This window comes from Athene noctua, unplaced genomic scaffold (genome assembly GCF_965140245.1).
Source record: "Athene noctua unplaced genomic scaffold, bAthNoc1.hap1.1 HAP1_HAP1_scaffold_84, whole genome shotgun sequence".
In the NCBI taxonomy this organism is placed as follows: domain Eukaryota; kingdom Metazoa; phylum Chordata; class Aves; order Strigiformes; family Strigidae; genus Athene; species Athene noctua.
Window position 1 is genome coordinate 7,367 of NW_027437571.1, and position 143,342 is coordinate 150,708.

At 48.1% G+C, this 143,342-nt stretch overlaps 2 protein-coding genes, 1 long non-coding RNA gene and 2 pseudogenes across 4 annotated transcripts; 2 read left to right on the forward strand and 3 right to left on the reverse strand.

Moving 5' to 3' along the window:
* Window positions 1-41,184: 41,184 nt before the first annotated feature.
* Window positions 41,185-42,920, reverse strand: LOC141955044 (uncharacterized). 2 transcript variants are annotated; one of them, XR_012632330.1, is made up of 3 exons: window positions 42,806-42,920; window positions 41,386-41,589; window positions 41,185-41,284 (listed from the first exon to the last, which is right to left on the reverse strand). It is a non-coding gene; the product is annotated as an uncharacterized LOC141955044 (long non-coding RNA). The 2 variants fall into 2 exon arrangements; XR_012632329.1 differs by having other exon boundaries at window positions 41,189-41,261.
* Window positions 42,921-42,962: 42 nt separating this feature from the next.
* LOC141955045 (uncharacterized) lies at window positions 42,963-49,513 on the forward strand. Its single transcript, XM_074895105.1, has 8 exons — window positions 42,963-43,052; window positions 43,956-44,077; window positions 46,143-46,212; window positions 46,500-46,899; window positions 47,229-47,503; window positions 48,386-48,589; window positions 48,693-48,785; window positions 48,976-49,513. Exons 1-8 carry the CDS (start codon window positions 42,963-42,965, stop codon window positions 48,994-48,996), a joined length of 1,275 nt encoding a protein of 424 aa, XP_074751206.1. The 3' UTR covers window positions 48,997-49,513.
* A 736-nt stretch (window positions 49,514-50,249) lies between these two features.
* Window positions 50,250-56,993, reverse strand: LOC141955034 (ADP-ribosylhydrolase ARH1-like; annotated as a pseudogene).
* Window positions 56,994-60,381: 3,388 nt separating this feature from the next.
* LOC141955035 (E3 ubiquitin-protein ligase RBBP6-like) lies at window positions 60,382-89,105 on the forward strand (annotated as a pseudogene).
* Window positions 89,106-98,321: 9,216 nt separating this feature from the next.
* Window positions 98,322-103,386, reverse strand: LOC141955036 (uncharacterized). The gene is made up of 7 exons (XM_074895097.1): window positions 103,279-103,386; window positions 102,833-102,924; window positions 102,208-102,416; window positions 101,538-101,615; window positions 100,460-100,925; window positions 98,884-99,037; window positions 98,322-98,504 (listed from the first exon to the last, which is right to left on the reverse strand). Exons 1-5 carry the CDS (start codon window positions 103,384-103,386, stop codon window positions 100,714-100,716), a joined length of 699 nt encoding a protein of 232 aa, XP_074751198.1. The 3' UTR covers window positions 98,322-98,504; window positions 98,884-99,037; window positions 100,460-100,713.
* Window positions 103,387-143,342: the final 39,956 nt, after the last annotated feature.

The following is a 143,342-nucleotide window of genomic DNA, read 5'->3' on the forward strand; positions in this document are numbered from 1 at the left end:
ATTGCTGAATAGTTCTTTCCAGAAATGCCTTTGGGTAAAAGCACTTAAAAAAAATGGGTTGAGTACTTCTATATTATGTTATCTACCTATGTTCACTAAATGTATATTAACACTATTCATATTATATTAGTTTCATTTGTCTTCCCATGAATCCAGAACACTTGAAGGATAAGCTACCTTAGGAAAAATACTTCTAAATTCTGCATTTTGATTCTGAAAAAAATACCAGTCTTGTACAAATTGTCAGCAAACATATGGATATAGTACTTCTTCCACACAAAAAAAAAAAACCAAGGAACAGAAAACAACCTCTCCAAAAGTACACAAACAAAAAAACAAACTACAAGCCACACACAAAAACTACCACAATAACAAAAACCCAAAACCAAGCAGAATTTTTTTACTGAAATAACAAAATTCACCTTTATGGAATTAATATTCTCTGAAAGATCTTGTTATACAGTGTAACTTCACATGATACAGTTGCTGTGGTTCATTCTTTAAGCAGATAACAAGAATAAAAAGCTAGATGACAGACCACGTATTCTTAAACTGAGGCAATTTACCTCAGTACCACATAACCTTCACTGAAAATAAAAAGGTCATGAAAAATGAAGATGTGGCTTCTATTCTCTTCACAAATCATATTTAATTGTTATTCATTATTTTTTTCCTACACAAGCAATTGAAAGGTATACATCATAAAATTTTATGATTACAGGAAGAAGTAGGTAATATTCCAAGAAGGTAATAATTTTATAAATTGTACAGAAATTCATGGCAAATAGATTACTGGTGCTGCTGCCTTTTAGATACACCCTGCAATAACATGAATTACTCTAAAAGACTTTTATTCAAATGTTTATGTTGAGAAGTCTTCTTCAATACAGAACATTCATTGCTTAATGCCAAATCCTACAGCCTGTTTACTGCTGTTGGACATTTTCCATCTCTTACCTGTATAATTTTGGGGCAGTTGGTCTTAATATTGAAGAATTTAGAACTACTAGGGTAATTCAATCAACATAGATGGGAGTTTCTGACTGCAGTACAGGTAATAATATGTAAAGAAGCTGACTTGAAGAAATAGGCCTAACACTGCTGGCTCATATTCAGCTTTCTATTGACCAACCAGGTCTTTTTCCATCACTTTCCAGCTTCTCTTCCTCAAGCCTGTGGTGTTGCATGGGGCTGTTGTGACCCAGGTGCAAGACCCAGCACTAAGCTTTGTTGAATCTCATACTATTGGCCTTGACTCATCAATCCAGACCATCCAGATCCCTCTGTAGAGCCTTTCTATCCTCAAGCAGATCAACACTCCCACCCAACTGGGTGTCATCTGCAAACTGACTGAGGGTGCACTCGATCCCCTCATCCAGATCATCAATAAAGATGTTAAACAGGAGTGGCCCCTGTACTGGGTCCTGGGGAGCACCACTTGTGACCAGCTGCCAACTGGATTTAACTCTGTTCACCACAACTCTTTGGGCCCGGCCATCCAGCCAGTTTTTAACACAGCAAAGAGTAAACCTGTCCAAGCCATGAGCTGCCAGTTTCTCCAGGAGAATGCTGTGGGAAACAGTGTCAAATACTTTACTACAGTCTAGGTAGAACACATCCACAGTCTTTCCCTCATCTGCCAGCAGGTCATTTTGTCATAGAAGGAGATCAGGTTTGTCAAGCAGGACCTACCTTTCAGAAGCCCATGCTGACTGGCCTGATTACCTGTTGTCCTGTACCTTCCATGTGATGGCACTCCAGATGTTCTTCTCCAAAACCTTCCCCAGCCTCGAGGTCAGACTGACAGGCCCGTAGTTCCCCAAATCCTCCTTCTGGCCCTTCCTGTAGACGTGCATCACATTTGCTAACCTGCAGTCAATTGGGACCTCCCCAGTTAGCCAGGGGTAATGACAAATGATGGAAAGTGTCTTGAAGAGCACTTCTGCCCTTAGTACCCTTAGGTGGATCCTATTTGGGTCCATAGACTTGTGTGTATCCAAGTGGTGTAGCAGATTGCTAACCATTTCCCCTTGGATTGGCTTCATTCTGCTCTCAGACTCTGTCTTCCAGCTGAGGGGCCTGGGTACCTGGAGAATAACTGGTCTTACTATTAAAGACTGAAAAAGAAGGCATTAAGTACCTTGGTCTTTTCCTTATCTTTTGTTCCTCCTGCACCTGATAAAGGACGGAGATTCTCCTTAGCCCTTCTTTTGTTGATTATTTATAGAAACATTTTTTACTGTCTTTTACAGCAGTAGCCAGATTAAGTTCTAGCTGGGCTTTAGTCCTTCTAATTTTCTCCCTGCATAATCTCATGACATGTTTCCTGTGATGAGAGATAGAAGAGAAATAACAGGGCCCTCCTTGTCACTCAGAGCATGCTTTGTACTTAAGTTTTGCATAAAACCATCCCCCTTGTCGGTGGGTAACGTGCTGGTCTTGTTCAAATGCACAAGTGAAAGATAAATGTGCTGTTCTAACAAAAACACTGTAGAAAACTACATTTGCTGAAGAAGGAACAAGAATATCAAACAAGAAATTCAGAATGTTTTTTACTCACAAGTGTTTCAAAGATAGGTTTTCAAAAAAAAAAAAAAAAGGGGGTGAAGAAAAGGAAGGACAGTAGGTACTTTTATATGTCACAATTTAAAGTAGATAGGGGCATTACAGGTACTGCACTAACCAGGTGATATGTAAAAATTTAAGTAGCCTCAGATAATCCAATACAAAAATGGATTTTGCTCTGGGAATTTGAGAAAAAAATCAGCAAACTAGAGGATTAAAGAAGTCTGGTGGTGGACAGTAGAATGCTCCAGGCAGAGAAAAAGAATTTGCAGTCATGTAATAATGATTACAGCTAGTGTCTGTACTTCTTTCATTTTATGAAGCACTGAAATAAATGTATGAAAGTCTAGTTCCCATTCTGTCCTGGCCTATGGTCTTTAGGGAATGAGAAAAATTCAGCTCATTCTTTTAACGGTCAGCTTTTCTGCTGATGAACTAAGAAATAAAATGATGCTTATAGTTCCTGTGAGAGCAACCAGTTGCTTATGAGAACTAAAAATAAAAAAGGAATTACAACTTTCATAATCCAGTCTGTCATCGTGTGTAATCTGCAAGAGTGTGAGAGACTACATAAAATGGAAATTCCAAGCACATTTTTGTTCATGCCTTACCTAAAGTCAATTAAAAAAGAATTAGTGGTGGAAACCCCTTTTTTTTTTCAGTCTGAATATGCTGAAATTTAGCTGTTATAAATACAGACAATCTGAATTCCGGTAAGGTCAGCAGAGTGATTTTACTGTGGTTTATACTTGTGTGAAAGATTATAGTACAATCATGAATTTCAAGTATTTGCATGTTACCAGCCTAGCAAATTATTCTACACAGATTGTAAGATTAAAATGGAACCCTCCATCCATAATCACAAAGAATTAAAATGCAATTAAGTACCACCTTAGGGTATAAACTGTCCATAAATAAAAACGAATTGGTAATTTTAATTCATAACATCCCCAACTCTCTTTCTGCTATTGTTGTTAAAGCTGGGTTTCACAGAATTTTATAGTCATTGTATTTGACTTTCTGCTGCACAGACCAGATCTAATGCAGAGTAAAAGAGGAACGGAACAGGAGATAAAGTGCAGAAACGTAGACCATTGTAAAAAATGCAGATAGAGATGTTCTTAAATCTATTATCTTAAAAGATGTAATTAGTAAACAACAAATAGGTTTAGTCTGTGAAGGCTGTTTAATGGGAACCTTAAGAGAGAGCTTGCACTTTACTTGTATAGAGTAATACTAGGCATTGTGGGAACTGTCAGTCAAAGAAAAGTGTCTGTCTCTTTCCTTGCCTAGCTGGTAACATTATAAAGAAGCAAATACCACCAGAAATGCTATTCTACTGCAGAACATTGTGGTAGAAGGATTTGTGTTCAGGATAGTGTAAAAATCACATTAGATATGTCCTACCTACTTGATCACATAGTGAAAGGCTGAGAAGCGCTCCGAAGTACCACTCAAGTCAATGCATTACTGAAAAAAAAATAAAAAATCTCAACTTTTTTCTGTTTCTATATGGTTCCTTATATTCTTTCCAGATAATTAAACCGACAAAAGTGTCCATAAGTAGAATGAAAGTGTAAAGATCTTAATATAAAGGGCTTCAATAACTACTGTAACTATCTGTATCCAGCAGCATTTACTTTTAAAGTTTCATCCCTGTTATAAGCTGACTTCCCGAATTGATGTGAGTCAGTGCTTCCGATTTATTTAGCAAGCGACAACAAGCAAAACAGCGCTGGGCGGCCGGGGAGTTCAACTCCACCAACGGCGCGCGCCTTTCAAGTCACTCTGTTTTAGTTTTATATTACAAAGCATCGCATATTCATGATAAGCCTATACATATACATTATCTAAACCCCGCCTACTCCCACTTTGTATGGTAATTAGCTTATCAGTTCTTTACGCTTGCGCAGATTCTGCTAAAATTGTGGGCAGGGGTCCTCAGATCATGGGTGGTGGTTTCCGGGAGGAAGGCCGTAGGTCTTCCTCACAGTGTACTTTTCACCCTTGGCCTGGAATGTGATGATTCTACAAGCTTGCAGTGCTCTTATCAGTCTAGGCTCACTGCTGGCCTTGAGCAAGGAGATTTATGGACGCAAATATCCTCCTGTTTATTCAACTAAGCGCCTGCGGTTAGCCTCGCACAATATACTCACGGTTTGGTATATACATGAAGTATTTACAAGGCCTTTGTTCATGCTTTATAAAGTACAGACACTTCTTTTTTACTCTTTTGTTGTTGCCCCCCCCCCTCCCCTTTACACAACATCATGTTATCATGTTAGTTCAGCTAAGTGCTTGCTGTTAATTCTATACAGTGTGTCAATTTCACTTTTTGCTGAATTTGATGAACAGTTTACTATCCATCACAATCCCCATACGAACTTCAAGAACATTAACGAACAAATTCTTTCCTCTAATGAAAACAGATATTTAAAAGGTCCACACTATCCTTGGGAACAGGGAAATGCCTTAAAAGCAAGGTGTAATTTTACACTTCTCTCCCAAGAAAATACAAGACACCTACATTTAATTTCAGGCAAGTTATGAATATGAAAAGCCAGAGGGCCTGCACAAACACAGAAGATTTGATTAGATATGGTTTAAGAATCAGCTTTAAGTGTCCAGTATTTTATTTCAAACATTTTTGCATCATTATTTTTCCATTAGCTAGGCAACGTTTCTCCTGCCACTGAGCACTGTATCAAATACACTGATGATTTGTTGTTCAGTGCAGGAAAAGATCCTTTGAAGCACTGTTGCTTCTCCCCCTCTCCCAACTTTGTATGAAGTCTTTTATAAACAAAAACAATTCTCACAGAATCTACACCAACAGATAGCAGCAAATCCTCTGATTAACTCCCCATTCATTGCTATTTAGGGAGTTCATTGAAGGAAGAAGATTTGTAGCCACGTCATTCCATTCTTAATGACGTTTAACATTTGTCAGATGTTTTTCAGCTCAATCATTGTATACAGATAATTACAAGCAGTGTTAACTGTAACGGTCTGAAAATCTGATTTCTCCCTATTATGGAAAAACTTTGGGTTTTTTTTCCCTAAATTTAATTGTTTAAACCAAGTATTTCAGAATCTTCTTTTTAGTACGGAATATTTCAAAGGAAACTGCTAAGTTTAAAATTTAGTAGAAACTTCCAAAGCCAACTTCTGTGCAAGTTTATTATAGCCACTCCTGGGTCTTTTTGAGTTGTTATTAATGCACAGCTTTCAGCCCTGAGAACATTTTTAGTTGGAAAATTTTATATTAATTCGACCTTTGACTTAGCTGTAAGTCTACAGCCAGTGTAAACTGAATATTCATTATATCTCACAGTTTCTTTTATATTACACTAACTTAAAACTTGCAATATGTGAATGGCATGTACTATTTCCACATGTATTCCATTATCAGGATAGCATTTTAATTGTTGAAGCAACAGACAGGTCATTTCCAGTCATAAACAACATTCAGAGCTTTCTGCAATACTCCATGTATAAAACACCCTTACAGAACCCTTCCCCTTGCTGCCAAACCTGAACACCTGAATCAGGCAGGGGAGATCTTTCAGCAACTAGTGATTGAGAACTATGTGCTGTGTCACTCAACTTCACAGACTCTAAGTGTTTTTAACCAGCTAGTATTTGTTTCCCTCCACATACCCTCATCAATCTAAATAAATTAATAAATTAATTCAAATAATTATCAATTTTTGTGTTCTCAAAAAACTGAGAAAAAAAGCATATTATTTAAGGATGTGAATTCTTGCTTTACATGTCCCCTAGTGACAAACTTCACAAGGGTCTTGCATTATTCTGAAAACCATCATGAATTTTGAGTATGTGCCTTAAAAAAATTACCAGTTATTCTGTAATTCTAAGTAGTCTCAAATTGCCTAAAATTTTTCAGTAGTCAGGTCCTGTCAGGTATTATTCTACTTGCAGTTTTTAATATTAATCTCGCAGAAGAAATCAGCTGTTTAAAGTATTGTTAGAATTCAACATCCAGCAGCTGTTTGGTCAATTTGCGTCACACCAGGGTTCTCTGTTCTTCAGAATTCTGTGCAATCTGTGGTAGATTTGTTCTTTACAACAGCAATGGGAGCTAATCTTTTACTGACTCTAGCAAAGAGCAGAAAAAAAAACTTGCTGTTTTTCCTTAAAAAATTTACTTTTTATTAACATTTCTAGACCTTTTTCCTGTTACATGAATATGCATAAAAGGCCATTTTCAGAGAAACAAGCTACCTAATTTCATGATCACAATAAAAACTCTAAAGACAAAGAAATATTTTTTAATTAAATACATTAAAGTCATTACTAAAAATGGTTTAAAGTTAAATCCAATTAAAATTAATCATTCATTTAAAATCAAAAGTAATTTTTGATACTCAACAGGTTCACTTAATGATTTTTTAAAGAAGTGTAAACATATTGTTCAGGTATTTATTTAAAAGAAACATTAAAAATAAGGAATTATAAAATTTAAAGGAAACACCTCTTAACTAAAGCATTTGTGCGTGTTAACATCACATATCCGGGGCTTTCATGCCACTGGAAAAATAAACCAAAACCACTTTTTTACTTTCTTTCCCTCTCTCAATAGTCTTTACCACAAATTTAGCAGAAATTAAAATGTAAAGCTTTACCAGATTGTTTCTGTCCCTATATTATACAATAGACTGAAAATTGCTGAATCTTAACCACTGCGTAACTGCACCACCCCATGGTTAGCAGCCTTTTGTGGAGAGGATTAGTTTATGAAATGTTTGTGTAATGACTCCTGGAACAGTCTGGGACAGACTTGCTAAAGGGACCGGGACCTTACCTGCTTCTCCTTCAGCCATTTTTTCTGGTATTGCCAAGCGCTATAAAACTGTCCATGGTTAGAATTCTGGTTATCTCATCGCTCAAAGTCATCACATTTCATGAGCTGAAACCTATGCTGCTGTGATTATCACAGGGAACAAATGGGATGAAGAGGCACCAGGCATTGATGGGGAAGGCACAGCAATGGCAAAGATTACAGGGAAAGACCAGAACTAATCTGCTTCTATAGAAGCACCAGTTATCCACTTCATTTTCCTAAAACAACTCAGGAAAGTGAGCACCTTGAACGAGGTTACTGGAAAGAGCAATAAGGTGATATTGAAGCCATTCTGTGAAGAGGCAAAGAAAAATATTTCCACTGCAAAATGAAAATAAAGATGATTCTGCCAGAAACTCCACGGTAAAATTTATCAGTAAAATCTCAGCCCCTGTTATGGAAATGGCATCAAACTTTTTGCATCATAAACAAATTCTGCATCTCCCCACAATGGACAGGGCCCATTGTCATTGACTAGTCAGAGGATTTGCACAATTAATATTCTGCAAACATCAATGAGGTGCTCATCATGAAGATCAAAGCTCTTCGATTCCCAACAATTTCCCAAGCACAGCACAAAAACCATGATAGACCACAAAAGAATTTGTCACAGTGGGATTTTTTTTTCTTTCAAGTTAAAGTCAGTAGCTTATGGTTTAAAGACTAGCATATTAAGCAATATTATCGGAGGTTTGTTGATTACTAAACATCTAGCAGTTTATCAGTTTTACCAGGTTTACATTCCTTATCTGTTATCCACATTCCTACTGCTAATATTTTTCATCCACTCATTTAGCTGCTCTTGCTTACTCTCAGACGTAATAATTTTAATGAGATTTACTGGTTTAGCTTCAGCTATTTCCCTTAAAGCTTAGATTGTCATACAAATAGAGAGGATACACTTTTTTTATGGCAGTCAAAGTGCACAGAAATTTTAACTCACTATCATATTGTTACTAGTAATAATTCATCCCTGTCTGCACCCCATGGCCTGAATTAGGGAAAGAAATAAAACATATTCTAAAGTCAGAGTCTGGAACTTTGTACCAAAAAAATGTTTTAAGAATCTTGAATGCTCTTCATGAGACAAAATGTAAAGCATATTTTTGTTTCAACAAGTCATTAACAGGTCATTAAGTAAATAAATACTTTGTATAGGAACATAGATAATGTCAAATATTAGGCCCTAATTATTCTGGCAGGTCTGAAGACCATTTGCTTGAATCTCTGGAGTCTACCTGTGGAGAGGAAGAGGAAACAACCAACCCAGTCATAGAAATATTAGTTAATATTATTTTCTGTCTGAACTGTGAGCATTGCACTGTTCTGCCAACCTCCTTTTTATTTTTAAAGTATCCTCAAAAATTTACACCATAAACTGGGGGGTGGTGGTGTTTCTTTGTTTGTTTTTAAATAAAAGTGAGGACCATCAAAGCAGTTGTTTTAAAAAAAAAAAAAAACAAAAAAAACCCACAAAAAAACAACCAAACAAAAACCAACAAAGAAAAATCCCACCACCAATAAACCTCTCTCTCCTGCACACACCAAAACCACACTTGTTTCCACATTTTCAACTGCTGTTGGAAAAACTCCCCTGCCTAAAGCAAGGAAATACATCATCACAAGAAAGCTGTAGTTTAGCTATCTCTTGAAGATTTTGTTATCCTCAATATGGAAACACATAGTTATTTCTCTTAATATTTCAATCACAAATACTGAAAAGTGCATACATAATTAAATAATGAGAATTATAATTTGATGTAAGAGAGCAAAAGGAAAACATCTGCTATTCATTTCTAATGATTCTGATGTAACAAGAGAAAACAGAATATAAAATCCCAAAGATCTTGATAATAAGTTCTATTAATAGCCACTTGTTTCTTACATTTCTGTAAAATCTTTGGAACCAAGTCCTTTGTGTTGGCACTTTGGACTGTGGTTCAGCCACATTACTCCTAAATAATTTCCACCTTTCCAGATTCTAAATGAGAAACAACAGAATTTCTTCCTATTTTTTGTCTTAGAAAAACAACGCCAAAAAACCTTCCTCTTTAAATTTCAGATTCAACTCTTCCCTTGTCCTTTCATCAAACTCCTCAAAGAACAAGAACAAAAAAACTTTTCTTGTTTACAACTACAGTGTATTTTATTATGAATGCACTAAAGATCCTTTGAAAGGATCTGATTAATTTTACACCACTAAATGTATCATATTTAAAAAAAAAAAAAAGTAAAATAAAAAGCCAAGCACACAATCTTAAAGGAAAAATTAAATGGTTCCTCTGTATGTTTTAACATCAATGGAATCAATTTGATTCCTAACTTTATGATAATGTCTTGCAAAAGATGAATTCTGCATACATAGAGCACATAATCTGACTGACAATTAAATATGCAGGAATGAAGGAAACAGTACTTGACTTGAAATTGCAAGATTCTGCTAATATGTCATAGCTCAAAAGGTCAATCTATTTACATATGGGTGAGAACACTGATTTAAATCCAAACTAATAACAGTCTCAGAATGTTAATCAGACCATGCTGCAACATATAGATCTTAACTCAGTCACAGCATCACCTCGTCACACTACCTTGTAAAGTTAAAGGAACTGTTAAAATCTGTGTAATACCAGAGATCAATTCATTTAAGTTCCCATATAAGGTGAAGGGGGTTTACTGGGCATTAAGTTAGTTATCTGCTGTTGTAATTCAAATCGGATACCTTTTTTTCTGGTGAATGGAAATCGTAATTCCTTTAGCTGGACAAAAAAAGGACCTTATGTTTATGTGTGTGTTTATATATGGATGGCTACATATAGTCACAGTTTTGCTGTTAACATTAGAAAGTAATGTAGAAACAAATAAATACTTTATGTGTAAAACCTACCAAGATTTCATTATTAAGCATCGTCTTAGTTTTATGCTGTAAACGTTCCCTTTTTTGTCTCATCTGGGGAAAATCCCTGGATTACAAGCGATAATATATGGAGACAATAAAAGTTGCTGCTAATCTCAGATTTTCTAGAGTATCGTATATTTTATTGGGTCAATTTTTAGGAATTTGTCATTTCCACAGTGCTTACAATCTCACGGTATCCAAGTGTTAACACCCAGCTGCACAAAGCGGTAGTATTTTCCTGTATTTCTTCTTTTAAATCTGCTGTACTGCAACAGAATCAAGTAGGTTTGAGTCCACATTTTTCTATTTGTTATTTAATAGTAGTGATATCTGTTGAAGCTTCCAGAGAGGAGTTGTAAATTTCCTTTCCATAGCTGACACATGTTACAGGAACATCGCTTAAGTGCATGTCTCCATTTCTCACCAAAGAAAGAGGAAGATTTTATTTCAGCATATATTTTCTCTCTGAAAGATATCACAACAGTCTACTCTCCTCTTAAGGACCACTGAAGATTTACTTCCTTTAGGAATGCATTCTCACCGAGTTCAGAACTGTGTGCAATGTAATGTTAATATCAGTGTCAGAATGCCATTTCCATTCTCTGGATGTTTTAAAAAAGAAAAGAGCTCCTTCCACCTCACTCCCAAAAAAACAACCCACACCTATTTAACCTATTTACTTCTGACCATAACAAGTTATACCCTTGTGTTTCTTACGGATCTGTGCAGGCTAACATCTTTACAACCACAGAAGGGATTTTGCGCCCACCCAAAGGAACTTCAGTAAACAACATTTCGGTGACAGAACACAACATTTCTTCCAAGTAACACTTCCTAGTTTATGAAGGAAAAACACACAAAAGGCTATCTTCATTCTTTCTTAGCAGTGCTTTCTGCAGCAAATTAAGTGAAGCATGATCATTTCTCATCTTAAATCTTACCAGAGAAGGATAAGATTTTCAGCTCGATGATTCTAAGAGGCCTGTTCAGGTCTGATAGAGGTTATAGGGATAAACTTGCATTATACAGCACAGTGGCTTAAAGAAGTATTTTAAGACCCCGTTTTTATTGAAATATTCACTTGCCTAAATGTGCAATAGTAAGCTGTTGGTACGCACAGAGCACTGAGTATGACATTGAATAATGTATGTCGTCATTTCCCTGTAGTCCTGTTGTTTATAACTGTAAACTATTTCTTATTTTGTACGTCAGTGATAACCTCTGGAGCAGTCACCACATGTGTTGTGTCTGACCAATGAATAAAACCCTTCTGTTCACAGCTGAAGACAATGCTACATAAGCAACTAAACTGCTACACAAAAACGGGCTGCTGTGAATAGCTGAGGACACTTGGGTAAAACTTATAATGTTACTTTTTTTTTACATTACTAATATTTTATATAGCCATATACTATTATGATTATGTTTTTTAATTTAAATAACATTTAAAGGAAATAATATCAAAGAACAACTCAGCACTTATGGAAATTATTTCTGCATAAGAGACAGTTCTTAATCAAAATTACTAGTGTTTGCACTTCCCTGTCCAAAACCCTCCAGGTCCAACTGATTTCATTGTATTTAAAAGCTTTAGACTCCCTCCCTGCCCCCCCCAAACTTTCTTTTGACTGGTTATCAGATGCTGGTGGGTAAAGGATTTATATTAAAATTCTTGCAACTACTCAAACAGTGCATTGACATTAGATAAAATGTTGTAGGTGTGGAAACCAGCACACTACTACCCAAGTAAAATTATTTCTTCATTATGTGAACAAGATACGAAGTAATCTGAAGAGTTTACAATACTGTTTTATCCAAAGATGCTTGGATGCAACTAGCAAAGCAAGCTTCCAAGACCAAGTCCAGATAATAATTATGGACGTATGAAATGCATTAGATAGCCTAGCATTTTACACTTCATAAAGGAGATGGGCTTCATTAAAAAATAAATTAAAAGGAAAAAAAAAATCACTGCTCAGAATACCCCTCAAGTTTTGCTAAGGGTGATTGGGCTGCTTTTTACTTTACAGTGGTGTAGGTCAACCGAAACAGTTTCTCTCCTTAAATCTCCAGATTCTCCTCTAATTTCTGAAAGACTCTCTTAAGCATTACAAGCACTTCCTTACTTCAATAGCCTGTTCCTTGAAACACTGACTAAAGTGAACTTCATAGAAGTCAGCTAAGCCAGGTGTTTACGGTTCACTTTTTATAGCACAAGCAGTGTCCTCTTGAACTGCAAAACCAATTCAGCTAACTCCAGAAACACATTCAGCAGTTCAAAACTAAATCTACTATACTTAACATCATAAAGACTACTTCTATTACGGGTATCTTTTTGCTTCCAGAAGCTAACTTAAAGATTTTTGCCACACACACACATCCTAATTTAAAGAAGCATGCAACTGCATGTTGTATTTTACATTGTTGGCAATACTTTCAGAATACTTCAGAAACATACAACAGTATAAATTCTTGCAAGATGATTTTGAATTCATATGTGATGCCATGAAAATCAGGGAAGTTATCTGCTTTAGTATGGATTGTAACACAATGCATAGTAGTGTGTGAAAAATTACTTCTTGCGTATTTAACAAAAGAAAAAAAACAGTTAATAAAACTGTTGCGTACCTAGGATCAACAGATGCAGGAATAAAATAATTAAGTTCTAATATTTGACTATTTAACTGAGCAGTTAAAAACAGAATTTAACATTTTAATGGATTTTAAATGTCATACAAGCTGTATCACATCTAGCCTGCTAGTTCATATTATGCACATTAATGCATACTTTCTGAGAATTCATTGTTGGCTTATTCCTAGAATTTATTCTATTTCTATCACAAAAGTATATCATAGAATGGTTTGGGTTGGAAGGGACCTTAACAATCATTTAGTTCCAACCCCCTGCCATGGGCAGAGACACCTTCCACTAGCCCAGGTTGCCCAAAGCCCCGTCCAACCTGGCCTTGAACACTGCCAGGGAGGGGGCAGCCGCAGCTTCTCTGGGCAGCCTGTGCCAGTGTCTCATCACCCTCACAGGAAAGAATTTCTTCCTTATATCAAATCTAAATCTACCTTCTTTCAGTTTAAAGCCATTATCCTTCATCCGATCGCTACATTCCCTGATAAAGAGTCCTTCCCCATCTCTCCTGCAGGCTTCCTTTAAGTACTGGAAGGCTGCTATAAGGTCTCCCCAGAGCCTTCTCCTCTCTCTAGTCTGAACAACCCCAACTTTCTCAGCCTGCCCTCGTATGGGAGGTGCTCCAGGCCCCTGATCATCCTCATGGTCCTCCTCCAGACTCGCCCCAACAGGTCCATGTCCTTCTTATGTTGAGGGCCCCAGAACTGGGCATAGCACTGCAGGTGGAGTCTCACAAGAGTGGAAAAAAGGGGGAGAATCCCCTCCCTCAACCTGCTGGCCACACCTCTCTTGATGCAGCTCAGGACACTGTTGGCTTTCTGGGCTGTGAGTGCACATTCCTGGCTCATAGTCAGTTTTCCATACACCACTACTCCCAAGTCCTTCTCTGCAGGGCTGCTCTCAATCCACTCATCACCCAGCCTGTATTTGTGTTTGCGATTGCCCCGACCCATGTGCAGGACCTTGGTGGACTTCATGAGGTTTGCATGGGCCCACCTCTCAAGCCTGTCCAGGTCCCTCTGGATGGCACATCCCTCCCTCCAGCGTGTCAACTGCACTCCACAGCTTGGCGTCATCCCTGAACTTGCTGAGGGTGCACTTGATCCCACTGCCCATGTTACCAAAGATGTTAAACAGCGCTGGTCCCAACACCTACTCCTGAGGAACACTGCTCATCACTGCTCTCTGCTTGGACATCGAGCCATTGACTGCAACTCTTTGAGTGTGACCTCCCAGCTAACTCTTCATCCACTGAGTGGCCTATCCATCAAATCCATGTCTCTCCAATTTAGAGACAAGGATGTCATGTGGGACAGTGTCAAAGTTTTGCACAAATCCAGATAAATTATGTCAGTTGCTTCTCCCTTATACACCAATGCTGTAACCCCAATTCATCAGGCCACCAAATTCAAGAGGCATGATTTGCCCTTAGTGAAACCATGTTGGCTATCACTAATCACCTCCTTATTTTCCATGTGCCCTAGCACAGTTTCCAGGAGGATCTGCTTCATGACCTTACTGGGCACAGAGATGAGACTGACTGGCCTGCAGTTCTCAGAGTCCTCTTTGTTTCCATTTTAAAAAATGAGTTACATTTCTTCTTTTCCAGTCACTGGGAATTTCACCAGACTGCCATGACTTCTTAAATAGGATAGCTAGTGACTTAGTTACTTCATCCACTAGTTGCTCAGGACCTGTGGTTGCATCTCATTAGGTTCCATGGACTTGTGCACCTTCAGGTTTCTTAGATGGTCTTGAACCCGACCTTCTTCTATAGTGAGCAGTTTTTCCTTCTCGCAGTCCCCACCTTCACCTTCTGCGTCTTGGGCAGTGTGGCTGGAGTACTTGCTGGTGAAGACTGAGGCAAAAAAGTCTTTGAGCATCAGTCTACTCTGTATCCAAGGTGACCAAGCCTTCTGTTTCCTTGGTGAGAGGGCCCACATTTTCCCTAGTCTTCTTTTTATCACCAACGTACCTATAGAAGCTTCTCCTGTTGCCCTTGATGGCCCTGGTCAGATTTAACTCTATCAGGGTTTTGTTTTCCTAACCTGATCCCTGGCTACCTAGACGGTTTCTCTGTATTCCTCCCAGGATACCTGTCCTTGCTTCCACCTTCTGTAGGCTTTGTTTTTGTGTTTGAGCTTGTTCAGGAGCTCCTCATTCATCCACGCAAACCTTCTAGTGTTTTTGCCTGACTTCCTCTTTGTCAGGATGCATTTCTTCTGAGCCTAGAAGAGGTGATCCTTGAATATCAATAAGTTTTCTGGGGTTCCTCTTCTCTCCAGGGCTTTATCCTATGCTACTTTGCCAAGAAGATCCCTGAGAGGTCAAAGTCCACTCTCCTGAAGTGCAGGTAGCAAAGTTGATGTGGACCATCCTCCCTGACCTAAGGATCTTGAACTCCACCATTCCATGGTCACTGCAGCCAGGACTGCCCTTGAGCTTCACGCTCTCCACCAGCCCCTCCTCTATCACTTGTACAAGGAAGTTATCGTCAATGCATTCCGGGAACTTCCTGGATTGCTCATGCACTGCTGTGTCATCCACCAATAGATATCAGGGTGGTTGAAGTTCTCCATGAAGATGAGGGACTATGAATGTGAGGCTACCCCTACCTGTCTACAGAGGGCCTCCATCTGCTCAGTCTTCCTGGTCAGGTGGCCTGTAGCAGTCCCTCACTATAACATCTCCTGTCCCTGCCCTCCCTTAGGCCTGATCCATATGCTCTCAGCTGCCTCCTCATCCATCCCCAAGCAGAGATCCATGCCTTCCAGCTGGTCATTGACAGAGGGCAACACGCCCTCCACATCTTCCCTGCCTGTCCTTCCTATAGAGCCGGTATTCTTCCATTCCAACGCTCCAGTCAGAGGACCCATCCCCCACCATGTCTCCATGATGCCAATAAGATCGTAGCTCTGCAGACGTCTGCATGACTCTAGTTCCTCTTGTTTATTCCCCACGCTATGTGCATTTGCACAGAGGCATTTAAATTGGGCCCCGATGAAGCTCACCAACTGGCTGGAATTTCTTTGTGCTCCTCCCCAGGTGCTCTCCTGCTGACCCGTGATCCCTTTTGAGGCTCTGAGCATCTATTGTTGGCACTGGAATCAAGTTGGTAGGAGTGGGATGGATTGAGGTTACCCTCCTCCAGCAACTTTAGTTTAAAGCCCTCTTCACCACATTGGCAATCTATGACCAAAGATGCTCTTCCCCTTCTCTGACAGATGGACCCCATCAGCCCCCAGCAGGCCAGATTTCTTAAAGCAAGTCCCATGTTCTAAGTAGCCAAGCCCCTGGCTGTGGCACTAGGCCCGTACCAGCTGTTGGTTTACCAGTTTCAACTGGTCCTTTCAAACTCCTTTTCTTTGACCAGGAGGACAGATGAAAAAACTACCTATGCTCCCTTACCACTGCTCCCAGGGCTCTGTAGTCTTTCTTGATACTCCTCAGATGGGTCCTGGCTGTATCATTGGTGCCCACGCAAAACAGCAGCAGAAAATAGTCAGTGGACTGTATGAGGCTCAGCAGTCTCTCAGTGATGTCCCTGATTCAAGCCCCCTGTAAGCACCACACCTCGCTAGAGTGTGTCCGGTCAGCAGATGGCTGCCTCTGCACCTCTCAGAGAAGAGTTGCCTATGCCTACCTCGTATACAAATTTTAATAATCTTGAAACTATTAAGAGCTAATCTGTTTTTGTTTTGTAGTGTGTTGGAAGAATGATTTATTTCTTCTGTTAGTAGTAAAAGGAGACACGCAAACTTAATTTGGCATGACTTTACAGAGTAAATCTTTTAGTTTCTATATATAATCTCCATCTCTTTTAGACAACATTCATGGTGGCCTATGTATTCCATTAAACAGTGCAAATAATATTTTATCTTTTTCTTCTTTCATACTCCACTTTTTTTTTGTTACTATTATTTGAAAGCAATTCAGGTGCTTCCCAGCAGTAAAACAGACTGCTTGAAAATACAAAGAGACGATTATCCTAATACATCAGGTGAGAAAATTAAGACATTAAAGGTCAAAAGGTCTTACTGAAGTGGTTATACTCGAATTTGATACTTCAGTGGATTCATGGCAAGCAAAATACGGAATTGTTTTAATCAGTTCAATTACACCTCTCAAATCCCTTCAGACTTGGTGCTCTGTTAACAGTGTTTTTCACATTACTATAGAAAAAATATAAAGGTTTTCCTCCCCCACTTTTCTCCATACAGCTGTTCCTATAATCTTGCTAGCTAAAGTCCTTTGGATGCAAGGCATCTTTTCAAGCAAGATATCTTCAGTGTTGCCTGCAGCCACTACAAAGCAGACATTTTCTTTGACCTCAGAGCGGCATGCAGGACAGTAAAGAAGCATTGCAAACCCCAGAGGACATAAATAACCACATTACAGAACATGTTTCTAAGGAAGATTTATTCTACTGAAGCATGGAAATGCCTTCATATAGAAGAACTCTTGGGCTTCATCTGAGTATTTTAATTAAGTGCAAATGCCAAAACTAAAATCCTATTAAAGTTCTAGTTCTGGTCTTGTGTTTCCCCAGGTGGTAAATGTGATATGATAACATGTCACAATGGGAGGAAAACCAGGAGGTGTTCAAAGCATCGCTGAGCAGAAATACTCAAGAGTAATCTACACACGCTACTTATCACGTAACTTAAGCAGTACTCTTTAATTGAAAAGTGTGTAACATGATTTGATCTGCCAAGCATTCTTCAAGGTTTTAGTGATAAAACCCTTTGGAGATATCTTATCCTTAATAGCACAGCGTTTGCAGCATAGGATGAACAAAGCAGCATTACTGAATCCCTGTTTTTACTGTGAATATCTCAGTATGATTACCTATAAAAGTTCACAAAGACCCTCTCTTCAGAAAATGGAAATCACTGTCAAAATAAAAACCAAAAGATGTCCAGACAGACTGTTGTCTATCACTACACATAAGAGAAATCTCCTTACCTCAGAGGGCAAAACATTAGTGATAAATAAGAGTGATCGTGCAATCTCATGCTTTGTGTCAGTAGGGAACTGCAGTTAATGATCCAAGAAGGCATTTCAAGTCCTATTTGATATGGAGAGGCAAAAAAACCGCACAGCAGAATGCATTTTTTGCAGCATGCAAACCAGAGTTTAAGAAATCAAAACAAAACAGGAACAAAACTGTAGTTTGATCAACTAGAATTGCAAATGCATCTAAAAATCTGACAAAATGTAATCAGCTGCCAGGGAAATAAAGACCAGTGTGACCAAAATACTAGATGGTTAAATACGGATTGTATAAGGTCTGCCTACAAGATCAGCAAGGGATCAAATATGTCTTTATTTTGCACACAACTAGTAGTGGAATTGTTGAACTAATTAAGGTTAAAAAGTATTTCTTAAAGAAAAACAGTATAAAAAAAAATTGAGTATGAAAAAACTGTTTTGCACTACAAACACCCTTAAGTTAATGTTCTGTTTAAGGTCACTATCATTGCCTAAAACACCTTTTTTGCTTGGCAACTGATGCATATGAGGAAAAACCTTGAGTGGGTTTCCCACCTCTTCCCATCTCCCCCCAACAACCCCCACTCCCAACAACTGAAGTGCATTACTTCTGGAGAGAGACAAAGGACTGTGTGACTCACTGGTGGCACCTGTCTCAAGAACAAGTATATTCTAGCAGAGGATTCTCTCCCAGGATTAGCACTAATATTGTCAACAATAAAAACTCCATTCTATTTACATCCCATTTCCCTAAAATATAAGTATTTGCACAAAGCTTTTCAAAGCTCTCCACAAAGAGCATATTCAAGCTGCAACCAATATCCTCTACATTTTTCCTTAAGCTGCTTAAATCTTACCAGTATACTCACAAGAGGTGTGATCATGATTACATTTTTACCTCATGCAAAGTATAATATAAAAAGCAACTATACTTCACTAAAACTGAATTGTGACTTACATCAAATCTGAATTCCAAATTTTCTCTGAGTTTGCTTTAGTGCTTGCTGCTATATTCAAAGAGTTGGCTGATATCAAAGCATAGAAGACTGAATAATAAGATGTAAGGAAGGCATATTAGAAGTTGAAAATCACTGAAAAACACTGACAAAGAAAGGTGAAATAGTGGAGTTGCAGAAAGAGGTAAAAGGAAATACAGTATTAACAACTTTGAAATTAAGAAAACCAAATTAATAAACATCCTAGCCATAATGCTAATGTTAAAATCTTCAGTCCAGAACTTCCACCATACCATGTTAAAACTGCATGTTCTTCCCTGAGAAGATAGTGACCTCCTCCAAGTGCAGAACTATACTGACTCCATAACAGTGTGACTATACCTCTTTCTAAATATTCACATTTAAATGAAAAGTTTAAAAAAGGAAAGTCAGGGAAGTCTTTTTCTCCTACGAACTTTGAAGTTTTGCTCCTCCCCCCCCGCCTCCCCCCTCCACCTTCATAACTTTATTCTAAGTGAATAAGCTCTCAGCATGAGCACTCTCATTTCTGTAGCACAACTAATACATATTTATAGTTTTTTAAAGCTAGTTATCATAACCCAAATCAAGATAGTTGTATCTTTAATTCATCTCTCAATTTTAATCAACGCAGAAACTATGGTTTCATGTTTTACTTTTTGCCTCTATGGATGCAAGATCAGAGATTACTCATAAAAAGTTTAAAAGTTCCTTAGATCTAGTGTCTACAGTGTCACATAAATAGCTTAATTTTCTTTTAAGCAAAGGATGTAACCTGAGTTATATGCTGCTGAGAATATTCTATTTGCATCATGTTTACTTTGTTGCCTCCTTTCTATGGTTCTATTTCATCACTGCTGTACTCAGCCTCATTAGCTAATCTACTTGGAGGTCACCTCAGGTCATGCTTATTCAGGGCAGACAAGTTCTACTTCATGAAGCTGATAAATCAAAGGGATCACAGACTTGTTTAGAACAGAGATTTGTTTTGGATTCTTCTCAACAGTTCTCAAGGACTGTCACATCACATACAGACAACTCCAGCCAGACAGGGACGTGGTTAAGGAAGGTTATCCTACAATCAATTCTAGATAGTGTTCTTCTGATGGATCCCAGCTGTTTTACAAGTCCTTCTCTGTATTTCTACACCTTTATTTCTCATGATAATTAAAAAAAAAAAATTAAAAGTCAACTCAAACGATGGAGTAAGAATAAAAGACCAGATCTATATAATGACTTGGAAATTCCAACACAGAAATACTAGAGAAACGTTCAGCAGTTTCCTAACAATGCAGTTCGCTAAGCCCCCATACTCAGGATTCTGCTGTTGAAGTCTGTCCATGCCTTATGGTGCTTGTGGTGTGCCATCAATGAAATCTTGACCCCACCAAGTGCTTGGGACTTAAGGCAAGGATTTTGAACAAGTCAGCCTGCTCACCAGCTGAATACTTTGCTTATTGGCTCACAGTGTAAAGCAAAACATACTTCTTTTTCCTGTTACCAAAAACCCACCACAAAACAAAAACCAAAAAACCAGCCAGATTACAGAAGACAAAACACTAGCAAATACAATTGTTACCTGTGATATGCTAAGGATATTCTGTCTCATGAATGAAATATAACAGCTAATTTCTTCCACACTGACATCCACCGGATTACACGGGACATTTCACATAAAAATATTTTATTCACTGCTGATTGTCAGACAAGCCTGTCTTCTGAGCCTCCCCAGCTCTCTACTTTGTCATCCAAAGGAAGACTTGCAGCATAGATAATCACTACTGGGATTACCGAGCAACTAGTTATGACCACCAAACAGGAGCAAAAAAGCTAGTGTACATCATATGGCCACCCTGCAAAGAAATTTCTTAATAATCCTTCTTTGGCATCTATGCAACTTACATTTATACAGGTAGTGTGAATTTTAATTGCATTTTCACAATACTCTTCAAAGGTATGAAGTATATTCCCACTTTTAAAGAAATTTAAGAGTTTAGCCCACAAAGTCTACCATGTAACAAAAAAAAAAAAAAGAAAAATTTTAAAAAAAATCAACATTTTCAACTGGTGCCTAATACTGAAAGAACCACAAAGAAAAGCTGCCCAAAATCCTTAATCAGTATTATGAAAAAACATTGTTTTATCATTAGACTATCTAGGCCTGATTCTAAGCATCCTCCAAATATTCTTAAACAAGGCACACCCTCCAAAGACAGCAGCATTAGGAATTGTTTCTCCCTCACATTTGCCTCGTAGTTGGAGTTCTTTAAGGAGTTAAAGATAAGATTTGAATCTCTTCCTCAGGGAAGCTCCCAGGTATTTCTACACTGTGGTCATGCTGCAACCACAGGTCACCCATCCGGATACCTGAGCCAATGTCAAAAGCCAAAGGTGATTACTGTAACAGTGTAAATATGTCAGTACTTATCCCAGTACTGCCATTGTTCAACATGCTGAGCTACATGCTGCCAAAATAGTATTTTGTTTGACAGTACCCAGGTAGCCAGGTATACATACAGATGAGTTTTAATTATATTCAGTCTTTTTAGCTAAAATGACTTTTTTTTTTTAAAAAAAAAAAAAAAAAAAAAAGGCTTCCAGATAAAATCCTGGAAAACAAATGCCTATAAGCTTGACATCTACATTGGGAAATGTAACAGAAACTACCACAAGAGGACAAAAAAGTAAAACAGCAACCCTAAAACACACCAAAAGACACAACACTAACTATGATATCAGAGTCAGAATGTTTTTTCAAAAGTGAAAGAGCACCGTTAGGCTTGGGAACTAGCATTTGAAATAGTTAACAAGTTTGTGGGTAAGGGAGATCCACTGATACTGTCAGCTACAAGGCTTTCAAGATTACTTGCCAAAGCCTCTTAAACAAGCGAAGTAGCCAGGGGTTGAAAGGAAGGTGCTCTACAGTTTGTTGAGAGATTGGATAAGGTGAATTTTATAGCAGAGAAAGACTGTGAAGAGGGTTTCACATGTGCTGGATTACATGCTCTTCAACACTACAGATACATAAATGACCTGGAAAAGAGAAAAAACAATGAAGTGACAAATGTTGCTGATGAAATTACATTGTTCAAAATAGAAGAGTTGAAGAATGACTGCAAAAAACTCTTAAAGACTTTATGAAATTTACTGGATTCTAAATTGGCAGATGAAATTGAACATAAAATTGTGAAGTGATATAACAACAAAAAAAAAATCCCAGCTGTCTATAGATATTAATGGGCATACCCCTATTAAAAGAAAACAAACTTTGGAGCTACAATAGATAGTTCTGAAAAAAAACGACAGTTTATAGCATAATAGCAGTCAAAATAAACTTAGTAATTATTAGGAAAGCTGCTGTGATTGACAGTGTCCACTGTGAAACTATTTGGATCTCAAAAGTCCCCAAACATCTCTCAAAACGCTCAGAAGCTGAAGTGTAAATTAAGAGCTCAGAAAAACCCATAGTTGAGAGGTAGTTGTTTTCAGAACATGTTAGAAGCCAGCTATGTGGAATGATTTCTCAGTAACAGCACCGAAACAAATGGACTCGTAAAGAAGAAAGCCTCTTTCAACGAACATACTGCACCAGTTTACTCCGATCACAGAAATTTACATGTACTTGACCAGTGCTTACAGAATAACCAGTAGAAAAATTCATATGAGCAGCATTATATTCCTTTACAAGATTTTAGAGGATATGTTTTCTGTGTTGAGCCTGATACCTGTTATGATTTCTCCTAGAATCAACCTAAGACAGGGGAATTTGCTCTTAAGTAGTGGAAAGAGCATGACAGTCACATAAGGGCTTCCCTTTCAAAGTAGGTCATAGAATTGCTTTATTTCTGGGATTCAATTTGACACATTCCTAAATATTCTCAAAAATAACTGTAGTCAAATTTAAAACATCTCTCATGGGGTTTGTCTTGTAAATTTATTGTTACTAGGATGGATTTATTTGTATGTTATTTTTCTGCTTTATTGGTTATGAAGTCATTTACGCAGCAGATTTCTCTTGCCCAGCTGTTCTTCCTACTTTGATGCTGCAGAAATAACTAAAACTAAAGAAATAGAATGTTACTTGATCTTCAAAATGACACTATACATTCACAAATAATACAACCCCTTGAATATTTCAAGTTCAACAGTTAACTTTAAGTAGACTCTTTAAAAATGTAGATCTAAAGGACTGTGGGTTAAAAGAAAGACCCCTTACTAGTGATCATAGGCACATGGTATCCATCATCTTACACTGAGAAGTTTGATACCCAGTAGTTTGTACTGTAGCTTTGAGCAAAACTATAAACCCTTTGGATTTCCACCAGGTATACACTACAGTTTTATTCTCTCTTCTGGTAAAGTAACAAGTTACAGTAAACACTTGCTGAATAAACCCCCAAGTAAACAGAGCCAGAATACGACCCACAGTTAGAGCACAAGCAAAATCACACATGCATCTCTGTATTTGCAAAGTATTGACAACTTCTCAAAAAAAACCCCAAAATCTGCAAGAAGTAAGGTGTTTTGCTGAACATCCAAGGAAATAAACAGAAAAGGAAAAACTTAGTGGATTAGGGTAATGTGCAGTGTGTTAACTATAAACCACAGCTTCCTCTTCTAGGTACAGTAATCTCTGCAACCACCCCAGGAGCATTTGGCTTACCTAACAGAGCCTTTAATCAAATCTACAAAATGTGCAAACCTGCAAATTTATTTGATCGGTCATAGTTTATAACTAGTACAAATGCTTCTCCAAAGCTTTTAATATATTAAGACATCTGATGGAGAGGATTCTTTTCTATAGCTGCTTCTTCAAAATTATAATTTTGTACATGTTAGTCATTAGACAGTGTTCCATAAAGAATCCCACAGTTTCAAAGATCACATTTTCATTTCAAGTGTAGTGTATTTGGCTTTTGTGGAGGTTTGAAAAACATATCCAAAGACATCAACTTTGTACAGAAAAAAAAGGTACATATTAATATAGATATGTTTTTCATTAACTTATTTCATGGATTTTTTCCAATCAGTAAGAAATTAAGAGACAGGTTACTAAAGCCATAGAATACTTTCTATTTAATAATATTTCAAGTATAATACCCCAGTTGTGTTACTTGCTCTGATGTTGCTTTGAAAGGAGTTAGGGGCACTGAAGCCTATATTTGAGACTATACTGGAAAAGAGCCTGAATGAAGTCACACACTGCAATATTCCAAGTAAATATTTATTTTTTCCTCTCGTCAACTTTGCTTTCACAGATGCATTGCTTTCACTTTCTTGATGTGGGAAGAACCCACCTCAAAGCAGAGGGGTATGTGGCACCTCCTGATGCTGCCCTGTCCAGCACCAGCAAAGCTTTCAGTAAGTAGGAAGAGCACGAGGTGTAGGGACTGATAACCAGTGAAGTAAGATAACTAACCAGTGTATCTGACTAAGCTATTCTGTATTTGTCCAGCTCCAAAGTCCATATTTAAATGTTGTGTTCCCTCCACATGCTAATATCTATGACAGGCTAAAACTCCAAGAACATTGTCGCTTTAGCTCATTTGAAGACTACAAGCAGAGATGGAGCTTTCACTTAAAATGAGTGGAGAGCTCTGATCAAAAAAATAGTGTTCTCTTTTCCTTTCTCATGGAATGCTGGGTTAGACTAAGTGATGCCAAGTCCTGGCAAATCTTATTTTCAATTAGTCTTGTATCTTTACAGTTGTTGTCATCATTGACAGTAAGTTATGGTATGCTTGGAGTTTTTGTGGAGAATATGTTTAGCGGTTTTGTGGTTTGAACTCGGCTGGTAGCCAATCATCACGTGGCCAGTCATTTACTCCTCCCCCCAGTGAAATAGGGGAGAGACAAAAAAAAAATTCATAGGTTGAATTAAAAAGAAAAATAATTTGGTAGTAGTAACAAAACAACAGTAAGCCCAAATGGGTAAAATACAGCAGTTACCCACCCACCAGCAATCAGTATGCAGCCCACCCCCAGCAGCAACCCCGACTCCACCAGAAATCCCACTGCCAACTGGGAAACTGAAACCAAAAATGAGAAAGCGTGCATCCCCTCATATACTAAGCATGACATCACATGATATGAAATACTCAAATGATTGATCCAGGCCTGGGCCTCTAGCTGTGCTCCCTCTCAGCCCAAGGAAAGTTAACTCTATCCTGGATGAAACCAGGGCAAGTGTCATTCATCACTGTGATTTATGGAGATCCCATAACAGCAATTAAAAGTGGTTATTTAGTCATATGCTGTCACCAGAAGAGGATATAGCCCATAAAGTGGAATGGTTCGGGAGCCTGCAAAGATTTTATTTGATAGTCACACCTAAAATACCAGCCAAACAAATGATTTTTTAGGGTCCTTTACACATTTCAAGAAATCCAAAAGTCTTGGCCAGTAAAGAATCTTCGGTTTAAATGCTTGTTTTGCCTCTAAAATCAAATGAAACACTTTATTAACTCATTCATAGCCAAAATTCAAAATTACAAAACAGATGACTGGTTTTCTTTGTAAATAACTCTGTGCTGCTACTGGTAAGCTTCATTTGGTGTCAAACAGAAGATCTGAGTATAAATGCCATTTGCACAACGCATATCTCGGTGCATAAACTGCAGTAAAATTTGCTGGAAGATTTAGACATAAAGGTGATGAAATAAAAAAGGAAGCATTTCTTTTGCTCCACAGCTTGAAGCTGTTCTTCACATCAGGGTTTCAGAGAGACATACAGAAACACAAAGCTTTGTATCCTGAAGATCCTGTGGTGATATATACAAAGGAGAATTTAAGTTTTGGCATTCCTAAAGTGAAAATAAACAAGGGGGTTAATATAAGACTACCATATCTCACGTAATAAATAATTAAAAATCACTAATAAGTACAAGATACTTTTCATCAATTCTATCCTGTTAGGGCACACTTCAGAGATTTATAAATATCTGCTCAGCAAGCTCTTTGGAGTGGTGAAATAAATTCCAGGGGATATTACTAATCAATAAAAGTACATGCAGAAGTGTCACACTGTGAGCTGTCTGCAGCACAGCAAACAACTGCTTCGCGCTGCAGTGCAACTGCATGGGCATCCACGCCAATATTCAGTGAAACAGCAAATCTACTTTAATAGACTCAACAAATCAAATAAAGGTGATCACTCCTAAGTGCAGCGGGAAGTGATGCATATCCTATAAAAAACATTATTTCACAGAAGCAAGTCTATTGTAAGTCTCCAAAACTATCAGTGAAATAGCTGGTGTGACCTTCAGTTTCTAATCTGCAAGAATTTTTAGCAATCTGTAACTGTCATAGTTGATGAAACTTTCTGCTACCATACCTAAAAGCTTTGTAAAGTTTTCTTCCTGAGTAATCGGTAATGATGTGCTGTTGTTCTAACACGTGCTTACGCGTGACTGCAATATTAAGAACATACGCTCTGATTTAAAGCAGAGGTAGCTTAACAGGAAGTAGCATATTGATTTTCAAATTTTCATAGCTGGTTTACTTTAATAGCATTTCAAAACTTCAAATAATTTCTTCCTTCTGCTGTAGAATATTTTAATAAACACTAAAATCATTACATTTATCTACTTTCCCAGCTAAAAGATTAATTTGTTTAATGAAAACTGTAAGATGGAAGAAAAATCATGATGAAGCTGTTATATGTATATCCTTGCAACACCAAGTTAGGAAATTTAATTGTTGTGAGTTCTTAAGTCAATCCAAAGTTAAATACAATCACATTTTTAAAAGACATTATTATAACCAAAGGAAAATCTAGAACTTTAGCTTAACTAAGTATATCTTACTTGCTAAGGTTACAGGAGATTTGGTGTTTATTCAGAACTGTTCCTCTCTGCATATTTTTCTGTGGCACTTAAAACTAATTTACAGGAATTATTAAACAGTTTCTTTGTGAACCAGGAAAATAACAGACAAATATACTTTGAAAAATTTTCTGGTTTAAGTGCAGATATCAAACATCAGGTCACACAGGTATTCTGCAGTTCACTTTAACTACTCCTCAGGGAATGTATCACAATAGAAAGCAGATAGAGAAACACCTCGTAGTACTCAGTATAAGTTATTAACAAATATTTGTGTTGGGTTCATATGGCAAGGTTATGACTGTGGAGTCACGCAAGGTGGCTTCTGTGAGAAGAGACCAGAAGCTGCTCTCCATGACAGACAGAGCCAGTTCCCACTGGCTTCACTGCTGCCCAAAGCTGAGCCCATCAACAACACTGGTGGGTGCCCCTGTGATAACATATTTAAGAAAAGGTAAAAAGTGCTGCATGTCAGTTGTGAGAGAGAGGAGTGAGAGAAATGTGAGAGAAACAGCCCTGCAGGCACCAGGGTCAGAGAAGGAGCACGAGGTGCCCCTGGTGCCGGAGCACATGGCCTGCAGCACACGGAGAGACCACGGTGAAGCAGGTTGTCCTGCTGCAACCCATGGAGAAGGCCACATCAGAGCAGATATCCACACTGCAGCCAGTGGAGGACACCACATCACAGCAGGTGGATGTGCCCTGAAGGAACCTGCAACATGCAGAGCACCCACACAGGAGGGGGATGCTGTCAGGAACTGCAGTCTGGGTAGAGTGGCACATGCAGGAACAGTCTGTTCCTGATGGACAGTACTCCATGGGAAGGGCCATGCTGGAGCATTTCATGAAGCACTGCATCCCATGAGAGGAATCCCACACTGGAGCAGGGGAACACAGTGAAGAGGAACGCAGCAGAGATGAAGTGTTATGAACCCCCATTCCCCATCCCCCTGTGCTGCTTGGTGGGGGAGGATATAGAAGCATCATGAGTGAATTTGAGCCTGAGAAGGGAGGGATGGGGGGAAAGTGGTTTTAGTTTTGTCTTTGTTTCTCACTATCCTACTCCATTTTTAATTGTCAATTAATCTTCCCCAGTCGTTTGTTTTGCCCATGAGGGTAATTAGAGAGTGGTCTCCCTTTATTTATCTTGACCCATGAGCTTCTTTTCATCTTCTGCCTCTGTCTTGCAGAGGAGGCGGATGGAGAGAACAGCTGGGTGGGGGTCTGGCAGTCAGCCAAGGTTAACCCACCACAATATTGAAAATCTAGGACAAAAATTATGTAGCTCTAAAAGACTCTGGAACAGCCTTCCAGAGTCATCTGAAACCAGAAGTTAATTGTTTTATGAAAAGGCTGATGTGGTATTATTTACTGCAGAGTGACACAGGACATCAACAGCCCCAACATCTTTTGTACTGAGACCTCCAAAAGTCATACCACTAAAAACTGCCAACCAACCCAAAACAAGCTATTGAACTGTTTTGATCTGCACTTAGCACAAGAAAGCCGGTGCTATGCATAAGACCTTTTAATCAGACCCTTAATGCATCTCTTCAGATAAATGCCTTTAGAAGTGTATTCAGTGATGACCATTATCAACATTTTGGAAAACAGCAGCAAGTGAATGTCAGTGACTGATTCCTGAGAGTATTCAAATCTAAATGAAATAAACCTTCATTTTATATTACCCTGACTACAATTTCAAACACTACTAGTGATTTTGGATTCCCGGTCTGAAATCACTTAGAGTGTGATTTCTAGAAGCCAGGTACTCAACATTGTCTGAAAATCCTTTAACCCAACAACATCTTTTAAAAAGACTCACTTTCAGAATTCCCATTCCAGTTTTACTTACAGATAATTCTCAGCACAAAGGCGTAGTTACTTTAGTTTAATGAAAGCAAACAGGAGAGAACAGAAAAAAAAAAAAAAAAAAAAAAGGCTCTGTGAAAGAGTACCAGCTACTGAATTTAACAGCTTTTTGTGCAGGAGCACAAAATGCCCTTACTGAGCTGTAATATAACATTTCTTGCTTATACAGCTAAATTGACAATATTAAAAATTATCCATCTTTAAGGAACTCGAGTATGGTCTGTGTTTCAAATGAATATTGGAGTAAGAAGACCTTCAAATTAAAAAAATATCACTATGAAGATAAATATAAGGTTTATCATGTCAACAGAGAATTTTAGATGTTTTTTTAAAAATACCCACATGAAAGCAGAATGTAAATAAGACCTGACAATATACACAAACATCCTGAGGAATATCAGTCTAAGGGAAGAACTCCGACTTCTACAATAGTTTTTTTCTCACAGTACTATGACATCCAGTGTCTTGCAGATAAAAAAGCAATAAAAAAGGCTATCCTGGTTGTAAGCTCTAAAGTAAAGGATTACTGTGTGTCCTGGTTCAGCTAGGATAGGGTTAAGCTTCCCAACAGAGAGAGAGGGGGAAGGGATCTCCAGCCGGGTTATTCATACCACGCTGGCGTCAGGTCCAGGGGCGGAACCTTTTTTCACCTTGCTCTTTGGCGGGCAGGGTGGCGGGAATCCTTTGTCCGTAAACCAGCTAGCGGTATTTCTCTGTATATCTTTTATCTTGCTCACTGCTATTGCTGTTTCTTGTTGTTATCATTGCTACTGCTGCTGTTCAGATTGTTCTATCACTCTGTTGTATTAAATTCCGTGTTATTTTAGCCCGGGTCTGTGCCTAACTTCCAGCCCGACCGGCCGCGGGTGAGGGAGGGGCAACGGCAACGCACTCTCAGATCCCGGCAGGAATTAAACCTGCACACTGTGATAAAGTCAAGCAGTTGTCTCTGTAGAGCATTTTACATTGTCTACAGCAAAACCAAGATGAGAGTTAGACGTAAGTTCAGGAAGAGACTCTATCTAGTAGCGTTTGACATTAACTAGTGAAAAGGCCCTCAAACTGTGAGGCTGGTGCTCCTTCTTCCTAGAGCTCTTACCATGTTCCTTCAGGCTGCAAGGTGTTGAAAGTTTGGGTTGGGTTGTTGGGGTTTTTTTGTGGCAAAGAGTACATGGTAGGTTCTCCTGATTTTACAGGAGAACTCAGACATCCACATACATAAAGTGCGGAAATCATAATCACAGTATTAAAAAAAAAATGTTGAACCCAACACTTACAATGTAAAAGTACAAAACTCTGGGGAAAAAGATATCACTGTAATTTCCCAGTGGCTTGGAAAGAATTGATTCCAGGTGCTGCAATTAATTCATTGGGAAAGAAATAAATGGATAACAGCAGAGAATACCAAATTCCCAAGGTTGATTTATTCACAATTATTTGTATGCCTGAGCAGGTGTCTTGATGGCAACATCAGCAGCAAATTTTACAATTCACAGGTGTAAGGCCCCTTTCAGAACTCCAGCAAAGACAGCTGCGTTTGAACAACTTCATCCTGCCAGCAAACAGTTTCTCATATTCCTACTTTTCCCAAGATGCTGTCCCTAAAACTGCTGCAAGCTTGTTCCACTCGTTCACTACAAAGAAACTAGTCTCTTTGTGCTTAGGCACAATCGTAAGGTTATTTGATGTATTCTTGTTTTGTGACTACATATATAGCAGGATCAGCAATTCACTAGTATACAGAAGCAAGGTTTGCAGTCTTCAAATTTTCCTCAGTTACAAGTCATGAAAAAGTCCAGTGAAAAGTTTGAAGTTTGCTCCAGAACTTAAAAATCCATTTTAGATATTCATGTCTCTTCCAAAGGCGGGGTAGGTGACTCACAACCAATAATGTATTTATCTTTATGCCATCTCTGTGGAAGATTATTACCTTGATTTACAGGGTGGGACATCTGAAACTAGAATCCTGAATCCACGTTACACAACTGTGACTCAAATGTCTAGTCATTAAACAGAGGAAAAGTCAGTAATTTCATTATAGGATTAAAAGGCACCTCAAGGCTTCATTGATAAAAAATTGTGTCATGGGTGCAAAACTAAAATATGCTTTGTGCTGTGGCTGCTTTATTTTGACATGCAGGAAGAAAAGATAGTTTTATTATTAATTCTCAGTATGGAGATATTAAAATTGCAGTTTACATGTGCTCTGTATATTCTCAGATACAACAGATATATTCTGATTCATTACTGGGGTTTTTTTTCGATGGTGTGAACACAGTTTAAAAAAATTATTTTAATGGGTATTTGAACACAGTAAAGGAAATCAACATGAGGAAAAAGTCTCTTCATAGTACATTTTGTTTATAAAGACTGAAAGCTGTGAGAAACCAAACTTAAGCTATTGGTGGCTATTAAAAGCCACCAAGGCTGAGGTACCAAAGAGCATTAATTCAGTAACGCAGCAGATTTATTGTTCCACCGATTTTCATGGCTTATCCTCCCAAGGTCTCTCTGGTCTACATATGAAAGCTAAATCTTTTTTCCTGTTGGATATGTGGTCTAGCTATCCCAAGGAGTGAAAGCACAAGGCTAGTAGAGAACAAAAGCGACTGCTGCACTGAAGGCAGTGCTTTTAAGAGTGACATTTCAGTTCTAATGAATCCCTTCCTGACATCTGAGATACCAGAAGTACAGCTTTTTTGTACCATTGTGATCTTGGTTCCCTGCTCCTCAGTCAGCAGGGGCTGAGACTGACAGCTCATTTAACTTCATAAGGGGAAGAGACTACCTCTTGCCTCATGTAACTTGAAAGTGAGCCTTCTGGCTGGATAAGAGAGACGGTCTCCAATGGGAGAGACATCTGTTCTTACTCCTACAAGGAAGGTGGTTCTGATGACAGGATTCAAGGACAGAATAATGAAAATAGAGCAGAGTGGAGGAGCCTTTTTACACTGAATGATACTTATGATCGCCTAGTGGATATCTCCTATGTTAAACTTCAAATTTTATTCATATCTACAACATCACGTGTCTTGTTCATTAAAATTGTTATAATCAGACAAAGCCAATTTTTATAAAAATATATAATTTTATTTGGGTTCAATCAATTTAGGGTGGGAAGCAATAGGCAAAGCAGCGCTGGGTGCATGGAGAGCCGCAGCTCTGCCACACGCACCCCGAGTTCCAAACAGCAGCGTTTTTTATACCCTTGTGCCATCGTCTTTAACCGATCTCCTCCCGTCAGATAGTTGTCCTGCTCTTTTCCATTGGTCATTTGGGTTGCTGGGGTGCGTGTCCTCCTCCTATGGGGTCTTTCGAAAGTCTCGGAGCCTTGGTCTCCTGGCGCGCTTTTCTCCTATTGGATCTTTTAAAAGCCTCATGATCTCATCCTTTTGGCGGCTTTTCTTCCAACAGCGGTTACATGTCAGCTCTAGGTGGGGTTTCTGAGACACGGTTACATTGTTCCAATCCGAATGGCCACTTTACATTTAATTGTTTAACATTTACAGACCATTCAAGTGTACCTACCCGCCTTGCCCAGCCTAGCAAATTAGTTACCATAGTTTATTACAGCACCCGCCTTGCTTAACTTAGCAAATTAGTTACCATAGTTTATTACAAAATAATTCAATATCATTATAAAATGACATTTTACTGTAAAATATGCTCAGTAACTGCAATCAGGTTATAATTGCTTCACAAATATATTTGTAAAACCTAAACAGGCCCTTAGAAACTTACAGCCACCTTCTACCCCCGCCCCCCACCCCCCCAAAAAAAAACCCAAACAACCCACAACCCAACCCAGCTTCACCTTAATGGCATTTGTATGAACCACATATTTCAAAAATCTTCTGTATTATATAAGGTCTTCTACTTCATTATAATGTGTTTCTTTACATAAGAAAAGACTGCCTAACTCCCCAGTGGCTGAGAAGAGTTAAATATGCATTAGCAACTCTCATGTATCAATTAGTCATAGAAAAGAGGAACAAGTCAGAAGGAAAAAGCTACAGTTCCATAGAAATAATTTTTTATTTATATTTCTCATCAGTTGCATGTTGTTATTGCTAAGTTTACAAATAGTCCAAGGATACTTCTAAATAACTTCACTTTAGAAGTGATAACTTCTAAAATGCACGTATTTCATGGCCCCTTTTTTCAGCCAAGGCATACTTTAGTATTTAACCGCAGTACAGCTTCAGAGGCATTTCCGGTAAAGTCCTAAAAGGAAAATACCTGTTAATATTTTAGAGCTGGAGTAACTAGATAAAATTGAAGGGGCAAATAATTATCAAACTTCTGTGTGTGTATATGTGATGGTGTCCACTTAAGCACAACAGACTTGAATAACTCTAGGTTATTTGGGGATTTTGGGGGGGGGGGGGGGAGAGTGGGGGGGGGGGGAGGTGGTTTTGTTTGGTTTGTTGGGGGGTTTTTTCCACAGCAGGTTCATTTAGCCTTGAATTTCCATTCATTGTTTCTGCAATAGAACATAAGTGCTAAGATATTGCAAATAAATATGGTAATTTCTGCTAATTGATTAATCTAATAAGCTCTTGTGGCATTTCCAGCTAAAGTCATGGAACAAAGAGATTTTGGCTATTCAGAAAGTTGTTATCCCTTGCATATGTTGCAATAAGAATGAAAGGCTATTATTATTTCATGTATTAAATTCTTTATTCTGATCAAGCAAAACAAATGTCAAAATAGTAGCTGAGCAGAATTTGACCCACTAATGATAGCAACCAAACAAATAATTAGTAATAGCTAAAAGAAGTTAGAAAGAAGAAAATTACTGGAATGCAATAGTTCTTAAATCAGTTGAGAGCTTAGTTATTTTGTGAAAAAGTGATCAACATAAACCTGGAGCAAGGAAGAAGCCTGGGAAATGAGATACCTGACGCGGTCTCTAAAATGCACCTTCCTCTTCACCTTCCTTTACTGAAAGAGCTCCGTTCCTTTTCCACACGGGGAAGACAGCTGGGACACAGCCCCCTGGTGCCTGGGTCAGCCCCAGCAGCCTTTGGCCCCCCTGGACCCCAGCGCTGGTGCATACAGAATCACCCTACATGTGCTTTGGCACCTGGAGCGCAGCGTCAGAGCACCACTCACGCAGCGCAGAGCTCAGAAATTCAGGCCCAGCCACGGCGGAAAGGAGCTGCTTGCGATAGCCCTGGTCTCAGGCAAGGCTGCACATGGTTCACATGCAGATGAAACGGGACCAGCAGGATCAGCCCCTCATATTGCTCCTATTCAAAAACCCCTACCCAACTCCACCAAAAACCAGCATTCCATTGTGAAAAGTAACTGGTGCTGACTTTACGCAGAATTGCAGGAATTTGAGAAGTGTGCACGTTTTCAGCGCTGGTAATACCGCCAAGCAACGACACGTTAGTCCTTCAGAAACTGCCAATCTCACGCCGCGCACAAAACCAAATCAATAGGAGGAGGCACACGTGTATTTTGAAGACATGTCGGTTTTACAGAAGGCAGTTCCTGTCATCATCAGTTACCTGCTCCTGTGCAATGTTCATTTCAATAAAGATTCCTTTCCACACCTTCAGCGGAAGGAACACAAACGTTTTCTCCGCCGCCTCCCAAGCTCTGCAGAGACAACTGTGCAGGGTCCCTGCAGGGATGACGGATCACGCGGGATGCTGGAGGCCCTTGTGGGTTGATCCAGGGCGTCATCCCCGTCCTTAGGACAGAACAGAAGTGCCTTGCTGGGTCACAGCCAGGGGACGGGACGTTGCCCTGTGCGGGCTGGGAACACCTTTCTGGAGGAACAGCGCGCTGTGGTTACCCATCTGGGTAAACCTTGCAATTTCAGCAACAGTTCCTCTGTGTGTCAGCAACGTTAATAACCTGATGCCGAAGCTACTGCCTGCCTCCCCCTCCAGAGGGGTTTCAGTCAAAAGGGAAGAATAGCACTAAGACTAATCCCTGGGCAGACTGGCTCCTGGGCATAACCAAAATATCGTTACGCAGGACATGAATTCTCACTCCAATGCCGTGAGGGCAGACACCGCTGTTGCCCTTCCTATGTGAAGTGTCATACGTGTCCCACGGATACATCATACAATACACAACACAGCATCTGCCAACAGACGTTTCTCCAGGTTTGCTTCCATTGCTCTTTCCTCGGATTTATTCTAGTCACCACAATACACATTTTCTTCGCTTTCCTGACCATCTTTCCCATGCTTATAAACACACTGTAAAATAACACGCAATCTCTCTCAGGTTTTTAGAAACACAAATAATACAGCACTCTAACACCTAGGCTGATGCTTTACCCGTATGATACTGCAAGGCATGAGACACATCTGCCAGTCAGATCTTGCCGTGTCACATGCAAACATTTCATTAATGGATCTCGCAGGGGGGTTGTTTAACCTTTAATCCCCTGATTAGCTGACTGACTCCATGGGTAACGATTTGATTCCAGTCCCTCTGCCACAGCAACATGTTCTCCTTTGTCACTCTCCAAAACCACGAAACTTCTATCACAAGTTAAATCAGCTCAGGATATAGCAATAGAGAGAGTATTCTTGCTCTAACAGTAGGTTTAAGATGGAAGCCTTCCACAACACTCTTAGAGAAAAAAATCAGGAAAGTTACCCTAAAAGGGAGGGTCTTGCCTTCCTGAAGCAACACATTTTCTGCACTAGAAAGTCTTTACTGAAAACACTTCAATGTCATTACAATTTTATGTAAAGATACTTGAAGATGTTTGGGGTTTTTTTTTCCAGAAGAGTTTATGGCTCCCTCTGAGCCTTGTTCAGTTCAGCTCGATCCAAATACACCTGAGAATCAAAAAAACCAACTGCAGTGAAGCGAACGCTGAGCTCTGATTCTGCAGGCACGTTTGTCTGTGCTTTCTTTCACCCTGGAACCGATGCAGGGGACAGAGACACTGTGGGGTGGTAATGGGGTGGCAGCCCTCTCGCAGATGCAAGTATTGATTTAGTAAGAAATCTAGATTTATTGATAACTAACAGCAATTTATCAATACAAAATAATTCAGAAAGAAAAGCGACTTATTCACATATTCTAAAATGACAAGATTCACTGTAACTGACCTAACGGTACCTTAATTTATTCATATATATATATATATTTGCACATACACAAACCAGACATGTACATACAGAAACACCCGCATGTGCTGGTGTAAACAGTGCTCAAGCACTGAAATGCTGCAGCCTGAGCAACAGGCCCCGGGCTGAAGCCTCTACCTTAGCATGTGGTCATTAATAAAGCAGGGAAACTCGCCAGGGAAAGAGGCAGCTTAGACACCAGATATAATCTGTACGGAATGTGTCAGGAGGCAAAGTATCCAACTTTCCTTTCGCATCCTTGTTCAAGGCTGAGGACCCACGTATTCCGGCTTGGTAGAAATTCCTTTGGTCTCAGCCGCCGAGCCCTGGCCAGGCTTTGGGTGGAATCCAACAGGAGAAAACTGGGAAAAAAAAAGTTATTTTGGTTTGTCAATCTCTGGTATACAAGGGCGTGCCCGCTCCCAGCGCCTCTGGAGGCCTCAGCTCCGGGCGGAGGCACCGCGTAGGATTTCCCCCTGCCCGGGCCAGGCTCTGCAAACCCTCGCTGGAACCGGGGCTGCCCGCGGGGCTGGGGGTCGTCATCCATCTGGAGAAGGATCTTTCGTAATCGCCGTTTTCTCTCTCAGGTAGTGATGATTTCATGCATTACACAGTGCTCTCCTGTTTGCTGCTTTAAGTGCACTCTTCTGCCTTTCCTTACTGCACGTTTTCTGTATTACGCTCTTACATTACTTAGTTATCACTAGTAAAATACGCCTGCTCTTTTCACTCTGGTGTCTGGGTTTAATTGGTATCAGAAGTGGGTTTTGGCGAAAAATGCCATTATTTAAGTTCAAAGGTATTTGGTGAAGTCTACCAGATGTTCCTGGTTGGGAAAATCCTCCCTATAGTTCGCCGGCCCAGGAGTGGGCTCAGGTCGGAGGACCGTGTGAACAACGGGAGAGCTGGCTGGAAGAAGCCGAACCATTAGATGTTCTAAACTGTATGAAAAGGAAACCTACTGGAAAAGAGGTTACAAATCAAAGTAAACGAGGACGGATTTTGTTAACTGCATATAGAAAACACCACCAGAGTAAAGAGAGGCTGTTGCTGGAGCTCTCCCAGCTGGAGCGACAGATGAGTGATTTGCAGAGTCAAATAGTGATGCTGCAATGCCAAAATAATTTGCTTGCTGATAAGCTGGATACTGATCAGACAGTGGCGGAGAAAGCTGCGGGGTGAGCAGCACGATATAAGAAAAGGAAGGGGCGAGTGAATCGTAACAAGGTGCACGCAGTGATTGCGGGTGCCGGTGCACAGTGGGACTGAGACGTGGGATGGTGATATTTGGGAGTCCACAGATTCTGACGAGGTTGGTTCCACAGATGAATTTGTAGATGCAAAACCTGTGTTGAGGTGAAAGATCAAAGCCGATTCTCACGGGCAAGTTGTAAGGAAGGATACAATAGAGGATTATGCACAGCATGAAGTAAATGATATAATTGAAAGGTCTAAGCAGAGACCAGGGGAAGCCCTGCTTGCTTGGATGGTGCGTTTGCATGGTCAGGGAGCTGCAGGGATAATCCTAGATGCAGGGGGTTCTAAAAAGTTTGTGATTTTATGCTCAGATTCTTTTGTGCAAGATGCATTTCGAAACAATGTTCAGGATACTCATTTGTTAGCACTGGCTGCTCTGGGATGTATACCAAATATCCCACAGACAATAACTGGCCGGCATCTGACCGTCCCTGGTGTACTTTGCGAGACTGTATACAGCGGATGAAAGAGGAAGGGATGCAAGCAGCTATTTTTATAGGAGACGCTGACCTTATGCTGCAGCATCCTTTGTCAGTCACTATGAGAAACAGGGGGATTAAAACTGCTCCACCAGCATATAAGAATGTAATTATGACTCTTCTCCCTAATGAAACGGGGAATCGTCTCAGTGAAGTAATTGACAAAGTGCAACAGTTACGTGACCTTGGAGAGTGGGGCCGCCGGAGAAGTGCAGGGAACCGAGAGAATTCCGACAGATACGATAACAGGATTTCTCGAACAGAAATGTTTACTGCCTTATTAAGGGATGGTATGCCCCGTGATCAAATTGATGGCATTTCAACCCCAGAAATGTGGAAGATATATAAAAAGAGAAAGTTGCATAAACCCAACAAAAAGGTACAAAATTCCCAGGCCAATAAGGCAGGGACAACTCAGTCTACGGCACCACCTCTGGAGCCTTGACGGGACCATCCATCTACTCGCGGGGGGGCCACCGCGAGTGGATCGCCGGTTCCGGGGGGTGAGGAGGATTGGGCACCATTCTCTGACTTGTACCCTTTGCAGGAGGCAAGGGAGGTGAGTCAACATTATGCTCAGCACAAATGAATTAATGGCCAAGCTCCAGTGCAGGGGGTACGGAAGGACCGATGGCCTCACGTGGAGCTCAAAATATTTTGGAATAACCCGTCTCCACAGACTGTAAATGCCCTAATTGACACTGGAGCGGAGGCCTCTCTAATATTTGGAAAGCCAAAGAAGTATAGGGAACAACCTGTAGTTATTACTGGGTTTGGAGGAAAACAAATTGGGGCAGTACAAACACAAATAGAAATGAAAATAGGGAACCTCCCAAAGAAATTGTCCTCCGTAATGATTGTTCCTATTCCTGAATATATAATTGGCATAGACATTTTGAAAGGATTGACTTTAAATCTCCCTGACGGTCAGTATCAGTTTGGAGTCAGACCCTATATTGGTGCCAGACCTGTTACCGTCGGCAAAGTAAAAATGCCTCCTGTGCAGATCCCGGCTGCAGCTGAGTTAGTCACAAGGAAGCAGTATAGAATTCCGCGGGGACATGAAGAGATATCACAGGCAAATAGAGATTTATTAGATGTAGGAGCTTTAAAGCCAACCACGACAGCGTGGAACAACCCGATATGGCCTGTCAAGAAAAGTGATGGCTCCTGGAGAATGACGGTGGATTTCAGAGAAGTAAACAAACATCCTGCACCGCTTGCAGCGGCCGTGCCGGACACTGTCACTTTCATAGAGAGGGTTCAGAGACATCCCGGAACTGGGTACGCTGTCATAGATTTAGCTAGTGCATTTTTTACTGCCCCTATTGCAGAAGAGCATCAGGACCAATTTGCCTTCACATGGCAGGGCCAGCAATACACCTTTACTAGATTACCTCAGGGGTGGCTCACAGCCCCACCATCTGTCATAGAATTGTAGCTGAACACTTAGAGGGAGTACAGCTGCCTCCTCACACACAATTAAGTCAATATATAGATGGTATTTTGATCAAGGAAATAATCAGGGGGAGGTACAACAAGCTCTTGAATTAGTGATAGACCACATGAAACAGAAGGGTTGGGAAGTTAGCCCTGAAAAAATCCAAGGACCGTCTCAGACAGTAAAATTTCTAGGAATTCAGTGGCACTGTGGGCATTGAGAAATACTGCCTAAACCCGAGAAAAAAAAATTGCATTTTGCTGTACCACAAAATAAAAAAGAAGCTCAAAGATTCATTGGGCTATTCAGCTTCTGGAGGCGTCATATTCCCCATTTGGGACAGATTTTAACCCCTTTGCACAAGGTGACAAGGAAAGAATATGAATTTGAATGGGGAAGTGAACAACAAGTTGCTTTTGAGTTAGCTAAGGAAGCCATTCAAAAACTTTAGATTTATGGCCCCTACAGGAAGGGGAGGTAGAGTTAAATGTGTCAGTAAATAAATCATATGCTAACTGGAGCCTGTGGCAGAAACAAGGGAGGAAGAAGGTTCCGTTAGGATTTGGGGGCAGAAAGCTGCCAGAGGCAGGAAACAATTACACTCCTTCTGAGAAACGATTATTAGCATGTTATTGGGCATTAGTTGAAACTGAACAACTCATGACAGGACATGAAGTGGTTCTTTGCCCCGAGACTCCTGTCGTGCAATGGGTAAAAAGTTCTCCAAAAACTCATCGCATTGGGCACGCTCAGGAATCAAGTATCATAAAATGGAAATGGTGTATACAAGATAGAGCTAAGGTAGGAGTAGGTGGGGTAGCCACTCTCCGTGAGCAAGTGGTAACTACCCCCACAAAGGATCGAGAAATAAACCCTGATGTTACACCTGAACTGGAATCCCCAGTACAATGGGAAAGGCTTTACATCAACTAGAACCCTCTGCAGAGGAACATGTCTGCTTCACTGAGGGATCAGCGAAGTACACAGGAGGGAAAAGGTTTTGGAAAGCAGTAGCTTATCACCCTCCTTCAGGAAAATTTTTAGAAAGCACAGGAGAAGGACAAAGCAGTCAGTATGCTCAATTGTATATGTTATCATTTTAATCAGATTGCAAATTGGGAAAACAGATTCTTATCCCTTGCAGAAACAATAGCAAACATATTCGATCTCCGCAACTGCTGGGTCTGCGGGAGCCCAGGCGGATTGGAGGATTGGCCTTGGACAGCCCAGCCGGTGTCACCTAAATGGGGGATCAGCACACGAAGTGATGTAAATGAGACAACGGGATTTTGGACTGACGACAGCGACCCTTGGCGATTGCACTTTCCTGGAAAGGGTCTTTACTGTCTCAATCGGACAAGAGAACACGGGGTTCAGATGGGGAAAAGTGTTCGTGAATGGACCTTGTCTCCAGGTTTTGATTGTTGGACTCCTAATTGTCCTCCCTATGATTGTTTCAAATATCGGGGCAGATGGAATCAAACACATGTTAAACTTACTAATGGTAGTTGGGCAAGGTGTTCCTACCACAATTACAAGCAAGCTTTTGAAGGTTGTAAAGCAGTAGGATGGGATGGCTATTTTGACCATCTATTTTTAAGCTGTCCCAGAGATAACTCTACAAGTAAGACTCATGTTGTCCATGATTATCAGTGCAAGTGGCAACATCAAAATGGCACTCGAGCTCACTTCAGCGAGTTCTGGTCCAAAGCTAACAAAACATCTTGGGGATGCGATTGTAAAGGGAAGTCCCATGTGGGAGCTTGGAGCTGCACCTGTTGTGATTCTTACGGTGAAGCAACTGTGGTCGGAGGACCACTAGGCCCGGGAAACACATTATATTTTGACCCACCAATTGATGACGAAACCTGGGAAGGCCCCTTTGCCAATGGAGCTTGGGCTTTAAAGGGACATTATTGGATTTGTGGCCGACCTGCTTATCGGAGGATACTCCCAAATTGGTCAGAATATGCTGTGTGGGATACATCAGACCCCTATTCTTTTTACTATCACAAGATTAGGGAAAGGGGCTTGGGGTCGAAGTATATGAAGATTTGGTTAGGGAAAAACGGTTCATTGACACTTCCCTAACTAAGGGGAGTGTGCAAAAATGGGGACAAGATGAATGGCCACCTGAAAGAATCATAGAATATTATGGACCAGCCTCTTGGGATCCCAACGAAATAGTGGCGGGTGCCGGAGAACCCATCTATAATTTGAATCAGATAATTCGGTTACAAGCTGTCTTAGAAATAATAACTAACCAAACAGATACAGCTCTTGACCTTCTGGCTGACCAATCCACTCAAATGAGGAGTGCAGTCTCTCAGCATCGTATGGTCTTAGATTACCTGTTGGCAGAAGAAGGTGGAGTCTGTGGGAAATTAAATGAATCCAAATGTTGTTTGCAAATTAAGGATAATGGAAAGGTAGTAAAACAAATAACTCTAGAGATGAGAAAATTAGCTCACGTACCGATCCAAAGATGGAAGGGCTGGGACCTGGATCCATTTTCATGGCTGCCGGGGGGCCCTTGGATCAAACGTGTCCTTTTCTTTTTCCTATGTGCTGTTGCTAGCTTAGTGTTTATTGCTTGCTTCATTCCTTGCGGTATACAGTTGATTAGGCACGCAGTAATGGAAATGCAATTTGTAGTTACACCTGATGGGAGATCCTCAACTGATGAACGAAAACTAATGTCACTGACCACAGAAATGGTCTGGGAGCCATGATTCACCTATAGGTCCAAGGGCTGAATGAAGTGCTAAGGCTGGGACAACAAGCCCAAGCCAGAGTTGACCTATAGATGAATCCTGTATATTTTATAACTGATAACCATTGTGCTAACAGGTATTATACTGAGTTATAGCCACCCGCCTGTGCTGACGTAAAAAGTGCTGAAGTATTGAAATGCTGCAGCCTGAACAACAGGCCCCGAGCTGAAGCTGCTACCTTAGCACGTGGTCATTAATAAAGTACGTAAACTCACTGGTGAGAGATGCAGCTTAGACAAAATATAATCAGTAGCGAGGAGAGAACGCATCCAACTTTCCTTTCTCAGCCTTGTTCAAGAACCCAGGTATTTGGCCTTGTTAGAAACTCCCTTGGTTTCCCCCACCCCGAGCCCTGGCCAGGCTTTGGGTGGAATCCAACAGGAGAATGAAACCAGAAATTTTCCGCTCAAAACGAAGGTGCCAGCTGTTCTGGCCTGTCAATCTCTGGTCTATAAGGCTGGGCCCGTTGCAGTGACTCTGGAGGCCTCAGCTCCGGGCGGAGGCACCGCGTAGGATTTCCCCCTGCCCGGGCCAGGCTCTGCAAACCCTCGCTGGAACCGGGGCTGCCCGCAGGGGGATGGGGGATGATAATATATGCAAGTGGGGATGTATTTTTCCTAATCTCTATTCTCTCTCTCATGTAGTAATGATTCGATGCATTACCCTGTATTTTCCTGTTTGCTGCTTTAAGTGCACTATTCTGCCTTTTCTTACTGCACGTTTTCTGTATTACACTCTTACTTTACTTGGTTATCACCAGTAAAATACGCCTGCTCTTTTCACTCTGGTGTCTGAGTTTAACTGGTATCCTTAATCAGCAAAATAGGGGGGATCTCCTCAAGCATCGCCCATCCCTGTCCTGCATCCCCAGGGGCCACGTCAGCATCCCCCTCAAACTCCCCTCGTAGCCCCCCTACAACCCCCAAACCCACCTTGTATCCCCCCTACACCCCCCAACACCACCTTGTCTCTCTCCCCAGGCCAGCCACAGCCCCAGCTCCATGATGCCTGGGGCCTCCTCCCCGGGGGATAACAGCCCCCACACCTCCGGCTCGGGGATCGAGCAGAGCTCCAGCGACTGGGTGACCACCCACATCGAGGTGAAGGTCCGTGACACCTACCCGGACAGTCAGGCGGTGGGACAGATCGGCGTCATCTGCAGCGTCACGGTGAGACCCCCCCGCCCCGGTTCGGGGGGTGTTTTTGGGGCAGGGAGGGGGTAACACACATGGTGAGGCTGATTTCCCCCCCCACCTTTTTCTGTTTTTGTAGGGCGGGATGTGCTCCGTCTGCCTGAAGGACAGCGAGAAGGTGGTGAGCATCTCCAGCGAGCACCTGGAGCCCGTCACCCCCACCACATACGACAAGGTAGGGCCCCCTCCCAGCCCCCCCCTTTACACTGGGCCCCCACCACTCCCCCCCCCGCCCCTGCTCCTTTAGGGACCTTCTAGATCCCCTCAGGTGCTACCCCCGACCCTCTGGCACCTCCCCACTGTGATAGGTGTTAAACCGTCTGTTCATCAAATTCAGCGAACTGTAATATGAACTATTGCATATTGTGTAATACTAACAGCAAATGCTTAATTGAACTAACATGATAGTGTAAAAAAAAAAAAAAAAAAGTGACAGGAAAGCGTGGGGGGAACAACAAGAGAGGAAGCATCTGTACGTCAGAAGATGTGGAGAATTGCAGGCACATAATTGACTAAAACAGGAGGGTGTTCACGACCATGAATCTCATTATGCAAAGAGATTACTGGGCCTAGACTGAGAAGAACTCTGCAAACTCAGAGGATCATCACATTCCAAGCCAAAGGTGAAACGTACACTGTGAGGAGGACCTACGGCCTTCCTCCCAGAAGACCACCCCCCACGATTTGAAGACCCCTGACCGTAGTTTTAACAACTTCAGCGCAAGCGTAAAGGACTGATAAGCTAATTACCATACGAAGCGGGAGTAGGCGGGTTCAAGTAATGAATATGTATATGTGTATAATGACTATGTAATACTTTGTAGTATAATGATTGATAAGATTGACACAGAGTGCCCTGGGGGGGGCGGTCCGTTGTTGGAGTACGAGACTCCCGGCCGCCCAGCGCTGTTTTGCTTGTTGCCGCTTGCTAAATAAAGAAATTGGGAACTCTGACTCAGCCAAATTTAAGAAGTCAGTTTATAACACCCACAACCGCTCTGGGACCCTCCCAGCAGCCCTGGGACCCCCACCAGCCCCCTCAAGGCCCACTCTCCCCCCCATCTGCCCCCCCCCTCAGGTCAAGGTGACCCTGGGGGAGGACCGTGAAGCCACCGGGACCCTGCTCCGCATTGACGGGGAGGACGGGATCGTCCACATGGATTTAGACGACAATATCACGATCTTCAGCCTCCGCCTCCGGCAAACTGATGGAAGATTGAGGGGAGCCCCCTGTGCCCCCCACCCCCTGCTGCCCCCCGCTCTCTTTGTGTCCCCCCGTTCTCTTTCTCCACACCCCTTTCCCCTGCTCAGTGTCGGCGGTTGGAACGAGGTTTAGTTGTCAATAAAGGCCTGTGGGTGCAGCCGGGGGGATGAACCAGGGCCCCGCGCCCCCCAGGGCTGGGGAAAGGGCGGTTAAATGCCCCCCCGGGGCCGAGAGAGGGTTGCAGCGGGACCCCCGGGGGTGGGGGGTGCTGAGCCGGGACCCCACTGCGGGGCGGGGGGAGAGTGAAGCGGCTTCAGCGCCGGCCGCGCTCATGCTCTGCCCTTACACCCCGCCTCCGCTTCCGCCGCCTCCTCCCATTGGCTCTGCCGCCGCCGGGCCCGCCTGCCCACCGTCACCATTGGCCAGTGGCCGCGCCGCCATTGGTGGTCGGCCCTCAGTCCACGCCCCTCCCGCCCCGCCGCCGCTCATTGGCTGGAAGCGGAGGGAGAAGATTGGCTGCGGCGGCCGCGCGTGCGCCCTGTGGCGCGCGGTGCGGGAAGATGGCGGCGGCCTGTGAGCTCCGCGGCGCCCTTGGAGCCCGCCGGGCCGGGCCGGGCCGCCAGCGGTACCGAGGCGGTGCTGCGGGAGCGGCTGCGGCGGCAGCAGGTGGGGCCGCGAGGGGGCTGAACCTGGGCCTGAGGGGACGGGCGGGCGGGAAGGGGGGGCACGGGGCTCCGCGGGTGTCCCCAGCGGTGCCCACCTGTCCCCCGGCTTCTCTGGGCGCCCCGCGCCTGGGCCTGTCTGTCCTCGGGGGTCCCCCGCCCTCCCCGGGAGGCGCCGGCGGTCTCTGACTGGCGCTGGGTGTTCCCAGAGCTCCCCGGCTGTCGCTGGCCATCCTCGGCCACCTCTAGGCCTCCGGGGCTGTTCCCGGGGCCCTCTGGCTGTCCCTGGCCACCCTCGGCCCCGCCAGCACTCCCTGCCTGTCCCCGAGTGTCTCTGGGGCTCTCTGAGCATCCTCAGACATCCCTGGGGGTCCCTAAAGGTCCCTGGGGCTCTCGGGGTGTCCCTGACCATGCCCAGAGCTCCCTGGGGGTCCCCAAGTGTCCCCAGCAATTCTGGACTGTCCCTGGACCATCCCCAAGTATCCCGAAGCGTCCCTGGGTGTCCTCACGCCCCTCCTCCCGGTGTGCGCCCCCCCTCTCTGTGTCCCCTTGCTACACAGGTGACAGAGTGACCCCTGGGACACACCGCGGGCCTGGAGGAGGATGAGGAGGAAGAGCACAGCCCCCTCCAAGTGGGGCAGCTGGAACACCGGCTCCTTGGCTTGAGGGGTGGCCAGCGCCGCCGCGCCGGCGAGGCCGAGCCCCACAGTGACTTTTGGCACTGCCGCCTCCACGGCTGGTAACCGCAGGTCGGTACCTGCCGGCGCTTCGGCGGCCCCGCCAGCGAGCTCTGTTTTCCCTGGTGGCTCCTCCATCGCCTGCGTTTTGGTGGCGGCCGCTTCCTTCACTGTTAAGCGGGACGGCGTTGCGCGTGGCCGTCGGGGCTCCGCCGCTGGCAGCACCGCGGTGGCTGCGGCGCTTGGTGCTGCTTTGGCGGCTCTTCGGCCGCTTGGGGAGCTTGGGAAGGGCAAAGTCCACGGCCGCCGCGCTGCCGGCTGCGGCGCTCACCGGGCCGGGGGCTGCTGGCAGCTCCTTGCAGGGCGTCAGGATGGGGGTGTTCTGGGTGAGGGTGGGGGAGATGGGACCTGGCACCCACTACACTCATCCGTCCATATAGGGACCCCCAAGCGCCCGGGTTCCCCGGTGCTGCATCCCCAGGGCCTCTCAAGCATCCCCCATCCCTGTCCTGCATCCACAGCCCCCCCCTCCCCCCATTCCTGCACCCACAGTCACCTACCAGCCTGGCCACCTTCCGCCGGTGCCGCCGAGGCCTTCGTGGACGTTGCGGTTCTGAGCTCCCTACCCCCCACTGTATTCTGCCACCCCCAAAGGTGTGTGGGGTCTTAGGCCAGCCCTGACTTGCTGGCCCCGGTGCCCCTGAACCCTTTTCCCTCGGCAGGTTTTGGCCGGCGATCGATAACTGGCTGCGGAAAGCCGTCTCTGGGCGCCGGGTCAAGGTGCGCTTGCTGGTGGGTTGTTGGTGACACAGCCGAGTCACCGCGTTTGCCTTCCTCAAACCCCTTGGCGCCATCGCCGATGCCCAGACCCGCTGCAACATGGCCGTAGTGAGTATCATGGCCTGAGCGTGGCGTGCCGGCAGGCGACGGGTCGGTGGGCGCTGGGTGACGGTCTCCTCGCTCCCCGCAGCTCCATCCAGGAGCAGGTGCCGGCGGTTTTGGAGCGGGATTGGAGCTCCCGCTGCAGCGCTGACGTCAGCGGTTCTGAGCGGGGGCAGAGCCTCTGCGGCTCCCGGTAGGCACCGGGGAACGGGCCACTGGTGAGCCACAGGTTCCAGCTGCACCGAATCCAGCCTCCCCGCTCGCGTTTGGGGAGAAAAGTGCGAGTTTTTGTGGAGTTTGCGGGGCTGTTCTCGAGGCAGGGGGCCCTCTGCGCCGCGGCGATGGAGAGCGCCAGGCCTTTGCTGAATGCCGTGCCGGCAGCGGGAGGGAAGCCGGGCGCCCCTCGAGTCCCGGCGGTGCCAAACCCACCCCGGCAAAGAGTCAGAGGAAACGCTTGGCTGTCGGCAAACCATTTACTGGGGGATCACTGCGAAAACCGGTGCCGAGAGCGTGTGGCACAGCACATCCTGGGGCATCCCTGGCTCCGCTCTTCTCTCCCGGCGTGGAGCCGGGTGTTGCTGGTCGGGGTGGCTGAAGGTGAGGAAGAGGAGGGTCTCTGGGCAGCTCTTCTCTGCCAGGGGGTTTGCCAGGGTTGCTGCGGTGGCTCAGCAGGGATGTGGGTGTTCCTGGCTCTGTGCCGGGAGGAGTGTGCCAGGCACAGTGGGGGAGTCCCCGTCTGTCCCCTGGGGCCCATCCTTGGGGACAGGGATGGCGCTTGGCGGCTTGAGGTCGCGCCGTGTCACCGGAGCGTCCTGCATTGAGAACAACGGGGGGGGTGAGCGGCACCGTTACAGAGGCTCCCAGATAAACAACCAACCACCAACAATAAAAAATGATTACCACAACTAGTTCTTTGTAAATCACAGGTTCGAATGTCTGTGAGAGGAGAGCAGATCGACTTTCTAGGGTTTACGGGCAACCCAGGGACCTGGAGCACCCCGGGATTCTGGGCACTCATGACATGGGGCACCAGGGACCCGCAGCACCCATGATCTGGGGGCACCAGGGACCCCGAGCATCCAGGGCCCCAAAGCACCGGGGGGACGCAAAGGCCCCGAGCACCCGGTGTCCCCGAGCACCCACGCCCAGGAGCCCCCCCACGGCTGTACCTCGGCGTGGGACGAGGTGTTCGCTCTGCCAGGCAGGTTCTGCTCCACGCCGCTCCCGGCGACCACGCTGCCATCGGGGCGGCCACGCTGTTCCCGGCTGCCGGGGGCCCCCGGCACCGTGGAGTTACCGGCCGCGCGCGTTGCCCTGGGCTGGCGCTGATGCTGGGAGCGCCCGGTGCCGTGGCGGGTGGGGACGGGGGCTGGGCAGACGTCCCGCGGGCTCGTGCCGCTGCCGTACCCGTGAGACCCTGCGCATGATCCAAGAGATGAGCAGGGAAACCCCTGAGCTTCTCCCCTGAGCCCTGGCCAGGCTCGGGGGCAATCTCCTGTGAGAGCCAAACCAGATATTCCCGCTCCAAACAAAGGCGCCGGCTCTCCTGCCGGGCTGATTTTGGGGCTAGAAGGCCGGGCCCGCTCCCAGCGCCTCTGGAGGCCTCAGCTCCGGGCGGAGGCACCGCGTAGGATTTCCCCCTGCCCGGGCCAGGCTCTGCAAACCCTCGCTGGAACCGGGGCTGCCCGCGGGGCTGGGGGCTGGCAGCGGGGGCAAGGGCTGAGGGATCTGCCTTAACCCCTGTGCTCTCTCTCGGGCAGGGATGCTCTGAGGCGTTACCCTGTGCTCTCCTGTTTGTTGCTTTAGCTGCACTACTCTGCCTTTTCTTACTGCATGTTTTCTGTATTACGCTGTTATATAATTTGACTATCACCAGTGAAATACGCCTGCTCTTTTCAGTCTGGTGTCTGAGTTTAATTGCTATCCTTAATCAGCAAAACAGGGGGGATCTCCCCGAGCATCCACCATCCCTATCCTGCATCCCCAAGGGCCCCCCCAGCAGCCCCCCTAAACTCCCTATAACCCCCAAACCCACCTTGTAGCCCCCCTACACCCCCCAACACCACCTTGTCTCTCTCCTCAGGACAGCCGCAGCCCAAGCCCTGTGGGCAACAGCTCCATGACCCCTGGGTCCCCCTCCCGGGGGGATAACAGCCCCCACATCCCCAGCTCGGGAATCGAGCAGAGCTCCAGCGACTGGGTGACCACCGACATCGAGGTGAAGGTCCGTGACACCTACCCGGACAGTCAGGCGGTGGGACAGATCGGCGTCATCCGCAGCGTCACGGTGAGAGCCCCCTGCCCCGGTTCGGGGGGTGCTTTTGGGACAGGGAGGGTGTAACACACATGATGATGCTGATTTCCCCCCCCACCTTTTTCTGTTTTTGTAGGGTGGGATGTGCTCCGTCTGCCTGAAGGACAGCGAGAAAGTGGTGAGCATCTCCAGCGAGCACCTGGAGCCTGTCACCCCCACCAAGAACAAGGTAGGGCCCCCCCCCGCAGACCCCCTCTTTATACTAAGCCACCGCCGCCACGTGCTCCTTTGGGGACCTTCTAGATCCCCTCAGGTGCTACCCCAGCCCCTCTGGGACCACCCCACAGCCCCTCTGGGACCCTCCCAGCACCCCTGGGACCCCCCACCAGCCCCCTCAAGGCCCACTCTCCCCCCCTCAGGTCTGGATGATCCTGGGGTAGGACCGCGAAGCCACCGGGATCCTGATCTACAGCGACAGGGAGGACGGGCTCGTCCATATGGATTTAGAAGACAAGATCAAGATCTCCAGCCGCCGCTTCCTCAGCAAACTGCTGGAAGCTTGTGGGGGGGCCTCCTGTACTTCCCAGCCCCTGCTGCCCCCTGTTCTCTTTGTGTCTGATGCAGAGAACTGATGACTTGTTTTGAGACTTACTTAGCTACTTACTAATAGCAAGCTGCTTAGCAACTTATTTACTTAGTTATAGCAACTTACAGTTTTACTTACAGTATTTTTGAATCTTGCTAAGAATCCTGCTTGCCCAGACTGTTCTGTGGAATTTTACCCAGGACTGTGTTCATCAAAATAAAGCAGTTCACTGTGAAAATCTACCAAGAACTACAATGTTCAGCAAAATATCATGGTTTTGTCCTTGGGGAACAGGTGTGCTCTAACTAGTTGGTTCTTGATAATGAGTAAAGATAGCCATGTACAGACGGGAGAAGTTCCATTGCTTCTCTTAGATAAGACAGAATGAGTAAACCGGCTGAAAAACCCTCTTGTTATTCAAGAAGTTGGCCAAGAGAATCTGCACGTGCTCTGGGGGAAAAACAAGGTGAGAAAGACTAGAGCCTTCCTCCCAAAGCCCCCCGGAGATGCCCCCAGGAGGCGATGGGCAGGTGCAAAGAGAACATCAACTGCTGGCACCAGGCTCTAGAACTAACCCACCCTCATCCTGCACACGGATGTTTGTGTTGCGGAACCCAACGACTAGCTGTATCCACACTCGATGAGTCTCTGGTAAAATGTGCGGTAGGGGTGCGAGCTTTGTGGAGAAATCCCCTTGCACCCCGGCTGGAGTCAACATCCCCACTGTTGCAGTGGTAGAGTCTGTTCCCACAAATCGGGTGTCTCTGCCTGGTCCTGCGCTTCTCAGGGCACGGGGGTGAAAAGGGACGGGCAGGGCACTGCCTGGCTGGGGGCAGTGGACAGGAGCTGCCACGGCTGAAGCCCGAGAGGGCAGAGAAAGGGAAAGAAGGAGAAAATTAAGGCCATCTGTGCAGCAGCTGCCTCCCGCTGCAGACGAGAGAGCCTGCCTCTCCGGGTGAGGAAGGAGCCCCCTCAGAGACCCCAGCAGGCGCCCAGGGGCTGTGTGTGTCACCCCGAGGGCGGTCCGGCCGCGTAGCGTGCGAGCGAGCGAGGCTGCGTGTGTGGGAAGCCTGGTCTCATAAGAGCCAAGAGACACCGTGTATTCTTTTAGGTGGAGAACAGCCAGGTGACTGGAGCTACAGAGGAGAAAAGGAGAAAGAGGGGTCTGAACTGGGAAATGTCCCTGGCAGCGCTGGGAGCGACAGCTGTGGTTCGGGGCACTTGGGGCCCTGTCGCTTCTCCTGTGATTTTTGGGCCCTCCCCTGTTTCCCCTCTATCCAACGCTGTGACTTTTTTTTTTTCTTCCCTTTACCTCTGCTCTCCTCTTCTGCTCCCTCTTTGTCTTTTTCTAGCTCTCCCTTTTTCTTTTTCTCTAGGCGCCCTTGTCCTGCTCCCTCTCCTGTTTTTCATCCTCTGTCTCTCTCCTGCAGCCTAGCACTGTTTTTTCCCTTTTCCAGCTCTTTGTCCTGATCGGCACTAGTCTCTTTTCCCCCACAACTTCTCTGGCCTGTTCCCTGGCGTTCTTTCCCTCTCCATGCCTGTGTGTGCCGCTCCCTATCCCTGCCTTCCTATTTCCCTCCCTCCTTCTCTTCCTCCCTCTATCCCATATTCTCGCTCGTGCCCCACCCCTGCTCCTCTATCTCCCTGTCCCCCTCCTCCACCCTGTTCACCTCGCCCTCTCTCAGACCCTCTGTGCTGCTCCTGGTCTCGACTATTGATTGCTTCATCTCTCTGCCTTGGTCTCTGTCGCCGTCTTTTCTAACGCTCCACCTCTCTGTCCTTCTCTCTGTTGCTCCTGTTGGTGCCAGGCCAGCATCCTGTGCCCCGTCCCTCTCCCTTCCGCAGTCGTCTCCTGCTCTCTGGCTCCCTGTCCCTCACTTCTAGATGCCTCTGTGCTGCCTCCTCTCTTTCCTGATCCCTCTGGCCTGCTCCCCATCGCTGCCTTGGCGTCCTTTCTCCCCATCTCTGCCTCGCTCCCGTCCTTCTCCTTGTCTCTCGGTTTCCTTCTCCACCACCGCCTCGCTGCCTGTCCCTTTTCTCTTCTCTCTGACCTCCAGCCTCGCCTGAACATTTTGCCTCTAGAGCTCCATACCACTCCCTGTCCCATTGTTTCCCAGTATAACCCCGTGCCCAGCTCCCTGTGCCATTATTAGGATTAGACAACCTGTCCTGCTCTGTGCCCTTTTCCCCTTCACCCTCCAGCCCATCACGGTCTTTCCTTTCTCCCTCTCTTTGTCCCGATCCCTCTCTCACCCCCTCAAGCCCTCTGCCTTTTTTACCGTCTCTTGCTCTCCCTCCCTCCCTCCCTCCCCCCCACATTTGGTTTCTCTCTCTCTTCTTTCTACTCTCCACTCATCATTCTCTCTCTCCCTCCCTCTTGCTCCCTGACCCTGTTTCTCTCCACCCCGTCCCTGCAGGACTCCTCATTCCTTTTCTAGTGATTTCTCCAGCTCTACTTCCCCCACGTCCTCCCACCCCTTTTGAAACCGAGAGGCATTAGCCCCTCAGACCTTGCAGCCTTTTCCAGCATCTGCTTTTTTCTGGCCTGCATTTGCCCTCCAGCCTCCAGTTTTTTCTGGCCCACACTTGCAATCCGTCCCTTCCAGCCCTTTTTGGCCTCTGCTTTTTTCTGGCCTCTACTTCCCTCCGGCCTCCCAGCTCTTTTCAGTCTCCCACCCCTTTTTGGCTTCCACATTTTTCTGGCCTCTTTTTCCCTTCCAGCCTTCCTTTTTGACCTCCTGCTGCTTTTCGGCCCCCACTTTTCTCTGGCCTTTATGTGCTCTTTGAACTGCTGACCCTTTTTTGCCCACCCAGCCCTTTTCTGTCTCCCACCCCTTTTTGCACTCCACGATTTTCTGCCCTTTACTTGCCCTTTGGCCTCACACCTGTAGAAGAATTTAAAATATAATCTCTGGTATATTTGAAATAGATTTTAAGGCCTAGTGAAATGTGTCCAGGACTGAGCTATACTGTAATATTACCAAGGCAACCGGAATGCTGCTCAACAGGCCTGAGAAGCATTCTTGGCCTGCTGCTTGTATAGTCCCAGCCCAAGGCTGGTTTAAAACCCCATCAAGCTGATCCTATAGAGACAGGTTTAACAAAGGATGGTTAATTGACTGAACACGGGGGGTTTGCTAGATTAGGAGAATTTAGTATCTAGAAACTGCTTGCTCTACCGAAGCTTTTAATAGAATGTCTTGAAGTCTTAGAATTGTGCGAGGTGAAAACTAGTGGAAGAAAGATGAAGAAGATGATGACCCGAAAGATGACCCTGAAATCAGTTTCAACAAGGATTGGAACCAGAAGAGAATAATTAGACTGAGACAGGGTGTTGTAGTGAACTTCAATAAATGATGAGCATCAAGAACTGAAAGGTTGAGTGGAAACTTATGAAGACTTTGGACTTAGGTGATACATTTAGGAATAGTGTATAAACCGTGTGAGGCCTTCGGACAACCTTGGGGGCCCAGCGGTGAGGGGAGCCCATTGCCCTTGCCGTGGTTAACCTTGGGACCCACCACCCTTGGGGCAATTAAAGCCAGGCCCAACACCCTTCGGACACATCACCCTGGGGGCTGTGAACCCCGGGGGCCCATCACTTTTTACTTCAAAGGACTTTGGGATTGTGGCACCCACTGAAGTGACGACGAAATCTGTCTCCATCCTGGGTGGCGCTCGGAGGGGTGCGGCAGTAGGGTCCTGTGCTCCCGCTCCACTCAGCACTGAGGAGCCCACCCGCTGGCCACTGGGTCTAAGTCCTGGGCTACCAGAGATGGAGTGACTGGGAGAGAGCCCAGTAAAGAACTGTTCAGCCTGGAGAAGGTTTGGGTGTTGGTAGTCCCGCCCAGGTGGGGCCTCAGCAGTGGCAGTGACAGGACAAGGGGCGCAGAGCACAAACCTCGACACAGAGTGACTTGGGGAGACATGTTTTTTACTGGGGGGGGTGTGACTGAGGCTCCTCGGGGAGGTCTCTGATGGTGGAGGGAGAAAAGGCCACCTGGATGTGGCTACGGTGGCCTCCCAGGGGCTTGCCTGAGCCCCCCAGCACCCCTTTAAGGTGCCTGCTGACCCCCAGGGTCTCCCAAGGCACCTTCTGAGCACCCCCGGACCCTATGAAGTTCCCTTAAGCTCCCCCCCCTGCACCCCATGAAGGTCCCTGTTGACCCCCAGGGACCCTCATGAGCCTCCCAGCACCCCATAAAGGGACCTTCTGCCCCCCATCGAACCTCCCAATCCCCTCCAGGACCCCACAAATGTCTCTGCTCCACCCTAGGAACTCACAGGACCTTTTCCAGAAGGAGGGGGACAGCTGGTGACACCGGGGACATGGCGGGGGCTCAGCGTCTCCCCCGGCCAGCGCATGGAGGCGGTGGGCAGCATCCCGCAGCCTCCCACGGTGCTCGAGGCGGCAGTGCAGCCCGGGGGGGGATGGACACCAGCCCCCCCCCGCAATCCCCAGCACCCAGCAGTGATGGTCCCCGTCGAGTCGTTGTCCCCGCCTTGCAGCACCCCATGGCACACAGGTCCCCCCAGCATCTGCCAGCAGGGCCTCCAGGGCCACCATGGGCGCATCGTGGCCACTGCGCCTGGGCCACCCCTCCAGTGCCCAGCCCAGGTATGCTGCGTCCCGCTCGGCCGGTGACAGAAGGGCTGGAACCTGCGGCGGGCCACAACCCTCCAGCAGCCCTCGGGATTCCAGGTACCTGCAGGGACATGGGACACGGGTCATGGGGACACTGGAGTCATTGAGGGCATGGGGGATATTGGGGTCAGTGGGGACACTGGGGTCATGGGAACACTGGGATCACTGGGGATATTGGGGACACTGGAGTCACTGGGAACACTGGAGTCACTGGAGATACTGGGGTCATGGGATATTGGGGTCACTGGGGACACAGGTCAGCAGGGACATGGGGATATTGGGGACACAGGAGACATGGAGATGCTGGAGTCACCAGGGACACGGGTCACTGGGAACATTGGGGTCATTGGTGTCACCAGTGACAGTGGGGTAAGCAGTGACACGGGGGGCACCGGGCTGTGGCTCTCCAGTAGCCCCCGTGGCACGAGGTACTTGTGGAGACATTGGGGACAATTGGGGCATGGTGGCAGTGGGGACACCAGGGACACTGAGGTCACTGGGAGTGGGGGGTGGCCCTGGGCTGAGGGTGGCAGCACTGGCAGGGACACTGGGGACATGGGGACACAGGGTGGGCACTGGGATCAGCAGTGACCAAGGCGTTGCCAGGACGGGGATAGAGCCTGGCGGGCATCAGTGACCCCCCTGATCCCCTCCCAGTGCTCCCAGTGACCCCCTCACCGGTGCCAGGCATCCCCGAAGAAGGGCCAGGCAGCAGCGTTGTCCTCCACGGCCACCCCGGCACCCTCCACGTAGTCCCACGCGAGGGGCAGGACCCACAGCAGCTCAACCCCCCACCGCTCTGGGGACTCCCCCCGAGCCCCCAGCGCCCCAAAGAGGGACACTGCCAGCGCCCCAAGGTACCCTAAAGGTGACGGGTTTCAGGAGGTCTCTGGTGTCCTCTGTCCGTGTCCCCCCCCGCACCCCAGGCCTGGCACCCACCGGTGGGGTGGTGGTGGGTCATGCGCCCGCTCTCGATGCTCACCCGGATCAGCGTCGGCAGCTCCCAGGCGTGGGGGTACCTGTGGTGGGTCAGCCCTGTCCCCGTCCCTCCCCTTGTCCCCTGCCCTGTCCCTGTAGCCCCAGCCTTGTCTCCATCCCCATCCTGGCACTCTTGGCTCCGCTATCCTTGTCTCCATCCCCCTGTCACCAGCCTCCCGGCTCCAGCACCACCATCTCGGCAGTCCCTGGTCTTTGTCCCCTCCAGCTCTGACACCCCCGTGTCCCCATCAACCTCTGTGTCCCCATCCCCCTGCCTCTGACACCCCCATGTCCCTGTCACCCCCATTTCCCCACCCGCCCCAGGCCCCACACCCATGTCCCCATCCCCCCTTGTCCGTCTCCCCACGTCCCCATCCCCCTCCCATCTCTGACACCCCATCTCCCCACCCCTGTCCCCTCCATGTCCCCATTCCTCCACCTCTGACACCCCCATGTCCCAACCCCCCTCTGTGTCCCCATATTCCGGCCTCTGACACCTCCATGTCCCTGTCACCCCCATGTCCCCATCCCCTCATGTGTGTGTCCGTCCCCCCCGTCCGTCCCCCCTACCCAGCTCCGACACCCTCATGTCCCCATCCCGCCCCCCCCAGATCTGACAGCCTGGTGTCCCCATCCCTGTCCCCTCCAGCTCTGACACCCCCTCATTCCCCTCCCCACCTATTCCATGCCCCCCCAGCTCTGATACTCCCACCCCCTGTCCCCATGTGTGTCCCCATGTCCCCCCCCCCCTCCCCCTTGTCCCTGTCCCCACCTGAGGCCGATGGCCAGGCTGCGCATGGCGGCCCCGCAGCCGGTGCCGCTGGGGTTGAAGGGGATGCGGTAGCCCTCGGGCTCCCCCGGCCGCAGCTGCGAGGTGCCTGTAGGGGGTGTGGAGGGGGTGAGACCCTCCCCTGGCACCCCCTGAACCCCCCCAGACTGTCCCCCCTGCCACTCACCCAGGATGCTGGTGGGCCCCGGCTTGCGCCCCTCCATGTCACCCATGGCAGCCACGTACCGGCGAGCCAGCTCCTGTAAGAGGGGTTCCCCCTCTAGGCCTGGGGAGGGGGAGGCTAGTGAGAACCCCCCTTGGGCCACCCGTATAGGAGAGGAAGGTGAGGCCCCATGTACCTCCCTCCCCCATACAGGAGGGGAAGGGGGACAACATCCGTGAACACCCCAGAACTCAAGGAGAAATAGGAACACTCCTGAGCACCCCAAATTGGGTGAGAAAGGAATAACCCCCTCCCCCTGCACCTCACCAAATTGAGAAGGGGAAATGGGCCCCCTCCAGCACCCAATATGGGAAGGGAACACAAACTCCTACAAACCGGGGGGAAAAATAGGACACCTCCACCCCACCCCTGAGGGGAAATGGGGACCCCTCCAATTATTTTTTTGGGGAAATAGGAAGCCTCCCTGGATCCCCTAAAAGGAGGGGTGTGTGGAACTAGGATGCCCCCAACCCCCCTCCAGGGCCTGTCAGGGACCCCCAAAAGCTCCCCGCAAGGACCCCCCATACAGCCCAGGGTTATAACAGGGACCCCTGAATGCCCTCAGAACCCCCCCTAAGCAACTCAGAGGTATAACAAGGACCCCCCCAACCTCATCAGAGACCCTCCCCATACAGCCCAGGAGTATAATGGGGACCCCCCCACCTCCCCCAGGACTTCCCTATACAGCCCAGGGGTACAACAGGGATCCCAAACCCCCTCAGAAACCCCCCTAAGCAGCTCAGAGGTATAATGGGGTCCCCTCCATACAGCGCAGGGGTATAATGGGGACCCCCCACCTCACCACAGCCCCCTACCATGCAGTCCCAGGGTATAACAGGGACCACCACCACCACCACACTGCTGGGGACCCTCCCCAGTGTTTGTGGGGTACAATGGAGATCGTGTCATCTCCCCCACCCCCTCAAACCTGTGGCCAGGCCCTCGGCAGTCGCGAGGTGGAGGACAGTGTCATCGCCACATCGGGCCACTTGGGGGGCTCAAGGGTGATGGTCTCCAGCCCCCGCTGTTCGGCCAGCTCGGCATGGATCTGGGGGCCCGAGGTACAATATTCCCAGCGGCCCCCCCAGTAACCCAGCGCGTCCCCCACTCCACCCAGCACCATGGCTGCTTCGTAGGCTTTGACTGAGGGCTCCCTGGGGGGAACGGGAGGGTTAGGGGGGTGCCAGCACTGGGGGGAGTGTGGGGAACCCCCGGGGGCACTCACGTCTCCTCCATTGCAGTGGCAGCTGGGGATGCCCATCAGGTTCAGGGCGTGGGGCCAGTGCTGGCCGGGATCCCTTAAGGACACCCCGGGGATTTTTGGGAAGGGGACAGGGCCTGGTCCCATGGTGATGGGGATGAGGGGTGACGGACCCCAGGGCCTCTGTGCCTGGGGGGTGGCAGGGAGGGAGAAGGCTCAGGGGGGGCTCAAAACGCATGGTGGGGGGGGTCTGGGGGGGGCACCCAGAGGGGCATGGATAGGGGGTGTACCCAAAGAGGGCTGGGGTACCCAAAGGGGCACAGAGGAGCTGGGGGGGGTCACCCAGAGGGGGCTGGGGGGACATTCAAAGGGGCACAGAAGAACATGGGGTCACCCAAAAGGGCTGGGCAGGGCATCTGAAGGGGTACCCAGGCACATCAGGGGTGCCCAAAAGGTCAGGTGGGCACCCGAACACATGGAGAGCACCCAGAAAGGGGGGGGGGGGGCATCTAAAGGGGCACCCAAGTACATGGGGGGGCACCCAAAAGGGCCAGGGGGGCACCCAGTGGGGAGAGAGGCCCCAAAAGGATTTGGGGGAGGGCTGGGGTTTAGCAGCCCTGGGGGAAGGTGGTGTGGGGAGAAAAGGAGCATTCCAAGGAAAAATGTCTCTGCCAAACATTTTCCCTGTTTTTATTTCACTGGGATGGGGCAAAAACTGCCCTGAGCCATATTTTGGGGCACAATCCCCCAAAACTGATATCACTTGGCTTGGGGGAGCGATATGCAGCCCTGCTCTGACAACTGGGGCCTATGCCAACCAAAAACCTCTGGGTTTTGTTATTCAAAAATGGTAAATTTATGTTTGGTGGTGGGCAACGAGTGGTTAAAAGATCGTCCTTAAATTTCAGAGCCCTAATTATGGAGTCAGGCCCAAGGCCTCAGCTCAGGCCCCAGCCAGGCCAGAAAAGTGTAACTCCTGCTTTCCTAGCAGCAGCTTTTAATTTTTTTTTTGTTTGTTTTGCACAAATTGTGCCAAAGGATACAGAAATCTTTGATCTGTTTGGAAAAATCCTGTTGGGGTGAGGGGGTCCGGCAGGTTGTTGGTAGTAAAACAGGTAAATAATGGGGTTTAAAATTCATTGTCAGTTTGGAAAATTACAAAAACCCTGAAACAAAGAGCTTCACTCCCCAGTCAGGACTGCGAAGAACCGCTCACAGGGTTCCTTTTCACAGTGCTGGGGATCACTCCACTACAAGTGCCCGCTTACTAACAAACCTCTCTGACTAATACACACAAAATCACTCATCGGCACCAGATCTCTTGGAAAAGGCAGTCTGATGCTAATGGCTTCTTAGAACTCATTTACATAGTAAAAACAGAGTCAGGGTCTTCTCCCCTCCTTAGGGGTCCCCACGGCCTTTCTCTCACTGTCCCTTAGTGAACCTTAGGTCTCTCGTGTCCATCTCTGGTCACGGAGTTACTTCATCCCTCCTTCAGCTCGTTTGTTCCAGCTCTCAGCACTTGTGACACTGGCGTCTTCTTAGGCCCTTTGTTTGCTTGAGGATCCTGCTACCAGGGATGGACTCGGGGAGTTTCTCAGAGTGTCCCAGGTCTGTCTTATCTTTACTAGGCAAGGAGTTAAAGGTTTCAAACATCTTACAAGTGGGTGACTGGGTAACAACTACAGAGGGTAGTTAAGAAAATGTATAAATGAAATTCCATACATTACAGTAAAATACAGGACAAATACAAGCTGGTAAACCACAAAAGATGTCTGACGTTAAAACTAAAAGTCCTATTTTACAGGTCTCTGTACGTTAGCAATTTCAAGTATATTTGTAGCAGCTTCCCTTCAGGAGCTTTGTTAGGAACTTTGTTAGGAACTCAGCAGGCTGCCTTGTTCATCATTGCGATTATTCAGTCAGGAAAGACAGAAAGAAGGCCGGCAGGTTCCAGTTTCTTATCTTCCTTCCAAGGCCTGTTTCCCCTCAAAGCCTCGCTGCTTCCCCAGGCCTGCGCAGAGCTGAGTGGCCGATGTCGATTTGCCTCTTAACATGTTGAATCTCCCACGGCCGCGCAGGGCTGACACTCGCACACCCGCCCAATGAAAACTGGGCTTCTTGGCTGGTCAGGGCTAGCAGCTGCTGATTGCCTTTGTTCTCGGGGCCTCGTGGTGGTTGGGGTTCTGGGGTTATGCAGTGCTGGGGTAATGGTTTTCCAGGGTTATCACACAGTAGTTTTAGGGAGAGCCAGTGTTACTGGGTGCCAGGGTTATGGGGGCGTAGGCTTACAGTGAGCTGGGGTTATGGGGTGTTAGGGTTACGGGATGGCAGAGTGTAGGGGGGATAGCATTAAGGTGTGTTATTTTAGGGACAAAATCTGGGCTTTTTGGTCCTGGATTCCTGGGTTGCTTATGTTCTTGGGCACGGACATGCCTCCAATGTCAACAAAACATTTTGGGTAGCTGCTGTAGAGGATGCTGGGCCTGTGGTGTGACGCTTGTGCCCTGGGACAGGAGGTTTGTGACCCACCCAAGCAGAGAAATGGGCTGTGTCACCAAAGGCACTGGGGGAGTCTAAGAGGTTTGGTGGGACTGTTGAGGTGACACAGGTGTGCTTGCCTGTGACCTTGGCTCACGGGTATTGTGTCTTCCTTAACCCCAGCACCTTGCTGCTGAGGATTGTCCATCCACAGCCTGTTTGGAGCAGGAAATCCAGACTGTTACTCATTTTTCTCCACCCCAGAGTCTCCCCAAGTCTGGCCTGAGCCCTGGGTCCAGTACGGGGGACCAGATGGAAGGACTGGACATCATCATGTGTGGAGAGGTGGAGGTAGTAGGAGCCGAGGTACCTAAGGCTGCCTTTTGGAAGCCTTGGCTCAGCTGGCAGGAGTCAGGCACGAAGTGTCTCTCTTGGCTCCAAGGTCACTCCTGCCAGCAGCTGCCTGCCTTGTTCAGGACCCTTAGCTTGGATGTAGTTCCTTTTGTTTGCAAGGAGCGGCTCTTTGTCCTCTGCCCTGGGCATGACCCCCCCATGCATCACAAAGGGACACCAGTGCCTCCCAGTGTGGCGCTGTGCTGGCATGGGCAGTGCTGGGGAGAGACGGGCTCCGATGGGAGCAGCACTGCCCTGGCACAGGGACATGGCCTGCCAGCCTCAGAAGGCTCTGCGGGGCCTTGCTCTTCCCCTTGCTGAGCACTTCCGCAGCACAGGTGTCTGCCTGGCCGCAGCAGGATGGGCCAGCTGACCTCCTGCTTCTCCCGGTGCGTACCCGCTCTGTCTCTGTGGCACCAGGCATGGCCGGTTCCCGGCAGAGCCCCGTGTCTTATGTCCACACTGTGTCTTTGCTGAGGCAGCTCTGGTGGCAGCCAGCTGGGTGTCCTCGTGACCCAACGGCATTCCAAGCTGCTCCGCTGTGACTGCATGGAGGTGACCTGGCATGGGAGGACGAGAAGGAGACACCTCCTGGTTTTCCAAGACGCCCTTGCTATTGCCAAGCACAGGTAAGAGGAGAAGATGGCAGTACTCTTTCTTCCCAACTCCTGCCTCCAATACCAGCCCTCAGGAAATACCTCACAAAGCCCTCACAGGCTTGCCTTTCGTCCAGTGTCCAAGAACGTCGCAGGGAGGTTTCCTTGGGAGGGTCAGGCGGTCAGAAACCAGGGCTGTAAGAGTCAGGGTGTCTCCCCAGCCAGGATGTTGCCGGTTTGTGCGACCAGCAACTCTGAGCCACCCTTCCCAGGGTTGTCTGGGTGCAGAGGCTCTCCCAAGGAGGATTGCCATAGTTGCCCCCACCGAAGGCAACCTCACCATCAGCCCCTGCTCTTCCTGGCTGCAGGTGTGGCACCAGCTTCTGGCTGCAGCACAGGGTGTGTCTCAGTGAGCTCCGGGTGCTGTGCAGGGAGAAGGCAGCGTGCGGATGTGCAGAGGAAGAGACACCGCTGGGCCTGGACTGCTGCGGGACCCTCATCCTTGCCTGGCCCAGCAGCTTCCGCATGGTCACTTTTGTGTGAGTGGCGGTGACGTGTCACCCAGGTGCTGGGCTCTCTGGCCCAGTGCTTTCCCTCAGAGCCCAGCTGGCTCCTCAGGCTCGCATCACAGGGTGGGGGGGAAGCAGAGGCACTCCTTTGCTTGTGTTCGACTTGTGTGGAGTGTGTGCAACTTGACCTGGCGGGGGGGAAATGGGAGGGGCAGCCGTGACAGGGATGTCCCCAAGACCCTCCTCCAGCTTCGTTAGGGCTAATGAAGCACCCCACACCCTGTCTGGTTGTCACCTGTTCCCCTGCGGTCCCCAGTGTCCTCTTGGGTCACCCCAGGGCCTCCCCACAGTCCCCAGTGTCCCTTTGGGTCACTCCAGGATCCCCAAAACGCTCTCTTGGACCTCTGGGATGTCCAGTATCACCCTGAGTCAGCTTAAGGTGTCCTCTGGGGTCTGCCTGGGTAACCCTCGTGTGCCCCATGATCTCCCTCATCCTGATCATTCCCCTCGGGGTCCCCAGTGCCCCCCTGGGTCACCTCATGGCCCCCAATGTCCCCACCAGTCACCCCATGTCCCCAGTGTGTTGCAGGGTCTCCCAGCTCGCCCTGGGATCCCCATGTCTTGCCCTGGTGTGACCCAGTGTCCCCCTGATCCTGTGTGTTCCTTTCCAGGGTCCTCACTGTCCCTCCGAGTCCCCCTGTTGTGTCCCTGCTGGGGTGCCCCCATGTCCCTCTAGTGCTGCTGGGTCGCCCTGGGTCCCCAAAATCTTGCTGGGTTCCCCCTGGTCCTGCCTGATCCCCCAGGACCCCCCGGTTTCTCCCAGTCCCCCTCAGTCAGTCTCCTCCCGGTGTCCCCCTGCTCGCCGCAGCTCCCCGGTGTCCCCTCAGGCCCAGCCCCGCTCCCCAGCTCAGGGCCCCCCCAGAGGAGTGATCCCCCTCCAGGCCTGTGCTCACCCACCCTGGGGCAATAGAGCTGGTTCGGCACTACCGGGTGTCACCCTCCGTGGCCTCCCGGGTCCGATCCACCCGCCGGGGTTGTTCAAGCTCCCCCGGGCCGACCCGCTGCTCCCGGGGCCCACTGCCCGTCCCCGCGGTCTCTCAGACCCGGTTCCACGCGGCGGGAAAAACGAGGCGCCGTGGGGGGGGAGAACAGCCAATGAGAGCGAGAGGCGGCTGCTGCTGGCCCCGCCCCCGACGTGCCCACATCCCACCGAGCATCCCACCGGACCTTGCCCGCGTGCAGGCCCCGCCCCCCCGGCAGCCTCGTCCAACCGGAGCAGCGGCTTGCGTGGGACTGGCCACGCCCCCTGGCGCAGGACACGCCCCACCGCGGGCTGGTGCCAGCGGAGCGCAGGAGAGGTGTGAGGGCGGGATTCCCGGGCCTGGGCCTGGGCCTGGGCCTGGGCCTGCCCCACCCCGGGTTGGGCCTGCTCCACCCGGCCTGGGCCTGCCCCACCCCGGGTTGGGCCTGCCCCACCCGGCCTGGGCCTGCCCCACCCGGCCTGGGCCTGCTCCACCCGGGTCTGGGCCTGCCCCACCCGGCCTGGGCCTGCCCCACCCGGCCTGGGCCTGCCCCACCCGGGTCTGGGCCTGCCCCTCCCGGGTCTGGGCCTGCCCCTCCCGGGCCTGGCCCCCCTCATCCCTGGGCCTGGCCCCCTCAAGGCTCTCAGCCCTCCTCTTGAATTGGGAACCCCCTGGGCCTGGAACCCCCTGTGATTTCTGCCCCCACCCCGGGTCTGATCCCTCCTCTCACCCTGGACCCCCGGCAATGTGCCCTCCCCCCTGGTCTGACGCCCCGAGGCCGTTTGACCCCAACATTTGCCCCTCCCCAGCAGATGTCGCAGCAGGGAGGCAGCACCCAAGACCCGAATCAGACTGGCAGCCGCCGGTGAGGGGGAAGGGGAGGCACCACACCCTGCCGCGTGTCAACCCCCACCCCCTTGTCACCCCCTGGTTGTCCCCACAGTGCCCCTCCAGCCGTCCCTCACCCTGCCCTGTGGTGTCACCTCTTCCTCTCCTGGTGCCCCCCGTCTCCCCGCAATGGGACTCGGTGTTGCCATCCTGTGCCCCCCTGTGTCACCTCCCCTCCAGTGTCCCCCCCTTCGGTGTTCCCCTGATGTCCTCCCATGCCCCCCGTGTACTCCCATGGCTCCCCAGTGTCCACACTATGTACCTCCCATCGGTGCAGCCCCCCATGCCCCCCCCCGTTTTCCCCCCATGTGTGCTCCCCCATGTCACCCTTTTTCGTCCCTCCCTGTGGTGTCCCCCCCCAGGCGCCCTCGCCAGAACTGGCGCTTGCTGCTCCTGGACCTGGAACAGATGGTGCCATGGCCCCGTGGTGATGGGGGACCCCACACCGAGGTACAGGGGGGTCACCCTTCATAGTGGGGACACACTGTGGTGTTAGGGGGGAGGGCAGGGTGTCAGGGAGGTCTGTGGGAGGATCCTGAGTGCTGGGGAGGGGTCTCAGAGAGGGCTGATGGGGGGCAGGGCGCCAGGGGGAGACTGGGGTGGGGATCTGCGTGCTGGGGGTCATCTGGGTGCTTGGGAGATCTAGCGGGGGCCCTGGGGGCTGAGGGGAGCTTCACCCCCACACCCATCTGGACCTCCCGGACTCCCCTCCCCAGGTGCAGATACTAGAGAATGTCCTGGGGTACATCCAGTACCTGCAGGGAATCCTGAGTGTCCTCCAGGGTGATGCAGGTAATGGAGATCCCCCCCACATCCAGGGACACACTCCCTGACCCCCCACCCCAAATTTTTGAGTACCCTCCCTGGGACCCTCTACTTGCTGAGACCCCCCCCGACCTCCTCCTTTCCCACCCACCCCCACTTCAAGCTCTACAGGCCACCCCTAAGGCCCTCTGCATTGGGGGACTGCCCCCCCAGTGACAGACCTCCTATGTCCACAGGCAACCCCGGTGACAGTGACAGTGACAGTGAGAGTACGGAGGCGGGACCGAGCACTAGAGGCACATGGAGGTAGGTGATGGGCGGGGGGCAAATGGATGGGGGCACTGCCAGGTGCTGACCCCCTCCTTGCCCCCCTCAGCCCCCCCAAGCAGCAGCTGGTGCCTTACGAGGAGGAAGAAGAAAAGGAGATGAGGGGGGGCAGTGACCCCTGGATGGGCCTTACTGGGCCCTGCTGGGAGGCACTGGACTGGGAAGGGGGGACTCCCCTGAGCCCCTCTCCGGAGTGGGAGGGGCTGCTGGGGCTCAGCCCCTCCTTGCTGGCCTCGCCACCCCCCCCGGGGCCCCCTGATGAAGTGCTACAAGGTAGGTTTGCGGGGGCCGGGGGGGGTGTGACAATGTGTCTGTGCCCCCCCAGTTCAGTGTCACCATCCCCCCCCAGATCTCTTCGCAGACGTCTATCTCGGCCCGCAGGTAGGGACTGTCAGCGCACAAGTGTCACCTCTCCTCCTCCGATGTCACCCCTCCCAGTGTCACCCCTAGGGGACACAACTGTCCCCGCAGGCCCCAGCAGTGGCATCGCAGGAGGCAGTGGCCAGTGGCAGCCCGGTGACCCCCAGGGTGGCTGTGGAGATGGGGGGGTCACCGCGCACACAGGGACAGGGTGTCCCCCTCCGCCCCAAGAAGAGATGTATAAATGGGTTCATCATGTTCTGCCGCATCAACCGGAGAAACTACATGAGGTGGAGACACGGGGACCCTGGGGGGGACATGGACACCCTGGGGACAACATGGGGACTCTAGGGACATGGGGACCTGAGAAGAGGGATGTGGGAACAATATGGGTACCCAGGAGGATGGAGACCCCAGGGAGGACATGGGGACCCTGGGGACAACATGGGGGCCCAGGAAGTTGGAGACCTCAGGGGAGGAGGAGTGTGTGGGGACCCCACAGAGGACATGGGGACCCCAGGGAGGACATGGGGACCCCAGGAGGATGGAGACCCCAGGGAGGAGGGGGTATATGGGGACCCTGGGACAACATGGGGACCCCAGGAGGATGGGGACAGCCAAGGGGCATATGAGCTCTGTGGGGGAACACGGGGACTGGCGAAGGGGTGTCCTGAGGTGGTGACACCCCCGACAATGGTGCCAGAGCCTACCCAGGAGTGGCCTCCTCTGCGGTCACGCGGGAGCTGGCGCAGCTCTGGCACAGCCTCAGCCCTGATGAGCGCCACTCATACCGGTACATCCTGGTTCATACTGGGTGCCCAGATGCCTGGGTGTCCACCCCAGACACCTGGGAGTTCCCCCTTCTGGACGCTGGGGTCCCTCACTGTGTCCCCTCTGTCCCCCACAGCCTGTGGGCCCAGCGGTTCAACCGTCTGAACAACCGGGTGACAGAGCTGGATGGGGATGAGGATGATGACGACATCAACCCCCCTGCGCCCCTCCAGCTGCCACTGGCTGCCTGCGCTGGCACGCTTGGGGGGAGCCCTCTGCCACCCTGATGTCCCCTCCTGTCACCATCCTGTCCCTGTCCCCACCCCTGTTCTTGTCCCCATATCCCTGTCCTCATCCCATCCCTGTTCTTGTCCCCATATCCCTGTCCCCGTCCCTGTTCTCATCCCCATATCCCTGTCCTCATCCCCTCCCTGTTCTTGTCCCCATATCCTGTCCCCGTCCCTGTTCTTGTCCCCATATCCCTGTCCCCGTCCCTGTTCTTGTCCCCATATCCCTGTCCTCATCCCGTCCCTGTTCTTGTCCCCATATCCCTGTCCCCACCCCTGTTCTTGTCCCCATTCCTTCTGTGTCCTGGTCCCTGTCCCCACCCCTATCCCCATCGCTGTCCTTGTCCCTGTTCCTGGGGGTTTTAACCACATAAAATTTATTCCCGGGAGGGGCTGGTCCTGCCATGCAGCGGACAAGGACACCTGTGGACACCTGTGGCCCCGCCAGGGCAGTGGCTGTCCCAGATGGGGGCTTGCCGAGTTGAACAATAAAATCCTTTCTGTGTCTCTGACCCTTGTCCTTCCATGTGTTTCGTGTGTGTCCCAAGTGTCCCCCCCATGTCCCTGGTGTCCCCAACAAGGCAGACAGCTTCATAGGAGCCTTTTATTGGGGAGCGGGGGTGTCTGGACCCCCTCAATTCTTCCTGGGCCTGGAGACCTGAGCCAACACCCACAGAGAGTAGCAGGTGCCTGCTGGGATAGGGGGGCTCAGGGACACCCTGCCCCCTGGGACCCCTCCTTGCCCCCCACCCCAAGGGACGCAGGTGTCCAGGAGGGACCCAGGCATCCGGGGGGTGTGATGGCGGTGGGTGCAGCCCAGCTGGTGGTGGGGAGGGGACGTGAGAGTTTGCGGAGCCTCATGGAGGTTCTTGCGGTTGGAGGACACATAAAAGGGGGGAGGGGGGGGCAGATACAGATATTTGGGGAGCAGAAGGGGGCTTTCAGGTCCCCTTGGTCACCCCAGGGGGGTGACAGCGGGGAGGGGATGGGGACAGGGCGGTGGGAGCGGTGGCCGAGGAGCCTGAGACCTGGCGCTCTCGTTTCCCAGATGAGCGGCAGGGGCGGGGACAGGGTTGGGGACAGGGACACTTGCTGCTGGACATGAGGAAGACACTGCTGGGGCTGATGGCCAGGCGGCAGGGGACGGCGCCCCAGCGGGCACCATGGAGTGTGTGACTTGACCTGCTGGTGGGAAATGGGGGTGGCAGCGGTGACAGGGATGTCCCCAAGGCCCTCCCCCAGCCTCGTTAGGGCTAACGGAGCGCCCCACAACCTGTCTGGTTGTCACCTGTTCCCCTGTGGTCCCCAGTGTCCTCTTGGGTCACCCCAGGTTTCCCCACTGTGGGAATTAAGAACTAGTGGTTACCAAAAGGTGAACTGACCTTGAGGCTAGAAGAATAATTTTGGGAAACTGCGGCAGTGTTGTGTAACACCGTGTTTTGTGAAAAACAGCAGCAAAAAACACCCCCTGCAGAGTCTGGTGAGCGTGTGAGCAATAAACAGGCACAGCCTGGAGGTCAGTGGGATGCAAAAGTGAAACGGAACCGATGTAAACAGGGGCAATGAACGGAGCTGGCGCACAGGGCGGCGGCGTTTGCTCTTCCCCCTTCAGCAAAGCGGTGTGAGTCAGTCATCAGCTGCTGACAATGTCCTGCAGCCCGTCATGGACCTCCTGGACAGCAAGAGAGTGTGGGGGCAACGGGGACACACCCTCCCCTCCCCAATGCCCCGGGCCCCCCCCAGGAGTCTGGGGGACCTCCAGGGTCAGGGTGACCGCTCAAGGGGTGGCAGCAGGGTGCTGTGCCGGGACTTTCAGCTCCATCCCCTCGCTGCAGCCTGACGCTCCGCCAAGATCTGCGAGCAGATGGTGCTGAAGTGGGTGCTGAAGGGGCTCTGGAAGCTGGTGATGAACACGACGGAGAAGACAATTGTCCTGCTGACTGGCTGGATGGTGAATGATGGGGAGGGGGACTTTTCAAGGCTGTCTTCATGAGTAATTTAGTTTGAGTCTCTCTGCTCTGCAAAAAAATGAATGGAAAAAAATCATGTCCCTTTGGTTAATTCAAACTAGATGATTAGCTTACGAGGGGAAATACCACTTTAGTTTGGGCCAGTTCTGCCCTACTAGTGAAAGCAAGCTCAAACCCCACCTCCGCCCCCTGAAATTTCTGCGATAAAATTTCTAGCACTGACAGTTTCATTTTCATTTAAATGTAAAGCACTGAGCTTGACAAGTGTGGCTGTCGACGGATGAAGCTCCAAGAAACAGAGAGAATGTGGCTCTCTTCTGTTCTGTCAGTCTGCAGCACTTTCAGCACAGGTGAATCATTTTTGGTGAACAGCTCTGAAAGCAACAGCGCAGAGTTTTCATGCTTTAGCCGTGTGCAGTTTTGTTGCAGGGCAAGCTGGTCAGGCTTTAAAATCTGGTTTATGCAGGTGAGACTTTGCTGCGGTTTGTTCCTCTCCAAAGATCTCTTGGGGGGGCAGCCTAACAGAAGCAGAAGCAGCTTAAGCCAGATCAGGACAGAACCTCATGCATTAGCAGACCCTCCTTTAGTGACCTTTGAGACCATTTTGCATTCAAACTATTAAAAAACTGAAAAAGAGTTTGCTACTTGTGTTTGATATTCAAACCTGAAGATTTCTTGAAAGGTCCTGTTAGGGTGTTGAGACAATAAAAGCACGATGTTACACATAAAATTTTGCTTTTATGTCTGTGAGGGGGTTCTCTGAAGTGCCGTGTAATTACATATGAATACACATTCTTACAAATTGACTAATGTTTTCCTCTGTGTTGATGTCATTTTCAGAATACACAGACGATAATGCCCTGATTCCCAAGAACTCCCTGGTAATTGTTAGAAGAATGACTGCTGGAGGAATTAAAGCTGCCAGCAAAACACGTGTTATGTAAGTACCCATAAAGTACTGTAGTCTTTGTGAGGGCTTTCAGTGGGTTAACTTTTTTTATGGAGGTTATTTTACAGAGGCATTGGAATTGTATCTTTCTTGTTAAAGGTGCAGTTCCTTCTGATTGTCATGGGATAGATTTTGATGTGTCTGTCCCACAGTAGAGTCACATTTTTAGCCCTGCTGGGACGCGGGGGCTCAAACTCCACCAATGGTGACTTTTAAGATGATTCTGTTGGGTTTGTTCTTGGGTTGATTTTTCTGAGAGCCAAGTTGTAGATCCTGTTTCCTCTGTGTAGAGAGATTCCTTATTATATGTGTTTGCTTTTATTGCTTTTGTAGTAAAGACAGATGCACGTTATAGTATAAACATAATTTGTTCCCACCTCACAAGAGTCTGATTCTCAGTGTTAACTATTTGTTGCACTTGGGGAAGGAGGGGCAGGATATGGCAGGTATTCTTACACCTCAGATCTGGGTATTTTCCATACTAGCTATAGAGGCAAGATGAAGGAAGGGTTGCCAGCCGGCAAACCATGCAAACTAGATGTATGAATTGTTAACTATATCAGTGGTTGCAGGTACAGATCAATGAGCATGTGGAACCTCAGCAAATTTTCAAATGTAATATATTTTTCCTAAAATATTGCAGCTTTTTCAAGAATATCTTAAAGCAAATTCTGGCAATTAAGACCTTTTTGTTGTTGTTGTTTTTGTGTCACAGGGCTCCTAAATCAGACAAAATCTTAGCAACTGCTTTCAGGTGACATTTCTACTACTATTTTTAGTCGATATAGCCTATGCAACACGTTCAGTATTTTGGCACTTTCATGGCTAAGTATGGTGGATATCTGAACACAGTGCTTGGGCTTCCACAAAGGAACACTGTTCTAAGGACTGTGCTGCTGACTGTCTCGTTATTTCTTTGTCAGATGACTGTTTTCACTTAAGTAAACTTGCACTTTGGACTGTCTAGACTATCACTGTCCTTTCTTAGCAACTAAAGTACTGGTTCCTGGTATTTGGTATACAGATATACAGATTGGCTGAAGTTGCCTTCCTATTTTGATGGTTGATTATTTAAGGACACAAAACTGTAGTACAGATTTCATCTTTTTGATACATACGTAGCAGAGACAAAATATCTGAGGAGTCCCTATTGCACTGTTGTGTTCTACAGCTACAGGTCTCAGAATAATTGGTGCCGAAGTAGAAATGTAATTTTGGGGTTTTTTTTTAGTTGCACTGAATGTACCAAGAGAGGACACTTTATGCAGATGAATGAATTTCCACATTCACTAGACTATCAGAACATAGTATTTTAATGTTCAGGTTTTATAATCTGTTTTCACTGCTTTATGCTCAGTAAAAGTGCTTTAAGTTCTGATCACCTTTATTCTTCTTTATTCTCCTTCTAGAAGTCAAATGGAGCCAGTGAGTGGAGCATCAAAAGCAGTATGTAAAAACACAACCTCACACTTTTTTCTACATTCTGCACTTATTTCTAAATAATGTAGCCTTGTATTATTTTTCCAAGCATTAACTTAATATATTTTCCAGTAAAACATAGTATACAGTGTAAAGACAGTGTATTTGATTCAATATAGCAAAGACCGAGTAACGCCATCATTTGCACTGTTCTGATGCAAATCTTGGTATTTGTGCCTAGTGATGCATTGTATTTCATATTGAATATGCTAGAATATTTCCTGAATGACTTCATGTTAGATCAAGTAGGTTCAGGGCTTGCACAACTGAACTTGGTTCCATGTTCTACATCTGCCTGTCTATAGGTTGTAATATGTACGTTTGTATACGCGGTTGTGTGCTTTTGCTTTCTTGCAATTAAAATTGTTTGAAATGTATTTTTTGCCGTTTTCACTTTGTGTCACTTGGCTTTTGTTTTTAAACAGTTTCTTTGCCTAATGGTTCTGGAAAATGTTATCAAAACCCACTGAGAAACCGTTGTTGTTTAACTTGGTACTGTTTATTACTTTTGACTTGGGTGTTCAAACAAATACCAAACCCAACACATCCCCTGTGTTTTGGGGACAGTTCTGTGCAGCTCAGTGATTCCTTTCCGTGCTCTGAAGTACTTGGGTATTCGTTCCTAAAACTGTATAACTGAAGTGATATTGTTTGGGCCCCTGAGTCCATCACTGTCTCTAATACAGTGTACAAACTTTGGCACAAGGTTAGAGCCTGGTGCATTTGTGGGTAATACCTGTTCTTTTTCTTAACTTCTGCCTGCAGTACATTTTGTAATCTGGGTGACTTGGGGGTTAACTGCTGCTTTAGTTTTGCAAAAGTTAAAGCTTTTCTTTAGTATACCACCACTTGGAATTTACATTTGGGAAAGAGGCAGCATTTTTATTTGCGTTTGAAAACATTCAGCCGCTAAAATGTAAACAGGTAACACAAGGAAATACTTGACTGCTAGTGGTCTAGATCCTGATTTGCCACTTGGGTCAAATACTGTGTGTAACTACACATTTCAAAGGAGTCCTTATAGTATAAAAATTACTATGTACTGTTTTTTATTTTCCCTCTTCATTTCAACTATAACTGCTTTTTCCTCATGAGAATGATGTGAGGCATCACACTAACCCTGGATCATTGGATCTGATCACTGATAAGCTGTTAGGATAACTTAATCTAGAAATCTATGAGCTCTGTCTGTGTGTTCTGTGAAGAATACAGCCTCTGATTCTTGTGGAATTGTATACAATCAACTGTAATTTGAAAACTTTTTGAATGTAGGTCTAAAACCACTAATCTGAGATCTGCAATTCTATCCCTGATTGGTTAGAGTTCCTTTTTGGACATGAATGCCTTTCGCTGTGAGGTTCAGTTAGTTTAACTGGCCCAGTGACCCTAGTAGTGAATGTAACAGATTTACACGAACCATGTTGATAGTATTTGATTTAATTCAAAGGGGGTTTTATTGCTTGAAAAGAGTTCTTTTCCCTTTTGCTTACTAGCATGTGTATAAACACAAATCACGTGTTCATAAATAGGGTTGACATTCTTTTAGCTTCACGTGTTCTCTGGCATCTTACCGTAAGCTAACAGAGATGCCTCAAAAAAAATTAATGTTTGTAAAAGCATAACCATGTGTTTTATTATCATTTATAAATGATGAAACATTAACTGATCAATTTATGAACTACACTGAAAATAAGTTTCCTGTAGTGATGCTTCGTCCTCAAATAAATATTTTTAAAAATCCTTTTAACTGAAAATTGACAGCGTCGTTACACCTTTGAGTTTTAAGCAGTTGTGAGCATTTGACAAGGGTCTGTCTCAGATATTCTGGAGCAATACATTGATCTCAAGCAGGTTTGGTTATTTTTGTTTCTTCTCATTAACCACATTGGCACTCTTAATTTGTCATAGGTTTGGACTTTGTTTTGAACAAATACAGTTACACTAGGCTGGAAATGCCTCTTTCAGTGACATTCAGATGATATAGTGCAGACTTTCAGACTACAGTAGAGGTTAACTCTTGCTATGTTTTGGCTGTAGAACTTGAGTATGTGTTTACTTTTTTGTGAACAGATTGATGACTCCTCTGCATCTATTTCTCTGGCCCAGCTTACTAAGGTGTATATATATTCTTGTCAAACACTTAAAGAAGAATGTTTGCTTCATATTTTTAGACCTTTTACTGTGATCTATATCTGGATAACTGTTGTAATGTGAACAAAACTTTAATTTAGTTTGAAATAATTCAGAGGATTAATTTTAACTTTAAAAAGTGTGTCTATTTTGATACTACCCTGTAAAGAGCAGTTCCCAGTTTGGGAAGATTGAAGGTGGGAGTACCTTACCAGGCTCAACATTATGTTGCAGATTACTCATCTTCAAGACACAAAGAAGCAGCACTTCAGAAGCTGCTCACCATTTTTCATATGGCTTGTTAATTTTGCATTGGGAAGTAACACAATTTTTATGGAAGAATTTAATTGGCTGCAAGCGATGGACATTTCGGGAGTGTTTGCAAGAGCCAAAATCGGAGCCTTGCTGTAACATGGACAATTGCGTGGCTATTTTTGAGTTTCTAGTCACTATAGTTAGAGACTGTTACACAGTTTCATAAATTGCAGTATATATACAGTGGACAACACAATCTAATCTATTTGAATTCAGACTGTGCAAATCGGGCAATGGTACCTGTTTGCAGGAATGTGGATGTGTGGCATATTAGCAGAGGTGACCATCTGAGACTGCTGTAATGCCATGGTTTGCTATGGAACTGCTTGCTTTTTTGCTCAGTAATGTGTAACTTTGTCTGGGCAAGCACTAGTGATTGCACTTTGTGGAAAGGACTAGTGCTAGCCAATTAAGTTACTAGTCTTTAAATCTGTGAAGATTAGAGAAGGCAGGTCCTGACGCAGAGGAGCTAGTTCTTTCTTCTGAAAATAAAGGCTGGAGTGAATTTCTAAGAAAGACAAGTCTCGTCCCACTGGACGAGATTTCTTCTTCTCTCTCTCACTGTAGAAATTAAATTGTGTATGTTTGACCAAAAAAACCCCTCACAAAGTTTGGAAGGTAGCCACCAAAAGAAATTGGTCTCCATTAGTGCTGTCCCTAAACATGTCCTTGGTTTTGTAAACTCATGTGAAGTTTTACTCTAAAATGTGAAAAACTGCCCAAGCGGTGTACACACTTAAGCTTTTGAGAAAATCCAAGTGCTTCAGAAAAATGCAGGGACATAAGTCAGCTCAAAGCAGTTACTTACTCTAAGCCCTTCTGTTCAGGCTGGCTTAGCATGGAGGCAATGTGCTGAGCACTTTCTGTTTGGTTATTACTGTGTGTTGAATACCATGGTTGAATTGTGGTCTATTCCTTTGTGGGTTCTGGATGTGTTTTGTAAACTGCTTGGGTTCAGACAAATCAGTCAAGTATCTGTAAAGTTTTCTGTAAATGTCAATAGGAATGATTTCATAGGATGTTGAAACCACTTGGTTGCTTTTGTGAATGAATGCACATAAAACCAAAACCTGACGGAATGATAGCTGCTTGAAGGTCCAAGTAAATCCTTCACAGTCACTCCCTTAGGCCTTGCCTGTATCTGCACTACTGTGTAATAATGAAGACGTCTGAGCAAATACTGCTTTAAAAAAAGCAGATGGCTTCCATAATTTGAAGATCTAGTTCTGCATAAGGTTTCCGTTACAATTTATATGCTAAAAGGACAGAGTCAGCTGGAAAAAAAAGCAGGTAGTGCTGACTGTAGTTGAATCACATAATATGAAGAAGTCAGTAGGCAGGGGACATGCAGTTTGGGCTGCCTACAGCACCTGATGGTCAAAATTGTACTGACAAGAATCTTCTGCCTTGCTGAGGCATTATGAAAGCTTGATTGCTTTTAATGCTTCTGTGTCTGAAGCCGAATTTCAGCAAGCTAAAACAACTTCCCTGACTCTGAAGTCGTGTGTCCTTTTAAGGCTGCAAAATGTAAATCATACTTGCATACATCTCTCTCAGGTAAATGCACAGTGGAGATCTCCTCCTTCAAATAGTCAGCAGCTTAAAAATCAGCTTAAAAATACTGGATAGTATAATGTTTTCTACACATAGCTTCAGTCCACTTGGAGGAAAACTGGATTGGTTACACAGGTCTTTGTGTAAGGGACAAACAGAGCCTAAGGTTTTGAGTGCCCAAGAATGCTCTTCTCAAGTAGGTTAACAGGCACATCAACACCATGTAAGGGCTCCCCAGAACATCTTCAGGACAACTCTGTTTCATGTAAGCAGCTGTTTTCATGCAACCTCAGCTAGCGTGGTGCTGCTCTTTACAGGACGGGGTGGGCAGTGTTGTCTTTGGCTGTGTGGACTTAAATGTGTTTCTAATGTGTGTGTCAAATAATTAATTACCCGTTAAACAGACTTCCAATCTGGCTGAAGCCAATGCTTCTGAAGAAGATAAAATAAAAGCTATGATGATATAGTCTTGTCATCAGTATGATCCAGTCATGTAAGTGTTGATAAGGTCAAATCTGTTCTTTGAAGATTATGGAAAAATTGTAGAGATGGTTGTTTGAACAAGAGAGACACATGCATACCTCTTTCTTTTTTCCCAAAAAACTTGTAGTTACGTGAAGAAACCTGTGGGTCCACCTCCGCCATCATATGTTTGCTTTCATTGTGGAAAACCTGGCCACTATAGAAAGGACTGCCCAACAAATGAGGTAAGATCATGGGGGACTTCTGGTGTTACTTAATTTTTAATTTATTTACCTTGGCAGTTACATAACAAATACATGAATATTCACGTTAAGAATTGTTTCTCTTGGGGTGAAACACAGAGGTTATATGCCAACGGTGCAAAGCCCTTCAAAATTTAAGGGAAATCTGGAATTACAAATGTGACATTTTCTTTGTTCTAGGTCATGGACATTAAATATGTCCAGAGATCTTTCTCTGTGCACTTTCATGCATATTTTTATCTCTTTCAGTATTATTGGAAATATTTCTGGTTTTAACTCCTTTTAATGACAGTTCAGAGGTTTTAGTACTTTGCATAAAAAGGTGTTTCTCTTGACCCTATCTATTGAATATTTGTATGTTTTAATTACACAAGTCTCTGGTTGAATATTCATGCCATTTAATCACTTAATTCATGTCATTTAACGTTACTCACTAAATGTATATGCATGAGGAAGGAATTCAGTCTTCACCTGTAGATGATGAATATCAGGTTCCCCAGTGGCCAGTTCAGAGCCTTGCATTAAGCCCTCCCTCTGGACTGCACTTTGGAGGACGAGGGGGCTTGTGTCTCTTCTCTGTGTGGATGGTGAGCTGAGGGATATTTCATCCTTCAGGAACCTGAAGTTAAGCCGAAGAATGTTGAATGGTTTCAAAACACTACTCGAGCCTTTGGAGCATCCTGGCTATATATTCATTTAGGAAAATAACTATTTTAGTTGAGCAAGCCTTAGGCTAGGTAAAGGGAGAGAGTTAGAGGCTTGTCCTGCTTAAAAAATAATTGAAATTCATTTAGCATCTTAAGATGAGATATGTCTGCAATTCTTTTCTTAACAGGACAGAAATTGTGGGTCTGTTCCCAGAGTTAAACAGAGCACAGGAACAAGTAGTTTCTTGACTGAGGTGAAAGATCACCATACAAAGGGCGCAATGCTGACAAAGACTGGAAAATATGCAATACCAGTTGTTAATGCGTGAGTATGGAGTTAGTTGGTCTGACCAAAAAGTGAAGGAGAGAAGCCACGTGTCAGTGTCTGAGTGGCAATGCAACCAAGCAGGCCAGCATCTGTAATTACAGGGGAAGAAGCACTGTCATTGTATCTTAACCTTAAAATATGTGATACTTTCTAATATTAAAATAGGGTGGTCCCGCTGTTCATGCCCCTGGAAGTTGGTTAAACCTGTGGTATGCTCAGAATCTGTATTTCTACAAAACATTTCAGTTGTGTTTACAGTGGAGTCGTTCTATTTGAAAGCTCCTTTTGCTTCTGTTTTCTGTTTCAAAGACTTCTTGAAAAATGTAACAAATAGCTGTTAGAGTGAGATTTCCTCTCCCTGACATTTATCAAATCCCGTGTGTGAAACAGAGTGATGTTTTCCTGTTGCTGTAACCTAAGAAAATACTACTGACTGCTGACAAGAGTGGCTGTTTTAAAATGCACTTGGTAGCACCTGGTTTTCTGCCATGGATCTCCTTCTGTAGAAGCCGTAACATAGACTTTCATTCATAAAATGTAATTACTTGAAGCCTAACTTTATACCGAGCCTGCAATTTACATTTACCCTCTGGCAAAGGAGAGGTGGGATTCATTACATCTGATTTCTAGCTGTCAAAAAATGACTTTTCTAGTCTGAGCTAATTTCTTAGTTGATCCAAAGAATGGGAGAGTTCTTGGAAGGAAAATTGTTCACCCCTCTCTCTTCTGGTTTTATGGGTATAGAAAAGTAGTTTAAACTAAATGTCTATGTTTTTGAAGGCCAATGAGGAGTGAGAAGAATTATCTTCCTTTGATAAAATCCAAAGCTTGAAAAAGTTTTCCTTTATCCATCTTTAACTTTTTTCTTTTTCCTTCCCCCCGCCCCCCCCCTCCAGGGAAGCTTATGCTAGAGAAAAGATGGAAAAGCCTCCCTTTTTACCAGAGGAGCTGTCCTCCTTCTCAGATGATGGTAATCCTATTCCAGATGTGTTGTTATGTCTTCTTTGTAAAGATATAATGACTGATGCAGTTGATGTTGCCTGCTATGGAAACAGTTATTGTGATGAATGTGTTAATCCAAAACATCATATCTGATCTTCTGAAAGTAGAAATAGGAGATAATGAAATTACTTTGTGACCAGCTCCATTTAATACTTAAGTATATCCTGAACAGGAAAGGACTGTTCTCTTAAAAAGGAAAAAAAAAGTCAGAAAGCTTTTTTCCCTTTTTATGTCAATCAGTCAATCTTCTTTTCCCTTTTTATGCCAGTCAGTCACTCTGCTGTTGTTGTCTCTGGCCTCCCTCCAGCAGTGTCCCCATCTTTCTGTGCTGAAAAGCCAGGTGGACCTTTCCGGTAAGTAAATCTATAGATCAACGTGAGCATAAAAGACACCAGAATACTGAAGTGAGTTAGATTCTTCTTCTTGGGCTTCTCTGCTAGCAAGCTGTGTATCATTAGTGACGGTTCCAGACAATTGTGTAAGTTCTGGGTTGTTTTTTTTCCCTTTGAACGAGGACAGTTCCATAAGTTGAAAGTGTGCCTCAGGCAAGCATTTTCTCAGAAGTATGTTTTGGTTTTTGTTTATAAGTCATTCAGTACAAGTTCACCCTGAAAGAGGAACTTTTTTTCCCCAGGAGCCCTTTGATTTTAAGTAACTAGCAATTCCTAAAGTAAACAGTTAGTTATGTCAAACCTTCTGGAGTGCATTAATTTCTCCTTAGTACTGAGGAAATGATCTTTTCATCAAAAGTGTAAAGCTAAAATGGACTATGTGTTTTCACATTACTATTTTCTCCAGTATTTCTATCATCAATATTACAATGTCAGAGTCATCCTTGGCAATACACAGTGTAGTCAGTGATGGATAATAAACACTGAAACGCTGTAAATTTGTAAACCAGTTTGGGATAATAAACATTGAAACACTGTAAATTTGAAGTATTTACAAACATGACAGTCTAAGTTTGCAAGCCAGTGAAGTCATGAAAAAACGTTAAGAGTCTGTACTTTTGTTTAGGGCTTATGTCCTTCCAGCTTTATGCCTTGAATGCAAACAGCCGCTCTGCCCAGAAGACTGTCAGGCTCAGCTGTACCGTTGAATACAAAGGATCCCAATTGACAAGAGCCTTCAAGGGCTGAACTAGCACATAAATATTTCTTCAGAGAGTTTCAGTTCTTGGATCTTCCAAAGCTGAGATTCGGTGTGTGGGTTACATGTACTTGTGGGACAGGACTTGAAAGAAGCAGACAGGACGGCGCGCCCTGCTTCACTGTTGTTGTGAGAAGGGGATGTACTGGACCTTGTAGGCCATAAGCCTTGGGCAGCCTGATAAGGGGAATAAAGACGTGCTGATGTGGGGGAGAGTTACTGCCCCTATGAGTCATGTGGCGCCGGAGAAGAAGAAAATATAAAGTCTCTGAAAAACAACTCAGTGTCTGCAAAAACAACTTAGTCGTAAACAGTCCTGTTGTTAGAGTTTTAATTAACTACCAATCAACGAGCGTTGATAAAGAATGTTGAAGTATAGCAACCAATCAATGTAAGACGCGTGTCTTCTAATTTCTTCTAATTTTCTATATAAATGAATGATTTCTGCAATAAACTCTCTGACTCTGCTTGCATCAAGCTGTGTCCCATCTCTCAATCGCGGCAAATTGATGACCCCAACGTGATCCGAGTGAGCGACGTGATCCGAGCGAGCGGCGTGATCTGAGTGAGCAATGCGCTCTGAGCGAGCAATGCGCTCTGAGCGACGCGACCCGACCAGTCGTCGTGATCACTGGACTGAGAAACCGCCTGCCTGCGCGGCTTGCTGCGAGTCCTGCAGAACGTTGAATGAGCTGCTGAAAAGAAGCAGGAGCTGGCCAGCAATAAATCCCTCCGGGGTAGAGAGGTGAGCTGTGGGAAACGAAACATGGGGAATCAAGCGTCTTCCCCAGAAAGAGACGTATATGAGCTTATGAAAGCTCTTCTTAAAAAGCACGGGAAAGTTATTTCTGGGCATGACCTTAAAACTGTGCTTAAATGGGTGCAGATGAAGATGCCCGATGTAACTGCTTCTAGTATTTTGACATGGGAACTTCGGGACGACGTGGGGGTGAAGTTGTGGGACTCTGCCACATCGGGGAACGTAGAAGCACAGCGTATGCTTCCGTGGTGGAGGATCATTTTTGAAATCGTAAAAGCTCAAGAAAAGAGTGATGATGGTGATGTAAAAGCAAAAGGGAATTCCCCCACGGTCCCTTCTCTGCCTTCTGAAAGTCAAAGCTGCCAAGGACCTCCAGAGGTCGGTGCCGTAAATTATCCTCTGGAGGATGACCCCTTTGATCCAGAGCTAATAAATCTCGAGAAGGAGCCAGATTTATATCCCCCTAACTCACGCAATGTGTGGGCTAAGATAAAACGTCAAGCTTTAAAGGAGGGGAATCTCGAGATTGCTAAAATGATAGTTGCTCCTGTAATATATCAGGGCCGAGGGGTACAATGGGAGGCTTTGTCTTTTTCTGTAATTAAGGAGCTGCGCCGTACCGTTACCGAGCATGGGCTTTTCTCTCCTTATTTCGCGAGCCTGTTATCCTCTATTTTTGACACTTACGTTATGACTCCTCATGATTTAAAGTCTCCAGCTGAATTACTGTTAACTCCGACTCAGTTTTCACTGTGGGAAGTCGCATTGGAGAAGAGGGCTCCAGGCACCACTTCTCACATTTGTGGGTCACGAAAATCAGGCTGTGGCTGCTTTAACTATAGAACATCTTACAGGTACGGGTCAGCACACTGATCTGGTAGCTCAGGCACGGGATATCCCTCGGGAGGTTCTGGAAGCGGTCCACGAGGAAGCGAAAAAGGCTTTTTTCAAAGTCCCTGACACACAAAAGCTGCAGAAAGCTTTTACAAATATTACTCAAGAACCCCGAGAGCCTTATGTGCAATTTATTGATAGATTAAAAGAGGCTCTGGAGCGTCAGATAGATAATGCGGAAGCACGGAAGATTTTGTTGTTGAAATGGGCTGTAGAAAATGCTAATGCGGATTATAAGAAGCTCTTAAAATCCCTTCCTAACCAGAATCCTACACTGGTTGAAATGGTGGAAGCTTGTAATAAAGTTGGCACTATAGATCATAAATTTGAGGCCATGGCTGCTGCCTTTGCAGCCGTGCGTGGTCTGTCAGGCATGGGGAATTGCTACGGCTGTAGCAAACCAGGGCATTTAAAAAAGAACTGCCTGGCTATGAATGCGGGGGCTAAGCATCAAAACCCTGGAATTTGCCCTAGATGCCGAAAAGGGCGTCATTATGCTAATCGATGTTGGTCTAAGTATGATTTTCAGGGCAAACTGATACAGGGAAACTGGTCGCGGAGCATGGGGCGGCAACGCGTGCAGATACAAGTTCTGCAGCTGGCATTCCAACCCCCCCGGAGGGAAGCAGCAACGTCACAAGTCTGCGTCCAGCAACAGCCGGGAGTGCTGGATTGGACCTGACAACCGCTCACACAGTAAGGATACTTGATTGCTCAGTTCACTTGCTGTCTGTAGCAGGAACCCCCTTAGCTGCAGGACGAGGCTGTGAGACAAGACACACACCAATATGGTTAGCAGTCAAGCTCCGATGTTTATTAGAAAAACAAGTCCTTATCTATTCTTGTGACAGCAAATCCGTGCGTTGCTCTGGCGCATGCTCATTTCAAAAACTCGTTCCTCTCAGCACTTTCAACAAGCGCTACTAAGCGTGCACAACCGGTAGATAAATTTCTGCTTTCTTATTCTACAGGTTCCTTTATTATCTGTTTCTTCCCTAATGAGCAAAAATACTTTCGCTTTTAGCCATCGTTAATCTAGACGCCGTTAGTCTTCTAACACAAGTGCGTCATTAATTTAGACATCGTTAATCTAACTTGAATGCTGATGACACTTTTACATTGTCAGTGACGCAGACAGTTCGCGACCCGGCATATGCGCCCACAGCTGTCAACAAATGTTTCAGGACCCTCACCCTCTAATACACAGGCGCTGTTATTAGGAAGATCATCTACCACATTATCAGGGCTTTTTGTACTACCAGGTGTCGTTGATTCTGATAGTACCGATGAAATTAAAATTATGGCATGGACTCCATTTCCTCCCTGCACAGTACCTAAAGGTAGTCGTATAGCGCAATTAATATTGATTCCAGCAGGGATGGACTCCCTCATTCCTAATCCCTCTCCTAAAAGGCAAGGAGGATTTGGGTCTACAGGAAACCCACAAATCCTATGGGTGCAATCTATTTCTCAGAAATGACTCCTATATCAATGTACTCTTATCTGCAGGGGACAGCAAGTAGTACTAAGTGGAATTATTGATACTGGAGCGGATGGCACAATAATATCTCAGGCCAAGTGGCCTCCACAATGGCCTCTGACTAATGTGTCCCATGCACTGGCTGGAATTGGAGTAACTAGTAACAGCCGCCAAAGTGCAGAATTAATCCAGATCCAGGGTCCAGAGGGGCATGTAGCCTCTGTTAAACCTTTCGTGTTACCTGTTCCTTTGATTCTATGGGGGCATGATGTGCTGTCTCAGTGGGGAATGTCCATCCAAACTCATTTTTAGAAGGGGTCATTGAAGCGCACAACACCCTTAAATTAACATGGAAAACCAATACTCCTATTTGGGTAGATCAGTGGCCCCTAGCACTCGAAAAGCTTCGCGCCCTCCAAGAATTAGTTATGGAGCAGTTAACAAAAGGGCATATTGTGCCTTCTACTAGTCCTTGGAACTAGCCTATTTTTGTGATTAAAAACCAAACCAGCAGGTGGCGTTTGCTCCACGACCTCAGAAAAATTAATGACGCTATGGAAGACATGGGAGCCCTCCAACCAGGACTCCCGTCCCCCACTATGATTCCTTGGAATTGGTATTTGACTGTCATTGATCTTAAAGATTGCTTTTTTAATATCCCACTACATTCTGATGATACTCCTAAATTTGCTTTTTCAGTTCCAAGCGTCAACATGCAAGCTCCATTGCAAAGATACTAGTGGGTTGTGCTGCCACAATGAAGAATAGTCCTACAATTTGTCCGTGGTGTGTAGCTAAGGTACTTAGTCCTGTTAGGACTGCAATGCCTAGTGTCTTGTTATATCATTATACAGATGACATCTTAGTGGCAGCACAACATCACGAGGTCATGGAGGAAGCTGTAGCCCTTGTCACTACTGCTGTCAATTCAGCAGGCCTCTGTATCGTGCCAGAAAAAAATCAGAAAATACCACCATTTAAGTACTTAGGTTGGCGCATCAGGATTCGAACTGTAATTCCTCAACCTTTACAGATACAGACAAACATTAGAAATCTGCATGATGTACAGAAACTGTTGGGAACAATTAATTGGGTCCGACCACTGCTGGGAATTTCTAATGCAGACTTAAATCCTTTATTTGAACTGCTCAGAGGAGATACTGACTTACTTTCTCCTCACAGTCTTGACTCTGAGGCTGTTAACCCTTTGCAAAAGGTTGCCACAGCGATCACAAACAGGCAAGCTCATCGATGGGCCCCTGAACTACCATTTCACCTAATTATTTTAAATCCCGTTTGACAACTTCATGCGCTGATTTTTCAGTGGGATTCTCAGAAACCAGATCCACTGTTAATTATTGAATGGATTTTCTTGCCGAATCAATCTACAAAAATAATTTTGACACAGCATGAGATGTTTGCTTCTCTGATAATTAAAGCCAGACAACGCTTACTAACATTATCAGGGAAAGACTTTGTTTATGTCTGCTTACCTGTGACAAACATATATTTACAATGGCTTTATCAGCAATCAGACTCTTTTAGTATGGCACTAGCAGACTATATGGGTCAACTTACATCCCATCCACCTCTGCATAAACTGCTCAACGCCAGCATTCATTTGATATCCAGACCAAAAAAGAGTGATCGACCGTTACAAGCACTTACTGTATTTACGGACGGGTCTGGAAAATCACCCAAATCAGTCATGTAGTAGTTAGGGCTTGGCGGTCGGAAGATGTCGCGCTGTACGGAAAGGTAGGACCCCTCTCCAGATAGCAAATAGCGTTATAGCGCGTAGTTATGATGTAAGCGGACGGAAGTGACGTTGTAAACCTAGGCTATATAATGCTGTGTTAGTCAACGATAAACACCAGAATGCTGAAGGTCTCGAACGACAGTTTGGACTTACCTTTCAACAAGCATCTAATATTGCTGTGTGTCCTGACTGCCAAAGGCATTCTTTTCCATCAATAGCAAGAGGAGTTAATCCTAGAGGTCTACAGAGCTTACAGCTATGGCAAACAGATGTTACGCATTATCCAGAATTTGGTAATCTGAAATATATTAATTCTTCTATTGATACCTTTTCAGGTGCTTTGTTTTCTTCTTGTCACACAGGAGAAAAGGCGTGTGATGTTCATAAACATTTAACGCGTGCCTTTGCCACTTTGGGCATACCCTCTCAGATAAAAACAGACAATGGTCCTGCATGTTTCAACTACAACAAAAGCCTTTCTCGACTCCTGGGGTGTAACTCACATTACTGGCATCCCTCATTCCCCTACAGGTCAATCTCTGATTGAACGTTCTCATCAGTCTTTAAAGCGTTTATTACAACAACAAAAGGGGGGAGCAGGGATTGCCACCCCTGAGGAACGACTACAGAAGGCTTTGTATGTTTTTAACTTTTTGAATTGTTCCTTGTTAGAGAATAATCCTCCAATAGTTCAACATTTCAATGCGAATGCCTCGTTTGAGACACGAGTTAAAGCTCCAGTGTTGGTTCATGACCCAGAAACAGGTAAAATAATAGGACCATATCCCCTTGTCATGTGGGGAAGAGGTTATGCTTGTGTTTCCACAGAAAAAGGCCCCAGGTGGATTCCAGCAAAGAACGTGCGTCCTTTCCGTGAATCCCTACCTCGAGCACTTGACGAGCCCAGCGAGGGTTCTGCTCAATCTGCAGATCATCCTCCCGAACAGCAACTCCCTGATCCTTTTGAGGCTGCAGAGGATATTCACCAAACTTCATAAACTGAGGATTGTTACACGAGTCAAGACAAAGGAGTACCTATAATAGATACTGTCTGTACTCGATGTGGGTATTGCAAACCTTGGGTTTTTTGTGTATGTTGTGGTTGTCCTAGGAAGGGATCAAAGAAAAATGCAAGAAGTAATTTGCATGGAAGAAAAAAGGGGGCAAAAAGAAATCTTTAAAATAGTTTCTGCTTTTTTAACACTGATGACAATAGTGAGAGGCTATTCATTTCCCCCTGCACTTCCTAAGGTCAACGTTTGGGTCACGCTAGCAAATGTAACTGGGCAAGACACTTTGTGCCTTGCTACCGCTTCACCTAATTACCCCTCCTCTACATGTCTCGTAGGCCTGCCATTAGATAAGTGGCCAATACCTGAAAGTATAAAACACGTCTTTCCAGCGCTGATGCAAAATTTGACAGATAAGTGGGATGTACGGCTCTCTTTTCTCCCACAAGCTACTCTGGAACCACAAGAAATTGAACTTCTTGGATCGATAAAAATGGGGTTTTGTGTTAAGTTTAACTATACAGGAAAAGATCAATCTGAGGCCTGGGATGTTTCCCCTACCCATCCCATTTTTTAAAATGCCAGCGTTTGGTGTAATTATACAGCAACAAACCTCTCTAAGTCTAGCAATAATCCACTTCTGTTACCATCGGGAATATTCTTTATTTGTGCAGATAGAGCATGGCCCATTATCCCTTCTCACATAAAGGGAGGCCCATGTAGCCTTGGTCATCTTTCTGTTTTGACTCCTAATACATCTATGATTTTGCAGCATCGTTTATCCCACAGAGTGAAGCGTGACATTCATGCATATACTCCTGATTGTGACGAAAATGCAGAATTTTGGTCCTTGGGTAAACGCTTTGCTGCTTCTTTTCTGCTACCAGGAGCCGCTGCTGGAAAAGCATTAGCAACATTAGATAAACTTGGCTGCTGGCTTGCTAAACAAACAAATGCCACTAGCAAAGCTTTGTCTGGTCTTTTATTAGATGTAAATAGTATCCACCATGCCACATTACAAAATAGAGCTGCTATAGATATTTTGCTTTTAGCACAAGGCCATGGTTGTGAAGATTTTGAAGGCATGTGTTGCATGAATCTCTCTGACCACTCGGAATCGATTCATGCCAGTATCCAACAGCTTAAAAAAGGAGTCTCTAAACTCCAACAAGATGATAGTTAGGATTGGTTAGACAAGCTTTTTGGAGGATGGGGGTTATCAGGGTGGCTTAGAAGCTTAGTAAAGACTATTGTTTATGCTCTGGCTGTTTTTATTCTCTTATTGCTTTTTCTGCCTTGCTTGTTACAATGTTTGCAACAATTGATGGAACGCTCTATGAAAAAGATTCTTTCTGTACAACAGGAAGGGGGAGGTGTGGGGCTGGACTTGAAAGAAGCAGACAGGACGGCGCGCCCTGCTTCACTGTTGTTGTGAGAAGGGGATGTACTGGACCTTGTAGGCCATAAGCCTTGGGCAGCCTGATAAGGGGAATAAAGACGTGCTGATGTGGGGGAGAGTTACTGCCCCTATGAGTCATGTGGCGCCGGAGAAGAAGAAAATATAAAGTCTCTGAAAAACAACTCAGTGTCTGCAAAAACAACTTAGTCGTAAACAGTCCTGTTGTTAGAGTTTTAATTAACTACCAATCAACGAGCGTTGATAAAGAATGTTGAAGTATGGCAACCAATCAATGTAAGACGCGTGTCTTCTAATTTCTTCTAATTTTCTATATAAATGAATGATTTCTGCAATAAACTCTCTGACTCTGCTTGCATCAAGCTGTGTCCTGTCTCTCAATCGTGGCATGTACTCTAATCCTTTCATGTGCAGCTAGCTTAATAAAATATCTTTCCAGTGAGCTTTCTCTTTAAATGCCAGTAGTTCAAACAGACTTGTCGTCAGTGCTTCACATTTGTAAATCTGGCGAAGATTTTTTTTTTTTCCCCAATTACAGCAGCCAGCCTTTTCTCACCTTGAACTTAATATTGCAAGTAGCACTTCAAAACATTGTTTGAATAATAAAAATCTGGGGGTTTTTTGTAGTGATGCTGATGTAGTTCTACCTCTTACTGCTCTGGTGACTGCTGCTGAACTTCCTAAATCTTCCTCTCTGCCAATCCGCAGTTTGTTGGAACAGGAGGTAAATTTTATTTCAACATCTGCAGTGATTCTTGTATTTTAGTATCTTGTTTTCTATTAGTGTTTTATCGTAAGAGCTATCACGTGCCTTCACTAAGATAGCCAGCATCACCAAGTCTTCTTGGCCCCCAAGGAAAATCAATACCCACAATTGGTAAGTAACTGTAACTTCAGAATTTATTTTAAAAACTTATCTTCAGCTAAACTGAATGTTGGCTCTGTTTTTTCTCTTTTCTCTCCCCACTCGAAAAGGTCATTGAAGGAGAGCCAATCCAGTTCACTCAGCATGTGGCAGACCAGGCTGGGAACTGTAGGGATTCTACAGAAATGCAACATACTGCTACTTACAACTTGTTAAATGAGGCTGTAACACATAACGTACAACAGGTGATTTATCATTAAATAAGCACGCACGGGTAGTTGTGGAGAATACTGGTGGTTCCAATTTTTAAATGGCTTAATTGCAACTGGCCTTAACAAAGGGATCTGTGCTTGCAGTAAGATTATTTAAACTCCAGTACATGACTGAAAAGAGGACTCTGAAAAATGAACAGTTTTTGAGGAAACCATAATTACATATAAAAATGAAATATAAGTAAAGGATCAGGTGGAAAGCCACTCTTTTGATTACTGGCAGAATAGGGCTGAAGAAATTCATTTCCCAATAGAAATCAACCTCCAGCTTTCTTTTTTTTTTCACAACACAGTTGATACTGATCGAGCAAATTATTGGAAAAGTCAAGGCTGTCATTTTATGACAATTCTGAATTTCCTCAATGTAGCCATCTCAAATAGCCAAGCTGCTTTCTCTCAGTTGGAGAGAGTCTCTTTTGTCTCTTATTGCAGCGTCAAGTTACTCCTTCCTTTTGCTATGTATTAGTTATAGATAGATTGTAAGGGTGCATGGTGCTTATAAAATATTAAAGATGAGTCAAAACAAAAATCAGGATCCACCCCACATATTGTCTAAAACCTCAGATTCAGAAAGCAAGACAATAATGCTTCAGAGCCAAGAACGGGCCAAAGACATCATCATGAGGCAACAACATAGGAAGTGTATGCAGAAGAAGTTAAAAGAAATTCGAGAGAAGATGAGTTGAGATCTATGCATTGCTTTGAAGATCAGCAGTGTGAAGTGTTAAGCATACCAAGGAGTGGCAGAGGAATGGTGGGCACTTGGCACATGGGAGGTGCGAGTCTCTTAGACACGGGCAGCCTCCATCCACAGTTGCAAAGCTGAGTATAAGGAGAGAAGATGGGGGGAACTGTTGGGGGTGAGGGTGTGGAAGGCAAGGATCGAGAGATGAGCATAGTCTCAAATGAACAGAAAACGGGGAGAAAAATGCGTAAGTTGAGAACAAGAAGTGCTTGCCGCCATGCTCCTCCTTCATTGGCTTTCCTCTAAAATCAGAGTGGAGTGTGACAAATAGTGACATGTGGGTTTGGGTTTCTTTAGAAGTTCAAGTCGAGGACGCCTGCACAGTGAATGTACCCAAAGGACTCAGGCCCCATCACTACCAACATCAACAGCGGTCTTTGTGCCTGTGCCTCCACCTCCCTGGTATCTTCTGCCACCACAGGCACTTCCTCTTCCACAGGTGGCACCACCACCACTGCTTCCTCCTCAGTTCCCACCTGGGCAGCCTCCTTCTGCTGGGTGCACTGCCCCGCCGCCCCCGCCCCAGGATATCCCCCAGCTCCTGCAAACACATCAGCAGCTTGGGGACCAACAGCTCATCCAAATACCACCCCAACAACACAAGCACCCCCTTCACCTAGGGAGTTGTTTTACAGAGAGAAACAGGCTTAAAGAGGAGTAAGTATTTGGCTCAATGAAGTTCTGTTGTTTTTGATGTATGTATTTCCATAGCATATTGGACTGCAGTTACACACAAATGCATCTGACATAAGCAAAAGTGACATAGTTTTGTCCAACATACTTTTTCGTTGCAGATGGTAAACATGCAGAACTGAAACAAGATGAATTCATTCTAAAACTTTCCCTAAAACTTGTAGGAATTCTAAACTGGTTTTGCTTAAATAAGATGTTCACCTTCTGCATTTGCATGCAGTATACATTTTCTCATGTTGGTCATGTTTTGTTTGTTGGTGTCTTTATGTAATAAAGGTCAAACTATAATTGTAATAGAAGTCAAACTTATTTTAACAGGGGTAAGAAAAGTCCAGACTTGATGAGTTTACAAATGATTTTGTTAAGAAACAGATGGAATATGAGAAGATTCAAAAGGAGCGTAGGCGTTCGTTTTCCAGGTAACTGCTTTACATATTGTAATGGAGAAGCAGATTGTCTAGAAGAATCAGGAGGAGTTCCACTCAAACTCGCTATTGTTAGATGGGTTGGATGATTCAAGGGAAAAGCAGTGAGAGGTGTTTCAGTGTTTCACATGAAGGTTAGTAGCGCAGCTATGGCAGAGATTACAGTTGACTGAGAGTTTCTTTCCTAGAGTAATGGTATTGAGTCAAGTTACTAGAGGCTGAGTTTAGAAGCTTTTAGATATGATTTTTCTTGACATGTCGACACTATCCTTGGTTAGAGCTAGAGGTATGTGCAAGATTTTGCTAGGACATCTGCCTAGAAGTGTGGATTAAATGGGCTTGTATGTAAGGTTGCAGTACAAGTATTTTGCATCCCGTACCTATTGCCAAATAAGTAGTGAAGTTAAATAGACTAAGGCGGCATTGTAAAATTGAGCTTTGCTGTCTTTTCCTGATGTTTGATACTGTGCTGTAGCCATTAAGACTTGCTCTTTTTGCACCTTACTGCCACAAAAAGGATTTGCATTTGCACTGCATGTAGTTGTGCAGCGAGAAATGTTCAGGTACCAGTAGAGGCCAGTCAATACCTGTGGTAGTTCCTGCAATACAAGGGAGTGGAAATAGAGGTTCCCTTCCTGTATGTTCTAAACTAACAAAGCAGCAGCTGTTTGTCTTGTAAGCAGAAACGTGCTCAAGTTCTTCAGCCTGCAGTACCATTCTGTCAGCAGTGAAAGAAGCTTTGACATAAGCATATGGAGAGGAAAAAACAAACTAAACCCAGTTATGTAGAAATAACTGTTCTGAATTAAATTCCTCTGTGTGTGTGCGAGTGTGCTCTCTGGTTTCTTTAAGGTCCCAGTCTCTCTCTAGTGCTTCTTCTTACTCTAGAAGTTCATATACCTACTCCAAGTCAAGACTGGGTTCTTCTCACGCTTGCTCCTACCATCAATCATCTAGTCATTCCCATTCTTGTTTCAGCTTGCGATTGCCGCCATATCCCAGAAGAGGCAAAGGGAAGAATCATCACAATCATTCCAGGTCAAGGTCACATGGTTATCACCGTTCAAGGTCACGATCACCCCCGTACAGAAGCCACCATTCACATTCAAGGTCTTCAGTAGGTAGAGGCCAGTCTCCCACTAAACACAAAAAAAACCCAGAAGAGAAGAAGAGGGGATGAGAATGAAGGAGTTCCCAATGCTGAATTGTTAGAATCTATGAGAAAACAAAGAGAGGCAGTTAGAGCAGAAGATGTTAAAATGGACTCTCTGTTCATGCTCCCAAGCAGAGCTGATGCCACCCCTGTGAGAGATGAGCCTATGGGAGCAGATTCTATTGCTGTCTGACTTGCTACTCCACGGAAAGTTCACCCAAAAGTGGCAAAAGATCCCCCAGAAACCAGACCAGCCAAGGAGAAAAGGGTAAAGAAAGACCATCCAAAAGAAACCAAGTCAGAGAAGCCCTCCAACAAAAAGGACAAGTCAAAAAAACCTATGGAGAAAAGCAAACCTTCTAAGGCAAAACCTGAAAAAAGAGGAGTAGATGAAAAGGTTGATAAAGAAAATGAAGCCACTTCCATAAAGACATCTAAACCAGAAACTGATGTATCAAAAACATCACCAAAGGGGAAGACTGAGAAAGAGAACGCGACTGGACAAAACGTCAAGCCCAAGCCTCAGGTAAACAGCTCCTGGTGGCTCTCTTCTGATCTAATTCAAGAGACTGATGAAGCTACACTTGTACCAGATTACGGTGAAAGTGACAGTGAGAGTAATGTGTCTGCAAAAGATGAGGAAACTGCAGGAGAAAATCCTACAGAGCCGGAAGAAAAAGCTGTTGATAAGGTCAAAGAGGATATGGCAGCACCTGCTGCAGCTGACCTGCCTGAAGCAAGCAGGAGTCAAAGTCAAAGCAGTCCAGGTGTTAGTCAAGGCCCTTCTGAGAGTCAGACTCGAAGCCACAGCAGCATTGTGTTCTCCTCCATCCCTTCGGTTGGGGGGATGGATGAGGAAGATCACAGGAGAATTCAGCAGATGAATGGGTGGCTCCAAGACTGGTGTTACCATCAGGGCTTTGGATTCGTCAGTCATGGGTTGGTATACAGGGCACCTGATCTTTTGACATTTGACGGGATGCACCTGTCCTGGAGAGGGAAGGGGATTTTGGGGCAGGAGTTAGCTGGGCTCATTGACAGAGCTTTGAACTAGATTTGAAGGGGGCAAAATATCGGCCCATCTGAAGTGCATGTATACCAAAGCGCACAGCATGGGTAACAAACAGGAGGAGCTTGTAGCTGTGATAAAACAGGAAAATTACGATGTTGTTGCTATTACAGAAACATGGCCTCAAGTTGTGTCAGGAAAGGTTTAGACTAGATGTCAGGAAGTATTTCTTTGCAGAAGGGGTTGTTGGGCTTTGGAATGGGCTGCCCGGGGAGGTGGTGGAGTCCCCATCCCTGGAGGGGTTGAAGAGTCGGGTCGATTTAGCGCTCAAGGATCTGCTGTAGTTGGGAACTGTCAGTGCTGGGTGAACGGTTGGACTAGATGATCTTCAAGATCATTTCCAGCCTAGATGATTCTGTGATTGCCAATGCAGGAGAGAGCCAAGACAGCAAGAAAAAGAGAAGCAGCAGCGTAAGAAGCACAAGAAGCAGAAGAAACAAATTTTGTTAAAATGTAAATGAATTCAAGCGTTGCAAATAATAACATGACATGACATACCCTGAGCTGTACTATCGCTGCTTATTTGACTTTTACATTGGAGTGTTATAAAAGTGAACAGTTTGTACAGGATTGTGAGTTGTGGCCATGTAACATGAAAGTCTTTGCAGGGGCATCTTATTTTTAATCACTGTTAATTAGTTTGGGTGGAGTTTACTGTATTGTGAAAATTTTCACAGTTGAATATTTTTTTAATTGCCTGGCAGAGGAAGCTGGTATCAGATTTAAAAGATCGGCAGAATGACTTGCAGGCCCAGTTATGTCACTTTTTGTTTACAATAAAAAGTTTTCAGTGAACTATCCAGTGTGATGGGATTTTGAGTGACAGCTGAACACTAGCGGAGAAAAGGCTCGTGACAGAAAATAGCTACCAGTAGAAGCTTGCTGATAGCTAACGTGTATGAAAAATAACTGTCCTGGTTCAGCTAGGATAGGGTTAAATTTCCCCAGCAGAGAAGGGGGAAGGGATCTCCAGCTGGGTTATTCATACCATGCTGACTTCAGGTCCGGGCACGGGAGCACAGGAAGCTTTTTCCTTTGTGGCTTTGGTCGCGGGGAGCATGTGAGCGAGCTGTCTGTAACCATTGCGGTATTTCTCTGTATATCTTCTTCTTGTTTACCGTTATGACTGTTTATTGTTGTTATCATTGATATTTTGTTGTTCAGATTCCTTATACACTGTTGTATTAAATTTCTCCTTATTTTAACCCGGAGTTTGTGCCCTACTTGCGTCCAAGGGTTGGGGAGGGACAACAGCAACGTGGTCTCCGGTCCTGGCAGGGCCTAAACCACCACAGCCTTTTTGGCGCACCAACGTAGAGCACAACAGGGTTGAAATAAGAATCAAAAAGGGACAGACCCTGACCAGAGTGTGTTAGAGCAATCTGTTAGTTGTAATTTTTCTGTTTGTATTTGTTTGATAAGAAAATGTTTGCAATGCTGGCCCACTTGCTTGCGTGGTGGGGTTGGATTAATCCTTATATCCAGTATATGATCCCAGTGCTGGTGGTTGTTATCGGTGGAAAATGTGTCAAGGGTCTTACTGTACTCTATCGGCACTGGACTGCTTATAATGTGCTGGTATCGCTGGGGGGGGCGGGTGGTACCTGTTTGCTGCCTGGGCTTTTGTGAGGGGTCTCACCCCCTCTGTGGGTGAGCCAGGGGAAGAGATCCTCTCGGGTTTTGAGAGTTTCAGTTATTCTTGGAGCATTCAGGCCAGTGTATTTGCAGCACAATGTTTGGGGGCGTCTGCCAGATCTTGTTTTGGGCCATGCAGCATTTCTCTAACAATAGCAGTGCCCGGAAACCTGCCCCGAGGTCAGGTAACAGTGAGTGGCAAGGGCTGTGGGAAGAGATGGGCAAGCACCTGAGTCAGTGGGCACCCCCAAGGCTTTGGAATTTCACCCCCGAACAAATGCAGAGCCCCGATAAACTGGCGGAGTGCTTAAAAACGGTGTGTCGGCAACCTGGCAAAACCCGGGAGACACAGCTCGCTGCGACGTGCTGGGGACTTGCCCATGCCTGCCGTGTCCTTTTGAAGGCCACTCACTGCCCTCAAGGGGGAGGAAGGGCTGCAGGGTCTGAGAGTGAACTTACTGGGACAGCAGCTGGGCCGGGGGCACAGGCAGAGCCAGGCTGGGTCGCCTCCACCAGCACAGCAGCTGAGCCAGAGAGACAGCCAGGGCCGGGATCAGTCGCCCCGATACAGAAACCAAATACACCAGAAAGTCAGCTCGCAAAGGGGGGGATGGGGATGAGCCAGGCCCAGCACGGGAACAGGAGGAAGGGCCAGAGGTGACTGCCTGATCTCCGTCCCCGACTGAGCTGCGAGATATGCGGAGAGATTTCGGCCGCCTGGGAGGCGAGCAGATTTGCACCTGGCTGCTCCGATGCTGGGACAATGGAGCCGGTGCTTTTGAGATGGAGGGGAGAGAGGCCAGGCAGCTGGGGTCTTTGGCCAAGGAGGCTGGCACTGATAGGGAAATAGGGAAACAGGCTCAAACCCTCAGCCTTTGGAGGCGACGCCTGCTCAGTGTAAGGGAGAGGCACCCCTACAAGGGTGATCTCCTATGTCAGCTGAGCAAACGGACCAGCACTGAGAAAGGCATCCAGAACCTCAGGGAGCTGGCTGTGTTTGAGATGATCTGTGGTGATCTGAATGAGGAGCAGTCACCCATGGACCCAGATCAGGCCCCTTGCACACACCTGATGTGGCGAAAGTTCCTGAAGAGCGCACCAGAAGCGCACTCGAAAGCGCTGGCAATAGTGTCCTGGGGGACAGACACACAGACTCTGACAGTGGATGGAGTGGTTGGCCAGCTCCGGCAATATGAGGGAAATCTCCCTTCATCTCAGCATTCCCTGGTCTCAGCTGTGGAGGAACTGTCTCAGAGGGTCCAGAGAGTGGAAGAGGACGTGTCCTACGTTCCACCTGCACGGGCTGATGTCTCAGCCATTAGAAGTAAACGTTTCCCCACCCAAGAGAAGGGCAGCAGCAGGCACACACCACGAGGCACCCTGTGGTTTTTCCTCCGTGACCATGGAGAAAACATGAGGAGGTGGGATGGACAGCCCACTGCCGCCCTGGCTGCACGAGTAGAGCAGCTGAAAGGGAAGACCATCACCAAAGGGGAGTCCTCCAAGAGGAGCGCAGCTCCAGTGTCCAGTCAGAAATCCCCCAGGCAGAACAGAATGGTGAACGTTATGTCTGACCCTCTTGAGGGGACCAGTAAATCATTCTCACAAGAAGTGAGTGATGATGAGCAGGATTAGAGGGGCCCTGCCTCCAGCCAGGTGGAGGAAAGGGATAATGGGATTTAGTGGACAGTGTGGATCCGATGGCCTGGCACGTCAGACCCACAAGAGTATAAGGCTTTGTGGACACTGGCGCTCAGTGCACCCTGATGCCATCGAGCTACAGTGGGGTTGAATCCATCTGCATCTCCGGAGTGACAGAGGGATCCCAACAGCTGACCCTACTGGAAGCTGAAGTGAGCCTGACTGGGAAGGACTGGCATAAGCACCCCATTGTGACTGGCCCAGATGCCCCGTGCATCCTGGGCATAGACTATCTCAGGAGAGGGCACTTCAGAGACCCAAAAGGGTACCGGTGGGCTTTTGGTGTAGCTGCCCTGGAGGAGGTTGAACAGTTGTCCACCTTACCCGGCCTCTCAGAGGATCCCTCAGTGGTGGGCGGCTTAAGGGTGAGGAGCAGCGAGTGCCGATTGCTACCAGGACGGTGCACCGGCGGCAGTACCGCACCAACCGAGATTCCCTGGTCCCCATCCATCAGCTGATCCGTCAACTAGAAAGCCAGAAGGTGATCAGCAAAACTCACTCACCCTTCAACAGCCCTACATGGCCTGTGAGAAAACCTAATGGCGAATGGAGGCTCACTGTGGACTACCGTGGCCTGAATGAAGTTACGCCAGCGATGAGTGCTGCCGTGCCGGACATGCTGGAGCTCCAGTATGAACTGGAGTCGAAGGCAGCCAAGTGGTACGCCACGACTGACATTGCTAACGCGTTCTTCTCCATTCGCATAGCGCCGGAGTGCAGGCCACATTTTGCGTTCACTTGGAGAGGCATCCAGTACACCTGGAATCGATTGCCCCAGGGGTGGAACCACAGCTCCACCATTTGCCATGGACTGGTCCATACTGCACTGGAGAAAGGTGGGGCTCCAGAACACCTGCAGTACATTGATGACATCATTGTATGGGGGACACAGCCGAGGAGGTCTTTGAGAAAGGGAAGAAGATAATTGAAATCCTCCTGGAGGCCGGCTTTGCCATTAAGCAAGAGAAAGTTAAGGGGCCTGCAAGGGAAATTCAGTTCCTAGGGATAAAATGGCAAGATGGGCGTCGCCACATCCCAGTGGAGGTGATAAACAAGATAACAGCCATGGCCCCACCAACCTCTAAAAAGGAGACTCAGTCTTTCCTGGGCGCTGTGGGGTTCTGGAGGATGCACATCCCCAACTACAGCCTGATTGTGAGCCCTCTCTACCACGTAACCCGCAAGAAGAACGATTTTGAATGGGGCCCTGAGCAACAACAATCCTTTGAGCAGATTAAACGGGGGATTGCCCAAGCAGTAGCCCTCGGGCCAGTCCGGGAAGGGCAGGAGGTTCAGAACATGCTCTACACCGCAGCCGGGGAGAACGGCCCTACCTGGAGCCTCTGGCAGAGAGCACCTGGGGAGTCCCGAGGCCAACCTCTGGGCTTTTGGAGCCGGGGATACAAAGGCTCTGAAGCTAATTACACACCCACTGAGAGGGAGATACTGGCAGCGTACGAAGGAGTTCGGGCTGCCTCAGAAGTGGTCGGCACTGAAACACAGCTCCTCCTGGCACCCCGACTGCCGGTGCTGGGGTGGATGTTCAAAGGAAAGGCCTCCTCCACGCATCATGCAACCGATGCCACGTGGAGTAAATGGGTTGCGTTGATAACACAACGGGCTCGAATAGGGAACCCCAGCCGCCCAGGGATACTAGAGGTGATTACGAACTGGTCAGAGAGCAAAGATTCCAGGATGTCGCCAGAACAGGAGGTGACACGTGCTAAGGAGGCCCCACCATATAACGAGCTGCCGGATGAGGAGAAGCGATATCCCCTGTTCACTGATGGGTCTTGTCGCATTGTGGGAAAACATCGACGGTGGAAGGCTGCTGTGTGGAGTCCCACACGACGGGTCACTGAAGCTGCTGAGGGACAGGGGGAATGGAGCCAGTTCGCAGAGGTGAAAGCCGTTCAGCTGGCTTTGGATATTGCTGAGCGGGAAAAGTGGCCGAGGCTCTACCTCTACACCGACTCGTGGGCAGTGGCGAATCCCCTGTGGAAATGGCTGCAGCAACGGAAACAGAGCAACCGGCAACGTAAGGGTAAAACCGTCTGGGCTGCTGAGGTGTGGCAGGATATTGCAGCCCGGGTGGAAAACCTCGTTGTGAAGGTGCGCCATGTGGATGCCCATGTACCCAAGAGTCGGGCCACTGATGAACATGGACACAACCAGCAGGCAGACCAAGCTGCTAAGATTAGAGTGGCTCAGGTGGACTTGGACTGGCAGCGCAAAGGTGAACTGTTCATAGCCCGGTGGGCCCACGAGACCTCGGTAGTGGTAGCAAGGTAGAGATGCAACATACAGGTGGGCTCAAGATTGAGGGGTGGACCTCACTATTGACACCATCGCAGAGATCATCCACGGATGTGAGACGTGTGCTGCAATCAAACATGCCAAGCGGGTGAAGCCCCAGAGAAATGGAGAGCGATGGTTGAAATATAGATATGGAGAGGCCTGGCAGATCGACTACATCACACTGCCACAGACCCGCCACAGGAAGCGCCACGTGCTCACAATGGTGGAAGTAACCACTGGGTGGCTGGAAGCTTACCCAGCACCCCATGCCACCGCCCGGAACACCATCCTGGGCCTTGAAACCCAAGTCCTGTGGCGACACGGCACCCCAGAGAGAACTGAGTCAGACAACGGGACCCACTTCCGAAACAACCTCAGAGATGCCTGGGCAGAAGAACACGGCATCGAGTGCATCTGCCATATCCCCTACCACGCACCAGCCTCTGAGAAGATCGAGCGCTACAATGGAGCGTTAAAAACCACACGGCTCTGTTGGCCCCAGGACCGGCCCATGGTGCCACGCTGACTGCTCCGGGACAGGACCTTTATGGCGCTGCCCACGCCAGAAATGAGTGGCAGTGCCGTGCTGCCCGCCCTGGGAACGGAGCCTGATGGCGCTACCCATCCCTGCACCAAACACTGGTGTTGCACTGCCCTTCCCATAACCAGAACCCGACGGCGCTGCTTGCCCCGGGTCCGGCCCCCAGAGCCATGCTGCCTGCCCATCAACTGAACTCTGCTACTGTGCTCCCCGCCCCAGGACAAGCCCCCGGTTCCACCCTGCCCACCCCAGGACCAGGCCCCAACAGTGCTGCCATCCCCATGACTGGACCCTGATGCCCCTACCAGCCCCGGGACCAAACGCCAGAGCTGTGGGAGGCATCGGCCTGTCAGCCCTGCACAGCCTCTGAAAAGCACCTCAGCTTGATGAGCAACAGGCCTTGGGAGAAAGGTAGTTAGGGCTCGGCGGATGGAAGATGTCACGCTGTACGGAAACGTAGGACCCCTCTCCGGATAGCCAATAGCGTTTAGCTCATGATGTAAGCGGATGGAAATGACATTGTAAACCTAAGCTATATAATGCAGTGTCACCTATCAATAAACGCCATTTGCCATCCACCACGTTGGTGTCTGAGAGCTGATGGCCCAAGCGGCCTCAGGTTGGTCACCATGCCGTTCCTGAACCAGGTCGACATGCCGATTTCAGGCAACAATCAGACACTGCTGAGTTGTGCCGAGGCGGCAGGAAAACCAAGGGACAGCCGCAGCACTGAGCCGTGGGACAGTCCTGAGCGGTGAGAAGTTACCGCCGCGGGAACAGCGCCTGAGCGAGCAGGGCATTGGTCTGCACAGCCCGTGTGAGAGCGGCCTTGTGCTGGCAGGAGAAACGCTTGATAACTGCCTAATCGCTGATTTGTAACTGTGGAGTACGAGCTTTGGCGAGAGCGTACGTATGTGCTATTGGAAAAACAAACTGCTTTGCGTGTTGTAACTCTCCTGGAGTTGTGCAGGTCCGATATCCTCCCGTAGGGATGGATGAAGGAGATCCAGTGCTGAGAAAAAAAATCCCTGCTGAGCAGTTATACTCAATCCTGACTGATTGTGGGGGGCTTTTGGGGGGGCTGGAGGGTCAGGGAGGGGGTTATGGGACCACTCCTGTGCCATGATGATGCAATTTTGGGGCATTTCAAAGCTGTTATTGTGCAGTTACGGGGCTCTCTGTCGTCAGTTTGGGTGTTGCTATGGGTCAGGGGTGTCGCTATGGATGTTCAGGAGTTCTGGGGGTCTCCTCACATGATGATGGCGCTGGGGCGTGTGGTGGTTTAAGCCCTGCCGGGACCGGAGACCACATTGCCGTTACCCCTCCCCCACCCTCAGCTGGTCAGGCTGGCAGTGAGGCACAAACCCTGGGTTAAAATAAGAAGAAATTTAATACAACAGTGTAATAAGCAATCTGAACAACAACAGTAGCAATGATAACAGCAATAAACAGTAATAACAGTAGACAAGACAGAAGATATACAGAGAAATACCACAATGGTTACAGACAGCGCGCTCGCATGCTCCCCGCGACCAAAGCCACAAAGGAAAAAGTTTCCTGTGCTCCGCGCCCAGACCTGACATCAGCATGGTATGAATAACCCAGCTGGAGACCCCTTCCCCCTCTCTGCTGGGGAAACTTAACCCTATCCTAGCTGAACCCGGACAGGGCTCTTCTCGGCAGCGCAGAGGTAGATGCGCCATCCCGCTTGCTGGACTGCCCGCAGTGCCGTGCTCACCAACACCCCCTGCCCGGCCTCCAGCACCACCCCTACCCTAGGGGGGGACACACACTGGCAGCAGGAAATGGGGGGGACCCAGGGGCATGGGGGGTGCCCCATAGGGCTGGGGGGGGGCATGAAGATGTTGAGGTGTCACCGAAAACGGGATAACAGAACTTATTGACACCAACTGGATGCAGATAAGCAGACACAGCACTAAAATCATACATCTTATATAGTATTTATTCATACATATTCATTAAGTATCCATACAGAAGCATACCATTTCCTAGAAATCATTAACATACTCTCCTCCTATTTCTGATTCTGCGCAGCAGAGCCCAGGGATGTCTAGAAATGGGTCTGGGGTGTAATATGGGTCGGTGGCCCATGAGCCAGTGGCCGCGATCTCCCCCCAGTGGAAGTACATTTTACCGAGTTTCAGTGTTTCTTAGCAGGGGCCTACAAGTTGTTACAGTCGACCTTCCCCGGTTCCATTAATCTCACCTGAGACATTCCTTACAATATATTTTAGGTATTAAACTACTTCTGTTTAGACTCTTCCAGGGTGCCCCCCAGAGCTCCACAACCCTCTACAGGCCCCCCAAACCTCCCCTACAGACCCCAAACCCCCCCAAACCCACCACAGCTCCCCTAAATCCCCTCAAACCCCTCCCCAGCTCCCCCACATACACCCTAAACCCACCCAATTTCCCCCAACCCCCCCCAGCTCCTCTCCAGGCCCCCTTAACCCCCTCAGATCCCCCTCAGCATCCCAACCCCCCCAAATTTACCCCAAGCCCTCCGCAGCCCCCCTAAACCCCCAAAACACTCCCCCCACCTTCAGGAGGCGGCAGAGCAGGCGCTGGTGCAGGCAGGAGAGGACAGGGAAGCCCTTCTTGCTGGTGAGGAAGATGCTGGCAGGGAGGAAGGCTGCTTGCCTCGGCTCTGGTCAATGGCCGCCCCCAAGGGCGAGTCCGGCCCCACCTCCAGGGCTGGGTGGGGAGGGGGGGCGGCATCAGCACCAGGCACCACCCACCGCGGGAGGGACACGCGGGGCCTAGTCTTGTCCTCCTATCCCCCACCTATGGGGCCAGGGTGGTGGTGGGGGGAGTTTGGCCCAAACCACACCCACCAGGCCCAGGCTCCACCCCCTGCGGGTCCTAGCTCCACCCACTTCTATTTACATACCTAGCACAGCAGCAAAATATGCAAATGAGGCAGCCGGGGCAGGCGCAGAGCCCACTATGAGTGCAGGGGCGGGGCCTGCATGCAGATGAGACTGCATGGAGCACCATATGCAAATTAGACCACTTGCAACCTTCATGCAAATCAGAGGGCGAGGCTTAAGGGCGAAAGGGAAGGCAAATCAGAATGACCTGGTTTTGGCATAGAAATGAGGGGGAGGAGCTTTCCTACAAGCAAGTAGTGGGTAGGATGCGGCATGCAAATGAGATGTGGCAGTGCCTCCCAAATGAGGGGGCAGGGCTTTGCATCCAAATGAGATTGTTCTCTCCATGCAAATGGTGGTGGCATGTCATGTTGCCTTTGGATGCAAATGGCGGGGGGGGCACTTCACATACACATGAAGGGGCGGGACCTGATGCACAAAGAGGTGCACGCTGGGATCAGGCATGGGGAAGCGGGAACTTTCATGCAAATGCGGTCGCCGCCTGGAGAGGGAGTGGTGCTGCTGTATGCCAACTGGGGAGAGCACAGCAAATTAAGGGGCATGGCAGGGAAAGCGGAGCCTGCCATGCAAACCAGGTGACAGCTGGGAGAAAGGCTGGGTGCTAACTGAAGGGCCATGGCTATGCAAATGAGATCATGAGGGTGTGACCTTGCGGGTGGGGGGCCTGGCTACCCTCAGGGAGGGACGTGGCCATGCAAACAAGGCCTTGGGGCTGCTGAGCTTCCAGGTGGTGTGAGGGGCGGGGCTAATGGAGAGAGGGCAGCGCTGTGCAATGATGAGCAGGGCTATGCAAATGAGGGCAGGGCAACAGTGAGGGGCATCACCATCAAGCAGCGCAGGCAAGGGATACAAATGAAGGGGTGCAGCTACATAAGCCAGGGGATGCAGATAAGGGGTGTGACTATGCAAAGCATATGCATGGACACACAAACAAGGGTGACACACCGTAGGGCCCCACCCACCACTGCAGGCCACTGGCCCTTTAAGAGCTCAGTAGCACCTCCCCACACACCCCGCTGCCCCTTCACAAGCTTCTTAAAGGGGCAGCGCTCCCCTCCACAGGCCACTCCCACCCAGAGGAGACTCCTTCCCCTTCTGCAAGCCCCTCCCCTTTAAGGCAGCAGCCCCTGGACCCGCCCCTTCTGGCCTCCTGACCTTAAAGCCACCAACACCCCAATGTCTGCTGCACGCCACCTCTATAAGGGCCCCCTTAAAGGGGTGGTACCTCAATGTCCGCTTCGCAGCCGATGCCCCCAGCAGTCATCTTGGAGAAAAGAGCATCGCCTCCCAATAAAGCCTTCACTTTGCCGGGCAACAAGTGCCCACTTCATTAAGGGTTGTCACACAAAGGAGGGTGGGAAGGGGGGTGCATTTTAGGGCTGCTTTTGGTGACTTATAGTTTAATTCTGTTAAAGAAGCAAACAACAACAAAACAAACAACGAAAAGCAGCAACGACAAACACCCAAAACCACCTGGAGTCAGTGGCAGGCATGGGGTGAGGGAGGAGGAGTCACCCCAGCGGGCCCTGCCCCAGCGGGCCCTGCCCCAGCGGGCCCCGCCCCAGCGGGCCCCGCCCCAGCGGGCCCCGCCCCAGCGGGCCCCGCCCCAGCGGGCCCCGCCCCAGCGGGCCCCGCCCCTACGCTCTGCTGACAGGCGGGGCCTCCCCGGCGGGGGGGCGAGGCTGTGCTACCTGCAGGAGGAGAAGGCAGTTAAGCCCCACCCCACAGAATTCAGCCACACCCCCTTTTCCCCAGGCCATGCCCACTCCACCCATGCCAGGCCACACCCCTCCCACCAAGCCAAGCCCCCAGACACCCATTTCATGGTAACACCATGGTGGGGAAAAGGGGGCCCTGCCCCCTCGCATGGCCTTGGAGGTGAGGAGCCCCGGGAGGCCAGAGTCTACAAGGCCAAGTTTAGCACCGGGATTTTGGGGGGGGGGGGGGGGGGAACACACAAAGTTTGGGGAGTAGGGGGGGGACTCTCAGAGCCACAGAGAGTCCCAAAATACCCCTAAACCCCACAGGAAACCCCTAAACCCCACAGGAAACCCCTAAACCCCACAGGAAACCCCTAAACCCCCCCAAAACGCAGAGACCCCTAAAAGACACCCAAATCCTCCATCTGGACACACAGGGACCCTCTAGATCCCCCCCAGGGACCCAAAACCCCTCCTGGACCCTTCCAGCCCCCCAACTTCCCCCAGAGACAGCCCTCAGGCCCCCCAAAGCCCCCCAGAGCTCCCAGGCCCCGCAAACCCCCCCAGCACCTCCCCCCAGCCCCTCCAAACCTCTGCCCATACTGGTGAGGGTAGCAGGGTCGAGGGTCACGGCCTCATTGACCTGGGGGTCAGCCTGGCCCCTGCTGGGCAGCTGCGAACCTGGGAGGGGGGGGGGGGGGGGGGATGGGGCAACACACACACATCACACCATGGGGCAAAACCCCGACACACCCCAAAGCTCTCCCAGACCCAGATCAGCCCCCAAAAAACTCCCCAGATGCCTCCTGAAGCCCCCCCAGCCCCATAACTCCCTCTTTAACCCCCCCCGAGGCTTCCTGAAACCCCCTCAGCCCCATGACTACCCCTCCACTCCCTGATGCCTCGTAATGCTCCTGTGGCTCCATAACCACCTCCTGAAGCTCCTCATATGCTTCCTAACCCCCCACCTAGATGCCTTCAAAAGCCATCCCAACCCCATAACAACCTCCTGAAGCCCCCCAGATACCTCCAAAGGCCACCCCAGACCCATAACGACCTCTGAAAGCCCCACAGATGCCTCTGAGACCCCCCTCAAATGTCTACTGAAGACCCCAGCCCCATAAGGACCCCCAAACCCTGCCAGATGCCTCCTGAAGACCCCAGACCCTTAACTACACCTCAAATCCCCCCCGGTATGCTTCCTAAAGGCCCCCAGATGCCTCCAAAAGCCCCCCAGCCCCATAACTACCTCCTGTAGCCCCCCCAAACCTACCTTTAGCGACATTTTTCACAAGCTGGAGGTCTTCCATTGCCTTCACAAGCTCGTCCTCCTCACAGCCCTTAGGGAAGGTGATGGTGGTGGTGGTGCCGTCCAGGCACTCGGTCACCTGCCCCATGCGCTTGGGGCGGCCGGCCAGCTCGAAGCCGTTGAGCTGCTCCAGCGCCCACACCTGGCACTTCCCCCAAAATCCACGGGAACCCCTGGGCCCACAGAAAAGCCCCACAGGGCCTCCAAACCCTATAGGAGGCCCCCAAAACCAGCCAAGAATCTCCCTAATCCCATGAGAACACCCCAAACCCCACAAGAACATCCCAAATCCCATGAGAAACCCCCCCCAAACCCCAGGAAAGCCTCCCCAAACCCCTCAAGACCCTCCCAAAGCCCAGGAAGGCCTCCCCAAACCCCACAAGAAGCTCCCCAAACCACAGACACCCCCCGAAAGCCCCCAAGAACCTCCTAAACCCCCAAACTTCCCCCAAATCCTCCAAGAACCCTCTCAATCCCCACCAGAACCCCCTCAAATCCCATGAAAACTTCCTCAAACCCCACTAGAACGCTCCAAATCCCACAAGAACCCCCCGCTCACCAGGTCCTGCCTCAGTTTCAAGCCACCCACCTCCATCTCGGGGGCCTCTGGGGGGCTCCCTCCAAGGGCCGACGCTCGCTCGCCCGTGCCCGGGGCTCTTCTTTCTTTTTGTTTTTTAACCTCTTTTCGTGGGGGGGAGATGATGTCACCGCCTCAGCGATAAGCTCACACGCCCATCCGAAAACCCCCCGAATTCACCCCAAAAGCGGCCCCGCCCCGTGTGTGTGGGGACACACACACACAAGTCGCACCCCGCGCCCCTCCCCGGGAACAGCGCAGAGCCCCGCCGGCCCACACCGCCCCGCGCATGCGCCCTCCAGCCTTCGGCGGTTCCCTCAACCGCCGCCGCTTCCCCGCGCCACTTCACCCGGCGATGACGCCCCCACCTCTCCCCGGTAACGACGCCGTCACGGCACCGTGTGATGTCTGTGTCCGTGTCACCCGCCCCCCCCCCCGGCGCTTACCGGAGCGCTTACCGGTCTCCTCGGCAGGCGGCGGCGGCGGCACGGACCCGGCGTTAAAATGGCGGCAGCTTCAAGATCCTCCCCGCCTTCCCGACCGCCTCCCACCCGCCGCGCTCCCATTGGCCTCAACGCACACTCCCATTGGCTGAGCGGGGCGGGCCAAGATGAAGCGCAGTGCTGATTGGTCCGACGCGGGGAAATAAGGAGGGGCGAGCAGCCGACGGCCTGATAGGCGGGGAGAAGCGGCGCGGCCGAGCGGGGCCCAGAGCGCTGCCGCCCCCAAATGGCCACCGGGGCGAAATTCAAAGTCTTTTATTGCGGTGGATCCCCATCCCGGCCCCAGGCTCCTCCTGAAGGGAAGCTGCTACAAGTACACTGGAAACGGCCAATGTGCAGGGACCTGTAAAGTAGAACATTTCCTTTTAACATTGTGTTTTACTGTAATGTATGGAATTTCATTTATACATTTTCTTAACTACCCTCTGTAGTTGTTACCCAGTCACCCACTTGTAAGATGTTTGAAACCTTTAACTCCTTGCCTAGTAAAGATAAGACAGACCTGGGACACTCTGAGAAACTCCCCGAGTCCATCCCTGGTAGCAGGATCCTCAAGCAAACAAAGGGCCTAAGAAGACGCCAGTGTCACAAGTGCTGAGAGCTGGAACAAACGAGCTGAAGGAGGGATGAAGTAACTCCGTGACCAGAGATGGACACGAGAGACCTAAGGTTCACTAAGGGACAGTGAGAGAAAGGCTGTGGGGACCCCTAAGGAGGGGAGAAGACCCTGACTCTGTTTTTACTATGTAAATGAGTTCTAAGAAGCCATTAGCATCAGACTGCCTTTTCCAAGAGGTCTGGTGCCGATGAGTGATTTTGTGTGTATTAGTCAGAGAGGTTTGTTAGTAAGCGGGCACTTGTAGTGGAGTGATCCCCAGCACTGTGAAAAGGAACCCTGTGAGCGGTTCTTCGCAGTCCTGACTGGGGAGTGAAGCTCTTTGTTTCAGGGTTTTTGTAATTTTCCAAACTGACAATGAATTTTAAACCCCATTATTCACCTGTTTTACTACCAACAACCTGCCGGACCCCCTCACCCCAACAGGATTTTTCCAAACAGATCAAAGTTTTGTGTCTCCTATGGCACAATTTGGGAAGAAAAAAAAAAAAAAAAAAAAGAAAAAAGTAAAGGATTAAAAGCTGCTGCTAGGAAAGCAGGAGTAACACTTTTCTGGCCTGGCTGGGGCCTGAGCTGAGGCCTTGGGCCTAACTCCATAATTAGGGCTCTGAAATTTAAGGACGACCTTTTAACCACTTGTTGCCCACCACCAAACATAAATTTACCATTTCTGAGTAACAAAACCCAGAGGGTTTCGGTCAGCGCAAGCCCCAGTTGTCAGAGCAGGGCTGCATATCGCTCCCCCAAGCCAAGTGATATCAGTTTTGGGGGATTGCGCCCCAAGATATGGCTCAGGGCTGTGTTTTTACCCCATCCCAGTGAAACAAAAACTGGGAAAATATCTGGCAGAGACATTTTTCCTTGGAATGCTCCTTTTCTCCCCACACCACCTTCCCCCAGGGCTGCTAAACCCCAGCCCTCTGCACCCCAAATCCTTTTGGGGCCTCTCTCCACTGGGTGCCCCTTTGCGTGCCCCCCTGGCCTTTTTGGGTGCCCCCCATGTGCTTGGGTGCCCCTTTAGATGGGGGACACACACACATGAGGGGATGGGGACATGGGGGTGTCAGAGCAGAGGGGGACGACACACATGAGGGGATGGGGACACAGGAGTGACAGGGACATGGATGTGTCAGAGGCAGGAAGATGGGGACACAGAGGGAGGTTGGGACATGGGGGTGTCAGAGGTGGAAGGATGGGGACATGGAGGGGACAGGGGTGGGGAGATGGGGTGTCAGAGATGGGAGGGGGATGGGGACGTGGGGAGACGGACAAGGGGGGATGGGGACATGGGTGTGGGGCCTGGGGCGGGTGGGGAAATGGGGGTGACAGGGACATGGGGGTGTCAGAGACAGGGGGATGGGGACACAGAGGGTGATGGGGACACGGGGGTGTCAGAGCTGGAGGGGACAAAGACCAGGGACTGCCGAGATGGTGGTGCTGGAGCTGGGAGGCTGGTGACAGGGGGATGGAGACAAGGACAGAGGGGACAAGGGTGCGAGGATGGGGATGGAGACAAGGCTGGGGCTACAGGGACAGGGCAGGGGACAAGGGGAGGGACGGGGACAGGGCTGACCCCACCGCAGGTACCCCCACACCTGGGAGCTGCCGACGCTGATCCGGGTGAGCATCGAGAGCGGGCGCATGACCCACCACCACCCCACCGGTGGGTGCCAGGCCTGGGGTGGGGAGGGTGGATGACACGGTGACGTACAGGGGACACCAGAGAGCCCCTGAAACCCGTCACCTTTAGGGTACCTTGGGGCACTGACAGTGTCCCTCTTTGGGGCGCTGGGGGCTCAGGGGGAGCCCCCAGAGTGGTGGGCGGTCGAGCTGCTGCAGGTCCTGCCCCTCGTGTGGGACTACGTGGAGGGTGAGGGGGTCACTGGGAGGGGCTCAGGGGGGGTCACTGATGCCTGCCAGGCTCTATCCCAGTCCTGGCAATGCCTTGGTCACTGCTGATCCCAGTGCCCAGTCTGGCCGCAGGACCACCAGTGCCCTCCCTGTGTCCCCATGTCCCCAGTGTCCCTGCCAGTGCTGCCACCCTCAGCCCAGGGCCACCCCCCACTCCCAGTGACCTCAGTGTCCCTGGTGTTACTGGTGTCCCCACTGCCACCATGCTCCAATTGCCCCCAGTGTCCCCACAAGTACCTCGTGTCACAGGGGCTGCTGGAGAGCCACAGCCCGGTGCCCCCCGTGTCACTGCTTACTCCACTGTCACTGCTGACACCAATGACCCCAATGTTCCCAGAGACCCCAGTGTCCCTGGTGACTTCAGCATCTCCATGTCTCCTGTGTCCCCAATATCCCCATGTCCCTGCTGACCTGTGTCCCCAGTGACCCCAATATCCCATGACCCCAATATCTCCAGTGACCCCAGTGTCCCCAGTGTCACCCATGCCCTCAATGACTCCAGTGTCGCCATGAACCATGTCCCATGTCCCTGCAGGTACCTGGAATCCCGAGGGCTGCTGGAGGGTTGTGGCACTTGTGGGAGAGCTGAGCACGCACACGACCAATGAGATCAAGCAGTGCCCCTTTATTACAACTAAGAAAGCCCTTTTATACTCTTCTCCCGCACACGTGAGTGACATGCAGTACAAGTCCTCAAGATTGGACAGTTAAGTTAGCCCGCGCTTTAAACCTTCTTATGACTGGATAAAAAGTGCCACATCAGCCGTGCCAGGCTTCCCGCCCTGTGGAACTTCCTCTTCCGTCCCAACCCCTGCCGGGGGTTGTTTGTCTCGTCGAGTTTCTCCCCCCTCCTTCGGGGTCACATCCTTATCGCATTCTTGCTCAGGCTGAGGCTCTTATCAGTCTTGTTCTCATGCACGATTGCTCACATGGCCATTCTCTCACAGAAAGCCCTCTAGAATCCCAACATATCCCTCTTTTTGTTTTTGAGCAATCCAAATTTCTTGCAGGCCCTTTTGTACCGAATGTCTAACACAGGAAACTAAGCACAGCAAAATAACAGCAAGCATGGTAACTACAAGAATTACAACAATTCCCCTTTGTAACAACTCTTTCAATCATCCTGTGATTCCCAATGAAGCAAACCATTCTGATAAGGGTGATGTTACAACAGTTAACTTCTTCAGGTTATCTTTCAGTTTTCTCAGTTTCTTATAGATAGATACCGAATGGTCAGATAAATTCATACAGCGCATTCCTTCAAACACTTCACACCCACGCCCTCGTGCTAAAAGCAGAAAATCAATGGCAGCCCTATCTTGAAGTACAGCACGTCTAAGACTCTCGACATCCATAGCCAAATCACCTATTACATTGGATGCCAAGTTCATTTGTTTTGCAGTCCAACATGCCAAACGAGTGACTAGTTGTAATGCCTTTTTGGTCCCAACTGGAGACACTTGCCAAAAGGCTGCGGTGTCCAGCGCCATTCTCTTGCTAAGCAAACATCTTGTTTTCAACAGTTCAGCTTTCTTATCTCCTTGCTACGCATGCAGTTTCTCAGCCCCTTGGCTTTGCAGGTGTTCTTCACACCAGCTACAGGCTGTTGTTACAGTGAGGCCGCTCGGTCTGGATCGCTCACAACATGTCCGTTGTTTTCTAACCATTCCATGAATCCCTCTTTTTGTTTTTGAGCAATCTAGACCCCTTTTATTGTTCGGTCCATCGTTTTCACAAAACACTTCCACACAGAGCTTAACATCATTAAAAGATTACAATGACAATCAAAACTGTTATTCAATAAAAAACCAAATCCTTTAACCATCTAGTATTGGTAACGTTTTAGCCAAATCATAATTAAATACTCTTCCTTCTTCAAGATGTAAACTCGTCATGTAAGCATCACTACAAAACCAAGTGTCGTTTACTGGTACTGCTGAAGGAGTCACATTTTGCCATCCTAGCTAGACTGTCTGATTATACCAACCATGTGTCAGAGTTGTATAAGGCCGATGCCTCCCAGATCTCCCCTTTCTTTGTTTTGCTGCGGCACCTGCAAGACTTGTTTGAGAGCCGTATCAATCAGTGCAGCGGGCGGAGGAAGCAAGCAGCCGATTCAATGTGAATGATAGAGCAAGCTTCAACTTTATTGAAAGAAATCACCCCTTATATAAGCACTCTACAATAATCACGCACACTACTCACAAATCTATTGGGTACATGTAACAGGCTACATTATAATGTCCCAGCCCCTTGTGGCATTTCAGACATGTCACAACATCTTCCCTCTTCTGAACCTGTTTTTCTCCCAGGGCCGTTCCCTTATCATATACAAGGTCATAATGTACCTCAGTTTCTCTCTTTGTTAACATAACAGTCCTTTGTTAGGCATAACTGTACCCTGGGTTTTTCCTCTGTTTACCTCAGGGGGCTGTGACCAGCTCCTGCAGAGACCCATGGCCTTGCTCTCTGCAAGCCGTTCTCCAACAGGCACTAACCAAGCTCTGCTCTTACAGTCCTCCCATCCCTGCCCACAACCACCCTGCCCGGGCATCGTGTCCCAGCCCAGGCCCGCGGATCCTGACCAGGGGCCTGCGGGAGAGCTGAGCACGCACACGACCAATGAGATCAAGCAGTGCCCCTTTATTACAACTAAGAAAGCCCTTTTATACTCTTCTCCCGCACACGTGAGGAACATGCAGTACAAGTCCTCAAGACTGGACAGTTACCTTAGCCCGCGCTTTAAACCTTCTTATGACTGGATAAAAAGTGCCACATCAGCCGTGCCAGGCTTCCCGCCCTGTGGAACTTCCTCTTCCGTCCCAACCCCTGCCGGGAGTTGTTTGTCTCGTCGAGTTTCTCCCCCCTCCTTCGGGGTCACATCCTTATCGCATTCTTGCTCAGGCTGAGGCTCTTACCAGTCTTGTTCTCAGGCAGGATTGCTCACATGGCCATTCTCTCGCAGAAAGCCCTCTAGAATCCCAACAGGGGCCCTGGAGCCATCCCAGGGCTTTGCACGCTGCAAAGCAGCCCTGGTTCTTTTAATTAGCCAGGGACTGTAAATGAGCACGGGGTGTGCGCAGGCCCCTGCTGCAGAGCCCAGGAGAGTGCTGCACGCTTCTGGGGTCACCGTCAGTAGAGGGAAAAGCCATTTGGCAGCCAGGCTCCTGAGCCCAGCCAATAACATTAAGAAAGAATTACGTTGGTATAGGGCAGCTGGCTGACTTGACCCCGAAAGCAGCACCTTCTCCAGGACGGGGCAGGGTGGGTGCTGCAGCCCCACAGCCCTCTCTGCTCACCCAACACCATTCTCCCAAGGCACCATGGGCAGCCGTGACCACTAGGCATGTCCTCGAGAGCCAAAAGAGAGGATTGGCCACTAGATTGAGGACAAGGAGACAAATATTTCTTTTCAGAGGCTTGCTTGGCAAGTGTCACCTTCCCAGGGGCTCTAGAGAGCTGCTGACACGTGGTCTCTGGCTGTGGGAGTCTGTAACCTCTCAGCAGGTTTAAGGGGTGAAACAGGCTGGGGTCATAGCGCTGCAGACCAGAAAAAGGCCAGAAAAATCCAGGACAATTCAATATTCCTCCCTCTCACTGCCATAACCTCCAGTCTCAAGTGTACCCATTTCATCCCAAGCAGTGTCCTGCCCTCAGGACCGGCCAACAGCACACGCCTTGGGAAGACACAAGCAGGGGATGACGACACAGCAGCACTTCCCAGAAAGGGTCTCCCAGCCCTCACCCACCTGCAGCTCTGCCATGAACAGCCCTGGATGGATCCTTCTGCCCAGTGCCTCTGACTGCCCATCTCACCCTGCCCACAGCTCTCCCCTCTCTCCTTCTGGGGCTGCAGACAGGACAGGGGTTGTCTCTGTTTGTTGGGCCCTGGGGGAGTTCCCAAAGGACAAGGAGGCAGCCACCACCCCCTCTGCGCTAGCGATACCCTGATCCCATGGGGAGAAAGAGACCCAAGAGGTGGAAGGCTGGGGCATCCTTCCCTCCAAAGAAAGCTGCAGCGTTTGAAAGCAAAGACAAGGTGCAGGATCAGGTCTTGCACCTGCAGCCTGGAGCGGGTTTTCACGTACAAATCCCACTACAACTCCTTCCCATTACCCTTCTCTCGCTGCTGCTCTGAACTATTGGCACTTCGTAGCACCAAATATTCAGCATGCCCCACGTAATTTTAAAACCATTATGTAAGCTGCTCTCTCCCCCATCTCTCGATGTCTCCAATTGGTGTGTCAGAATGTAATTAGCTTTTGATGGGATGTTAAGATTTCTTGGGCTCCTGTGGAGAGGCAGCATGGGCAGAGGCGAGGCAACGGATTGTGACTGTCACCCCATGGAAAGTGCTCAAAGACCCTGGAAGGCTCATTTACAAAAATATAAAATAAGATCAATTTTGAAAATCCAAAAGCAACAGACCCAGTAGGCTTTAGTTTAATTGACTGAAATCACTGAGACTTTTTTACCTCTGTGCTTTCTCCCGCTTGGAGAAAAATGGAAATTAACTGTCTCAGGACCAACAGAGGAGTGCCATGCTGTGGCAATGGTCGGGGCTCTGTTGCAAACCCAGCTCCTCCAGAGGCTGAGAATTTCCTCCCCGAGCTGTTCGTTCCTGCCTTTCTGACCAGGGCTATGCCGTAAGCTTTGGTGCTGCAGCCAGTCTCATGAGCCTCCTCCACCCGCACCAGCCCCACCACAAACCCACCAACCCCCCGGCCATCCCGGGGCAGGACACTGCACCCTGGCAGCAGAAAGGGCAGCGGGAGGTGAGCGTTTCCTGCAGCCACGCTCCCAACAGCACATCCGATGGTGGCAAAGTGCAACCCGCAGCCTACCTCCAAACAAGGCGGCACCTGAAACCCAGGTCTGCGGTTCAGGGGAAGGTTGGTGCCTCCAAACAGAGCGGCAGCCTCAGCTGCCGCCGCGGCTGGGCTGAGCTCCCTCAGTGCTCGGCACATCACAGACCTCCAGCGTGGTGAGGCAGGACAGCAGAGTTAATGCCTCCCACAGACGGGAGACACGCACCGAGGCATGGGGTGCTTTCACCGGGGAGAAGCATTTACCAGCAAGGCCAGATGTTTCAGCATCTGTTCTGTCATCCCCGAGTCCTTCCGCAGCTCTGGCTGGGGTGCCCCATTGGGAGAAAGAAGACACGATCCTGCAGAAAGGTGCAAGTCCTCACTCAGGTAAACCATGCGGGAGATGGGTGTTCCAGGGCTTCCAGCCCGGCCTTAGTGCTGCAACCTAGAGATCTGTGACGGAGCTCTGACAGAAACAAATGCATGCTGGTGTCCCTTTTCCAGCCTCACAGGCATAGTGTGATGGAGAGCTGCAGCACCAGTGCCCTAACGATCCCATGCACACAATACCCCATCTCCAGAGCCTGCTCCACACTCCTCCCACTACCCGAGCCCCATGGCAGTATAAAACAAGGCTGGCAATTCCCCCACAACAAGTTTTCTGCCATCTGGCCTGGCCTGAACTTTCACAAGAGCATCTGCCCCGGCCAGCAACAGCACACAGAGCATTTACATCCCCACAGATGGTGCTTACATCACCGAGCAGTGTGTCTGCCTACACACCAGCCCCGGCCCAAAGCCCATTAGAGTCATCAGATGCTTTTCATTGACTTCAGCAGGCTCTGGACGAGGTCGGTTTGGTCAGAGTCTCCACCGGCGCAGACAGAGGCATGTCAGTGAATCCTATAGGATGCCCAAGCACATCTGCATTCACATCAGCCACGTAAACGCTTCCCTAAACACAGACCTGCCACAAGCTCCTTGCAAATGCACGAGGCCTGATGTTAACGCACTCCTGGCTCTGCATTAGTCGGTGATGTGAAACAGACCCATCCAATCCAATAACCAGCCATTCCCATCAAGTGCCAGTTCAACTGGATAATGGGTCATACGGATTGCTTCAAGGGCCGGACCAATTTCACTTGCCCTTTTAATGATTATTATGACATTATCTATACTATTTCTGCTCAGCAAAATTAATTCCTCTTTCCCCACCCTCTGGATGCAAGTCTGTTCAAGTCTCTATTCCTGCTGAGACAGAAGCTAAGGAGACCTCTGGCAAGGACTGGACTTAATTCGCTTCTAAAGTGTTGTCAGGCAATTTGATATTTTTCTCTACTACTGCCACCACCATTAACGGAAAGAAAACAATAAATGTGTCTGGTCACCTAAGTAGTCAGCCTCCCCTTTCATAGCTCTGCTGACGTTTCTGTCTCCAGCCTGGACAGTAACTCATTCCATTTTAATTTTAGCAAACGGTTTCTTTATGATCAGAGACATTTTTGTATTTGTACTTGTTTGCATCTCCCTTAAAAATCAGTATTTCGTTTGGGGATGCAGGGTTATTGCCTGCTCCTCAAAATAAAGTATATATGGCATGAGGATATTTCAAATTATTTTCTCGGGTTTCCTCCACTCAGGAGCAGCAATTGCCTTTCCAGCCACCCCTGGGAGCAGCCCAGAGGAGTCAGTCCCAGTCCCTGAACACTGCACGGTGCATCAGGCCAGCCAGGCCACGGGGGGAAACGGGGCTTCTTGGGGCTGTACAGGATCACAAAAAAGCAAAAAGAATTCGAACAAACTTTTGTTTCCCTGGGCCAGACACATCTGTGGCTGCATTTACTCCTCGAGCAGAAGCCGTGTGTCCCTGCAGTTTCACCCGTACAAATCTCCTGCAGAAGCCACGCGTGCAGACGCAGGGACAGCTCTGCCCTGGCACGCTCGCCTCCCCCATCGGCCACACTGCCAGCAAACAGGGACCTTGGGGCTGGGCGAGCTCAGGGCTCCTGCTGCCTTCAGGCACTTGTCATTCTTGAGTGCTCTGAATATAAAATAATGAAGCTGATGAGATTCCTGTGCAGCAACCAGCTCCTCTCTCGGCTGCCAGGTGACCCCGGAGAGGTTTGGGCAGGAGCAGGTGGAGCTCCCATGGCATGTGCATCGAGGGGGCGACCTGGGAGACTCCAGTCCCCAGTTCTGGGGTCCAGGCCTGTGGCAGACCCCAAAAAGGCATCAGGCAACATTTGAACATTGTGCCCCAGAGCTGCTGACTATCGGAAGTGGTTTCCTCAGAAATATATGGTACCTTGACACTCACGCGTTCACCAAGCCACCAATCCCTCGAGCACTCGCCAATCGTACAACAACCTGGAGAAAACAGGCAGGTGATTTGCAACGTGCAGCATCTCCTCTGCCTGGGCAGCTTACACCAAAGCGGCCCTGGCTCCTCTCTCTGCTGTTCCTTTCCCCATTGTTCACTCTGACCCCCGTGCACTTGCACCCACCGCCAGCCCCCCTTCCCCACGGCACAGAGCAGTTCCTTTAAAGGGTGCCCTTGGGACCCAGGTGTCTCGAGGATAATGATCACATGCTCTTACCTGAATACCCCTCTGATCTCTGCCACCAAATAAGAATTGACAAGAGAAGTGGGTTGGATATATACATAGCAATTTTCTAATGTTTTGAGCCAATTTGGTTAAAGCTGCTGAACAAGAAAGCCTGAATCCTCAACAGAGCAACAAGACAGGCAGAGGAGTGATGGGAGCTCTGAGCTCAAACGCGGTTCTGCCCTAACCTAGAGGGACTGTGTGAAAGGCTGAAGGAGATGTTTGTCCTCCCTTGGCCGTTACATCAAGGCTGCTGAGAAAAGCTTCCAGCAGGTTTCTACAATACAGTAATATCTCCACTGGGGCCCAGTATGAGACTCCTCAAGTGCTCTGAACCCACCCACAAAACGGAGGGAAAGGTTTTGCATACGGGCTGCTACAGGTTTTGTATGCTGGAGACTGTGCCTCTGTGCATATACACCTTGAGTAATTATAGAACATTTGTAGGTAGGAAGAAGCCTTCTGGCAACCTGTGTGCTTGCACAGGAGGGTGGAAAGAGACCTTAGGTGGATGTATTTCTGCAAGATGAAAGCAGCCAGCACTGGAGTTACTCCGAGAGCAGGAATCAGCACAAGAATCTGCCTCCCAGCTTCTGGGCTCTCCCGTAACAACGGTGCAGAACAAAAGCTTCTGTCTCTGTCCAAGCAAGGGAGGGGTGTCCTAGTTCCTGCACACCTGCCTCGGCAGCACTGGACACGGCCGCTCTGCCTCGCCTCTCCATCAACTGCTACCGCCTGCAACAGGACTTTGGGAGCAGCGAGTGGATCAGCTGGAGGGAAGATGCCAGGAAGGTCCTGGGCAGGGGATCAGATTCCCTCAGGGCATCAATCGAAGCGGCCCGTGGAGATGCTGGGAGAGTAAGGCACTGCTCAGCACCAGAGCAGCACAACCGGCTCAGAAGAAATTTTGCCCATATCATCCACATCCACGGATTTCTGATTACGGGCGATGCGGCAGCTTGGCTTTTTCCCAGTCAGACTGGCTGTTGCCCAAGCAGCCGCTGGAGCCACCAGCCCGCACAGCAGATGTCTGCGGGCCAGATCCGCTCCCGGCCCGTGTAAACGGCTGCAGCGCTGCAGCCCTGCTGGCCCCGCGCTCAGCCACGCAAACATCTGGCAAAGGGCTCTTGAACCACTGTCATTTGTGTCGGTCTTTTGCATAACTCATTTCTGGCAGCCTTCTAGGACATATTATCATCTTACTCATGGGGTTAGGGTCCCTCTAAGATGTCAGGATTTGTTGCTTTATTTGCTCTCTTGCTTCCTCTCAAGCCTAGTGTTCCCACACCTACAAATGTCTCTATTTTGGTTTCCAGTACCAGGAATTCAATTTTAATCACTCACTGCCTTCAGATGCAACAGAAGATGTAATGTAATTGTTTAACATTCATAGACCACTAGCTCTGCCCCTTCATGTATTTATGAGGCAGTGCCAACAACCACCCAGGGTGAGTATCCCAGTGTCAGCACAGGGCATTGCCCGGCGTGTCCGTCCCTCTGGAGCACACGCTGAAGGCCATCTCTTCTCATCAATGAGAAGAGCCCAGCAATAACAAGCCATAAAACTAAACTGCATTAAGAAACCCCCTAGACTCATCTTCCCCCATCTAATTAATTCAGTGCTACTAACTAGACCTATCGCCCATCCTTTTCAGGTTTTATTACAAGCTTTTCAATGGAGATGGAAGGAAAATTGACTCTCCCTTGGTGGGGGTAAGTGACATGTCAAATATCAGTCCCAAGGAAAGTTAGATAATCAATCAGTATTACGAAAGGAAATTGGAAAAAGAGAAGGAAAGGCTAAAAGACCAGTCTCCTATGATGGAGAACACTTTCTGTGCCCACACTGCCAGATAAACCTGACTGAGCTCCTGATTTGTTCAGAGCCGGCCAAGAGGAGGCTAAGAGATGAGCTGCCTCTTAATCAGACCAGCACTCTCTCCCCTACAGCCTGCTGACACCAACACATGAAAACCATGGAGATAACAGAGGGCTCCCAAGGGCACAGAGCTGGCAGCAGAATTTCCTTGCTGCCTTGAAACTGCACCAACCAACAACCATTTCCTCAGAGAGGTTTGTGCCTCCTGGCTTTTGTCTCCATGTCCTGCTCTCATCCGCATCATCTCCTACGCACTGAGGTCCTTCACTCCGAGAAGCAGGACTTTGGATGCAGTGACGTGGATCCAGAACATCCTAAAATCTAGGGGCGGGGGGCTGCCTGCCCTGTGAACACCAACACGTATCAGAGCTGAGGTGTTCCTGCTGGTCAGGCATCAGCCAACATCCCCGCATCCACCTGCCCCGTGCCTCGCTCAGGCTGGATAAAGATACCTTATTCACCCGGGGTATAAGAGGTACTCTCATCATTTCCGACACCTTTAAATTGCTAAAAATTGTAGCTATTCCTCATAACTCAAGTTCTCACAAACTTTCCCCCAAGAATATTGATGGGTTTTTTCCAATCCCAAGCTGAGGCATCTCTGGGAAGTTTGCTGTCTCCTGCTTCACCACCTTTGTTCAGCTGGAAATCTCTCTCTGCTGCCCAAGTTGTCCTTGCGCAGCTCTCTCGCTAACGCAACTGCCGCTGCCACCTCTCTGAAGAGCACACTTACCTGCTTTATTAACCTCTGGCTGTTGCATTCACCTTCTCGGGCAGCTTGTTAAAAATGGATCTGCTGGTGCTTCTATGGATTTCGGGTGCTATTAACCCCAATCGCCCTTCCTGCAAGTGGATGTCACACTGGTCTTGCTCAATACCTGTTCCCCTCCCTCCGCACCGGCCAGGTGTGTGCCGGCAGGGAGTCTCTCCCATCCGAACGGACGTGCCGGTCAGTTTGAGCAGCTTTGTGTTCAGGAGCAATGCTGGAGGTGCGGTAGGTCTGTGCACAGGTTAGCGCTGGTGTAAACTGGGAGTGACACTGCACACGTCTGCACAGAAGGAGATGGAGGTGCAGGAGGAGAGAGTGAGACCAGCACCTCCAATAAACACCCGGTGTTTGCTTTCCTCTGAACTGTCTGGGTCAGGAAAGAGTGTAATCCTGCAAGGAGGGTTTTCTTCCTGCCTCCTCATCTCCGAAGCATCCCAGCTCTACAGGCACTGAAGCCTGAAATCCTATTCTCTGCAGCTCTGCTACAACAGCAGCAGCACCAGGGGGATGCGTCTGGAGGAGAGAGGGAGAGCGATAGGAAACGTGGGGATCAAAGGGGACCTTCTTCCAAATGCCATGGCCTGGGCTGTGGGCAGTCCAGGGACCACTGGGGAGGTGCTCACAAGGGCAGAATGAGCCTACAGACCCCACATCCATCCTCAGGCGGGGGATCAGAGCCAGGATCAATCCCAGCAGCTCTACACAGATCCCTATGGCTGGCTGCTTAGATGTCTCGGGAACCACCTGGGTGTTTTAAACAACAGCAAGTCCCAGAGCATCCCCACTCTGGAGACCAAACCGCTGAAATGGCAACATGTGCTGATGTTTAAATGTCAACGAGTCAATAGCCATTAAATCCTGATAAACACCCAGATGCAAAACACTAAAGCTGGGAAACTAATAGGATTATTAGTGCAGCAGGGGGCTTAACTGCAGCGAATCAGCCTGTGCTGCAGCTGTGTTTGGTTGGGTCTGAATCACGCCCAGCCCGGATAGAAAGGAGAGCTGCCATCAGGGAGTTTCCCTGTGCCACAAGCCCTTTTCTGCCCTGTGAACACACATGAGCATCTTCTTCCCACTCCTTACTGTGCGTCTGTAACGCACAGAACTGCACTCTACCTTTCTGAAAAAGCCACCAACACCTCTATCCCTTAGAGGATCCCTCCCTCCTGGGGACTATGCACCCTGTCTCAGTGAAGAGAAGACCCTCTCCCTGCACACCACAGGCTTGTGCCTGTCTCACCACAGAGACAAACAAGACACTCCTTTACGTATAGAATGTTCCTCCGAGAAAAGATGTGACCCTGCAGGTGTCTGCTTCTGGCCCGTCTCACGTGAAAATCCTTAGCTACAAGGTGCTGCACCAGATGTGAACCTTCAGCTCACAGGCACAGTCCACAGGGTCAGGCACCCAGCCCAGATACGGGTCCGGCATGGCCGGGACCCAAAGCCTGAGAAACCATTTCTCTCTTGCTAGCAATGGGCTCACAACCCCCAAACTTTCATGAAGAGGAGAAAAAAATTTATAGTAGAAGCGTAGCACCTGGTGTAAGAGTAGCACATTGTGTCCACATGCACACAGATACGAGTCTAGATATTTCTGAATACACCTACCCTGTGGAGAGCAGTGTCTGAAGGAGATGCAGCTACCCAGGCTCTGCAGAACACCTCACTAGCCTGGCTGCAATGCTCCTGACACCTCCGATGGACCCAGCTCCAAGATGCCCGCCATGAAGCACCAGGAGGTGGGAGCATGCCAGCGTGCTGCAGAGGGACACCCCAAGAGCTTCCTTCCCAGAAAACGCAGTGGCTGCAGAGAGCCAGCAGTGCGAGCTGGGCGAGAGACCTCCAGCCACCGTGCGCCTTCCGAGAGAAGGCACCTGCTGAGAGAGGAGAGCAAAGGCAGCAGCGCTCAGCGCGCTGGAGCATCTCCGGCTCAGTCCCTGGGGATCAGACCGTGGGCCCCCGGCTGACACAACACTCAGCCTTCCCCCCACAGAGGGGCCGGGTCAGCAGGTTGGTCTCACTGGTCACATCGTGGGCAGGGACACCCAGGGAAAAGCCCCCAGGGAAAACGCAGGAGGGGGTGGGACGCGCCTTGTACCAGGGTAACGCTCCTCCAACCTCTGCTAAGTCCACCTCTGACATCCAGGGGAGAGGCGCCACAGGGAGCAATGCGAAAGCTCTGTTTGCACGGCTCGGAGAGGAGAGAGTGACCATACGTTAGATCAGCAATAAATGTCAGCAACTGAAAACGAGCTTCAATTTCTAACTGCTGATTTTCAATAAAAATAAAGGCTGAATACTACCAAGCCTGGTTAACTTGCAGGCAAGCTGACAGACCCAATCAGCTGGGTTGTCTTTAAACACTGTGGTACCCGAGTATCGAAGAAATCTTCTCATTACAGAATAGACCCTCATTAGAAGTAGATTTCCAGCTTTTAAGTGTGCCCTGACATCTCGGGATGTACAAGAAGCAAGGCAAGGACAGGCATCTTCCAGTGCAAGAGTCTCCTTATCCCCCAGGGGCTCTCGTATTTACAGCCTTTCTCCCAGTATTTCTGTTTTCTAGGGTTTCTGTCCAGCCCAGATGTAAACATCTGAAGAAGCAAAGCTCCCACCATTTCCCCTGGAAGATTATTCCATGGTCTAACAGACTTTGCCTTATTTTTTTTCCCTTCCTGATGGCTGAAATTTGATGCAGTTTAGTTTCATCCCATTATGTCAAGGTATGGAAAGAAGTGAGAAAACCCACAACTGTAGAGGAGAGTGCCTGAGAGGGCAGAAGGACCTGGACCGAGGAGCCAGAAGGGTCTGGGCAGGATGGAGCCAAGGAGTGACAGATCCTGTTCAGGCCCAGTGCTTTCCCCAGCCTGGTGTAGCATGTTGGACAGTCCATCTCCATCTTCTCCCCAGGCTCTCTTTTGACCAGAAACTGGAATAACAAGCACCAGCCTGAGGCTGAGGCTGTGACTGCACTGCAGAGATGCTCCCAGCAACCACTGGCTGGGTAGGACAGAGAGAAACCCACATGATTTTGCATGAAAAATTAATCTCGTCTGAACTCGGGAGAGAAAAGTTCAGGGTGTTGCAGCTGTAACAGAAGACGCCCCTCCCTGCCTAATCAGGATGTGTTATGGGGGAACAATTAAGAACAAGTCAGGGGTAATTAAAGGTCATTAAATGCTCTCAGTGGGGAGCGAGATGCTGGCGGGACGCTGCACAGCTGGCAGGCAGAGAGCTGGCTCCCGCGCAGCACGTCTGCCCTCCAGGAAGGTTATGAGTGAGCCCAGGGTGGGGTGCAGGAAATGCCCCCCAGCTCTGCACCAGGGATCGGGGTCCCACAAACCGCACGGGAGCCAACCCTCGAGGCCAGGCGGGCTCAGGCCTTTGGGGTTTCCTCACACGGGACATCTCTCCCGCTGTAGAAGGCAGGGAGAGGTTTCTGAAGCAGCTCAGTAAGAGCTGGGCTGCGACACGGGGAGCGCTGCAGTGCGGGGGGAGCTTGTAGCCTGACTAAGAGCCCTGTCCCTGAAATGCAGCAGGATGAGACCACGTCACCTGCGACAGCTCGGCAGGCACAAACAGGGTCCAGGAGGGGCATGAAGTGACCGGTGGGACTGGAAAACTACTGACCCTAAATGAGAGTTCAGCCTGAGGAGCAGCAGCTTTCCTGAAAAGTCCCCAGGCACTCCCCAGCAGCGTTCGTCTTCCCTGGGTTATAGGGGCGGGCTAATAACTATGGATTTATGCAGCATTCCTGGATGCAAGGAGTTTCATAAATAGCAGCTTACAGTTTTATGTGAGTTTCAGCCGCGTCTGACGGTAACAACAGGTGGAGCTAGCACTACTGCCAGCTCACAGGAACGAGAGCCAAGACGTGTGTTAAAGCCGGGCCACAGCCGGAGTCCCGCCTGCGTGGGACATGCCCCACGCCGCTGTCTGCCAGCCCGGCCTGAGCACAGCCGTCCTCCACGCTCGTGGCAGGCAGAGCAGGACTGCTGAAACATGGGGATGACTTCTGCTTTGGGAAGGACGCTGCCATTAACGTGGCAGGATGAAGTCACGGCTCTCCCTACAGATTTTGTGCCTGGCTGTGCCCGCGCAGCCAGCACTGCGGAGCCCGGACTCCAGACTTGGCCGCTGGCCCGTTGCTCCAGGAAGGCCAGACCTCCAGCTTTGTCATTCCAGTTTAAATCAAACTAGAGGTGCACAACCTGCCCCAAGGCCTTTGGGGGTCTTTGGGGTGGATTACGCTGCCTACATAGAGGTTACCAGGGGATGCTTCACTCAACCAGACCCTCACACACAGTCAGAGCCAAATCAAGTAAATTGCCAAGGAGTGAAAACAACCCCGGACGGTGCTCAGGGGGGAGAGCTGAGAACAGTATTTCCAACACCACGAAAGTCCCCACAGCTTCGGCAAGGCGGGATGGAAAGGACCTGCCATGCCTTACATATTCCCTGCTCCAACATGTTTTTCCCCCTCTCCCGTGGAGCAAGAGCTGGCTGAAGGGATGCTGAGCACGTGCAGCGTGGCATCGCAGCGTTCGTGCAGCAGCAAGGTGCTGGCCAAGGCCCTTCAGACTGCGGCAGGAGCCAGGCTGGCCCTGCCGAGGCACAGCGGTGCCACTCCTCACCCACCCAAACTGCCTTCAGAGCTTTGCCCAAGCAGGGCTGCTGTGCTACCGCCGCTCAAACCGGGTGACAGCTGATGAGCTGTTCAGCATCAATCCAAACTGCCGCTCTGCCTTCCCTTGGGGTAGAGAGAGAAGTTTTTAGCTTCTCTGAAGTGAAGAAAAACAATCTTGTCCTGGAAGGAGGAGCGAGGGGGACGGGGTAGGCTCGCAGCAGCCCCAGGGGGACAGCTGGTCGGGATGCCCTCCCCTGCTTCCGCACCGGGCCAGAGCAGACTCCAGGAGCAGGCAGGGCTGACAGGCTTCCCTGGGACATCTCTTGCGAGAAGGAACTAGCCCAAACCCTGCAGCTGGAAGCCGAAGGGAATTACAACCCCCTCCTGCTCCTTCAGAAGCAGAAGGTGCAGGAAGCAGCTCCTGAAGGGTGGGAGTGTCACCGAAATCCGGGATAAAAGTAACTTATCGACACCAATTTGATGCAGATAAGCAGACACTTCTTTATTGACGGCCGGACGTGTAGGGGAGTGCTCTCACCAACAACACGTGCCAGGCACCAGGGTCATACATCTTATATAGAACTTACACATATTCATTAAGTCTTCATACATAAGCATACAATTTCTAAGAAATCATTAACATATTCTCCTCTCATTTCCGATTCTGCGCAGTAAAGATTAGAAATGTCCAGAAATGGCTCTGGGGTGTAATGGGAGTAGGTGGCCCATGAGTTGGGGGTCGCGATCTCCCCCTGCCGGAATTACCTTCTGCTTAAGGACACAGTTTTCTTGGCAGGTACCTGCAAGCTGTTACGGTCACTGCCCTCAGTTCCCATTAATCCTGGACCTTGACAGCTACTTGCATTCTTCTAGTCCTATGTATGTGTTATAAATCAGTTTACAAATCACCTCGTGTTTTGTTACCTAGGTTCTAACTGTTCCTACTAAACAATTATGACCAGTCCCTTCAGCCTTGGTACAGGGCTGTACAGGGAATTTGAGAGTAGCAGTCGGTTGCTAGATTCAAAATACAATAAAATAAATGATTTTTACTAAAATATCCCTTAATTCTATACTTATACTAAAATCAAACACAATTTAATTTCAGTTGATAATAAAATCAGTAACAGCATGTTAGAGCACATAAAATAGATCTTTAAAAAAATCTGAATAATTACCAGGGGAAAAAAGTCACCACACTGCACATTAGAACAGGACAACCTTTGCAGACCATAGCTCTAGCATGATGCCACCAAAACTCTTGTTCTGTACCCTTCACCCACCACAGCCTTCAAGATACTTAAGACAAATTCCCCAAGAGCTTTGCCATGTCCTGCTTCCAGCTGCTACCAGTTCATCTGGAAAACTGATTTAATTCCTCAGGGAGCTCTACACTTCCACACACATTCCCACGTGCATACCCTTGCAGCATCCAGGCACTCTGGGGGATACCCAACATCTCGCAGAACTTCCCCCTTCTTCATTTTCCCCCCATTTCAAGCATTTGTGACACTACTATGACAAGTTCCTCTCTGAATTCAGATAGTAGGATTTTTTTAAAACATCGTCGTGCTCTTGAAAGTCACAAGATTCCATGCCACTTTTCATTGACACCCTGGTTTAGGCAACCAGGAACAACGTCGGTGGCAGGGAGACATAGAGCCAGATCCAGACACACACACACACACACACACACACAGACCCAGACACACACAGACCCGGATCCAGACACACACACAGAAACACACACACACAGAAACACACACAGGCCCAGACACACAGACCCAGACACACAGACACTCCCCCCAGCCCCCACCCCAGGGCAGTGTTGCTGAACACACACAGGGAGCTACCACAGGCCGTGCTCTAAGCTCATTTCAGCACTATTTCGACTCTTTCGGCAGTGCAACACACTACACTGCATCATGCAGCTCACAACTGAAACGGGTGACCGTGTCCGGACTGTCTAACATATTCCAACAGATCAGCCCATCAGAAAATCCTCAAGCACTCTTCAAGAATGAAACCTCTTTTCATGACCTTTGCCGTGCAAGAATACTGCTTGCTGGGGTTAGCAACTCAAAAAAAACCCAAACCAAACAAAAAACCTCACAGCACTGCCAGCTGAGTGACACCAGAGCAACCCCCTCTACTGATCAAACGCTCTGAGGCTCCCCGGAGGCTGCACCTGCTCCTGTCCCAACTCCTGTCCGCGTTAGGAGTTCGCTTTCCCCTGTCCCCAGCCCACCCGAGTCAGAGCAAAACCGGACAAAGGGGCAAAACCAAGTTCTAAGACAGCTCTGCTTCACTTGGCTGCTGGTGCTCAGCGAGGTTTATCAACACACTTGAGCTCGACCCCCCCGTCATCTCCAGAAAACTGCTACTGTTTCACAGGGGACCAGGGATTCACCCAGGGAAAGCTTGTGCGAGTGAATCCCTGCGCAGCCCTGGCTCCTGGGCACCGCACAACCTGCTGCTCTTCTACATGTTACTCCCCGAATCAAGATGCAACACTAAAATGTCATCTGCTTATTAACGCTGACCGCAGCGCCGTCACATTTAGACCTTTGACTTTGCTGTCGGTGAAATGAGCTCGCTTCCTACGAACACGTAACGTATGCCATGCTCTAGGCGTTCAATCCTCCTCCCAGCACAAGCAGCAAAACCAGAACTCGCCGGGTTCTCCCCACGGCCCGTGATTTTCCAGTCCATTTCACGAGCCACTGAATCCAGCGTGACCCAGCAACACTCCTGCAGCAAACACGGCGCAAAGGGCTTGGCTTCTACTCGAAGGCAGTCACATCCCGCTTGCTGTCCTTCCCCCCGGCGCACGACCGCCAGCCCCTCCCCGCCGGCCCCAGCCCGGGGAACCTTCCCGCTGCCCCGAGCGGCGCCGCCGCCCGCCGGACGCAGCCCAGGAGCATCCCGAGCAGCGCAGCCGTGCCCGCACACCCCGGCGGGCTCCTGCAGCCCTGGGGGCGCGGAGAAGTTGCACCGGATGGCAGCTTTCCCCACGGCAAGTCCATCCTCCCACCCGCCCGCACCGGGCGCCGCTCTCCCCGCAGGAGGGAAGCGTGTCCCGGGGAGCGCCCCGCGGCTTTACCAGAAGCGTTGGAAGAGGCACCGCGGCTGCGCAGCCCGAGAGGGCTCCAGCCGGCCCCGAGCGGGAGCCTTGGAGCTGCCGCGGTCGCTGCGGCCAGGGACGACGGAGTTCCTGCCCCACTCCCGCTCCCCGCTGCTCTCTCTCCCAGCCGACAGCCCGCACAGTCCCGGGCACACGGCATTCGCGCTGCTCATTCAAGCAGCACGCAAGCTGAGAGTTCGGGGCAGGTTCTGGCACCGAGGGACGTATTTTTCCCTCTGAAGGGAAAGAAGCAGAGGCACTTTGGTTCCTCAGCACCAGACAGAACTCGGGTCAGCCAGAAACAGACCTCAGGCTCTGAAGATGGCAAAAGCGTGCTTTAGAGACAGCCCCCTGCACGACCTGAGCCATTTGTGACAAAACCGTTTTGGTTTCGAGAGTACGTTCAGGACAGGAGGTCAGACAGCTCTTCCCAGCAGGCCCTGCCTTCCCAGGGAAACATCCAGCTCTCAGGCGGCTCCTCCTGGTGAACCTGCTGACATCGGGCAGCATCGGATCCCATCACCTAACTGTTTCAGCATCTGCTACTCACCCAGTTAAACATGCTGAAGTTCTGATCATCTGCTATCTGCAGCCCCCAGAGTCTGCACTTCTCGGCGACGCTCCGACATTGCGAGTCTGGTGGAATTTCAACTCTGTCTGATGTACTCAGAACCTCAGAATTTCCACAGTCAATCTACAAGACTTTACACTGCAGCAGTAATATAAAATACAAATCAGCAGAGGTTACACAAACCTCACACAGAAACATGCACTGACAGCTACTGGAACAAAAGCATTTTAGCACACAGGCACATTGCAGAGATTGGAGTCTTCTGTACTAAGCCTAGACACCCTTCCAAGGGAGGAACCCAGTCAGAGAAATCTCCTGTGTTGGCACCTGTCTCAAAGCTTAGCGACAAAACTTTCCGTAACAAAACAGATCTTCGATGGCAACTTCTTCTTCTTCCAAGGGCTACAGTTAAGAGGCAAGATAGAAGACTTTCTGTAATGGACAGATATGTAATCCGATGTTTCCATGCCAAGCAGCCGGTCTAGAAATCCGCATTTTCAGTAGGAACTACCAGCCTTCTGTACCAGTCACCTAATGCTGACGAACAACTCTTTCAGGTCGTCTGCATCAGTGCTAACATGTCACACAAAGGCTGCTATCTTCACCACTCAGAAGTTCTGAAATTAAATTACACTGAAGTTTGGAAATTAAATTACACTACTTAACAACATTAACTACCACTCGCCCGTGAATCTCTTGATAAAGAGATACAAACAGCACTTTGCACGTATGTCATGGTTGGCCCGTCTTTTCATCAGCATTTTTCAAAATTCTAGGTCCCTTGAATTTGTGTCCCACGTAGACATTCACCGTTTCTAAATGCATTCACACACAGCAAGTTCCAAAAAGAGGAGTTGCGTTATCTCCTGTCACCCTACCTCTAGAACTGATGTACGATTAAAGACTTTCAAAAATGGTTCCTGCCTTTGCCTTGCTGATCCCTTCCTGTACCACACGTCTGTGCCCACACCCACCTTCGGAACGGCCACCATGAATCTGGAAATCAGGAAAAAGAGACCAAAAATTGCATTTTGAAAACATAAGCACACCTCAAAATGGTATTTGTAATACATTACAAGCCTTATTTTCACACTCTCCTATAACTATCCCAACAGCAGTATCAAAACTAATGCCTTTGATATCTCCTAACAATATATGCTAATGCCTCAGAAACATAATCCTCTACTCCAAAAACAACAGCTCAAAGAAAATTTTGCAAGTAGAAAACTGCCAACACCGTACACAGCTTTTGCCATGGCTTTTCTGATAACGTGTTGCCACAACATTTCATTGACACTGACGGCTGATTCAGCCTGGCAGAGGAACAAGCCGGGCACACCACAAGCAGGCTGGGCTTGCTGTCGGTGCGGTTTCTTCTTTTCACGCAGAATGTAGAAGGTCATTTACCTGCACACACAAACGGTTCAGACGGTCGTTTTATGGAAACCTTACTTTGCAGTAAGCCGTCGGTGGTTCACACGCAGAACCAAAAGTTGCCATCACTCTCTGTATGCCTGTCATCGAACTGCCATTAAATACGCCCTTGTTATCTTCCTAAGAGTACTCTGTCCAGAGCATCCAACAGCACAGGTTCTTGTAAGGTCCCCTGCACTTCTTGAGATGGAGCAGAGAGTCACTTCTCAGAAAAGGCAGTGCTCTCTTGTTAAAGATAACTCATAAGGTACTCTGGACAACAAAAGAGAATTCAGCATTCTGTGTATTACCTTCTTGTAGTAGTTCCCCGAGGGTTAAAAAACCCCTATGGTTGCATAATTTAACTGAAGTCTGAAGTGCAGAAAGATTTAAACTTGCTCACACAAAGCAAGCATTTTCTTTAGGAAAGCCAGCAGTTTTTAAAGAGATCTTAAGAGAAGAGAACCCACAGCATAATCCAACGTCAAGAAAACACCTAAGAAGATGGTTGCATAGAATTAAGGCTTTTACATCCAGGTAAAAACAAATTCCATTTACACACCACCTACTTACCTTACAAAGATCAGGTTTGCTAGAACCTGCATTAGCCCACGACTCATTTTCAAGAGGTCCTCACGTCTACTGACATTCTAAGAATTTTGGAGAGAAGATACCAGTTATTAACTGTCACTTTTAGTAGGTGATGGCTTGTAACATCCCAAAGTTAAACCAAAGCAGTTGCACTGCTGTTGAGGCAAGCAATGCCCTACCTTAAGCTTTCAAGCTTCGTGATTTCGGTTGCGTCGGTTAGCCTGCTCTTGTTTTCTTCCAAAAATTCATGAAACAGATCAGGGGCAGGTAACATACCCCAGAGGAATAGTTTGCAACGGACACTTTTAACAGTTGGATTACCAGCTTCTGTGAGCAGCGTGCAGACCTTTCTCACCGATCTTTCCTCACAAATTTTAGTGTGTATTTGGTGTTCTTTTTCTTCCTCTTCTTAACACAAGGAGGCCAAAGCTCTGGCACACCCCTTGCTCTTTTCACATGCAAGACTCGGGGTTTGGTTTGGCTGAGAGAAGCGGCGTCTTTCCAGTTACAACTCGGGATCTGAACCACTGTAAAACTGGGTCAGTTCCAGTAACATGGCATTGTATCAGACAGCTTTCTACTTCGTAAGTCAAAGGAAAGGATCAGAGCTCAGAGCAGGAAAGAAAACGCTAGTACAACTAAACATTTAGTTAACCTCAGAAGCACACTCCTAACTTTCGCACCTTACGATAGGAAATAAAACACTGACTGAGTCGCAGAATGCCAGGGTAAGAACCTAAAGGAGCATTACCTGTTCCCGCTACATCCCAAAACCCCTTCATTAGAAGAAGCTGTTCCATAAAGAGTAAGTTTGGTCCCCCTCCCCAAATTCCAGCGGGGGAATTAGATGAGAAGCAGCATTACCTCCTGCAACGGGCTCAGAGGGACGCAGGTGTTGACGAATATGCCCACACCAAGCAGCCAGCAGCCCAAATACAAAAGGCAAACTCTGGTACTCCCAGGTTTCTCCCTCTCCCTGCTGCACCCCCCATTCACGAAAACTCCTCGTTGTTTGCGGTTTTTTTACTTTTTCTCACTCTCCCCATCCCACATCGTCCTGCCCGGCTACACAAAACCTGGCAGGACCTACCGGCAGCTTTGAACCATGTCAAGCTTCCCTGAAGCTGCCCCAGACGCTCACCGAGAGCAGGGGATTCGCCCCCACAGGACTCCAGCTGCCCCTACAGCGTTCTGCAGTCAGCGGCAAATACTTTAACCCTCCACCTGTTCATTTTCTTGGCCTCCCAAGTATTCAAGAAAACCCAACTGCAGTTCAAACAGATGGATGGACAATTCTTCTTGACGCTTCAGAAAATAATACCCGATTTTAGTTTAGAAAGGAACAATAGTACTTGCAATTCTGAAATCTAAATCAACTTTTATTTTTATCAACATCAACTGCCAACAGGTAACTGGAATGTACTGGGGGTTGGCAGGGTAATAAAATCAAACAAATCAAAATAAAATCAAATCTCTGAGTTCATCGGTGGGCGAAGCTCGGCATCTTCAACAGGGCAGAACAGAACATCTTCAACTTGAGGGAGGGGAAAGAAAGACAAGAATTAAATTATTCTCAAGCGTAAGATCACGCTGATTTGGTTTAAAACCCGCTCCTCGTTACCTGTGCCGGGCTCTGTCTCCACCGATGAGAACAGCTTCTCAAACACGAGGAGATGCCTACAGTTAAAAGAGAGCTGGAGGTGTTCTTCCAGAGGCGGGCGGAGCAGGGGGGCACCCACCCGCCTCGCAGGCCCGCGCCACTTGTCCCTGCCCTGGACGCGCCGCGGGCTCCCTGGGCTCCCGCCCTCCGCTCGCCTCGCCCCGCCTGTCCCCTGCGCCCGGCTCCCCGCCAGCGGGGAGACACCCCTTTCTTGGGTGGAAAACCCCCTTTCCTTCGGGAAAAAACACGCCTTTCTCTGGTGAAAAACACGCGGTTGCGCAGGGAAGCGCCCTAAGCCTGGCACGGCCGCACCTTCTGTGCCCGGCCCCGGCCCCGGCCGCCGGGGCCCACCCGGGCGGGCAGCCCCCACCTCAGCGGCGGCCCGGAGGCGGCCCCAGCACCAGGACCAGCAGCAGCAGGACCACCATCACCACCACCAGCACCGCCTGCAGGAAGAAGGAGAGCTGCTGCGGCGGCGGCATGACCACCACCAGCAGCAGGGCCAGCAGGAGCTGCGGAAGCGCCGGCAGCACCGGCTCCATCGCCGCCGCGCACAGGCAGTGGCAGCCGCTGGGCGCCGTTCCGCCGGGGCAGCCCCAGCCGGCGCGGGGCCGGTGCTCTGAGCGCTGCAGGGCCCGGCCTGCTCCTCGCCGCCCGGCCCCGCCTGCCCCTTCTTTAAAAACAGCCCTGGTTTTTGGCAGCGTTAGGATATTCGCCGTCGGTGTGCTTTGCCTCTGGTTCACGGTTTCGAAATCACAATGTTAATCTGAACAGGAAATGCAGAATGATCGTGGAAGAACTTTTCAGTGAGAAGGCGTAATTCGCACTGTTCAAACACTTCCATTCCTCAATAGTTGGGTAAACCCGCTGTAGACATTTTTATTTCACTCTTGAGCTCACTCTTCACTGACTTTTTTCAAGCAAATGTCAATCAAATATGTTCGGACGAGTAAACACCTGCTCTGGTCTGGTGTCATTGTGTTTCAGCTTACGCAGGTTCGGTATGAAGAACACGCACCCCCCCAGCCCCCCAGCCAGCACGGTGATGGAATGGAAAGAAACTGGCAGAGGAATCAGAAATACAGTGGGTGTGCCAGAGCTAAGTTTGTGGGCATTAAGAAGGAAAAAGATTTTAAGTCGTGCTTCTTATCAGAGACTGACTTTTGGAAAAGTCATAGGATTTTATCGCCATTGAATGTTCTTTGTGAGCAGATAAGGCAAATGAGACTTTTTTATCTTTCATTGCTGTCAGATGACAGGCAACTCTCCTTTGCTTGCATATTCGTCGTTATTTTTAATAACAGGTTCATCTGATGCGCACTTTGTGATGCAGCTCTGCGATGTTCCCCAGAACAGTGAACAAGTTGGAGTCTGAACAAACCTGCACTTCGGAGGCTCCACTGGAAACTTCCATTGATTACGGGTTTGAGCTTCTGAAAACGTAAAAGTTCAGCAGTTTTCTACCAATATTAATGTACTGTTTGTCTAAAGAGATAAAACCTTTCAGCAGAACCAAGAACTCCGCTTTAGAACTCCACATGGGTTGTCTTCCTTCATTCTATCGAGACGCCTCTTCCTGCTCTGTGCAGAATCTCACACCGAGCTCAGTCTAACAAAGCACTTGAAGAAATACCCGGCTCTGCGTGTGAGCCATCTTGGTGGAGGCAGTGTGTGCAGTTCATAGGTATGCGAGCAGCTCGGGGCTTAGCTTAACTGTCAGTGTGTCTTGTATTTGCTTCGTGAAGCTTGTATGCAAAATACTTAATTTCATACGTGCTCTAGTGTGAGTTATCTAAGCTGATCAGCTTTGAGATCGTTTCTTTGGAAAAAAAAAAAAAAAGGGGGGGGGGTGTGTGCGGGGGGGGAGTGGGAGTCTGTTCAGCTATGGCACTCAACCTCTCCTGTAGTGGCAAGCTGCTGTCTCCGTGGAAAGGAAGGCACGCTGCTCTCCGTCCCTTTTGAAATACAGGCATGATGTCTGCTTCTGCTCGGGAGTTAGCATTTGCCCCGAGGGTGCTGTGATCGCCCGGGGCTTTCTAATGACCTGTGTGGGAAAGGACACTTTTTCTGGAAACCAGTATTTTTAATTTCTTTAATTAAGCTTAGTAAAGTCTCGATAGTTTTGGACCATGTCAGCTGGGAAGACTGCTCTTTTTGAGAACAAATTCCGTTTCCTATCTGTGATTAAGTGACTACAAAACCCTCTCTGTAGAGCCGCATTTTCCAGCTTTAGTGAGAAGATTAATTTCTAATCTGAAAAAGTTTATTGCTGAAACTTCCTTTTTTCTTTTTTTTTCTTTTAGTCAGTATCAGTGAGTATCGCTGAGAAATGTCTAAAGTTTGTGGATGTTGGTAGCTTTTAAAAATACACCTGTCTTCAAGATAGCACAACTTATGTGTCACTTTTTACAGAGAAGCTTATTCCATATACTACTGAAATATTTACAGAAGAACAGCTCGTTAAGGGATCAGTTTTATTTTTAGGTGTGAGTGATAGAACACAGTATGAAGCAAAAATTATTGAACTTCTCCTGTGAGTTTCAGGGCAAGTGGGTAAGTACTTGTCAAAAAGTGGTTAAATGTAATCTTGTTCTTTCTCATAAATGAGATGTGACCAAATTGTCAGTGTTATCCGGGGACTGTAGGCTGCTGCTAAATTTCTGTTTCTTTTCTGACTGCTTATATTTTTCTGTCCCCTTATAAAGTTGGACTTCATTTAATTCTTGATGTTGGGCAGGAGATTTTAGCAGGATTATTTTGCTGGCTTAATGGTATTGCTATGCTACTCGTCCCATCCTTTTTTTCACCCCGTGTGTGTTTTTTCTTAACAAGGTTAAATGAATTTCCACTGAAATTTCTGTGTGATTTAATGATTTTTTTTTTCTCCCCAGTTCCCTTCCCATGCTTTGCTATAGAAAGCCTAATTTAAGCTTATTCAGTTCTCTTTATTGATTGTCTCACTTTCAGTTTTGATAGCCTTTCTGTTGTACTCCGAATCAGTAAGGTATGAGGTGAGGTAAGGCATGACCGAAGTTCAGGACAGAGTGGTGTAAAAGAGAGAACAATTTTCTATTTTTTTTTCCTTCCCATCCCCTCATGGTCTTTGTCATACCCTCTCATGATAGGTGGAAAACTGAAAGAATACTTCTTAAAGACTTTTGCAATTCTACTTTGCATAGAAGTGTCTTGAATGCTTTTAAAACAGTAATTATATTGGAAAGTAGCATTTCTGTTGAAGGATGCGAGGAAGATGAGTGGCAGATACCACTTGCATCCATTCCGTGGTTTAAACAGCTGTACCGGTGCAGATGACATGCCCTGACGTGACTGACGTCTTGCTCAGCTGGATCATCTAAAGCTGCTGATAGCTGTTCAAGGACGGGGTTTATGTGACCGTGGAGGGGGGGATGTCCTTTCCGTACCACCTTGTTTTGTGGGAGAGCAAAGGTAGAAAGGATAAAAATCACTCTTCAGTGCTCTCTTTAAATGCTTCTGGCTGCGCATCTTCTTAGCCGGTGAATCAGTAACTGAAGCTGCAGTCTTTAGATTTTGTGTTTACCTACAATAATTTCTTTGGCTCTTAAGTTCCCCTTCTTGGCAAATCATTAATCCCATTTCCCTGTCTGCGCTGGAGGAAGCTGCCCCATCTTATCGTGAGGAAGCACGCCATTACGATTGAGATTTTTAATTTATTATTTTTTTAGGTGGGGTTTTTGGTGGGGTTTTTGTTTGCGAGTGTTTTGTGCTTTTTTCTTTATTATTATTTTAGTTTTGTCCTGGGAAAAGTGTTATTGACAGATACAGCATTTGTTTTGAAAGGGAAGACTGATCTGAAGAATATTAGGAGGGATTAGGAAGCCTGGCTCTTCCTACAGCCTCTGGGGACAGCAAATGTAGATGGTTGGACATGGCCACAGTGAGTATCTGCCTGTGAGTCTGTAAGGGTGAAAATAGTGATTGGACAGTAGCATAATGACGGCGAAGGCATTAAAGTGCATACTGCTTTGTAAGGTACTTGTGGGGTGAGAAGCTGAAATTAAGAAATGCAGTCTGACCTGTGGCCCTTAAATGACTGAGAATCTTTAGGACAGACAGATAAGAAAATGTTGAGGATCCAGAGCAAAATTTTAGTCTTTTCTCTCTTAGGCAGCATTTAATTTCTGTGCTAACAATGAAACTCAGATCACAGTGCATCGATTGCTTAAGGACTACTACAGAACTGAGAGATTTTTAACGCTTTGGATAATCGGTGTCTGTTTTCTCTCATTACAGATGACGTACTAAGAAAGAATGTTAATTATTTCATTTTCTCATTCATAGTGTAGAGCGGATATAAACTGTTTATGCACAACAGTCGGGTTGCTCTGTGATAGAGACCAAGTTATAGCTTCCAAATTATTTCCTTCTAGTAGGAAGTAGAGGAGGAGAATTCTTTAAAATCTCCCTCTGTGGCTCCTTGAAACTCTGAATCTCTTAATCCCTGCCTGTAGTCTCTCTGATATAAATCTTATTAGGTACTTTTTCATCAGCAGCCTCAAGTCCTTAAACTTGCAGATTGCTGTGATCCCCCCGCCTGCCCTTTTGAAGCACTGTGGGAGGTACAACTAGGTGATCTACGCTGCATCAGGAGAAGAGATGTAATTGCCTGCCAGTGACAGGCGCAGTATGCAACTGCTGGCAGGGAATTTCTCTCCAGCTGTAGTTTACATCTACGCTCACTGCGTTTGAGGAAGTTTGACATGTGTAAGAACTTACGCTGTCACCTCTGTTACTCCAGTTTAAAGCAGTATGTTTGTGAGTGCAGCTCCTAAAGTCTTAAACAGATATTTCCAGAAGGACTTGACCTCCATGACGTGATGTAACGTTTGCTGTTGGCAACTTCATACAGGTTCGTTGTCAGAACTGATACTGTTAGAAACCCCGTGGGTGGTGTCGTAAGACGCTGCATTTGAATAGGTAAGGACACTAGGCTAATTTTTACTCCGCATGGGAGTGATTGGGTCCTTGGTATTCTTGGCACCTCCCAAAACTTTTTGGTCGAGCAGTATCTGGGGTTGGTTTGTTTGTTTTGTTCAGGTTTCCAAAGTTCTTGGTGTTCAGGAATTGCTCTTTCACATGTAAAAGCTATGGACAACACAGTGTCCTCATGAAGGAGTGACTGAGGAGGGTGTCCTTGGTGAAGGATGTGTTCTCAATCTGAACGATGCCACACCAAATGTTTTCCTATGCGGCTGATCGCTTACTGGGGAGGCGAGTGGAAATAATTCCCAGAGAATCTGGGAGCTGTTGCAGGGGATGAAGTGTAAAGGGAGGAGTTAAGGAGGCTATCCAGCAGGGACGAGTACAAAAAGAGATTAAAAAGGGTGTTAGTGATTATAAAGGGAAATGTATTCTTTATAGTGGATTTCAAATGTAAAAAGAAAAACTCCAGATAAAATGTGCTCATATTTAAGTGCACATATATCCTTTTATTTCAGTGAAAGTCATGTGGCTAGATCAGCCCACAGCCAGCTTTGATAAGGGGAACCTGTAACGCAGACCTGATTATGGTCCAGGCGTCACGGCCAAGCTGCGAATTTGGCCTTCACTGATGAGTTTGGCAGCCTGTTATCCCAGCAGGTGACATTCTCCGTGTGTCCCTTGTCCCTGGTTTTGAGGTAAAGCAGACAGGTAGTGTAGCTGTAATATCTGTTGGTACGGAGTCCCTCGGGCTCTCTTTCTGGTGGATTTATTGTCTTGAAATCTGAGGAGAGCATCCTCTGAAAAGAACTTCCGGGCAAAGTACTGGAGAATTTTAACAGCAAAGGAAAATGCAAATCTGCACGTAGGCAGAGTAAGAAAGAAATTGAGAAAAAAACGTGAGAACAGGCAGGAGGAGAAATGATGCAAATAAACATGAAATGTAACACTGATGGGAGAGGAGCTCGCTAATGCATTTTTCTCATTAAGAACTTTGCACATTTTTTGTGAAGTTACGTATGTATATAACATACTATTCTCTCGGGGTTGTTTGTAGCTGAGCTCCCTAGAAATGCTGTACCGCTATAAAATGTGAGGAAATCCCAACCTGCTCTTTGTCTGCTTGTTTCCCTGGTTTTTCTCTTGTGTGCATTACCAATGAAGAAGAAAAATTACAATATAGAAGAAAAATAAGCAACAGGTCGTTCATGTGGTCCTAAAGTTTGTACTACCACCCCTCTCGCAGTTCCTTTATTTTCATCCCAATACAATGTAAAAGGTTTTGAATAATCAGGAAGTCCTGGCTTTAGTATGAATCCCAGATATTTCACTTGCTGTTTGCAAAACTGCCATTTGGACAGAGATGCACCGTGCCCCTTGTTAACAAGTCGAATACACAGGTATTCAGTGTCTCTAATACAGTCATCCTTAGATTTACTTGCCCATAACAAGTCATCAACATACTGTATCAAAACAGACTTATTTGAAAAAAACAAATCTTGTAAATAATTTTTCAAAATTTGAGAAAATACTGTTGGAGAACTAGTAAATCCTTGTGGTAACCTAGTCCAAGTTAACTGCTTCCCTTGCCATGGGAAGGCAAAGAGTGACTGGCTTTCTTCCGTGACTGGGATGCTAAAGAAAGCTCCTGTAAGATCAAGCCCTGTGAAATACTGTGCCCAGGATCTGTGTTAAATCAGACTCGGATCTGGTACCACAGGGTGTGAAGCAATTACATGTTCATTTGTAGCTCGGAGATCTTGAGCAAATCTATATTCAGCATCTCCATCTTTATCTACTCTATGTTTACTAACTGGTAAAACTGGAGTATTATAAGGACTACGACATTCCCTCAAAATTCTTTTTTCTGAAAAAATGTACAGTTGGTTTTTCTATACTGGGAATGGCCTCATTTATAATGGGATATTGCCAAATGGAAGGAGGATTCCCTCCTTCTGTTTTTATCACAACTGGCTCAGCCAGTGTTAACCATCCCACTTACTTCAGAGTTCTCTGGGAACTGCAGCCAATTCAAATCGTCTATCATTCACATCATGTGGGTTTTGACCTCCCAGTTCAGTTATTTCTGAGCCCATTAAAACCAGCTGAATCTCTGTTGGAGCCAAGGAGATAAACGTAACAAATTCCTGCAAAAGGTCTCGTCAAAGGGGTAGATAAATATTTTATCTGTTCCCCTGCTACTGCCCGTACTATCATTTGAAATGTGGGGAACTTCAAAATTCAGTACAGGCCCAAAGGGCCAGTAGGGGAACTGGAAGAGATCACAGATTTACCCCAAAGCAGTTTTTACCTCTGCAGAAATCTGACCGTGCTCATCTACCTTGATTCCACGGGGGCCCGTTGTTCCTGCAGTTCCCAGAGAAGATGAGTATCATTTTCTTCGCTGTGATGAGGTCGAGGAGGTCTGGCAGGTGCAGATGCTCTTGTGCAGACACGGGTCTCGGCGGGCACTCTCTCTGCATGTGTCCCCAGTTCCCACGGCAGAAGCATCTGAACCATTAGCATATGGAGAGAGAAGAGGAATTCTGCCTCGCGCGCCCCTTCCCCTGATTCTGCCTCGGGGAAACCCCCGACCTCTCCCCCTTGGGTTATAGGTTTGGGTAACTGCTGCAGCCAGCAACACAATTTCTCTTTCTTTCTCTTTTTGCTCTGCCTTTTTCTCAAGTTTTAACCTTTCTTCTTGCTGCTTTTGCTTTCATCTCTCCTATCAAAAAGAAAAGCACCAATGCTAAGGATTTTAGTTAACGTTTTCCCTGGCCAGCCTGGCATCAATTTCTACACAAACACTAATAGCTGGTGGCTCTTGGAAATGGTCACGGGTCATACCCCCATAATTAAAGTAGCCTTCAGCCGGCCCCAGTAATCACTTGGGTGCTCGTTGCATTCCAAAACCTTTGTCCAATTAGTTATTCTCTTGCCTTTTTGGAAAATCTTTTCTCTTTTCTCTGCTTGAAATTGTTCTCATCATAAAGTTTGCATATCATTCCAGTTAGGGGTGTAATCAGTGACAACTCCCAATAACAGCGGAGCACGTTTTCCAGCATCAGCCCGTAAGCGAGGCATTTTTGCTTGCCAGGTGACTCGAGCACCTTGCTTCCAAGGTTCGTGTCCCATCGCTGCTGTTACTGGAGAGACGGCGGCGCCTGCCCCAGGGCCCGCTCCAGGCTTTGGGCTGGAATCCAAACGCCTTGGGCACACGCCAGCACTTCTAAAAGGGAATTCAGTTGCTTCAGCTTCAGGAGCTGAAGGAAGTCAACTCCCTTTAGTTTTTATCCAAGAGCTTTTCTTTCTTTGCTGACCTCTATTATACCAACAATACCAATAATCCGTATCTTGACTCTCAGAATCCTCCAAAGTTATTCTTAGAAATTTTTACTGATGGGGTTTGACTGTTCCTTTCGGAGGCCATACATCCATTGGCCCTCCTCCTCTGTTTCTTGTCAGGAATGGCCATTCCTCTTGGCACAATATTATCAGTTTCCTTTTCTGTGAGGATTGTGCCAAAGGTATCTTTCCTCAGTTTTCTGAAACCTCAGCAAGGGGCGTCCCCCTTTCAACGCTGAGTACTGTCCCCATCTTCTATACATCTCTTTTATCTCTCTCTTTGCAAATTTCAGCACGAGAGTTTCCCAGTATAATTCTCTCTGGAATTACCCGTGCCCAAGTCTCTTAGGTGAACTCACCTCTCATTCCTTGGCCAGCAATTTGAGAATGGGCAACGGCTTTGTCCAGAGGAATATCTGACTCTTGCTCTCTTGTGTCCCAGAGTCCCATCGGGGTGGCCAGTTCTGTTAAAGGGTTTCCCCAGACTGCGGGTACCTCTGGGCTGGCTTTATTAACAGCTCAGAGCTGGGCCATCGCCTCAGGGAGTGGCCACAGCTCACAAAAAGCGCCCTCTCTAGACACGATACAACATACAATACCAAGAGTCTCTGGGTATTTTCCAGGAACTTTCAACTCTCTGTTCATCATCCATTTCAAAAGTCCACTGTATTCCACAGTTTCGCCGAGTTCCCATCGTTCGTTCCAGTTCCTCTTCGGACACCGCTGCTCACGGATGCAGTCTCCGCTCATCGTGGTTCCTCATCTTCTGAACAGTCTTCATCATCGTTCACTTTTAGACTTCTGAGAAAAGACTCAAAATGTTCTATTTGACATATACTTAATTATGCCTAGCTTTTCGTTGCTTAGCTTTTCTAAGCTGTTTAAACTGTCAGTATTGTTCCTAGAGCACCTGTGCTCTATTAATTAAACCTCTAAACCACTATCTCTTTATCAATTATTCCTGCTATTAATAATATCCTGAGAGAAAGCAGTTTTCTAAAGCTTGTTCCTTTTACAGTTTCCCACCACTGTGATGCCCACTTCATTCATCATCTCCTTGTTCGGATCCACCAACATGTTCTTTTGGATCCTGCAGCGAGGAAAGACCTGGCTTAACGAGGTCTCCCCTCATTATGAGCTCTGATTAATCGGGCCCAGAGTGAGGGGCACCACGATAGCCACAGCACAGGTTGGGACACCACCACCCTCCTAGAAACAACTCTGGTAATGATGGGGAAGCTCAGCGCAGGCGAGCAACTCATGTCACTAATTAAGGAGCGGGATAACGAGTTAAGTCCTTCCTTCCCCCTCGGGAGGGGGATCTTTCGGTGCCGTTTTCCCCACCGTGACGCGGTGTAAAGGTGCCCCCTCGCCTGTTATCCACAAACGCGACAGCCGGCCTGGGGGCACCCCGGCTTCCGGGAAAAACTGCATCCGTTCGGATGTCGCTGAAAAACAGCCCCAGAAAAGGGAAAACGAGGTGGCCACGGAAGAGGGGGCGGGCGGCCGCCTGGCTTTGGGCGGGCACCGGCCGAGAGGCTCATTCCGGGCCTCCGCAGCTGTCGCCGTGCCGTTAGCGGGATGGGGAGGAAAACGGCTCCCGGGCTGGCGGGGGCGGGGAGGGGACGGTCTCCCGGAGGAAAATACCCAAGCTGGGGGGCTGAGAGCAACTCGGGGCCATTTTGGGCGGCGGAGGGGGAGGAGGGCGGCAGGGCAGAGGGAAACGTCCCTTCCCCACCGTGCCGGAGCCCGTGGCGCAGGAGCCAGCGGCCGCGGGGCCGGGCGGCGGGGCCGGGAGCAGCCTGCGGGGAGAGAGCGGCGGGGCGGCCCCTCTGAGGGCCGGCAGGCAGGCCCGGGGCTGCTGCCGCCCCCCTGCCCGCAGCCCTGCCCGCTCCTCCCGCCCCACACCTGATACAGAGAAATGGTTACTTGCTCTAAGACTTACTTATAGCAAACTGCTTAGCTAGTTATTTACTTACTTATAGCAACTTACAGTTTTACTTACAGTATTTTTGAATCTTGCTAAGAATCCTGCTTGCCCAGACTATTCTGTGGAATTCTACCCACTGTGTTCATCAAAACAAAGCAGTTCACTGTGAAAATCTGCCAAGAACTGTAGTGTTCAGCAAAATATCATGGTTTTGTCCTCGGGGAACAGGTGTGCTCTAACTAGTTGGAATCTTAGTAATGAGTAAAGATAGCCATGTACGGATGGGACAAGTTCCATTGCTTCTCTTAGATAAGACAGAATGAGTGAACCGGCTGAAAAAACCCTCGTTATTCGAGAATCTGCGCATGCTCCGGGAGACAAACAAAGCGAGAAAGACTATGAGCCTGCCTCCCAAAGCCCCCCGGAGATGCCCCCAGGAGGCGATGGGCAGGTGCAAAGAGAACATCAACTGCTGGCACCAGGCTCTAGAACTAACCCACCCTCATCCTGCACACGGATGTTTGTGTTACGGAACCCAGCGACTAGCTCTATCCACACTCGATGAGTCTCTGGTAAAATGTGTGGTGGGGGTGCGAGCTTTGTGGAGAAATCCCCTCGCACCCTGGCCGGAGTAAACATCCCCGCTGTGTAACTCTGTTGCAGTGGTAGAGTCTGTTTCCACGAGTCAATCTGGCGACCCAGGCGGGACCCTCTGTCCCCTGGGGTGGCCTCGGGGAGGCCCTCAGGTCCTCAGCTGTGGCCCCAGGGTGGCCCAGGACCTCTTCTGCACCCCAAGGCCTGGCACGGGGTGTCCCTTGTTCTCTTGTGTCCCCAGGGATGGCACAGGGTGTCCCCCATGTCCCAACATCCCCAATGGTGTTGCAGGGTTTTCCTGTTCCCTGTCCTGTCCCCAAGGGTGGCACAAGGTTTCCCTGCTCCTCCCATTATGTTCCCAGGGGTGGCACAGGGTGTCCCTCCATCCCAGTGTCACCAAGGGAAGCACAGGCTGTCCCCCATGTCCCCAGGAGTGGCACAGGGTGTCTCCCATACCCCTAGGGATGGCACAGGGTATCCCCCATGTCCTGGTGTCCCCAGGGATGGCATAGAGTGTCTCCCATGTCCCTTATGGCCCCAAGGGTGATGCAGAATGTCCCTTGTCCTCTCCTGTCCCCAGGGGTGGCACAGGGTGTCCCTTGTCCTCTGTTCCCTGGGGGTGTCCCCCACATCCCTGACACCCCTCCCCATGTCCCCAGCAGTGGCACAAGGTGTCCCTGGTCACCCCCTGTGTCCCCAGGACTGCGGTGGGGGGAGGATCCCTGATCCCCCCTGCAGTCCCCACGTGTTCCCCCCCGCTCTTTGACACGTCCCCCCACTCCCCACAGCACATCCAAAGGGGGGTCAGCCTTGCGGTTGAAAGGAAGAAGTTAGCAAGCAGACATCGAAACCAGGCAAGAAATACAAAGAGTTAGCACTGCTGAAACCTAGCCAGGATCTGTGTCAGGTCTCACTTTTACCTGCCTCTCACTTGCGTGATATAACGACTTCTAGAACTAACAGAGTTAGTCCGCCAGGCAAGAAGAAAGTCAATTCTTGCCCTGATTGGGTTTTATTCTCCTAGTCTCATTTTGATTTTTACCAAAAATGAAACAGCAGAAGAGTCCCAGTCCTTCTCCTATTGAGTTTCATGTCAAAAATCAACACGCGTGCTGTCCATACAGTGATACGCAAGATGGCAGCTGCACCAGCGAGTGGGCTTTCCATCCCCGTACAGCACTACCTGAGATAAAGACACATCCTGGGATCTATTTCACAGCTTACCAAGCGTGAAATAAGGTTAAAGACTTCACCAGGAAACCCTGTGCGTTTTCACAGAAGTCAGAAATAACTTTAGCTTCCAGATACAAGATACAGGAGGTGCCACAGAAAAATCAGTAAGGTGATGTTAGAATTACCCTGATTGTTGTTTCCAGCCAAGTTTTGTTACTCGTTCTGCAGAAGAGATGTTATTACACTGGCAACCAGAACTGAAATGAAAATACGGTCCTGTATTTAACAGGCAAGACACACAGTCGTACCAGAAACCTGCAAACTCCACCTTGTTCATTTACCTATCAAGCACGTGTAGTCCACTAAAAATTGTGAAAATATTAACCTTAGATAACCTTAACAAAACAGATCTTTGATGGCAATTTTTTCTTCTTCCAAGGGCTACAGTTAAGAGGCAAGATAGAAGACTTTCTGTAATGGACAGATATGTAATCCGATGTTTCCATGCCAAGCAGCCGGTCTAGAAATCCGCATTTTCAGTAGGAACTACCAGCCTTCTGTACCAGTCACCTAATGCTGACGAACAACTCTTTCAGGTCGTCTGCATCAGTGCTAACATGTCACACAAAGGCTGCTATCTTCACCACTCAGAAGTTCTGAAATCAAGTTACACTGAAGTTTGGAAATTAAATTACACTACTTAACAACATTAACTACCACTCGCCCGTGAATCTCTTGATAAAGAGATACAAACAGCATTTTGCAAGTATGTCATGGTTGGCCCGTCTTTTCATCAGCATTTTTCAAAATTCTAGGTCCCTTGAATTTGTGTCCCACGTAGACATTCACCGTTTCTAAATGCATTCACACACAGCAAGTTCCAAAAAGAGGAGTTGCGTTATCTCCTGTCACCCTACCTCTAGAACTGATGTACGATTAAAGACTTTCAAAAATGGTTCCTGCCTTTGCCTTGCTGATCCCTTCCTGTACCACACGTCTGTGCCCACACCCACCTTCGGAACGGCCACCATGAATCTGGAAATCAGGAAAAAGAGACCAAAAATTGCATTTTGAAAACATAAGCACACCTCAAAATGGTATTTGTAATACATTACAAGCCTTATTTTCACACTCTCCTATAACTATCCCAACAGCAGTATCAAAACTAATGCCTTTGATATCTCCTAACAATATATGCTAATGCCTCAGAAACATAATCCTCTACTCCAAAAACAACAGCTCAAAGAAAATTTTGCAAGTAGAAAACTGCCAACACCGTACACAGCTTTTGCCATGGCTTTTCTGATAACGTGTTGCCACAACATTTCATTGACACTGACGGCTGATTCAGCCTGGCAGAGGAACAAGCCGGGCACACCACAAGCAGGCTGGGCTTGCTGTCGGTGCGGTTTCTTCTTTTCACGCAGAATGTAGAAGGTCATTTACCTGCACACACAAACGGTTCAGACGGTCGTTTTATGGAAACCTTACTTTGCAGTAAGCCGTCGGTGGTTCACACGCAGAACCAAAAGTTGCCATCACTCTCTGTATGCCTGTCATCGAACTGCCATTAAATACGCCCTTGTTATCTTCCTAAGAGTACTCTGTCCAGAGCATCCAACAGCACAGGTTCTTGTAAGGTCCCCTGCACTTCTTGAGATGGAGCAGAGAGTCACTTCTCAGAAAAGGCAGTGCTCTCTTGTTAAAGATAACTCATAAGGTACTCTGGACAACAAAAGAGAATTCAGCATTCTGTGTATTACCTTCTTGTAGTAGTTCCCCGAGGGTTAAAAAACCCCGATGGTTGCATAATTTAACTGAAGTCTGAAGTGCAGAAAGATTTAAACTTGCTCACACAAAGCAAGCATTGTCTTTAGGAAAGCCAGCAGTTTTTAAAGAGATCTTAAGAGAAGAGAACCCACAGCATCATCAAACGTCAAGAAAACACCTAAGAAGATGGTTGCATAGAATTAAGGCTTTTACGTCCAGGTAAAAACAAACTCCATTTACACACCACCTACTTACCTTACAAAGATCAGGTTTGCTAGAACCTGCATTAGCCCACGACTCATTTTCAAGAGGTCCTCACGTCTACTGACATTCTAAGAAGTGTGGAGAGAAGGTACCAGTTATTAACTGTCACTTTTAGTAGGTGATGGCTTGTAACGTCCCAAAGTTAAACCAAAACAGTTGCACTGCTGTTGAGGCAAGCAATGCCCTACCTTAAGCTTTCAATCTTCGTGATTTCGGTTGTGTCGGTTAGCCTGCTCTTGTTTTCTTCCAAAAATTCATGAAACAGATCAGGGGCAGGTAACATACCCCGGAGAAATAGTTTGCGACGGACGCTTTTAACAGTTGGATTACCAGCTTCTGTGAGCAGCGTGCAGACCTTTCTTACCCATCTTTCCTCACAAATTTTAGTGTGTATTTGGTGTTCTTTTTCTTCCTCTTCTTAACACAAGGAGGCCAAAGCTCTGGCACACCCCTTGCTCTTTTCACATGCAAGACTCGGGGTTTGGTTTGGCTGAGAGAAGCAGCGTCTTTCCAGTTACAACTCGGGATCTGAACCACTGTAAAACTGGGTCAGTTCCAGTACCATGGCATTGTATCAGACAGCTTTCTACTTCGTAAGTCAAAGGAAAGGATCAGAGCTCAGAGCAGGAAAGAAAACGCTAGTACAACTAAACATTTAGTTAACCTCAGAAGCACACTCCTAACTTTCGCACCTTACGATAGGAAATAAAACACTGACTGAGTCGCAGAATGCCAGGGTAGGAACCTAAAGGAGCATTACCTGTTCCCGCTACATCCCAAAACCCCTTTATTAGAAGAAGCTGTTCCATAAAGAGTAAGTTTGGTCCCCCTCCCCAAATTCCAGCTGGGGAATTAGATGAGAAGCAGCATTACCTCCTGCAGCGGGCTCAGAGGGACGCAGGTGTTGACGAATATGCCCACACCAAGCAGCCAGCAGCCCAAATACAAAAGGCAAACTCTGGTACTCCCAGGTTTCTCCCTCTCCCTGCTGCACCCCCCATTCACGAAAACTCCTCGTTGTTTGCGGTTTTTTTACTTTTTCTCACTCTCCCCATCCCACATCGTCCTGCCCGGCTACACAAAACCTGGCAGGACCTACCGGCAGCTTTGAACCATGTCAAGCTTCCCTGAAGCTGCCCCAGACGCTCACCGAGAGCAGGGGATTCGCCCCCACAGGACTCCAGCTGCCCCTACAGCGTTCTGCAGTCAGCGGCAAATACTTTAACCCTCCACCTGTTCATTTTCTTGGCCTCCCAAATATTCAAGAAAACCCAACTACAGTTCAAACAGATGGATGGACAATTCTTCTTGACGCTTCAGAAAGTAATACCCGATTTTAGTTTAGAAAGGAACAATAGTACTTGCAATTCTGAAATCTAAATCAACTTTTATTTTTATCAACA

What these genes read in the sequence shown, in the direction of transcription:
- LOC141955045 (XM_074895105.1), top strand. Translation starts at nt 42,963, where the DNA reads ATGTGCTCCGTCTGCCTGAAGGACAGCGAGAAGGTGGTGAGCATCTCC. An exon ending in ATCTTCAGCCTCCGCCTCCG is followed by an intron (nt 44,078 to 46,142) that starts GCAAACTGATGG and finishes TTCCCTCGGCAG; the next exon opens with GTTTTGGCCGGCGATCGATA. An exon ending in GCGTCATCCGCAGCGTCACG is followed by an intron (nt 48,590 to 48,692) that starts GTGAGAGCCCCC and finishes CTGTTTTTGTAG; the next exon opens with GGTGGGATGTGCTCCGTCTG.
- LOC141955036 (XM_074895097.1), bottom strand. Translation starts at nt 103,386, where the DNA reads ATGGGAGCGCGGCGGGTGGGAGGCGGTCGGGAAGGCGGGGAGGATCTT. An exon ending in CAGAGGCCCCCGAGATGGAG is followed by an intron (nt 102,417 to 102,832) that starts GTGGGTGGCTTG and finishes CTGTGGGCCCAG; the next exon opens with GGGTTCCCGTGGATTTTGGG. An exon ending in TGTGAAAAATGTCGCTAAAG is followed by an intron (nt 101,616 to 102,207) that starts GTAGGTTTGGGG and finishes CCCCCCTCCCAG; the next exon opens with GTTCGCAGCTGCCCAGCAGG.